The sequence below is a fragment of the Engystomops pustulosus genome, chromosome 4 (genome assembly GCF_040894005.1).
Source record: "Engystomops pustulosus chromosome 4, aEngPut4.maternal, whole genome shotgun sequence".
Classification (NCBI taxonomy): domain Eukaryota; kingdom Metazoa; phylum Chordata; class Amphibia; order Anura; family Leptodactylidae; genus Engystomops; species Engystomops pustulosus.
In genome coordinates, this window is record NC_092414.1 from 207,487,456 (window position 1) to 207,631,634 (window position 144,179).

At 49.0% G+C, this 144,179-nt stretch overlaps 4 protein-coding genes across 8 annotated transcripts; 1 reads left to right on the plus strand and 3 right to left on the minus strand.

Annotated features, from left to right (window-relative positions):
* Positions 1 to 13,670: 13,670 nt before the first annotated feature.
* LOC140128218 (mitochondrial adenyl nucleotide antiporter SLC25A23-like) lies at positions 13,671 to 21,410 on the minus strand. Its single transcript, XM_072149754.1, has 10 exons — positions 21,058 to 21,410; positions 18,954 to 19,080; positions 18,238 to 18,325; positions 17,668 to 17,779; positions 17,387 to 17,545; positions 17,158 to 17,310; positions 16,884 to 16,991; positions 16,638 to 16,805; positions 16,412 to 16,565; positions 13,671 to 15,705 (listed from the first exon to the last, which is right to left on the minus strand). Exons 1-10 carry the CDS (start codon positions 21,202 to 21,204, stop codon positions 15,521 to 15,523), a joined length of 1,401 nt encoding a protein of 466 aa, XP_072005855.1. The 5' UTR covers positions 21,205 to 21,410; the 3' UTR covers positions 13,671 to 15,520.
* Positions 21,411 to 28,022: 6,612 nt separating this feature from the next.
* CRB3 (crumbs cell polarity complex component 3) lies at positions 28,023 to 44,158 on the plus strand. Of its 4 annotated transcripts, none has more exons than XM_072149757.1 (4): positions 28,023 to 28,093; positions 28,870 to 28,982; positions 41,927 to 41,970; positions 42,211 to 44,158. In XM_072149757.1, the coding sequence occupies exons 2-4, from the start codon at positions 28,919 to 28,921 to the stop codon at positions 42,412 to 42,414; spliced, it is 312 nt and encodes a 103-aa protein (XP_072005858.1). In that variant the 5' UTR covers positions 28,023 to 28,093; positions 28,870 to 28,918; the 3' UTR covers positions 42,415 to 44,158. The 4 variants fall into 4 exon arrangements, with proteins under 4 accessions (XP_072005858.1, XP_072005857.1, XP_072005859.1 ...); XM_072149756.1 differs by having other exon boundaries at positions 28,064 to 28,149; XM_072149758.1 differs by lacking the exon at positions 28,023 to 28,093 and adding an exon at positions 28,153 to 28,206.
* Positions 44,159 to 45,111: 953 nt separating this feature from the next.
* Positions 45,112 to 79,216, minus strand: DENND1C (DENN domain containing 1C). Of its 2 annotated transcripts, none has more exons than XM_072149753.1 (22): positions 78,784 to 79,216; positions 72,197 to 72,261; positions 71,108 to 71,151; positions 70,648 to 70,697; positions 62,987 to 63,103; positions 62,725 to 62,794; positions 62,579 to 62,659; positions 61,285 to 61,338; positions 61,026 to 61,136; positions 55,800 to 55,900; positions 55,680 to 55,725; positions 55,419 to 55,517; positions 50,703 to 50,828; positions 49,372 to 49,473; positions 49,020 to 49,110; positions 48,326 to 48,366; positions 48,143 to 48,214; positions 47,993 to 48,049; positions 47,741 to 47,845; positions 47,528 to 47,586; positions 47,063 to 47,255; positions 45,112 to 46,940 (listed from the first exon to the last, which is right to left on the minus strand). In XM_072149753.1, the coding sequence occupies exons 1-22, from the start codon at positions 78,798 to 78,800 to the stop codon at positions 46,065 to 46,067; spliced, it is 2,577 nt and encodes an 858-aa protein (XP_072005854.1). In that variant the 5' UTR covers positions 78,801 to 79,216; the 3' UTR covers positions 45,112 to 46,064. The 2 variants fall into 2 exon arrangements, with proteins under 2 accessions (XP_072005854.1, XP_072005853.1); XM_072149752.1 differs by having other exon boundaries at positions 55,419 to 55,520; positions 78,784 to 79,215.
* Positions 79,217 to 104,871: 25,655 nt separating this feature from the next.
* Positions 104,872 to 109,132, minus strand: TUBB4A (tubulin beta 4A class IVa). The gene is made up of 4 exons (XM_072149759.1): positions 108,973 to 109,132; positions 107,692 to 107,800; positions 107,501 to 107,611; positions 104,872 to 106,896 (listed from the first exon to the last, which is right to left on the minus strand). Exons 1-4 carry the CDS (start codon positions 109,027 to 109,029, stop codon positions 105,839 to 105,841), a joined length of 1,335 nt encoding a protein of 444 aa, XP_072005860.1. The 5' UTR covers positions 109,030 to 109,132; the 3' UTR covers positions 104,872 to 105,838.
* Between the last annotated feature and the right edge of the window lie 35,047 nt (positions 109,133 to 144,179).

The following is a 144,179-nucleotide window of genomic DNA, read 5'->3' on the forward strand; positions in this document are numbered from 1 at the left end:
GGGCAGCACTGGGTGTTATATATCGCTGCCCCCTGGTGGTGTGTATGGAGGGGGCAGTGCTGGATGTTATATATCGCTGCCCCCTGGTGGTGTGTATGGAGGGGGCAGTGCTGGGTGTTATATATCGCTGCCCCCTGGTGGTGTGTATGGAGGGGGCAGTGCTGGGTGTTATATATCGCTGCCCCCTGGTGGTGTGTATGGAGGGGGCAGTGCTGGATGTTATATATCGCTGCCCCCTGGTGGTGTGTATGGAGGGGGCAGTGCTGGATGTTATATATCGCTGCCCCCTGGTGGTGTGTATGGAGGGGGCAGTGCTGGGTGTTATATATCGCTGCCCCCTGGTGGTGTGTATGGAGGAGGCAGTGCTGGATGTTATATATCGCTGCCCCCTGGTGGTGTGTATGGAGGGGGCAGTGCTGGGTGTTATATATCGCTGCCCCCTGGTGCTGTGTATGGAGGGGGCAGTGCTGGGTGTTATATATAGCTGCCCCCTGGTGGTGTGTATGGAGGGGGCAGTGCTGGGTGATATATGTCGCTGCCCCCTGGTGGTGTGTATGGAGGGGGCAGCACTGGGTGTTATATATCGCTGCCCCCTGGTGGTGTGTATGGAGGGGGCAGTGCTGGATGTTATATATCGCTGCCCCCTGGTGGTGTGTATGGAGGGGGCAGTGCTGGGTGTTATATATCGCTGCCCCCTGGTGGTGTGTATGGAGGGGGCAGTGCTGGGTGTTATATATAGCTGCCCCCTGGTGGTGTGTATGGAGGGGGCAGTGCTGGGTGATATATGTCGCTGCCCCCTGGTGGTGTGTATGGAGGGGGCAGCACTGGGTGTTATATATCGCTGCCCCCTGGTGGTGTGTATGGAGGGGGCAGTGCTGGATGTTATATATCGCTGCCCCCTGGTGGTGTGTATGGAGGGGGCAGTGCTGGGTGTTATATATCGCTGCCCCCTGGTGGTGTGTATGGAGGGGGCAGTGCTGGGTGTTATATATCGCTGCCCCCTGGTGGTGTGTATGGAGGGGGCAGTGCTGGATGTTATATATCGCTGCCCCCTGGTGGTGTGTATGGAGGGGGCAGTGCTGGATGTTATATATCGCTGCCCCCTGGTGGTGTGTATGGAGGGGGCAGTGCTGGGTGTTATATATCGCTGCCCCCTGGTGGTGTGTATGGAGGAGGCAGTGCTGGATGTTATATATCGCTGCCCCCTGGTGGTGTGTATGGAGGGGGCAGTGCTGGATGTTATATATCGCTGCCCCCTGGTGGTGTGTATGGAGGGGGCAGTGCTGGGTGTTACATATCGCTGCCCCCTGGTGGTGTGTATGGAGGAGGCAGTGCTGGATGTTATATATCGCTGCCCCCTGGTGGTGTGTATGGAGGGGGCAGTGCTGGATGTTATATATCGCTGCCCCCTGGTGGTGTGTATGGAGGGGGCAGTGCTGGGTGTTATATATCGCTGCCCCCTGGTGGTGTGTATGGAGGGGGCAGCGCTGGGTGTTATATATCGCTGCCCCTGGTGGTGTATATGGAGGGGGCAGTGCTGGGTGATATATGTCGCTGCCCCCTGGTGGTGTGTATGGAGGGGGCAGTGCTGGGTGTTATATATCGCTGCCCCCTGGTGGTGTGTATGGAGGAGGCAGTGCTGGATGTTATATATCGCTGCCCCCTGGTGGTGTGTATGGAGGGGGCAGTGCTGGATGTAATACGTCGCTGCCCCCTTGTGGTGTGTATGGAGGGGGCAGTGCTGGGTGTTATATATCGCTGCCCCCTGGTGGTGTGTATGGAGGAGGCAGTGCTGGATGTTATATATCGCTGCCCCCTGGTGGTGTGTATGGAGGGGGCAGTGCTGGGCGTTATATATCGCTGCCCCCTGGTGCTGTGTATGGAGGGGGCAGTGCTGGGTGTTATATATTGCTGCCCCCTGGTGGTGTGTATGGAGGGGGCAGTGCTGGGTGTTATATATCGCTTCCCCCTGGTGGTGTGTATGGAGGGGGCAGTGCTGGGTGTTATATATAGCTGCCCCCTGGTGGTGTGTATGGAGGGGGCAGTGCTGGATGTTATATATAGCTGCCCCCTGGTGGTGTGTATGGAGGGGGCAGTGCTGGGTGTTATATATCGCTGCCCCCTGGTGGTGTGTATGAAGGGGGCAGCGCTGGGTGTTATATATCGCTGCCCCCTGGTGGTGTGTATGGAGGGGGCAGTGCTGGATGTTATATATCGCTGCCCCCTGGTGGTTTGTATGGAGAGGGCAGTGCTGGGTGTTATATATCGCTGCCCCCTGGTGGTGTATATGGAGGGGCTGCTCTGGATGTTATATATCGCTGCCCCCTGGTGGTGTATATGGAGGGGGCAGTGCTGGGTGATATATGTCGCTGCCCCCTGGTGGTGTGTATGGAGGGGGCAGCGCTGGGTGTTATATATCGCTTCCCCCTTGTGGTGTGTATGGAGGGGGCAGTGCTGGGTGTTATATATCGCTTCCCCCTGGTGGTGTGTATGGAGGGGGCAGTGCTGGATGTTATATATCGCTGCCCCCTGGTGGTGTGTATGGAGGGGGCAGTGCTGGGTGTTATATATCGCTGCCCCCTGGTGGTGTGTATGGAGGGGGCAGTGCTGGGTGTTATATATCGCTGCCCCTTGGTGGTGTGTATGGAGGGGGCAGTGCTGGGTGTTATATATCGCTGCCCCCTGGTGGTGTGTATGGAGGGGGCAGTGCTGGGTGTTATATATCGCTGCCCCCTGGTGGTGTGTATGGAGGGGGCAGTGCTGGGTGTTATATATCGCTGCCCCCTGGTGGTGTGTATGGAGGGGGCAGTGCTGGGTGTTATATATCGCTGCCCCCTGGTGGTGTGTATGGAGGGGGCAGTGCTGGGTGTTATATATCGCTGCCCCCTGGTTGTGTGTATGGAGGGGGCAGTGCTGGGTGTTATATATCGCTGCCCCCTGGTGGTGTATATGGAGGAGGCAGTGCTGGATGTTATATATCGCTGCTTCCTGGTGGTGTGTATGGAGGAGGCAGTGCTGGGTGTTATATATCGCTGCCCTCTGGTGGTGTGTATGGAGGGGGCAGTGCTGGGTGTTATATATCGCTGCCCCCTGGTGGTGTGTATGGAGGGGGCAGTGCTGGATGTTATATATCGCTGCCCCCTGGTGGTGTATATGGAGGAGGCAGTGCTGGATGTTATATATCGCTGCCCCCTGGTGGTGTGTATGGAGGGGGCAGTGCTGGGTGTTATATATCGCTGCCCCCTGGTGGTGTGTATGGAGGGAGCAGTGCTGGGTGTTATATATAGCTGCCCCCTGGTGGTGTGTATGGAGGAGGCAGTGCTGGATGTTATATATCGCTGCCCCCTGGTGGTGTGTATGGAGGAGGCAGTGCTGGGTGTTATATATCGCTGCCCTCTGGTGGTGTGTATGGAGGGGGCAGTGCTGGGTGTTATATATCGCTGCCCCCTGGTGGTGTGTATGGAGGGGGCAGTGCTGGGTGTTATATATCGCTGCCCCCTGGTGGTGTGTATGGAGGGTGCAGTGCTGGGTTTTATATATCGCTGCCCCCTGGTGGTGTGTATGGAGGAGGCAGTGCTGGGTGTTATATATCGCTGCCCCCTGGTGGTGTGTATGGAGGGGGCAGTGCTGGGTGTTATATATCGCTGCCCCTTAGTGGTGTGTATGGAGGGGGCAGTGCTGGGTGTTATATATCGCTGCCCCTTAGTGGTGTGTATGGAGGGGGCAGAGCTGGGTATTATATATCGCTGCCCCCTGGTGGTGTGTATGGAGGGGGCAGTGCTGGATGTTATATATCGCTGCCCCCTGGTGGTGTGTATGGAGAGGGCAGTGCTGGGTGTTATATATCGCTGCCCCCTGGTGGTGTATATGGAGGGGCCCCTCTGGATGTTATATATCGCTGCCCCCTGGTGGTGTATATGGAGGGGGCAGTGCTGGGTGATATATGTCGCTGCCCCCTGGTGGTGTGTAAGGAGGGGGCAGTGCTGGGTGTTATGTATCACTGCCCCCTGGTGGTGTGTATGGAGGGGGCAGTGCTGGGTGTTATATATCGCTGCCCCCTGGTGGTGTGTAAGGAGGGGGCAGCGCTGGGTGTTATATATCGCTGCCCCCTGGTGGTGTGTAAGGAGGGGGCAGCGCTGGGTGTTATATATCGCTGCCCCCTGGTGGTGTGTATGGAGGGGGCAGTGCTGGGTGTTATATATCGCTGCCTCCTGGTGGTGTGTATGGAGGGGGCAGTGCTGGGTGTTATATATCGCTGCCCCCTGGTGGTGTGTATGGAGGGGGCAGTGCTGGGTGTTATATATCGCTGCCCCCTGGTGGTGTGTATGGAGGGGGCAGAGCTGGGTGTTATATATCGCTGCCCCCTGGTGGTGTGTATGGAGGGGGCAGTGCTGGATGTTATATATCGCTGCCCCCTGGTGGTGTGTATGGAGAGGGCAGTGCTGGGTGTTATATATCGCTGCCCCCTGGTGGTGTGTATGGAGGAGGCAGTGCTGGGTGTTATATATCGCTGCCCCCTGGTGGTGTGTATGGAGGGGGCAGTGCTGGGTGTTATATATCGCTGCCCCCTGGTGGTGTGTATGGAGGGGGCAGTGCTGGGTGATATATGTCGCTGCCCCCTGGTGGTGTGTAAGGAGGAGGCAGTGCTGGGTGTTATATATCGCTGCCCCCTGGTGGTGTGTATGGAGGGGGCAGTGCTGGGTGTTATATATAGCTGCCCCCTGGTGGTGTGTATGGAGGGGGCAGTGCTGGGTGTTATATATATCGCTGCCCCCTGGTGGTGTGTATGGAGGGGACAGTGCTGGATGTTATATATCGCTGCCCCCTGGTGGTGTGTATGGAGGGGTCAGTGCTGGGTGTTATATATCGCTGCCCCCTGGTGGTGTGTATGGAGGGGGCAGTGCTGGGTGTTATATATCGCTGCCCCCTGGTGGTGTGTATGGAGGGGGCAGTGCTGGGTGTTATATATCGCTGCCCCCTGGTGGTGTGTATGGAGGGGGCAGTGCTGGGTGTTATGTATCACTGCCCCCTGGTGGTGTGTATGGAGGGGGCAGTGCTGGGTGTTATATATCGCTGCCCCCTGGTGGTGTGTAAGGAGGGGGCAGCGCTGGGTGTTATATATCGCTGCCCCCTGGTGGTGTGTAAGGAGGGGGCAGCGCTGGGTGTTATATATCGCTGCCCCCTGGTGGTGTGTATGGAGGGGGCAGTGCTGGGTGTTATATATCGCTGCCTCCTGGTGGTGTGTATGGAGGGGGCAGTGCTGGGTGTTATATATCGCTGCCCCCTGGTGGTGTGTATGGAGGGGGCAGTGCTGGATATTATATATCGCTGCCCCCTGGTGGTGTGTATGGAGGGGGCAGTGCTGGGTGTTATATATCACTGCCCCCTGGTGGGGTGTATGGAGGGGGCAGTGCTGGGTGTTATATATTGCTGCCCCCTGGTGGTGTGTATGGAGGGGGCAGTGCTGGGTGTTATATATTGCTGCCCCCTGGTGGTGTGTATGGAGGAGGCAGTGCTGGGTGTTATATATCGCTGCCCCCTGGTGGTGTGTATGGAGGGGGCAGCACTGGGTGTTATATATCGCTGCCCCCTGGTGGTGTGTATGGAGGGGGCAGTGCTGGGTGTTATATATCGCTGCCCCCTGGTGGTGTGTATGGAGGGGGCAGTGCTGGGTGTTATATATCGCTGCCCCCTGGTGGTGTGTATGGAGGGGGCAGTGCTGGGTGTTATATATCGCTGCCCCCTGGTGGTGTGTATGGAGGGGGCAGTGCTGGGTGTTATATATCGCTGCCCCCTGGTGGTGTGTATGGAGGGGGCAGTGCTGGGTGTTATATATCGCTGCCCCCTGGTGGTGTGTATGGAGGGGGCAGTGCTGGATGTTATATATTGCTGCCCCCTGGTGGTGTGTATGGAGGGGGCAGCGCTGGGTGTTATATATCGCTTCCCCCTGGTGGTGTGTATGGAGGGGGCAGTGCTGGGTGTTATATATCGCTTCCCCCTGGTGGTGTGTATGGAGGGGGCAGTGCTGGGTGTTATATATCGCTTCCCCCTGGTGGTGTGTATGGAGGGGGCAGTGCTGGGTGTTATATATCGCTGCCCCCTGGTGGTGTGTATGGAGGGGGCAGTGCTGGGTGTTATATATCGCTGCCCTCTGGTGGTGTGTATGGAGGGGGCAGTGCTGGGTGTTATATATCGCTGCCCCCTGGTGGTGTGTATGGAGGGGGCAGTGCTGGGTGTTATATATCGCTGCCCCCTGGTGGTGTGTATGGAGGAGGCAGTGCTGGGTGTTATATATCGCTGCCCCCTGGTGGTGTGTATGGAGGAGGCAGTGCTGGGTGTTATATATCGCTGCCCCCTGGTGGTGTATGTGGAGGGGGCAGTGCTGGGTGTTATATATCGCTGCCCCCTGGTGGTGTGTATGGAGGAGGCAGTGCTGGGTGTTATATATAGCTGCCCCCTGGTGGTGTGTATGGAGGGGGCAGTGCTGGGTGTTATACGTCGCTGCCCCCTGGTGGTGTGTATGGAGGGGGCAGTGTTGGGTGTTATATATCGCTGCCCCCTGGTGGTGTGTATGGAGGGGGCAGTGCTGGGTGTTATATATCGCTGCCCCCTGGTGGGGTGTATGGAGGGGGCAGTGCTGGGTGTTATATATCGCTGCCCCCTGGTGGTGTGTATGGAGGGGGCAGTGCTGGGTGTTATATATCGCTGCCCCCTGGTGGTGTGTATGGAGGGGGCTGTGCTGGGTGTTATATACCGCTGCCCCCTGGTGGTGTATATGGAGGGGGCAGTGCTGGGTGATATATGTCGCTGCCCCCTGGTGGGGTGTATGGAGGGGGCAGTGCTAGGTGTTATATATCGCTGCCCCCTGGTGGTGTGTATGGAGGGGGCAGTGCTGGATGTTATATATCGCTGCCCCCTGGTGGTGTGTATGGAGGGGGCAGCGCTGGGTGTTATATATCGCTGCCCCCTGGTGGTGTGTATGGAGGGGGCAGTGCTGGGTGTTATATATCGCTGCCCCCTGGTGGTGTGTATGGAGGGGGCAGTGCTGGATGTTATATATCGCTGCCCCCTGGTGGTGTGTATGGAGGGGGCAGCGCTGGGTGTTATATGTCGCTGCCCCCTGGTGGTGTGTATGGAGGGGGCAGTGCTGGGTGTTATATATCGCTGCCCCCTGGTGGTGTGTATGGAGGGGGCAGTGCTGGGTGTTATATATCGCTGCCCCTTGGTGGTGTGTATGGAGGGGGCAAAGCTGGATGTTATATATCGCTGCCCCCTGGTGGTGTGTATGGAGGGAGCAGTGCTGGGTGTTATATATCGCTGCCCCCTGGTGGTGTGTATGGAGGGGGCAGTGCTGGGTGTTATATATCGCTGCCCCCTGGTGGTGTGTATGGAGGAGGCAGTGCTGGGTGTTATATATAGCTGCCCCCTGGTGGTGTGTATGGAGGGGGCAGTGCTGGGTGTTATATATCGCTGCCCCCTGGTGGTGTGTATGGAGGGAGCAGTGCTGGGTGTTATATATAGCTGCCCCCTGGTGGTGTGTATGGAGGGGGCAGTGCTGGGTGTTATACGTCGCTGCCCCCTGGTGGTGTGTATGGAGGGGGCAGCGCTGGGTGTTATATATCGCTGCCCCCTGGTGGTGTGTATGGAGGGGGCAGTGCTGGGTGTTATATATCGCTGCCCCTTGGTGGTGTGTATGGAGGGGGCAGTGCTGGGTGTTATATGTCGCTGCCCCCTGGTGGTGTGTATGGAGGGGGCAGTGCTGGGTGTTATATATCGCTGCCCCCTGGTGGTGTGTATGGAGGGGGCAGTGCTGGGTGTTATATATAGCTGCCCCCTGGTGGTGTGTATGGAGGGGGCAGCGCTGGGTGTTATATGTCGCTGCCCCCTGGTGGTGTGTATGGAGGGGGCAGTGCTGGGTGTTATATATCGCTGCCCCTTGGTGGTGTGTATGGAGGGGGCAGTGCTGGGTGTTATATATCGCTGCCCCTTGGTGGTGTGTATGGAGGGGGCAGTGCTGGGTGTTATATATCGCTGCCCCCTGGTGGTGTGTATGGAGGGGGCAGTGCTGGGTGTTATATATAGCTGCCCCCTGGTGGTGTGTATGGAGGGGGCAGCGCTGGGTGTTATATGTCGCTGCCCCCTGGTGGTGTGTATGGAGGGGGCAGTGCTGGGTGTTATATATCGCTGCCCCCTGGTGGTGTGTATGGAGGGGGCAGTGCTGGGTGTTATATATCGCTGCCCCTTGGTGGTGTGTATGGAGGGGGCAGTGCTGGGTGTTATATATCGCTGCCCCTTGGTGGTGTGTATGGAGGGGGCAGTGCTGGGTGTTATATATCGCTGCCCCCTGGTGGTGTGTATGGAGGGGGCAGTGCTGGGTGTTATATATAGCTGCCCCCTGGTGGTGTGTGTTAAGGAGGTCGCACTGGTTTCGGACGCCATCTTGACTACTGTCCGCCATCTTAGATACAGCGGCCACCTTGGGGGGGGGGGGGGGGGGTATGCTTCCCTTTTAGAACCTATAGAGTTAAATGTTTTAATTCAGCTATTTTTCTCATTTAAACTGTTGTTTGGCTTTTCACAATATCCTTGGCATTTCTTACCGTCCTTCGGGCCTCTGTATTCTTGTTATTTATTTTGGTTATGAAGAAGCTTCTAGGAGCCATTGTGTAGATAAGCATGGCTGTAAACAAGGCCTAGTCATATTTCTCAGAATGTGCTGGTACAAAAACATAATGGCCAATAGAATCTAAGTGCCTTATCTCCATTCATACAACACCCCAAATGCTGATCTCTATGTGCTAAAATATAGCTGTATCTGTTGGAAATAAACAGTGTGATTTGAGTGCATTGGAAGACTGACTGTGTTTTTCATTTACTCTGTCAGCTCGCTGCCGGCGGCTATCTCATCCTCCCTCAAAGGGTTAATTAGGACTCACCTTGCAAAAGTCAAGAGGGCTGTTGGGGCCCTGCATAAAAATCCCTAACATGTGTATGGAGGGGGCAGTGCTGGGTGTTATATATCGCTGCCCCCTGGTGGTGTGTATGGAGGGGGCAGTGCTGGGTGTTATATATGGATGTTATATATCGCTGCCCCCTGGTGGTGTGTATGGAGGGGGCAGTGCTGGGTGTTATATATCGCTGCCCCCTGGTGGTGTGTATGGAGGGGGCAGTGCTGGGTGTTATATATCGCTGCCCCCTGGTGGTGTGTATGGAGGGGGCAGTGCTGGGTGTTATATATCGTTGCCCCCTGGTGGTGTATATGGAGGGGGCAGTGCTGGGTGTTATATATCGCTGCCCCTGGTGGTGTATATGGAGGGGGCAGTGCTGGGTGTTATATATCGCTGCCCCCTGGTGGTGTGTATGGAGGGGGCAGTGCTGGGTGTTATATATCGCTGCCCCCTGGTGGTGTGTATGGAGGGGGCAGTGCTGGGTGTTATATATCGCTGCCCCCTGGTGGTGTGTATGGAGGGGGCAGTGCTGGGTGTTATATATTGCTGCCCCCTGGTGGGGTGTATGGAGGGGGCAGTGCTGGGTGTTATATATCGCTGCCCCCTGGTGGTGTGTATGGAGGGGGCAGTGCTGGGTGTTATATATCGCTGCCCCCTGGTGGGGTGTATGGAGGGGGCAGTGCTGGGTGTTATATATCGCTGCCCCCTGGTGGTGTGTATGGAGGGGGCAGTGCTGGGTGTTATATATCGCTGCCCCCTGGTGGTGTGTATGGAGGGGGCAGTGCTGGGTGTTATATATCGCTGCCCCCTGGTGGTGTGTATGGAGGGGGCAGTGCTGGGTGTTATATATTGCTGCCCCCTGGTGGTGTGTATGGAGGGGGCAGTGCTGGGTGTTATATATCGCTGCCCCCTGGTGGTGTGTATGGAGGGGGCAGTGCTGGGTGTTATATATAGCTGCCCCCTGGTGGTGTGTATGGAGGGGGCAGTGCTGGGTGTTATATATAGCTGCCCCCTGGTGGTGTGTATGGAGGGGGCAGTGCTAGGTGTTATATATCGCTGCCCCCTGGTGGTGTGTATGGAGGGGGCAGTGCTGGGTGTTATATATAGCTGCCCCCTGGTGGTGTGTATGGAGGGGGCAGTGCTGGGTGTTATATACCGCTGCCCCCTGGTGGTGTGTATGGAGGGGGCAGTGCTGGGTGTTATATACCGCTGCCCCCTGGTGGTGTGTATGGAGGGGGCAGTGCTAGGTGTTATATATAGATGCCCCCTGGTGGTGTGTATGGAGGGGGCAGTGCTGGGTGTTATATATAGCTGCCCCCTGGTGGTGTGTATGGAGGGGTCAGTGCTGGGTGTTATATATCGCTGCCCCCTGGTGCTGTGTATGGAGGAGGCAGTGCTGGATGTTATATATCGCTGCCCCCTGGTGGTGTATATGGAGGGGGCAGTGCTGGGTGTAATACGTCGCTGCCCCCTGGTGGTGTGTATGGAGGGGGCAGTGCTGGGTGTTATATATCGCTGCCCCCTGGTGGTGTGTAAGGAGGGGGCAGTGCTGGATGTTATATATCGCTGCCCCCTGGTGGTGTGTATGGAGGGGGCAGTGCTGGGTGTTATATATCGCTGCCCCCTGGTGGTGTGTATGGAGGGGGCAGTGCTGGGTGTTATATATCGCTGCCCCCTGGTGGTGTGTATGGAGGAGGCAGTGCTGGGTGTTATATATAGCTGCCCCCTGGTGGTGTGTATGGAGGGGGCAGTGCTGGGTGTTATATATAGCTGCCCCCTGGTGGTGTGTATGGAGGGGGCAGTGCTAGGTGTTATATATAGCTGCCCCCTGGTGGTGTGTATGGAGGGGGCAGTGCTGGGTGTTATATATAGCTGCCCCCTGGTGGTGTGTATGGAGGGGGCAGTGCTGGGTGTTATATATATTGCTGCCCCCTGGTGGTGTGTATGGAGGGGGCAGTGCTGGGTGTTATATATCGCTGCCCCCTGGTGGTGTGTATGGAGGGGGCAGTGCTGGGTGTTATATATAGCTGCCCCCTGGTGGTGTGTATGGAGGGGGCAGTGCTGGATGTTATATATCGCTGCCCCCTGGTGGTGTGTATGGAGGGAGCAGTGCTGGGTGTTATATATAGCTGCCCCCTGGTGGTGTGTATGGAGGGGGCAGTGCTGGGTGTTATATATCGCTGCCCCCTGGTGGTGTGTATGGAGGGGGCAGTGCTGGGTGTTATATATCGCTGCCCCCTGGTGCTGTGTATGGAGGAGGCAGTGCTGGATGTTATATATCGCTGCCCCCTGGTGGTGTATATGGAGGGGGCAGTGCTGGGTGTAATACGTCGCTGCCCCCTGGTGGTGTGTATGGAGGGGGCAGTGCTGGGTGTTATATATCGCTGCCCCCTGGTGGTGTGTATGGAGGGGGCAGTGCTGGGTGTTATACGTCACTGCCCCCTGGTGGTGTGTATTGAGGGGGCAGTGCTGGGTGTTATATATCGCTGCCCCCTGGTGGTGTGTATGGAGGGGGCAGTGCTGGATGTTATATATCGCTGCCCCCTGGTGGTGTGTATGGAGGGGGCAGTGCTGGATGTTATATATCGCTGCCCCCTGGTGGTGTGTATGGAGGGGGCAGTGCTGGGTGTTATATATCGCTGCCCCCTGGTGGTGTGTATGGAGGGGGCAGTGCTGGGTGTTATATATCGCTGCCCCCTGGTGGTGTGTATGGAGGGGGCAGTGCTGGGTGTTATATACCGCTGCCCCCTGGTGGTGTATATGGAGGGGGCAGTGCTGGGTGTTATATATCGCTGCCCCCTGGTGGTGTGTATGGAGGGGGCAGTGCTGGGTGTTATATATCGCTGCCCCCTGGTGGTGTGTATGGAGGGGGCAGTGCTGGGTGTTATATATCGCTGCCCCCTGGTGGTGTGTATGGAGGGGGCAGTGCTGGGTGTTATATATCGCTGCCCCCTGGTGGTGTGTATGGAGGGGGCAGTCCTGGGTGTTATATATCGCTTCCCCCTGGTGGTGTGTATGGAGGGGGCAGTGCTGGATGTTATATATCGCTGCCCCCTGGTGGTGTGTATGGAGGGGGCAGTGCTGGGTGTTATATATCGCTGCCCCCTGGTGGTGTGTATGGAGGGGGCAGTGCTGGATGTTATATATCGCTGCCCCCTGGTGGTGTGTATGGAGGGGGCAGTGCTGGGTGTTATTTATCGCTGCCCCCTGGTGGTGTGTATGGAGGGGGCAGTGCTGGGTGTTATATATCGCTGCCCCCTGGTGGTGTGTATGGAGGGGGCAGTGCTGGGTGTTATATATCGCTGCCCCCTGGTGGTGTGTATGGAGGGGGCAGTGCTGGGTGTTATATATCGCTGCCCCCTGGTGGTGTGTATGGAGGGGGCAGCGCTGGATGTTATATATCGCTGCCCCCTGGTGCTGTGTATGGAGGGGGCAGTGCTGGGTGTTATATATCGCTGCCCCCTGGTGGTGTGTATGGAGGGGCAGTGCTGGGTGTTATATATCGCTGCCCCCTGGTGGGGTGTATGGAGGGGGCAGTGCTGGGTGTTATATATCGCTGCCCCCTGATGGTGTGTATGGAGGGGGCAGTGCTAAGTGTTATATATCGCTGCCCCCTGGTGGTGTGTATGGAGGGGGCAGTGCTGGGTGTTATATATCGCTGCCCCCTGGTGGTGTGTATGGAGGGGGCAGCGCTGGGTGTTATATATCGCTGCCCCCTGGTGGTGTGTATGGAGGGGGCAGTGCTGGGTGTTATATATCGCTGCCCCCTGGTGGTGTATATGGAGGAGGCAGTGCTGGGTGTTATATATAGCTGCCCCCTGGTGGTGTGTATGGAGGGGGCAGCGCTGGGTGTTATATATCGCTGCCCCTTGGTGGTGTGTATGGAGGGGGCAGTGCTGGGTGTTATATATCGCTGCCCCCTGGTGGTGTGTATGGAGGGGGCAGTGCTGGGTGTTATATATCGCTGCCCCCTGGTTGTGTGTATGGAGGGGGCAGTGCTGGGTGTTATATATCGCTGCCCCCTGGTGCTGTGTATGGAGGGGGCAGTGCTGGGTGTTATATATCGCTGCCCCCTGGTGGTGTGTATGGAGGGGGCAGTGCTGGGTGTTATATATCGCTGCCCCCTGATGGTGTGTATGGAGGGGGCAGTGCTAAGTGTTATATATCGCTGCCCCCTGGTGGTGGGTATGGAGGGGTCAGTGCTGGGTGTTATATATCGCTGCCCCCTGGTTGTGTGTATGGAGGGGGCAGTGCTGGGTGTTATATATCGCTGCCCTCTGGTGCTGTGTATGGAGGGAGCAGTGCTGGGTGTTATATATAGCTGCCCCCTGGTGGTGTGTATGGAGGGGGCAGTGCTGGGTGTTATATATCGCTGCCCCCTGGTGGTGTGTATGGAGGGAGCAGTGCTGGGTGTTATATATCGCTGCCCCCTGATGGTGTGTATGGAGGGGGCAGTGCTAAGTGTTATATATCGCTGCCCCCTGGTGGTGTGTATGGAGGGGGCAGCGCTGGAGGTTATACATCGCTGCCCCCTGGTGGTGTGACTGCACCTGGAGTGTTCTGTTATTTTGATCCGTGTCCATTACGCTTTCTGGTGCCTGCACCCAGTGACGCCGCGCACAGCACCGGGTGCTGCTCTGCCATCATAGTCCTTCTATAGAGGGCGGACAAGGGCTCCCCCAGTGGCCACTTCTAGGCACTGCACAATAATACACAGAAGGATAAGAATCAGAAATGTCTTTATTTCAGTGTAAATCTGCGGACAGTAGTGCGGGTGTAGTATAAGTACAGTGCAGGCAGTACATGCCGAGCCCTCAAATGCAGGAGCGCAATGCTCTGCAGATCCACACACAGGCAGCAATGTTCTGCAGGCACAGGTGCAGTTGTGGTGCAATGCTCTGCAGAATCACTGCAAATCTCCACGTACAAATTATTCACAGGACATTTCCCTTTAAATAACCTACAGAATATATTAATAACATAACCAAAACCTACAGGCCGCAGAGCATCGAGAATAATCACCAGACATTGTGATGTAACGCTCTGCAGAATCACAGCTCACGTATCCATTCCTCAATAAGATGCTTGAGACAAACGGTAACGGCACTTATACTGCCGCAACACACAGGTGAAATGCTCTGCAGATCTACACCAGTAGACACCGTCTGCAGGACACACACATCAGGTCGTAATGCTCTGCAGAATCAATGTAAATATTATCACCAATATTTTCATCAATATACAGCCTCAGGTGCAATGCTCTGCAAATGCCCCCAAAACAGAACAGGTAATGCATATATGGCAACAAAATGTTCTAAAACATCCATCTGTAGACACAGGCTGAAGCGCAATGATCTGCAGATATTCAGGGCGCGTTCACATGTCGTGTTCCACTGTAGCGCTTTTGTCAGTTCAAAAACGCATCCAAAACGCAACATGTGAACAAGCCCTGAGGGCTGATGGGGTTTTTTTCCGTCGTACAGTTCTTATCTAATATACAACTGATGAAATGCTCTGCAGAGGTCCATGCAGAGCTCCACAGGGATATAGTCAAACACTCTGCTCACCTTTGTAGTGCAATGCTCTGCGCACCCAGCCACATCTTTGTAGTGCAATGCTCTGCACACCCAGACACATCTTTGTAGTGCAATGCTCTGCACTCCCAGACACATCTTTGTAGTGCAATGCTCTGCACTCCCAGACACATCTTTGTAGTGCAATGCTCTGCACACCCAGACACATCTTTGTAGTGCAATGCTCTGCACACCCAGACACATCTTTGTAGTGCAATGCTCTGCACTCCCAGACACATCTTTGTAGTGCAATGCTCTGCACACCCAGACACATCTTTGTAGTGCAATGCTCTGCATACCCAGACACATGTTTGTAGTGCAATGCTCTGCACACTCAGACACGTCTTTATAGAGCAATGCTCTGCAGATAGTATCACTGGCAGGCATCCTGGCTGTGGCCGGGGCTTGTTCTGGGCTAGTAATAAATAACACTACGACCTGACGCTACGTTCTCTCCCCAGACGCGCGCTGATATAAATACACTCACACCCCAATGACTGGCCACAAAGGTAAAACTTAGTAACATTCATTAAAAGAGGAAATAATTGTGTAAGAGGCTAAATAATGGATGTCACTACAACTCCCAGCATGCCCTGACAGCCTGCACGGTGGGAGTTGTGCTTCCAGAAGCTAGGTGAGCCCTTATTGCCCTGCTATGCCCCCCGGCTGCAGAGCGATGCATTACATTCAGTGAGTGCAGCAGGTACATTCAGGTGAGGGCGGGGGGTCGGGGTCGTGTTCCCCTCCAGCAGCCTCACCAAAAAGAACAAAAACTCTTCAACATGCAAAATATACATTCAGTATAAAATGGCCTCCACAGTCCAGGGGTCCAGGGGGTCAGTGGTAAGTGGCAGTATGAAGCCCCCCAGACGTCATCCCCTTCTATACAGCGGTATTCCATAGAAGGGGGTGCACTGTCCATCCTAGGGGTGCGGCTCCTGTGTGTGTGGGGGGTTTGTTCCTGATACATCAGTCCCTGGGGTCGTAGTCTCTGAGGTCTCACCGGCTGGTCACCCCCAGCACACGCTTCATGTTCTCATACACGACGTAGCTGATGCTGACGGCAGGGATCACCTTCATGAAATTGGGGGCGATGCCTCGATACAGGCCGAGCACCCCCTCACGAGCCACGATGTAACGGAACAGAGCCACCATGGAGAGCTGCGGAGACCCCTGCATAGTAGCTGGAAGCAAGAGATGCAGAGCGTTACCTCCACAGCTGCACTCACAATTCTGCTCTTTGACCCAATGCCATTACGTATTTATGGCTTTCACTATACGCTCCTATTCTATACAGAATCCTTCTGTATGAAAAAAATGTCTTCGTTTCACCATCTAGTGATAACTTTTTCAAACTTCCCTGTGTAAGGTGCCAATTTTTGTGGGGTTAGATGACGTTTTCACAGCTGCCATTTTGAGCCATGGTTCATTTAAATTTTTATTTGTTGCGAAAGGGAAAAAAAAGTGGTGATTCGGACATATTTACGCCACTGACACACTGTTACAGATCTTCAGCAATGACAGGTCCTGTAGTCTTATAAAGATTCCATGCTGTCATGGCAACTGATTGTGACTCCCCGATGAGGTCACGGGGAGCGCTGTGCTGGGCCATAAGGTGGTGCCCATGCACCGGTTAAAATTTGTGATAGGTGCCAGCACCGATTGTGGGTGTTTGCGGTAATCTGCAGCACCCGGCCTGTATAGATAGGGATATGCCTAATAGCACTCTTCATACTCCCTTAACTCCCTAATACATCACAAGTCGCTAAGGGGTTAAATGTAATCACCTATCCACCAGATAAGGGGTAATGTGGTATTTGGTGGGGGTCTGTCCCCTAATCACTCTCTATCCCCTTCTCATGAGCAGCAGGTGTCGTTTTCCTTTCTCACCTTGTGCCTGCATGCGTGTCCTGACCAAGGCCAGAGGGTAGCTGGCGATCTGCCCGCAGGTGCTAGAGATGGTGCCACACGCCAGTAACACCAGGACTCCTGGGTCTGGGCTGGAGCCGGTCTGGTACCTCTGTAACCACGTGTTCTTCAGTGTCTGGAGAATGAAGACAAGGTTATACAGAGCAGCCTCTATACAGGGGTCTCCCATCCCCTGACCCAAACTCACCTCATAGACTGCCAAGTCAATGCCCGCGTACGGCACAATGCCCAGCAGGTTTGGGAGGTAGCCCTTGAAGTACGCTCTGACCCCTTCAGTGCGCAGGATGTGCCGGGCACAGTCCGACATTCCCGAGTACTGACCCGTCCGCCGCAGCGCCAGCCTCGTCTTGAGAACCTATGGAGACAAAGATCCCAGATCAGTCTCCTTATTATCCGGTTCATCCACCCCATGAGTGCCGCACTGTCCAGTCACCTCCATTGGATAGATCATAGTCTGGGCTATGGCGCCAGCCAGTGAGCCAGCGATGAATCTCTCCCTGACCCTCAGCGTCTCCTGCTGGCCACGGATCAGCTTCTTAATCTGTGAAATAAGTCCATATGCATTAGGCGGGTGTGTCAATGATCGGGGTGCGTTCACATTGGCAGGTTGTAAGCTGCAATAATTAGGTCCCATTCACAGAGCTGCAGTGTAAAGCATGGTGGACGGACATAGGGTGTTGGACTATTTCAGCCTCCGTAGGACTCACCTGCTCGTACGCCATGAACTTGATAGCAGATTCTGGTGCGATCTTCAGAACATTTATCCCGTTGCCTCGCCAGAGCGATCGGATCCCTCCCTCCTGGATCATGGCCTTCAGACCTCTCAGCATGGAGAGTCCGTCAGATCTAGTCCCATGGACCTGGATACAGGAGGATGAAGATCCATGAGCACAGAGGCGGTGGGAGATATACACACAGGGGTCTCCCTTCTGTTACCTGCATGAGTACTTTCAGCCTGTCCAGGGGGGCCGTTCCTGTCCTGGAGACCGCCCCTGCCACCCCTCCTGCTAGAAGCTGCTTCCACCACATGCCCGATCGGATCTCCTTCTGGGAAAACTCATCCGGAACGGCCAGGGACTCCCCTATGTCAAGCACCTGGAATTATTTCCAATGTATACAGTCATGAAGCAAAATTTCCCACATGCTCATCCTGAAATACTCTGTGCTGCTGTGGGTTCTCTCCCACTTGTCTCCATGCAGCGGCCTGTGATACTCACAGACGAGTGCTTCCAGTACGTGACCACCTCCTCCATATTGTGCAGGGGATTCAGTAGGAAATGATCTCGCCATTCCAGCCAGTCAATGGTTAACGTGCCGTCACGGTCCATACTGTGTGCAGACAAGAGAGACGCGTCAGAACCGAGCGGTGCATGATGACAGCGGCCTCCACTAGCTGCTGGCATCACAGAAAAGACCGAAATATTTTTAATGTGTTGTAAAAGTTATTTTTTAACTTGTGTTTTTAGCCTTCTCTGTACTCAATGGCGTGGGAAACAGTCAGCAGCTGTATAAGACATGCTGACAGGTTCCCTAACTGCTGCTGCTCATGTTACTAGCTGTGTGTGGCGACATTGGTCTCTGCTCCACACAACTCCCCCAGGTGACAGTCAGGGGTCATGGGTGACAGAGGGACAACTGTGCACATACAGAACAGGTGGCGCTGGTCCCAGCACCATGTACAGCACCATGTAGCTACAGAACAGCTGGGGGTGGGCAGGAGGTAAGTGACCACCCAGCTATAAAGGGATATTGTGTGTGTAAACACCCCTCCCCCTTTAACCTCTCACCTCTGCAGGATCTTCTGGGCCTGGGTCAGTGTGATGTGAACCCCAAGACCATGGAAACATTCCTGGATCTCTGACACATCAATGTGACCTGTAGGGGGCGACAAGAACAGAAATAACATGAGACAATGGACACTTTCCCGGGAACAGCCTGAGGGCATGTGGGGAGGGGGCATGGGGTATCACGTACTTATACATGGTGCCCCCGTATATATGTATATATAGGCCTCTCCAGCTCATCACTGATTGGTTACTTCATAATCAGATGACAGATGTAATCACATGTATAATATAATGGGCGGGGCGCTGGCATCTACCTGGCGGGTACACCGCCCCATGTGATAAGTCAGCAGCTGGCACCCGGCCTGGCACCCGCCTCTCATCACCTTGGAAAAAAATGAAATTCATGACCTTGAAACTTGGATGAGATTATTATGTGCGGCAGCCGGGGGCTGAAATTGTATTGTTCTGGTGTTCTGTGCACCTAGGAGATGACCTGGGCCACTACTCCATGACATGGGTGATCCTGGGGTCAGTATATATATATACCCAGCAGTGAGGCCTCCTCTGTCTTATGTTACATATTCAGTGGAAGGGGGGGGGGATACTTTCCCCGGTATCAGTTACACCCTGTATCCCCCCGCATCTTCCTGCCCGCCCCCCTCATCATCTGTACGGGGGCGGCTATGATTACGGATGTGGTATATATATATATACACCATCGTTGTTGCGGTCCAAGCTGTTGAACATGATGAGGAGTCTCTTCTCCCGTTCTGCCAGGTATCTGGTGAACTCATCAAAATCCAGCTGCCCGTCCTGATCAGTGTCCCCGGCCCGGAGGATCTCCTGTACAACGAGAGCAAGGGAAAGGGGCACTTACTAATATTCCACAATGGGAAAGACATCACATGATACATTACATGAAATAATGGGAAATGACACCGGGAAAAAGTTGTGAACATATGAAGAAGGAGAGGTGGAAAGTCATGGCACCAGCGGAGATCTGTCAGTGATTAGGAAGCACACCCTGACACTGAGTGATAACTAACATCAGCTGCTATAACTGATGTGTGAGGCCAGGAGCGCCCCCTGTGGTCAGACCCTCTGGACCCAGCACAGTGCAGAGGACGGGGCTCCCTTCTTCATCCCTGAGGGCGCGTTCACATGCAGTTTCTGATGTCCAGACCAGGAGTGAAGTGAAAACAGGTGGAGCAGCTTCTCATAATAACACAATTCAGGGATATATATTACTGTATATACTCAAGTATAAGCCCAGGATACTAATTTTAACATAAAAAACTGGGAAAACCTATTGACTTGAGTATGGCCCATAGGTCCTCTTCTTTGTTCTGATGCTAGGGCTCTGGGTCCCTGTGCTGCCGGGGTATATACCATGATGTCAGCTGCTTGCTGGCATTATAATGTCTGCCAATGGCAGTGTACACGCTATAATGCCGGCTCATGGTATATGCAGCGCACGTAAACCCAAAGAGCCGGAGCTTCAAAAGAAAGAAGAGGACCTGCAGGGGGCGCTGGAAAGGTGAGTACAGAGGGGGTTTCATAGACTCGAGTATAAGCCCAGTAAGGGGTTTTCAGCACAATTTTTCTGCTGAAAAATTTGGCTTATACTGGAGTATATACGGTATATACTGCACTGATTATGACATCTCCGCTCTGTGTATTACACCTCACATATCACACTGTGCGTGTATATATAGAACCAGCTACATACTGTATAAGAGGACAATTTATATTACACTCCAGCGATAGTCACTGTATATATGAATTCCATCGCTGTATATACTGTGTATTGTATACTATCCCTGTATATATTGTACAATGTGTGTATATAACTACTACTGTGGTATACACCTAGTCTCTCCAAATCAGCAGCACCACTATATACAGATATACCATCCCGGTATACGGCACTCTCTGTATACTGCACACTGTGACCATGTATATAGAATATCCTCTCTCCCTGTGTATAGCAGTCACCCTTAATCAGCATTACAGAAGGCTCTGATATAGAACTAAACCTGTATATACAGATACAGAGTATACAGTACATAGCACCCTCCCTGTATACACCACACCCACTCTTCATATATACAGTACATAGAACTCTCCCTGTATACACCACACCCACTCTTCATATATACAGTACATAGCACTCTCCCTGTATATAGTACACCTCTCTCCCTGTATATAGTACTCCCTCTCTCTCGCCCTGTATATAATACACCCCCTCTCCCTGTATATAGTACACCACTCTCCCTGTATATAGTACTCCCCCCCTCTCGCCCTGTATATAGTACTCCCCCTCTCTCTCCCTGTATATAGTACTCCCCCTCTCTCTCCCTGTATATAGTACACCTCTCTCCCTGTATATAGTACTCTCTCTCACTCTCCCCCTGTATATAGTACTCCCCCTCTCTCTCCCTGTATATAGTACACCCCTCTCTCCTGTATATAGTACCCCCCTCTCTCCTGTATATAGTACACCCCTCTCTCCTGTATATAGTACACCCCTCTCTCCCTGTATATAGTACCCCCCTCTCCCTGTATATAGCACCCCCTCTCCCTGTATATAGCACCCTCTCTCCCTGTATATAGCACCCTCTCTCCTTGTATATAGTACTCCCCCTCTCTCTCCTGTATATAGCACCCTCTCTCCCTGTATATAGCACCCTCTCTCCTTGTATATAGTACTCCCCCTCTCTCTCCTGTATATGGCACCCCCTCTCCCTGTATATAGTACCCCCTCTCTCCCTGTATATAGCACCCCTTCTCCCTGTATATAGCACCCCCTCAGTCACCCACCTGCTCGGCGTTGTGGCAGGCTCTCATGCCCATGGCTGCCAGTCCCTCCCGCAGCTCGTTGATGTCCACATGTCCGTCCTTGTTGGTGTCCAGCTGGCTGAATAGCGCGGCGTAGCGCTGCCCTCTGTCCGCATCGGGGTCTTCCATGTCGGGGCAGGAGCCAGTGGCCCCGGGGGCCTGTCCCGGCACCAGCTCTGGAGATGTAATGCGCGGAGAGCAGTGTGTGTGTGCCGGGCCCGCCCGCACGGAATCTGCGCAGCGCTGGGACTGCGGTACTACAGCCCGGGCCTGCTGGGAGTTGTAGTCCCGGGGAACTAGAGAAACACTCAGCGAGGAGCAGCTGCGAGCCGTGCCATGCTGTGTGGCCGTGTGCCAGCCTGTAATGGAGGCATCATAGCATCAGCTCTACAGGGGGAGGGGGTCACCTCATATGACTTCATTCACACCAGCCACATCTGCTGCGGATAATGGCTCACATCCCTTCACATCACTTCACTGCTGCTCTGTGCCTGACCCATTATGTGTGCAAATCTAAGGAAAATCACCACATCTAGAGCAGGCCAGACATAAGAGACCGGAAAACGGCGACTACACGGATTGTGGCCCCCTGAAAACCGACCTCACCTTCCTACCCTCAAGACGCAAACTACGGAGTCGCAGTCCTCAGGTTGTGATCCGTGTCTGAGGCGTATGTCTCATATGGCTTCCATTGCTGCACATCCGCTAATAAGACAGAAAACCGGCAGAGATGTTACTGCCTTATCCCAACACAATTGTGCCGGGGGCGCGTTCACACGTTGCGTTTATTAACACGTAAACAGAATCCATTTATGTTTACAATATGTAAACTGTGCTAGCAATGTGTTTACATTGTGTTAACGCAAAGTGTGAACGCACCCTAAATAGCAACTACTCTGTGACTACAGACCACATGCGGATGACATCTATGGGAAGATAAGGGCAGGAATAGGGACTGCTCTGGGTTTTCTACAACCTCCAAATATTCATCTGCATCACATGAAGGCGTCAGTGTGACATCCGCAAAATTATACCCAAAGCTTATTCACACAATGCAAAAAACATAACATGCAGCATGTAGTTATCCGCAGTATATAATCAGTGCCGGGAGATTTCCACTGATTACGGAGGGGATTGTGCTGTCCGGGCCTCCCCCACCTCACACAATAGCCCCTGTCCCTGGGGTCCTCACCAGTATATAACATCATGGAGCCTGCTCAGGAGGATCAGCGCGCAGACTCCTATAGGGCTGTGTTCACATGGCAACTAATACACAAGGCGGTAATAAAGAATAAAGCGGATGTGAGGGTTCCCCATCTATAAATAATACATCTATATAGCGCTATACGGTGTGAAGAGCTGCCATATCACAGCAGTCCGGACTCCATTGTACACATCCTATGTCCTCCTCTTCTCATTCAGCCCAGGACACCGTGACGCCTCCTCCACCCACACCTTGTTTCTGCAGTGGCCCAGGTCCAGATGTTTGAGGTCATAGAAATTATTGGATCTGTGTTTTTATCTAAAAAAATAGTTGCATTTCATCCGCCAGTGCCTCTCCTGTACCTGCTGCCGCCCGGAGCAGCTTTGTGCATAAATTATAATCACATCCAATAAATCTATGGTTAAAGGCATCTACCACCAGGATAAAGGATTGTATGCAAATCAGCCTGAGGGGCTCCAGAGGTGTTAATGGAGCCTGGAGCCCCTTAAGCTCATTTGCATACAGTCTCTCATCCTGGTACGGTAGTAGATGTCCTTTAAACACCGACATGAATTAATCTTAGACCAGGTGTATGTGTAATTGGAAAAAGATACACAAAAAAAAAAAAATGCCAAACCTAAAATGCATCTAAATTGTGCAAAAAGAAGGCAACATACACAGATATACACAATAAGGGGATCTGCACACGTTGCAGCTTTTCATGCAGGAAATCCACATGAGACACGGACATTTTCTTATGTGCACGTGTTCACCGGATCCGAAATTAATTCAAGCAAAAATCTGTATTGTGATGCGGATTATCACTATTCCATAGGTTACAATGTAAGGCTACATTCACACTGCCACATGGGGGACGTATATATGGCCATAGACGGCAATGGGCGCACGGTACCCCGTGACATGTCCTAACTTTCCTCGCTATACGCCGCAGTGCGCCATATTCCTCTATAGAGAGGGGCGAGGTGAGCAGTGCACAATTCTGATCCAAATTCTGGAAGGGAAGGGGTTAACAGCCTCTATTCTGGAAGTTTTTGTTTTTCAATATGAGCCACAAACAAATTTTCCTGAAATAAACACAAAGAAACCAAGCGCCGAGATCTGACCAGTTGCTATGGGCAACAATCCCAAATTTCTTCTTGATTCATTGTCTTTGTTATGTGTGTTTAATAGCATCCTCCCGGTGAGAATGCTGTGTATCCCCTATAACATGACATTGGCAGTGCCGGCTGCCGCCACTTGTGTGCCAGGGGATGGCAGCAGCCAAGGGTTTGTGAATGAGAAGATCAGGTACAGACAAGTGTAGGATTACACCAGCCGCCCTACCACATCACTACCACACACAGAGCTGTCTGTGACCACAAGATTTACTCTGCACACACTTCCTAGTGAGCTCTGATTGGCTGAGGGAAGTTTATGTAAATCTGTCATCCTGCTGTCAGTGGTGATGTGTGTATACAAACCTTCCATATCTACAAGATACGTCCTTATATACAGCGCTGTATACACACAGCATGTACCAGCCATCCTTATATACAGCACTATATACACACAGCGTGCACCGACCGTCCTTATATACAGCACTACCGTATATACACACAGCGTGTACCGTCCGTCCTTATATACAGCGCTGTATACACACAGCATGTACCGGCCATCCTTATATACAGCACTATATACACAAAGCGTGCACCGACCGTCCTTATATACAGCCCTGTATACACACAGCATGTACCGTCCGTCCTTATATACAGCACTATATACGTACAGCGTGTACCTGCCGTCCTCATATACAGCGCTGTATACACACAGCATGTACCGTCCGTCCTTATATACAGCGCTGTATACACACAGCGTGAACCGACCGTCCTTATATACAGGGCGTACCGGCCGTCCTTATATACAGCGCTGTATACACACAATGTGTATCGGACATCCTTATATACAGCGCTGTATAAACACCGCGTGTACCGGCCGTCCTTGTATACAGAGCACACACGGCGTACACCGGCCACGCTCGTATACAGAGCACACACGCAGTGTATACCGGCCGCCCTCGTATACAGAGCACACACGCAGTGTATACCGGCCGCCCTCGTATACAGAGCACACACACAGCGTACACCGACCGCCCTCTTATACAGAGCACACACACAGCGTACACCGACCGCCCTCGTATACAGAGCACACACACTGCGTACACCGGCCGCCCTCGTATACAGAGCGCACACACACAGCGTACACCGGCCGCCCTCGTATACAGAGCACACACACAGCATATATATGGGCCGCCCTCGTATACAGAGCGCACACACGGCGTACACCGGCCGCCCTCGTATACAGAGCGCACACACGGCGTACACCGGCCGCCCTCGTATACAGAGCACACACACGGCGTACACCGGCCACGCTCGTATACAGAGCACACACACGGCGTACACCGGCCGCCCTCGTATACAGAGCACACACACGGCGTACACCGGCCACGCTCGTATACAGAGCACACACACGGCGTACACCGGCCGCCCTCGTATACAGAGCACACACACGGCGTACACCGGCCACGCTCGTATACAGAGCACACACACGGCGTACACCGGCCATGCTCGTATACAGAGCACACACACGGCGTACACCGGCCACGCTCGTATACAGAGCACACACACGGCGTACACCGGCCACGCTCGTATACAGAGCACACACACGGCGTACACCGGCCACGCTCGTATACAGAGCACACACACGGCGTACACCGGCCACGCTCGTATACAGAGCACACACACGGCGTACACCGGCCACGCTCGTATACAGAGCACACACACGGCGTACACCGACCGCCCTCTTATACAGAGCACACACACGGCGTACACCGGCCACGCTCGTATACAGAGCACACACAAGGCGTACACCGGCCACGCTCGTATACAGAGCACACACACGGCGTACACCGGCCACGCTCGTATACAGAGCACACACACGGCGTACACCGGCCACGCTCGTATACAGAGCACACACACGGCATACACCGGCCGTCCTCGTATACAGAGCACACACACGGCGTACACCGGCCACGCTCGTATACAGAGCACACACACGGCGTACACCGGCCACGCTCGTATACAGAGCACACACGCGGCGTACACCGGCCACGCTCGTATACAGAGCACACACACGCCATATATCTGCCGCTCTCATCCTCCAAACACGGCAAGGGTCGTTGATACCTAAAAGTTCTATTATGGTCTAATCTGACCACAGGACCTTCTCCCCGGCCTCCCCTAGATCATCAGCAGTAGGACCTTACATGCCCTGCAGAGTTATAACCTATGACATGCAGTGAGGTCATCTTTGAGACTGTGGGGTCTCATTGACAGGGTCGTTCCATGTAGTTATGAGCAGATTTTTGACCTTTCTCCTTACCCCTTGAGGTGACATCTTGCATGGATTAATTTTATTTTTTTTAATCTTTACTCAATTTTTTTCACAATAGAAAAGATTAAAACATAAGAACAATGATGCAATATTTTTCAAACCGTAAAGCAATACATACAGAGTGCAAAGACTTTCTGTATGTTACATCATGGCCAATATATATTAATATACTTCCATGTAACCCCCCTCCACCCCAGAGGAACCAATCAGGAAGATATGGGGGAAAATGAACAATAATAAAAACATTAACCGATACGCGGTCTATTCATTCATAATTGCCAGATATCCCTTAGGCCCCTGGACACGAACCTGTAGAGAACATTAAAATGGCCGTAGATACAACCAGCATGTGGCCCCATGCATCCCAATGGGCACCACCGCACCGTATCATGAGACGTATAAAATTATAGAGCGTGTCCCTTTTTCCCACCGTATATCCGTTCCGTGCGGCCCATAGAAATCAGTGGATACGTATAGAATACAGGCTAAATATGTGCTGTATGTGGCTGTGCAGCGTATGCCGCCGTATATACGTGCTGTATCCAGAACCAGTGGGAGGTGCATTTTGTCAGCGAGCCATCATCTGCCATCATATACGGATACAGTGCCATAGTGTTACAATACGTCCCCTATTTATGGGCAGAATAAGGCCGTATATACAAAACAGAAATTACCATCCGGTCGTGTGCATGAGGGCTTGGGGTAGTGATCCGGTTGCATGATTTGCATCCAGATCACAGCCCAATACACATCTATGGCTCCTGGTCACATGGTGCATCACCGGACCGAGACAGGCAGCCGCTTGTCCACCTATAGAGAGGAGGGGTATAGAGCGCTCACCCCTGCTCCTCCTGGCCCTGTGTGTGTCCGGGATCTGTTCCTGGGCCATGAGAATGAGCCCTAAGGGGCAGTTTTCTACCCGATGTCCAGGCCTCCATGTGTTCTGCTGAGATCAGAAGATCCAGACTCATTTCCCTGAACAGTGGCTGAACACATTTCCAGTTATACACTATGATTTTCCTAGCTATTAGCAAGACTATGTGACTCCCACTACTCCAACCTCAGTAACCAAGACATATTTCCGGATCATTAGGTATCTGACTGTTATATTAGTTGTTGTCTTCAGACGATGTCCCTGTATTGGTGCAGTTTTAGGCTCCTCCACATCATGTGAGCCAAATCTGCATCAAACACATCACACTACAGGGATCTCTCATTCTTATACATCTTGAAATTAGTCAAAAACATTTTGGGATAGGATATAGGACATATTTTTAGTCACTTCAGAGAATCCATTAATTTATAGATCCATTAATTCTTCTTTCCATTTATTATAACTCTGACCGGCTGTGCATCTCCTATTCCACGTCTTCAGTCACTGATACACCTTTGCCATAAAATCCCTCCTAGTAACATGTTGGGCTATCATCCTAAACATATTGGGGCAGATTTATCAAGTGTCTGAAAGACAGAATATTTCTACCAATCACAGCTCAGCTTTCATTTTACCAGTGCACATGGATATTTTAAAGGGGAGCTGTGATTGGTTGCCATGGGCAACTAGAAATAGTTGGCAGGACAGGTATATACACGACCCCCAAGCACCTGGCGGGACAGGTATATACACGACCCCCAAGCACCTGGCGGGACAGGTATATACACGACCCCCAAGCACCTGGCGGGACAGGTATATACACGACCCCCAAGCACCTGGCGGGACAGGTATATACACGACCCCCAAGCACCTGGCGGGACAGGTATATACACGACCCCCAAGCACCTGGCGGGACAGGTATATACACGACCCCCAAGCACCTGGCGGGACAGGTATATACACGACCCCCAAGCACCTGGCGGGACAGGTATATACACAACCCCCAAGCACCTGGCGGGACAGGTATATACACGACCCCCAAGCACCTGGCGGGACAGGTATATACACGACCCCCATGCACCTGGCGGGAAAGGTATATACACGACCCCCATGCACCTGGCGGGAAAGGTATATACACGACCCCCATGCACCTGGCGGGACAGGTATATACACGACCCCCATGCACCTGGCGGGACAGGTATATACACGACCCCCAAGCACCTGGCGGGACAGGTATATACAGGTATATAATACTACACATATACACTTGGTAATACAGGTACACAGCTCTGTACAATTATATACACTACACATATACACCTGGTTATACAGGTACATAGGACACAGGTCTGTACAGGTATATACACCTGTTCATACAGGTGAGTCCCGGAAGTTTGTACAGGTGAGCTCCCGGAAATGCTTTCCTTCCTGCACAGGTGACTCCGGATATGACTCGGAGGGGTTCGGGTGTTCCCGGAAGTGTCTCTCAGGTGAGGGCGGGGTCACGTGTGAGGCCGTGTGGGCGGAGCCGGCGAGTTTCGGGCAGGTGAGCGGCGTCAGTGGCCGGGCTGTGGAGGAGGAGCGCGGGGCCGGCGGGTGACAGGTGTGCGGCGGCCGTGTACAAGTGGCTGGAGCCATTGCTAGCGGCGTCCTGTATATCCTCCCACCTGCTCCGGACTAGTCTCTTCTACCGTACAGAATCTGCCGTGCCGCACTGCATCCTGGGACTTGTAGTCCCTCCAGGTTAGGCTTACAGAGAGCGGCCTGTCACTTTCCATTATTTCCTAGAGCATCCTGGGACTTGTAGTCCCTCCGGGTTAGGGCTCTAGAGCGCGGCCTGTCACTTTCCATTACTTCCTAGAGCATCCTGGGACTTGTAGTCCCTGCAGGTTAGGCTTACAGAGAGCGGCCTGTCACTTTCCATTACTTCCTAGAGCATCCTGGGACTTGTAGTCCCTGCAGGTTAGGCTTACAGAGAGCGGCCTGTCACTTTCCATTACTTCCTAGAGCATCCTGGGACTTGTAGTTCCTGTAACCTGCCACTATAAGTAGAATGTGTTTATCCCAGACCTGTAGATCCTTATGCCGCATTTATAAAATAATTAATGTTTATATAATATTTTTTTGGGATTTATGGTACCAAGTCTTGTGACTCGTGTATAGTCGGTGTCTCTGGGACTTGTAGTTCATCAGACAGTGACTCCTCTCTCTTTGGGACTTGTAGTTCTCTTTGGGTGTCCTCTGTCTAATCCTTCTTTCTCATTAGGATCTTCCCCCTCCCTGGGAGCTGAGAGACCGCGCGGCGTCCTGGACTGATGGATCCGTCTGTATCGCTGTTGCCGTTGGTTACAGCCTTGTGTAGCCTTCATCTGGTGATCGGTGAGTGCAGAGAAAGCGTCACCTCATGGTCTACAGGGGTTTTATTATTCCCTCTAGCAAGAACACCACTCATCCTGTCAACCTTCCCTGCACAGCGCCTCTCTTGGCCATTGGCTGCCCTTGGTACTGCAGCCTAGAGGCAGGTGCCGGTGGCCCAGATCAGTGCGGGTCTGACACCTCCACCTTTCAGTTCCAGTCCTCGTGTAAGTGCTGCTTAGTTTCCCAGGCCTGTGACCTCGTGTTCACTCATCTGGTCTGTTTTCAGATTGTTCCCATGTAAGCTGCAGTACCGAGCTCAGCCACCATTCAGTGTGTAGAGCTGTGCATGGTTGTAGGGATGTCGGACTCGCGCTGATCTGATATTGATTACAAGGGTATTCCAAGCTCCATCTCTGTATGATTCGTATGGGATTATCCATCCATATCCTGCATCCAGTGAGTGCTGTTGGGGATTACTGAAAAAGCCAAACTGACTGTGCTGCATTAGTTTCAATATCTGTCCTAACCACAGATCCCCAATTATGCTTGTGGTATAACTATGGGTATTCAGGACCTTGCCATGTACCCTGACATCTTATATCTGACCATTTTTCATAATTCAGTACCTTTCATATGTCTCACATTTTTTTGTGTTGTTAAAGGGAACCTGTCAGCAGATGTAATGATGCAGCCAGTGTTAGGGATTGGAATCTGAGGAGATGTCTAATTAGAGATGGATTTTTGGAGACCCCCTGTACAAAATATTACCAAGAATCTGCCCTGCTGTGAAATATGGATGTATATTCCAGGGTTGTAGCCCCCCCGGGGGGGGGGGGGTGTCCTCACACTGCTGTGCTTTTTTAGCACTTTGCATTGAGCTGCTCCACACAACCTTTGTGTAACAATTATTGTAGTATTCTAGATGGATTTTGCAGTTTTCAGTCAGAGCAGGTAAGTACAGAGAGCCAAGTGCACAGCAGTGTTAGGACACGCCTCCTCTGAACTCTGAGAAGAGATTATTGTTGTGTTTATTTTGAGCCTGGTTTCTGCAGTCCCACATCCTTGTATCGCAGTGACACTCATCTTACATGACGACATCTCCTTCAGCTTTCCTCCCTCATGTAAACCGTGTTGTGTCACCGGATAGTGAGTCACTGCTGCGCTGATACTGTGACACGGGGCTATTGTATACATTCTGGCTGCAGCTCCTGATATGGAGGGAACGTCAGGGAAATGGCTTTATAAGTGTCAGATAGTTTATTATTTATAAGCTTAGATCCGCCGCCGTCTTCTCCAGACACACGCTCTGCCAAGCCTCCAGCTGCCTCATATAACGCCATCACGTAACCTGCTGTGTATCCGACTAGTCACAAGACTGGGGGTACACAACCGGATGAATTAGGAGAGAGGGGGGTTTGGGGGAATTTTCCTTAAAGGGACCTGTGTGTAGTTTTGACCATGTAGACAGTGTATGGACCTAAAGATAAGTCTAATCATACCTTTCTGAAGGTTGTTAGTAGCAGCAGTACTGTGAAATATGGATTTATATCCCAGTACTGTAGCTTCTCCAAGTTTTCACACTGCTGGTCTCTGAGCTCTCTGCAGCCCTTTCCATCTGCTCAACTATTGACCCAGAAGCCCTTTACAGCCAGGTGCGGAACTACAGGGGTAGCAGCCAAAGCAGCTGTTATGGGGCCCACAGTGTCCAGGGGCCCCGACATTTGGGGTATTTGGTGTGAATAAGCTATATGTATGTATTTGTGATGTGTATATGCTGTATGTCTATGTATGCATGGGTATATATGGTTATGTACGTATGTGTGTGTATAAATGGAGTGTATATACTGTATGTATATTTTTGTAAGGGGTGAGTGGGGCCCCATTCAGAAATCAGCTATGGGGCCCTGCCTTTCCTAGTTACGCCACTGCTTACAGCAGTGTGAGATCATGCCCCAGCGCTCTGGGAGAAGCTACATGGGATTATAAATCATACAGTGTAACCTAGAAGTCAACATTAACAAAATAAATAACCACAAACGCCAAGAAGGTGGGTAAGATTACTTGTCTTTGGCATTTATATATTGCCTTACAAAAATAGACGTTTGTAAAACACCAAAGATTCCCCATGACTCAAGTATAATAAAATTAGGCCCAGGTGCATAAACAAGGCCATGACTAATTTGAGAATTAAAAACCATAAATGTGGGGAAGGACGGGGAGTGTGAAACCCCTTGGAAATACAGCATATTAATAATACAACTCCTGATCATGTGACCACAAATGTCGTCTGGGGCTCGATCTTCCACCGGTGACAGCTGACCACCGTCTAATGGTTGTACCTACCCTAGCAGATGTATAACAGGCTATACCTGAGGTAAAATTAAGGAATGACTGTAATCCTTCTAAGGGCTTCATACATTGGTTGAATAGAAATCCACAGTCCTGTTGCTACTAACAACACACAGAAAAGTAAGATCACACATCTCCCTAAGGACGATGTCTAACACTATCTGTATGGCCATAACTGCTGAGAGTTTCCCTGTAGATGTGATCTATTATGACCACCATCTTGTAAAGCATCTTCTGGCGGTGGCCATGTCTGGTGCTGTCCTCCATCTTTTGTGTGTAAATACCTCCCGTCCTCTGGTGATGCCCAGAATATTGGTGTAAGGAGCGAGCGTCCCCACCTCGTGGAGACATGACTCCATGTTGTGTAATGGCTTCTCTGCGGCCGGGGCCTGTATCTTGTCATGTAATTATATGTCGCCAGTGAACGTGTCAGCGGAGTCATCGCCACATGTAAGATGGGTTCTTCCCTCCGTTTCTATTGTTCTGTTGGATTATTCCTGCTGAAGAAATATTGGACTGAACCTGTTTAACTGGAAAGTTACAGGGAAATAAGTGATGGGGCTTGTCGGTGTATCTAAGCCAATCGGTAATTGTACAGCTGAGCAGTTGTATCTAATTCTGTAATACTGTGCCACAAAGCTGAGGTATCCAATCCCATCAAGTGGGATAATGTACTGCCAAGATATAGTGTATCTAATCCTGTTGTGTGTAATGGTGTTTTGCTAAGCGGGCGTATCTAATCCTGTCATGTGTACTGCTGTGCTATGCAGCCAGTGTATCTAATCCTGTCATGTGTACTGCTGTGCTATGCAGCCGGCGTATCTAATCCTGTCATATGTACTGCTGTGCTATGCAGCCGGCGTATCTAATCCTGTCATGTGTACTGCTGTGCTATGCAGCCAGTGTATCTAATCCTGTCGTGTACTGCTGTGCTATGCAGCCGGCGTATCTAATCCTGTCATGTGTACTGCTGTGCTATGCAGCCGGCGTATCTAATCCTGTCATGTGTACTGCTGTGCTATGCAGCCGGCGTATCTAATCCTGTCGTGTACTGCTGTGCTATGCAGCCGGCGTATCTAATCCTGTCATGTGTACTGCTGTGCTATGCAGCCGGCGTATCTAATCCTGTCATGTGTACTGCTGTGCTATGCAGCCGGTGTATCTAATCCTGTCATGTGTACTGCTGTGCTATGCAGCCCGTGTATCCAATCCTGTCATGTGTACTGCTGTGCTATGCAGCCGGCGTATCTAATCCTGTCATGTGTACTGCTGTGCTATGCAGCCGGCGTATCTAATCCTGTCATGTGTACTGCTGTGCTAGGCAGCCGGCGTATCTAATCCTGTCATGTGTACTGCTGTGCTAGGCAGCCGGCGTATCTAATCCTGTCATGTGTACTGCTGTGCTATGCAGCCGGCGTATCTAATCCTGTCATGTGTACTGCTGTGCTATGCAGCCGGCGTATCTAATCCTGTCATGTGTACTGCTGTGCTATGCAGCCGGCGTATCTAATCCTGTCATGTGTACTGCTGTGCTATGCAGCCGGCGTATCTAATCCTGTCATGTGTACTGCTGTGCTATGCAGCCGGCGTATCTAATCCTGTCATGTGTACTGCTGTGCTATGCAGCCGGCGTATCTAATCCTGTCATGTGTACTGCTGTGCTATGCAGCCGGCGTATCTAATCCTGTCATGTGTACTGCTGTGCTATGCAGCCGGCGTATCTAATCCTGTCATGTGTACTGCTGTGCTATGCAGCCGGCGTATCTAATCCTGTCATGTGTACTGCTGTGCTATGCAGCCGGCGTATCTAATCCTGTCATGTGTACTGCTGTGCTATGCAGCCGGCGTATCTAATCCTGTCATGTGTACTGCTGTGCTATGCAGCCGGCGTATCTAATCCTGTCATGTGTACTGCTGTGCTATGCAGCCGGCGTATCTAATCCTGTCATGTGTACTGCTGTGCTATGCAGCCCGTGTATCTAATCCTGTCATGTGTACTGCTGTGTTATGCAGCCGGCGTATCTAATCCTGTCATGTGTACTGCTGTGCTATGCAGCCGGCGTATCTAATCCTGTCATGTGTACTGCTGTGCTATGCAGCCGGCGTATCTAATCCTGTCATGTGTACTGCTGTGCTATGCAGCCGGCGTATCTAATCCTGTCATGTGTACTGCTGTGCTATGCAGCCGGCGTATCTAATCCTGTCATGTGTACTGCTGTGCTATGCAGCCGGCGTATCTAATCCTGTCATGTGTACTGCTGTGCTATGCAGCCGGCGTATCTAATCCTGTCATGTGTACTGCTGTGCTATGCAGCCGGCGTATCTAATCCTGTCATGTGTACTGCTGTGCTATGCAGCCGGCGTATCTAATCCTGTCATGTGTACTGCTGTGCTATGCAGCCGGCGTATCTAATCCTGTCATGTGTACTGCTGTGCTATGCAGCCGGCGTATCTAATCCTGTCATGTGTACTGCTGTGCTATGCAGCCGGCGTATCTAATCCTGTCATGTGTACTGCTGTGCTATGCAGCCGGCGTATCTAATCCTGTCATGTGTACTGCTGTGCTATGCAGCCGGCGTATCTAATCCTGTCATGTGTACTGCTGTGCTATGCAGCCGCCGTATCTAATCCTGTCATGTGTACTGCTGTGCTATGCAGCCGCCGTATCTAATCCTGTCATGTGTACTGCTGTGCTATGCAGCCGGCGTATCTAATCCTGTCATGTGTACTGCTGTGCTATGCAGCCGGCGTATCTAATCCTGTCATGTGTACTGCTGTGCTATGCAGCCGCCGTATCTAATCCTGTCATGTGTACTGCTGTGCTATGCAGCCGCCGTATCTAATCCTGTCATGTGTACTGCTGTGCTATGCAGCCGGCGTATCTAATCCTGTCATGTGTACTGCTGTGCTATGCAGCCGGCGTATCTAATCCTGTCATGTGTACTGCTGTGCTATGCAGCCGGCGTATCTAATCCTGTCATGTGTACTGCTGTGCTATGCAGCCGGCGTATGACTAGACATGTCACAGTATGTAATGTGGGAGTCCCGGGCAGTGGGACTAAACATTGGGGAGCAAATGTAGTGACAGTAGCTAAATAACTAGAACCAAACCCAACAGCAGTGAGATAAACCTGGAGGTTCAGGGATCTTACAACACTTTGTAACCACCAAGCCAGTTACCTTTTTTAATAAGGTTCTTAAAGGACATCTGCCACATGGTAGAAGGACTGAATGCAAATGAGCCGGAGGGGCTCCAGACTCCATAGGTGTTAATGGAGCCTGGAGCCCCTCAGGCTCATTTTCATACAGTCTCCCATCCTGGTGGTAGAGGTCCTTTTACAGTAGTCTGTTGTCTCTTACTACGGTAGATTGTGTAACCTATGTTTTATTACTGTTTGTATCCACTAAGCAACTTGCCTCTTGTGATACTGTTGGTAACCACTGAGCCGCTTGCATCTTGTGATACTGTTGGTAACCACTGAGCCGCTTGCCTCTTGTGATACTGTTGGTAACCACTGAGCCGCTTGCCTCTGGTGATACTGTTGGTAACCACTGAGCCGCTTGCCTCTGGTGATACTGTTGGTAACCACTGAGCCGCTTGCCTCTGGTGATACTGTTGGTAACCACTGAGCCGCTTGCCTCTGGTGATACTGTTGGTAACCACTGAGCCGCTTGCCTCTGGTGATACTGTAGGTAACCACTGAGCCGCTTGCCTCTTGTGCTACTGTAGGTAACCACTGAGCCGCTTGCCTCTTGTGCTACTGTAGGTAACCACTGAGCCGCTTGCCTCTTGTGCTACTGTAGGTAACCACTGAGCCGCTTGCCTCTTGTGCTACTGTAGGTAACCACTGAGCCGCTTGCCTCTTGTGCTACTGTAGGTAACCACTGAGCCGCTTGCCTCTTGTGCTACTGTAGGTAACCACTGAGCCGCTTGCCTCTTGTGCTACTGTAGGTAACCACTGAGCCGCTTGCCTCTGGTGATACTGTTGGTAACCACTGAGCCGCTTGCCTCTGGTGATACTGTTGGTAACCACTGAGCCGCTTGCCTCTGGTGATACTGTAGGTAACCACTGAGCCGCTTGCCTCTTGTGATACTGTTGGTAACCACTGAGCCTCTTGTGATACTGTTGGTAACCACTGAGCCTCTTGTGATACTGTTGGTAACCACTGAGCCGCTTGCCTCTTGTGATACTGTTGGTAACCACTGAGCCGCTTGCCTCTTGTGATAATGTTGGTAACCACTGAGCCGCTTGCCTCTTGTGATACTGTTGGTAACCACTGAGCCGCTTGCCTCTGGTGATACTGTTGGTAACCACTGAGCCGCTTGCCTCTGGTGATACTGTAGGTAACCACTGAGCCGTTTGCCTCTGGTGATACTGTTGGTAACCACTGAGCCGCTTGCCTCTGGTGATACTGTAGGTAACCACTGAGCCGCTTGCCTCTTGTGATACTGTAGGTAACCACTGAGCCGCTTGCCTCTTGTGATACTGTTGGTAACCACTGAGCCTCTTGTGATACTGTTGGTAACCACTGAGCCTCTTGTGATACTGTTGGTAACCACTGAGCCGCTTGCCTCTTGTGATACTGTTGGTAACCACTGAGCCGCTTGCCTCTTGTGATAATGTTGGTAACCACTGAGCCGCTTGCCTCTTGTGATACTGTTGGTAACCACTGAGCCGCTTGCCTCTGGTGATACTGTAGGTAACCACTGAGCCGCTTGCCTCTGGTGATACTGTAGGTAACCACTGAGCCGTTTGCCTCTGGTGATACTGTTGGTAACCACTGAGCCGCTTGCCTCTGGTGATACTGTAGGTAACCACTGAGCCGCTTGCCTCTTGTGATACTGTAGGTAACCAATGAGCCGCTTGCCTCTGGTGATACTGTAGGTAACCACTGAGCCGCTTGCCTCTGGTGATACTGTTGGTAACCACTGAGCCGCTTGCCTCTGGTGATACTGTAGGTAACCACTGAGCCGCTTGCCTCTGGTGCTACTGTAGGTAACCACTGAGCCGCTTGCCTCTGGTGCTACTGTAGGTAACCACTGAGCCGCTTGCCTCTGGTGATACTGTAGGTAACCACTGAGCCGCTTGCCTCTGGTGATACTGTAGGTAACCACTGAGCCGCTTGCCTCTGGTGATACTGTAGGTAACCACTGAGCCGCTTGCCTCTTGTGCTACTGTAGGTAACCACTGAGCCGCTTGCCTCTTGTGCTACTGTAGGTAACCACTGAGCCGCTTGCCTCTTGTGCTACTGTAGGTAACCACTGAGCCGCTTGCCTCTGGTGATACTGTTGGTAACCACTGAGCCGCTTGCCTCTGGTGATACTGTTGGTAACCACTGAGCCGCTTGCCTCTGGTGATACTGTAGGTAACCACTGAGCCGCTTGCCTCTTGTGATACTGTTGGTAACCACTGAGCCGCTTGCCTCTTGTGATACTGTTGGTAACCACTGAGCCGCTTGCCTCTTGTGATACTGTTGGTAACCACTGAGCCGCTTGCCTCTGGTGATACTGTTGGTAACCACTGAGCCGCTTGCCTCTTGTGATACTGTTGGTAACCACTGAGCCGCTTGCCTCTGGTGATACTGTAGGTAACCAATGAGCCGCTTGCCTCTGGTGATACTGTTGGTAACCACTGAGCCGCTTGCCTCTGGTGATACTGTTGGTAACCACTGAGCCGCTTGCCTCTGGTGATACTGTTGGTAACCACTGAGCCGCTTGCCTCTGGTGATACTGTTGGTAACCACTGAGCCGCTTGCCTCTGGTGATACTGTAGGTAACCAATGAGCCGCTTGCCTCTGGTGATACTGTAGGTAACCACTGAGCCGCTTGCCTCTGGTGCTACTGTAGGTAACCAATGAGCCGCTTGCTTCTGGTGATACTGTTGGTAACCACTGAGCCGCTTGCCTCTGGTGATACTGTTGGTAACCACTGAGCCGCTTGCCTCTGGTGATACTGTAGGTAACCACTGAGCCGCTTGCCTCTGGTGATACTGTAGGTAACCACTGAGCCGCTTGCCTCTGGTGATACTGTAGGTAACCACTGAGCCGCTTGCCTCTGGTGATACTGTAGGTAACCACTGAGCCGCTTGCCTCTGGTGATACTGTAGGTAACCACTGAGCCGCTTGCCTCTGGTGATACTGTAGGTAACCACTGAGCCGCTTGCCTCTGGTGATACTGTAGGTAACCACTGAGCCGCTTGCCTCTGGTGATACTGTTGGTAACCACTGAGCCGCTTGCCTCTGGTGATACTGTTGGTAACCACTGAGCCGCTTGCCTCTTGTGCTACTGTAGGTAACCACTGAGCCGCTTGCCTCTTGTGCTACTGTAGGTAACCACTGAGCCGCTTGCCTCTTGTGCTACTGTAGGTAACCACTGAGCCGCTTGCCTCTTGTGCTACTGTAGGTAAACACTGAGCCGCTTGCCTCTGGTGATACTGTTGGTAACCACTGAGCCGCTTGCCTCTGGTGATACTGTTGGTAACCACTGAGCCGCTTGCCTCTGGTGATACTGTTGGTAACCACTGAGCCGCTTGCCTCTGGTGATACTGTTGGTAACCACTGAGCCGCTTGCCTCTGGTGATACTGTTGGTAACCACTGAGCAGCTTGCCTCTGGTGATACTGTTGGTAACCACTGAGCCGCTTGCCTCTGGTGATACTGTAGGTAACCACTGAGCCGCTTGCCTCTGGTGATACTGTAGGTAACCACTGAGCCGCTTGCCTCTGGTGATACTGTAGGTAACCACTGAGCCGCTTGCCTCTGGTGATACTGTAGGTAACCACTGAGCCGCTTGCCTCTGGTGATACTGTTGGTAACCACTGAGCCGCTTGCCTCTGGTGATACTGTAGGTAACCACTGAGCCGCTTGCCTCTGGTGATACTGTAGGTAACCACTGAGCCGCTTGCCTCTGGTGATACTGTAGGTAACCACTGAGCCGCTTGCCTCTGGTGATACTGTTGGTAACCACTGAGCCGCTTGCCTCTGGTGATACTGTTGGTAACCACTGAGCCGCTTGCCTCTGGTGATACTGTTGGTAACCACTGAGCCGCTTGCCTCTGGTGATACTGTAGGTAACCACTGAGCCGCTTGCCTCTGGTGATACTGTTGGTAACCAATGAGCCGCTTGCCTCTTGTGATACTGTTGGTAACCAATGAGCCGCTTGCCTCTTGTGATACTGTTGGTAACCACTGAGCCGCTTGCCTCTTGTGATACTGTTGGTAACCACTGAGCCGCTTGCCTCTTGTGATACTGTTGGTAACCACTGAGCCGCTTGCCTCTGGTGATACTGTAGGTAACCACTGAGCCGCTTGCCTCTGGTGATACTGTAGGTAACCAATGAGCCGCTTGCCTCTGGTGATACTGTAGGTAACCACTGAGCCGCTTGCCTCTGGTGATACTGTAGGTAACCACTGAGCCGCTTGCCTCTTGTGATACTGTAGGTAACCAATGAGCCGCTTGCCTCTGGTGATACTGTAGGTAACCACTGAGCCGCTTGCCTCTGGTGATACTGTTGGTAACCACTGAGCCGCTTGCCTCTGGTGATACTGTAGGTAACCACTGAGCCGCTTGCCTCTGGTGATACTGTAGGTAACCACTGAGCCGCTTGCCTCTGGTGATACTGTAGGTAACCACTGAGCCGCTTGCCTCTTGTGATACTGTAGGTAACCACTGAGCCGCTTGCCTCTTGTGATACTGTAGGTAACCACTGAGCCGCTTGCCTCTTGTGATACTGGAGGTTCCAATGTTTCCTCAAACCTGTTCCATCGGTTAGGGGTAGCAGTAACTCGTTGGGGAGATTTTTGGCCCTGATGCTGCCGTGTGTATGTATACATAATACACAATAATTTTGGCTGCCACCACTGATTTTTGGTAGCCCTGACTGATGATATAATCTATGTGGGGGGATCTCTCCTCACAAGGACCAGGTAGTTGGGTGTCCTTGTGGCTGATGGGGATGTGAGGCTCTCTGGACACATGCACGCCCAGCCTATGCCCTTGGGACACATGCACGCTCAGCCTATGCCCTTGGGACACATGCACGCTCAGCCTATGCCCTTGGGACACATGCACGCTCAGCCTATGCCCTTGGGACACATGCACGCTCAGCCTATGCCCTTGGGACACATGCACGCTCACCCTATGCCCTTGTCCCTGGCGGGAGGCTGATGTGTCTGCTGCGGCTTGTACCAGCCAGAATAGACCGACAGCGGAGCCGTGTACCTCCAGCCTGCCACGTGATTTATGGGATGCAAGTCTGGGCTCTTGTGGTTCTGGGCACTGAGCCCGTTATTAATTGTAACCCTTAATCTCCCTGCGTTACCCCGCGGCTTGAAGCTTTCTTTGAATGGCAGCTTTAGGTCTTGTAAGAGGCTCAAGACGCTTAATGAGCCGTCGTCCTCCTACACCTGAAATATTTAACCTAAGAGCGAGCCCAGGGTTACTGAGTGTATGCGGGAACATTGTGATCCCAAGACACGGACTCTGCACCAGCATTATTACACAAACATTTCCTCCAGGGGGTCTGTGTCCTCCGCTCTTACATGTCTGGCACCTGGAATACCTAAGTGCCAAGTCCTGTACCCGCTGGGCCTGGGCGTGATGGTGGGTAATTATCTGCCATACAACTGCTCACTAACACAACCTAGTAGTAACCTGCTCCATACAGAGCTGTGATATAGTAGTTATATTCCTGTACATAGGGGGGCAGTATTATAGTAGTTATATTCTTGTACATAGGAGGCAGTGTTATAGTAGTTATATTCTTGTACATAGGGGGCAGTATTATAGTAGTTATATTCTTGTACACAGGGGGCAGTATTATAGTAGTTATATTCTTGTACATAGGAGGCAGTGTTATAGTAGTTATATTCCTGTACATAGGGGCAGTATTATAGTAGTTATATTCTTGTACATAGGGGGCAGTATTATAGTAATATTCCTGTACATAGGGGCAGTATTATAATAGTTATATTCTTGTACATAGGGGGCAGTATTATAGTAATATTCCTGTACATAGGGGGCAGTATTATAGTAGTTATATTCTTGTACATAGGGGGCAGTATTATAGTAGTTATATTCCTGTACATAGGGGGCAGTATTATAGTAGTTATATTCCTGTACATAGGGGGCAGTATTATAGTAGTTATATCCTTGTACATAGGGAGCAGTATTATAGTAGTTATATCCTTGTACATAGGGAGCAGTATTATAGTAGTTCTATTCCTGTACATAGGGGGCAGTATTATAGTAGTTATATTCTTGTACATAGGGGGCAGTATTATAGTAGTTATATCCTTGTACATAGGGAGCAGTATTATAGTAGCTATATCCTTGTACATAGGGAGCAGTATTATAGTAGTTCTATTCCTGTACATAGGGGGCAGTATTATAGTAGTTCTATTCCTGTACATAGGGGGCAGTATTATAGTAGTTATATTCTTGTACATAGGGGGCAGTATTATAGTAGTTATATTCTTGTACATAGGGGGCAGTATTATAGTAGTTATATTCTTGTACATAGGAGGCAGTGTTATAGTAGTTATATTCCTGTACATAGGGGCAGTATTATAGTAGTTATATTCTTGTACATAGGGGGCAGTATTATAGTAATATTCCTGTACATAGGGGCAGTATTATAATAGTTATATTCTTGTACATAGGGGGCAGTATTATAGTAATATTCCTGTACATAGGGGGCAGTATTATAGTAGTTATATTCTTGTACATAGGGGGCAGTATTATAGTAGTTATATTCCTGTACATAGGGGGCAGTATTATAGTAGTTATATTCCTGTACATAGGGGGCAGTATTATAGTAGTTATATCCTTGTACATAGGGAGCAGTATTATAGTAGTTATATCCTTGTACATAGGGAGCAGTATTATAGTAGTTCTATTCCTGTACATAGGGGGCAGTATTATAGTAGTTATATTCTTGTACATAGGGGGCAGTATTATAGTAGTTATATCCTTGTACATAGGGAGCAGTATTATAGTAGCTATATCCTTGTACATAGGGAGCAGTATTATAGTAGTTCTATTCCTGTACATAGGGGGCAGTATTATAGTAGTTCTATTCCTGTACATAGGGGGCAGTATTATAGTAGTTATATTCTTGTACATAGGGGGCAGTATTATAGTAGTTATATTCTTGTACATAGGGGGCAGTGTTATAGTAGTTATATTCTTGTACATAGGGGGCAGTGTTATAGTAGTTATATTCCTGTACATAGGGGGCAGTGTTATAGTAGTTATATTCCTGTACATAGGGGGCAGTGTTATAGTAGTTATATTCTTGTACATAGGGGGCAGTATTATAGTAGTTATATTCTTGTACATAGGGAGCAGTATTATAGTAGTTATATTCTTGTACATAGGGGGCAGTATTATAGTAGTTATATTCCTGTACATAGGGGCAGTATTATAGTAGTTATATTCTTGTACATAGGGGGCAGTATTATACTAGTTAGATTCTTGTAGGGAAGGATTATTCTATTTAGAAGACTCTTTACTGTAAATGACTTTTCTGAAGTTGGCACAGAGTGTGTGTGTATGTTGATAATGCTTGTACTTACATATTCGTTTAACTTATAATAATTGTTTATGTTCCCTTTTAGCCTCCAATGAGACAACCACCACTCCATCCCCGGGCAGACTTTCGGTGAGTGAGGTGGGGAGGGAGATTTTTTTTCTCCTGTGCTTTTCTAAGAAAGCACAGATAAATTTGACTTGTTTGTGCTGTATCCGCCATTTTCCTCAGAGACCTCTGCTGGGTGTCCTGCAGTGGTTACTGTCTCGTCTAGTGGGTGTAGCATTATGCTCTGCATTCCCTGCCATGGACATCCTATATCTAACATATATACAAGCACAACATAAACCAATATCTTGTCTACTCTTCTAGGAATCGGAGCGCCTGGCTGCAATAATTGTTCCCTCAGTGGTCGGTGGTATTATTTTAATCGGCATCATTGCGTTCTTTATAGTCAAAGTGAAAGAGAAGCGTCAGACGGAGGGAACGTATCGTCCTAGTAACGAGGAGCAGGCCGGATCTCGAGTAGAGACCAACGCCGCCCTGAAACTTCCTCCCGAAGAAAGGTTAATATAAGAGAGCGGTCCACGTGTGAGAGACTCCTATAGAGAGCCAGCATATCCATCCAAAGTACGGCCTACACACCGCACGGCCTCCGGTGGAGTAGACATTGGAGCATATCACCATGGAGATGGCTGTTCTCTTCTGACCATGTCTGCGCCTGGTCGTCCATACCTCATGTTATGACATGAAAATAGGTCACGTCCTTCATTTTAACTTGTTTTTACGAGCGTCCACATCCCCGGGGCGGCCGCTCATCCTGTCAGAATTTCTATGGGTTCAGAACTTTCCCATCCCCATCTATTCTTATGAAACAGTATTAGATATCTATAAAGAAAAAGTTATAAAACATGGCTGCAGGGTAAAAGATCCCATTTGACCCAAAATCCATTTTTTTTTTATCCCAACGTGAGTGGTTCACGTCTTTTAGTGCTTTTGTAGATAGCGTAATTATTTTTGTATTTATGCACCAGGAAATCATATAATAACGTATATTGTCTATTTAACTCCTCCACTAATAAATATGTTCATGATAGTTTTAATCCTCACGTAGTAATATGGTGCGAGAGGGATAATCCCAGGACACCGCCGCACAGGGACTACTCGGTTTACAGAAAATTTTTATTATATTAGTACGCTTGCACAATTTGCCCCCCCCCCCCCCCCATGCTGCCGATCTTCTCCGAATGCCTCCGATATTGAGACTATGTTACCCCCGCTCTCTGTGGATCGTTGTCGGGACCTGCAGGAGTGTATTGTAGTGTATTGTACCACATATAATACACAAGACACCACCTCATGAAAATCGTACCAGCAGCTGACACTATAAAGACAGGTTATATGACCCAATGATCCAGGAAGGTGGTCACTGCCAAGGACCACCCTACAATGTCTTACATCTGCACCAATAACAGAGCGGTGACATGTTCTCCACCTCTCAATATTACTACATAGGATTTAGAGGGACGTGGGCCTCGGAAACCCAGTCTCTGGTGACCCAGAACTGCTGCGGGTTTCAGTCATGGGAAAGTGAGAGCTAGTGTTTAAGATTTCTGCTCTGCAATGGTTCCACAGTAGCCTTTTCTCCCCCAATATTAGGGTGAGGTTTCACTGCTGAGCTCAATGTGGATTTCGCCAATTGTTTGCGATGTAGATTCTGACCCATTGTTTGGTCACAGAAAAAACAATGGGAAGTGTCTTTTTTTTTTTTTTTGAGGAGCTAAATCCATGTCAAAATCATCAAAGATTAGCAGGGTTATGAATGCAGCTCTGGAGGCAAATGTGAAGTATTAGGCTCCTCTAACACAAGCAAGTGTCTAACTTGCGTCTAACTCGCGTGACGCTCTGTGTGTGATGGCTGGAACGTCCGGCCCACACTAAGATGTTGAGTTCAGTTCGGTTGCTCTGCGTTTGGGCAGGATGTTCCTGGTATCACATGCTACGTGTATGATGGGAGTTGGACACATCACACTCAGTACAAGATTTTTACATAGAGAAACTACAATGCCCCATAAGGGGTGGACATGTGATGACAGCCACTTATAGATGTACTGATGGATGATATAGACTACATGACAGAACATGGATGCTGCCGCCATAGGTGCTGTTCTTGGCCAGTTGGTCCACAGAAGTGCATCACGTGCCTTATACTGAATGTTTGTACCCCGCACTCTGTTACGCCAAATAACCATTTGCTTTCCACCGCACACTATTCCAAATATCCTGTTTTGTACTGATCTTGTGATTGTATTTTTTTTTTTCTACACATTTTAGTTGTAAATAAAAAATTCAATATTTTATCATGATGATCATGTTGTGTGTTTTATATCTCTTGAAAAGTCGTTCAGAAAGTCTCTTGGGTGCCATTCTCTTGCCTTTATAGTCTCCAACAAAACAGAACAACCATCAATCATTATAACTCTCCTCCAGCTAATATGAAGATGACATTGCTGATTATGCTGGGATTGCAACACGCAGGAAAGCAATACCAGTAGGCCGTGCTTGTATGACACCTAGTGGCCATAATGAATATATCAATATTTTATTCACTTCAAACTTATCTACGTATCAAATACACCTGAAAGTCTCATCAGGACAAGATCCTATGGGATAAACACTACAATATTATAAGTGTACCTTATATTTTACCAAACTTTACATAAATCAATAGTATGATGTAGGTTTTCCCCTCTGCAGCCAGTCATGTGCCGTTATCTGAGATGTTAAACCTAGCTGCTGCGACTCGCTGTTGCCCCTGCCCTCAGGATAGACTTCTATGTGATACCTCAGAGTCTCTTAATACCCTGTTTCCCCAAAAATATGACAGTCTCTTATATTATCATGCTGTATTTCTTGTGACTCCATTTCTATTAGAATCATTGGCCACAATCTCACGTGTTTAGTAAAAGCACTTCCCATAAATGACCCTTCTTATCCTGGTAGTTGCTGGTATGACATTTGCAGCACAAGAGTCAGTGATTTACTTCCATGAATTATTCCCCATGTCACAACCTTCTGCAGCATCTAAAAGATTTCCATATACTTATATATATATACATATATATATGGTATGGGGGGAAACGCTGCAATGACTGCCGCTAGGTCTTATTTTCAGGGGAGGCCTTATATTTCTAAGCCTGAACAAAATTGTACTAGGTCTTATTTTTGGTGATGTCTTAATTTAGGTGAAACAGGTTAGCAAGGGAGAAGTCAGAGAGTGAAATACATTTATTGGGAACAGAGGGGCCATGAAAGGTGTCTTTGATCCAAGTAAGTGGATAATAAATGTACATTACTCTAGAGAGGAGAACAGACAATCCAGCAAATTGACACTCCAAGCTACTAGCTGTGGCCATGATTGGCAGGGGTGGTCCACTTCTCCCTGGTCATGGCCATGGCTAGTAGCAAGAGGCATAAGTTTGCCAGATTGGTTGTTCGGCCGGCAATATGTCTGGGTCACATGACAGGACCTAAACTGAAACTAGGGGACCCCTCATATCTACATTCCTCTATAAAGATTAGTCCTTCTTCCTCTACTTCATCCTCTTGTCTATAGTAACCAATCACAGAACAGCTTTTATTTTTCAGAGCATCAATGCTGCGTTCTGTTTGGTTGTTATGGGCAACCAGTCCAGTCTATCTGTTAGATCCTGATTTGTGAAGCCTGTAAGCTCGGCCTTTAGGCTGTCACTGTTGTACTTGGGTGTATCTGGAGCGTGGCCACAGATTGTCATCATTAATTCATTGAATCGTGGCTGAATATTTAAATGTTTCACTGGAAGTTTTTACAAAACGAACAACTTTTTAAGTATTTGGTACCAAACTAGCAGAAACTTGTATAGGATGAGAAAGCCATGGTTGTATTCCTCCACTCACAGCGCCACAACAATCTGTGGGTTGTGTCTAGGATTATAGTTCAATCCCAACCAGTATTGGCTTAAGGACATAGTCTGGGTGCGGTAGGTACCATGCTCGGATGAAGAAGTCCTGGACATCTATTACAAATATGGTCTCCAACTTTTTTTCTCTTTTTCTTTCAAATATAACACTCAACATGTTGCATGCTGGGAGTTGTAGTTCTGTAACACCTGGTCAGTATCTGTCTATAAGGCATTTTGTGGTGAGTATTTTAGAAACCAGAGCCCTTGTCTTGATAACACAACGTTTTAGGTTTCAAATTTTTTCTTCAACTCCGAAACTTTGGGAACAGAGGTGTTCAAGTTGATGGGTTGCGGAGGTAGAACTTTGCTTGGATGCTCATTCCCAGTATCGATATGTAACTCGGCAATGGGTGTAGGGGCGTCTGATGTGGGACTTTTGGGGACAGTAAGCTTTGGTGTGCTCTGAGTCCTGAGGAAAACTGGACGAGTATTATAAGTGGAGGTGCTCCCTTTTGGACTACAGAAGGTTTGTGAGACGGGTCTTGATGTGTTAAACGACCAAGCATGGCCAGCTACTCGTGGCGCCTCTATGGATTCTTTCTTGGTCCCAGTCCATACCAATCTTGGGTCAATTGGAGCAGACTGAAAACGAGAGACAGCAGAGCGGACACTTGATCCAGATACAATGATGGGACTTCCACTTGGGGTGTTTGTGACTCTCGTTACCTGTCTGGGCTTTACAGCTAAAATATCTTTCTGCTCTTTGGACTCTTTCTTCAGGACAGTTATAATTTCAGGCTCTGGAGATGGAGAAACTATTTCTTCCTCTGGTTTAACCAAAGGAATTGGCACACTAGCTTGAGGAACAGATGGTGTAACCTGAGAGAAATTGGTGGAGGTCTCTGGAATTGTGGAGGACTCTTCATGGTTCTCTATGATTGTCGCAATGTTCTGTTTTGTCTCTGGAGGGGCTTCCTGAATAGGTGACATGAATTCGCTGCTCTCTGAGATAATCTGCATGCTCTCAGATGTGGAGTCCTCCGCTTCTTTATAATCTGATGACCCCTCGTCCACTTCTTGTAGGTACCAGAGATTGGAACTTCTTGGTTGGCTCAAACTGAGCTGTAGGTCCTCATCACTCGGTGCACATAAAGACTGGAACTAGAGGGCAGAAAGATTAATTATTTCCATACATCCTTGGTATACTTGTAGGGAATGGGTTTAAAGAGCAAGTTAATAAGTTATAGAAGTTCACAGTTCATTGAATATATGTTTCCTCTTACCCGTGTGAAGTATGGACTGTCGTCTAGATTAAAGCAGTCCAGGCTGTGCGCACCGTATAAGGCACGTCCCTCATCTGGAGCCCTTGTGTTTAGGGTTTCAAAGATTTCATTTAGAAGATCCATTCCCTCATCTAATAGAGGGAAGTCCTCTTCCCCAGGTCCCAGATCCTGCTCTTTTCCTTCTTCACCATATCTGAGAGAAAATAACATGAAAGGGATACGGAAACCCCAAAGACTATGTAGGCTGAGGGGCCTGAGCACAAAAATAAAAACAACCTCTATAATAGTCTTACAGGTGAATTGTCACCCATAATTGTACTCGTCACTTGTGGCCCTTATAAAAAGGACATTATCCTTTAATATAAACTGGATTCTAACATTCAATGTAATTTATTGTGTTTGGTTTACATGGACTCGTCTGTGTTACGAAGAATTATTTATGGAATTCCAGGACGATTCACTCACTTTTGGCTTTCCCAGCTATCTCCTTCTGCAAACTTTTTTCCTGGTCTCCTGGGACGAGACTGTAAACAAAAGTGATCAGTAAATTTATGGAGCTGTTCATACTATTGAGCCTCATTCAGGCACATCTAAGCGTTCCTATCGCCCCCTTAAACACTTGTGATATTGGGGCTATATTATAGAATCTATCATCGTGTGACTGGGAAGGTCACTTACTTGTCCGAAGTGCTGGGTGATGGGCAATCGGTTTTGCAGTTTCTCGTGGTTTTGGGTAGGACATTCATCGCCTCTGAATGAACCCACTCGCTGCATCCGATGATCCTGACAGGGTATATAAGTCAAGATACTGAGACACACATTGCTGGCAAAGGAAAAAGGATGTCAATGACACTGGGGGCTGAATTAGACCATTGGAGTCCAGTCTGTGTCATGTAGAAGGGAATGGACCTGCAGGTGATGAATTCTCACCTTGTGTTTGATACGTCTCTTCATTCCCTGTAGACTTGTCTTTGCTTGTCCCTTGGCCTAAAATAAAACATTATAAAAATATGATTAATATATTATGACAATGGATGCTACTTAGTGCCCCCTGAACGTACCAGCTCCCCCATTACTTACATATCTGAGCATGTTCTTTACAGTGGGATGGGTGCGATTCTTCATGTTATTGATCAGTGTGCCGCCTCCTTTCTGGAGACAGGATAATGAATAATCCCAAACAACAAAACTCATTAGTTCAGATTAATATTGGAAAGAATAATTGAGAGTAGATGTTTTATAATAATATGCAGATGGTTTTACCTTGAGGTTTTCCAGCCACAGCTGATAGGACTTGGAAGCTCCTAGAAATGAACATAAACCTATGAGTAGCAAAACATATAACCTGGGCATGTCAAGTCAGTGATTGCCTCTAACCCCGTCCCATTGCCTCAGATGTAGCCCCTCCTATAACGGGGTAACCTGCCCACTGATCCTTCCATTAAATGTATATAGCCTATATCTCCTGTGACTGACGCCAGCATATATCAAGTTATAGGCAACAGAAGGATAGCCCCCCCATCTATCTCTATGCCAGCCTACCCCATATTTAACTGTAGTGCTATCCTATGTTCTTCAATATACTATTATTACTAATGAAGGCACTGTCTTGCGTGCACTATTAACATAAAGGACACTATGTGGCATATATTTTTATAAGGCAGTACATGGCTGGAAGAAGCTGTCATGGCGGCCTGGACCGTTGGAGAAGAAGGAAAAAGAACAACTGCTGTCAGAGGCGGCAAAACTTGTAAATCATTAGATGTAATGTATGTGATATAAGTGCGGGGTGAAGGGCGTTAGGGGAAAAGGGGATAGTGGAATTCAGTACATATAGAATGGAACTTTGCTACCCTGGCATTGCCCCTGATAAGACTATAAACAACCCGTATACATCTTTCAATCTGAGGAAATCTAACGTCTTGCAGTGAAGATGGAGATGCGAGGTGTATGGTACCTGACAGGCCGCAGTTAGTCACCTCCTCCTCAAACACGTCTGTGAAATCTTCTTCTCCAGAATTCAGCTTCTCCAGGCGATTGTCAATGAACTAAGAGGAGAAAGTGTCATCTCTATAAAACTTATATGTCTCTATCTATAGTCCCCAAAATAATTACAGCTCAGCTCTGATAATGGGAATTATTCCCAAAGTTTGCTTAGACGTGAATGGCTATGCCGTCATCTTGGCTGCAATAGTTGTAGCGCCACCTTGTGGTTGACATTACATTGTCTTCTTGTATTGGACTAGCGTGCAGGTGAAGTTCTCATACAGCAGTTGTCACCGTGATACAGTAAATGTAAGTGTCCAGACCTGTGTAAAGAGCTGTAGGTGCACGGCGTCCTGCAGGAAGGTCCTCATAGAGCTGCATCTATGGCTCAGAAATGTGTCCTGACAGAAAGAGATGGGCTCCCCCTGAATATACAAGACACAGGTAGTGAGAAAAGAGATTGCTGCTTTCACACTAAGAGTACATTCAGACACACGTCTTACGAATGGCCTTAGCCCAGGCGTGCAGTAGAGAGGAGAAGCGAGAGCGGCTCTCTCCTCCCCAATCCATAGAGAAGACAGCAGCTGGTGCCATACCACGGCGATATATAGGACATGTGCTACATTTCTCTGTGCACCATGCGCCATAGGTGGCAATGGGGACCGATATCCGGCCACCAATGGAAGCAGTGCCACATGGAGGATCTCACGGCCAAAGATCGAGCACCCTCAATCTTTTTTGCGGCTATGGTAACGGTACTATGGTGGCCGTATGCTAGACGCTGTGTATACCGCTGCCACGTATGGCTGTGTGAAAGCAGCCTAAGATGACAGGCAGCTCCTGCATATAAGGCTGGGTTCACACCATGTTTATTGTGTACGCTGGGAAAGCACCCAACGTATACGCTTAGCATATACATTGACAATCAGTGGCAGATGGAGGCATAGTTGTTCTGTGTGGCCACTATATGTCCTGCAGGATGGAAGGACATGGCAAGTGGAGGCAATGTACAGTTATGGGTAGCGGATGCAGCGTATGGCATCCATCCCCCAGCCCCACCGAGTGCATACATCGCTCAGCGGGAGGGAGGACCTGGTCATGTCACTGTCCATATTAGGACAGTGACATCACTGGGGGAACGCCACATTCAGTGGCAGCAGCCAATGCCAGCTCCTGCCGATGTACATTTCTCCCCGACACCCATATTCAGGTGGGAGAGGGGGGTGGGCTCACCAGGAACGTCCATGCTGTACCCACATACTACCACCATCCAGTAAGGAAACTGCCATATAGTGCAGAATCATTGGTGATACCCTGTAGACCTTGTCCTGCTCTCCATTCATTTATATGGGATGTCGAAGTCTTAAATAGACTTGCGGTCCGCTGCTATGCAAATCATGGGGGTCCTGACACTCAAAACATTCCTTTAAAGCATGTAATGTAATATTCCCTATTTTCGGATGATTTCCCTTTAATAGCTGCTGCTGTGCTGATTCCATTACAGTTTTCTCTCTGGTCTTCATTGTGTGCCATGGTATTGTCTGTAATGTCACTATTACACGGCCATTACTGGGACTCTCTAGGAACCCAATGCTCTTCCGGTCCCCAAATTTCCTACATATATTTGTGGTAAAACCTATGAGGTGGCACCTACCGGTGTACAGATGAGGGCCTCCCTGTAGCTCCCAAAGAGCAGGGCTTGGGCGCTGAGGAAGGCGCGTGAGACCCCATCACCCATTAGTGCTGACTGCTTTGTCAGGCGTAGTTTCAGCAGCGAGACCTGGGAAAGAGATAGAGAATTACACTGATACACTGTCACATCCACCTCATACACAAGGCTCCGGGGACCAGAGGCACATGAGTATGAGTATTGTCATACACAAGGCTCCGGGGACCAGAGGCACATGAGTATGAGTATTGTCATACACAAGGCTCCGGGGACCAGAGGCACATGAGTATGAGTATTGTCATACACAAGGCTCCGGGGACCAGAGGCACATGAGTATGAGTATTGTCATACACAAGGCTCCGGGGACCAGAGGCACATGAGTATGAGTATTGTCATACACAAGGCTCCGGGGACCAGAGGCACATGAGTATGAGTATTGTCATACACAAGGCTCCGGGGACCAGAGGCACATGAGTATGAGTATTGTTATACACAAGGCTCCGGGGACCAGAGGCACATGAGTATGAGTATTGTTATACACAAGGCTCCGGGGACCAGAGGCACATGAGTATGAGTATTGTCATACACAAGGCTCCGGGGACCAGAGGCACATGAGTATGAGTATTGTCATACACAAGGCTCCGGGGACCAGAGGCACATGAGTATGAGTATTGTCATACACAAGGCTCCGGGGACCAGAGGCACATGAGTATGAGTATTGTCATACACAAGGCTCCGGGGACCAGAGGCACATGAGTATGAGTATTGTCATACACAAGGCTCCGGGGACCAGAGGCACATGAGTATGAGTATTGTCATACACAAGGCTCCGGGGACCAGAGGCACATGAGTATGAGTATTGTCATACACAAGGCTCCGGGGACCAGAGGCACATGAGTATGAGTATTGTCATACACAAGGCTCCGGGGACCAGAGGCACATGAGTATGAGTATTGTCATACACAAGGCTCCGGGGACCAGAGGCACATGAGTATGAGTATTGTCATACACAAGGCTCCGGGGACCAGAGGCTGGGTTGGGCTATGAGTATTTTATATCTCAAGCTACTCAAAAAGAACAAAGCGGGTGAGTATACAAATGGTATAAACTTTATTAAATGTAATCAGCATTAAAAACAGTTAAAAATAGTGGCAGACCACCATACATAAACCCGGGTCACAGTAATCAAAAATTAGGAATATATAAATACAACACTGCAATGGTAAAAACATCCAAAGCCAATAAGATAATCTCAGCAACAAATCACCATGTATAAGTAACTACAGACGTAATACCAAAGCAGTGTAGAGTGCCAAAAGGAATCAAAATACAGCAAATAGAATATTACCTAGTAGTGGGCAGTACGAGGATGTGGGAGAAAGGACCCCACGCGTATCGCCCGTGGGTCAGGATTCGTCAGGGGAATCATAAAATGGTGTCACTATGTGCATTTTTAGTATGTGGACCACAATCATTTGCATTATACAGGTTATGTGTGTATTATCCCTGTACTGTGACATCACTGTGTGTATTATCCCTGTACTGTGACATCACTGTGTGTATTATCTCTGTACTGTGACATCACTGTGTGTATTATCCCTGTACTGTGACATCACTGTGTGTATTATCCCTGTACTGTGACATCACTGTGTGTATTACCCCTGTACTGTGACATCACTATGTGTATTATCCCTGTACTGTGACATCACTGTGTGTATTATCCCTGTACTGTGACATCACTGTGTGTATTATCTCTGTACTGTGACATCACTGTGTGTTTTATCCCTGTACTGTGACATAACTGTGTGTAGTATCCCTGTACTGTGACATCACTGTGTATTCTCTGTACTGTGACATCACTGTGTGTATTATCCCTGTTCTGTGACATCACTGTGCGTAGTATCTCTGTACTGTGACATCACTGTATGTGTTATCCCTGTACTGTGACATCACTGTGTGTATTATCCCTGTACTGTGACATCACTGTGTGTTTTATCCCTGTACTGTGACATCACTGTGTGTTATCCCTGTACTGTGACATCACTGTGTGTTATCCCTGTACTGTGACATCACTGTGTGTAGAATTTCTGTACTGTGACATCACTGTATGTGTTATCCCTGTACTGTGACATCACTGTGTGTATTATCCCTGTACTGTGACATCACTGTGTGTTATCCCTATACTGTGACATCACTGTGTGTAGTATCTCTGTACTGTGACATCACTGTGTATATTATCCCTGTACTGTGACATCACTGTGTGTATTATCCCCTGTACTGTGACATCACTGTGTGTAGTATCCCTGTACTGTGACATCACTGTGTGTATTATCCCTTTACTGTGACATCGCTGTGTGCATTATCCCTGTACTGTGATATCACTGTGTGTATTATCCCTGTACTGTGACATAGCTGTGTGCATTATCCGTGCGCTGTGACATCACTGTGTGTATTATCCCTGTACTGTGACATCACTGTGTGTTATCCTTGTACTGTGACATTACTGTGTATTCTCTGTACTGTGACATCACTGTGTGTATTATCCCTGTACTGTGACATCACTGTGTGTTATCCCTGTACTGTGACATCACTGTGTGTTATCCTTGTACTGTGACATCACTGTGTGTATTATCCCTCTACTGTGACATCACTGTGTGTTATCCCTGTACTGTGACATCACTGTGTGTTATCCTTGTACTGTGACATCACTGTGTGTATTATCCCTGTACTGTGACATCACTGTGTGCATTATCCCTGTACTGTGACATCACTGTGTGTATTATCCCTGTACTGTGACATCACTGTGTATATTATCCCTGTACTGTGACATCACTGTGTGTTATCCTTGTACTGTGACATCACTGTGTGTATTATCCCTGTACTGTGACATCACTGTGTGTAGTATCTCTGTACTGTGACATCACTGTATGCGTTATCCCTGTACTGTGACATCACTGTGTGTTATCCCTGTACTGTGACATCACTGTGTGTATTATCCCTGTACTGTGACATCACTGTGTGTTATCCCTGTACTGTGACATCACTGTGTGCAGTATCTCTGTACTGTGACATCACTGTGTATATTATCCCTGTACTGTGACATCACTGTGTGTATTATCCCTGTACTGTGACATCGCTGTGTGCATTATCCCTGTACTGTGATATCACTGTGTGTATTACCCCTGTACTGTGACATCACTGTCTGTATTATCCCTGTGCTGTGACATCGCTGTGTGCATTATCCGTGTACTGTGACATCACTGTGGGGCACATTTACTTACCCGATCCAGTCGCGATCCAGCGGCGCATTCTCTGCTCTGGATTCGGGTCCGGCCGGGATTTATGAATGTAGTTCTTCCGCCGTCCACCAGGTGGCGCTGCTGCGCTGAAAGTCATCTCATCGCGCCGGAATGCACCACCTCGGACCAGGTGAAGGTAAGCGCTCCCCAAGCGACACTTTTTCGGATTTTAAATGCGGCGGTTTTTCCGAATACGTCGGGTTTTCGTTCAGCCACGCCCCCCGATTTCCGTCGCGCGCATGCCGGCGCCGATGCGCCACAATCCGATCGCGTGCGCCACAATCCCTGGGCAATTCAGGTACAATCGGCGCAAATCGGAAATATTCGGGTAACACGTCGGGAAAACGCGAATCGGGCCCTTAGTAAATGACCCCCTGTGTGTATTATCCCTGTACTGTGACATCACTGTGTGTTATCCTTGTACTGTGACATCACTGTGTATTCTCTGTACTGTGACATCACTGTGTGTATTATCCCTGTACTGTGACATCACTGTGTGTTATCCCTGTACTGTGACATCACTGTGTGTTATCCTTGTACTGTGACATCACTGTGTATATTATCCCTGTACTGTGACATCACTGTGTATATTATCCCTGTACTGTGACATCACTGTGTGTTATCCTTGTACTGTGACATCACTGTGTGTATTATCCCTGTACTGTGACATCACTGTGTGTTATCCTTGTACTGTGACATCACTGTGTGTATTATCCCTGTACTGTGACATCACTGTGTATATTATCCCTGTACTGTGACATCACTGTGTATATTATCCCTGTACTGTGACATCACTGTGTGTATTACCCCTGTACTGTGACGTCACTGTGTGTATTATCCCTGTACTGTGACATCAATGTGTATATTATCCCTGTACTGTGACATCACTGTGTATATTATCCCTGTACTGTGACATCACTGTGTGTTATCCTTGTACTGTAGGGTGCAATAAGTACTGGAAACACTGCATTCTGTACAGGGTTATTAGTCACTTATCTATATAAATTGGGGGGGGGGGGGGATTTATCATATGCTGACGTATGATAAAGTCCAGCCCCCCCTTGATGTATCCGTCGGATGGTGCGGCTGCCGGGCAAAACTAGGCCATGTCTGACATAGTTTTGTATAAACACCTACACAGGCCTGTCCTGTGCCCACCTACTTCTCCAGCAGAGCCTGCCCGCTCTGCCACCCTCTTTGCGCCCCCTCCATGCCCACATGATGTGGAGGCGGCCTGGTCACAATAATAATCACCAACTCTTGCAGTGGGAAGGAATTTGCGATTATTTCAGCGTTTCTGGCGTGGAAGCAGTGATAAATCTCCCCCAGTATTACTACTGGACTATATGTGTGGGCGCTGTGGAGGGTATATGTAATGGCATACAATACCCGCTGGCCTTACCACATGCTGGGGCAGATTCTCCAGATCCTGAAATGGGGTCTCCAAGATATTTGTGTCCATGTCAAATACAACCACATCTTCCAGGATGGCAGGATTCACCTGCTGTGAAGGAAGGTAATAATAATAGTCTTTATATAGCGCCATCAAATACCGTAGCGCTTTACACAAGAGTGAGGGCCCGGCTTACAAGAGCTTACAAGTTAATAACATCTCTATTTTCGAATTATTAGCTATGATTTTGATGTCTGAAAAATGACTTACCTCTATTAAACTGCTGTGAACCCCAATCAGGAAGGGCATGGGGGCGCTGAGGAGGAACATAGACAGGTTAGGCTGGAGAAGTAGTAACATCCGGACACACAGCCTGATGTATGGACCCACCTGCAGTAGTCCAGGAGGTGAGGCGGGAGTGTAGGGATGTAGATGTGCTGCCAGTACATGGGATACAGGAGCCCCGCAGAGGCATGGACACAGGCGGTGAGCTGCAGAGAGGACACACAGGTCATCCTCCAACCATCCCTGTGTGTGTCACCAGATCAACTACACGACCCAGCTAAGTATACACACAGGGGGTCATTTACTAAGGGCCCGAATCGCTTTTTTTCGTCTTTTTCTGATTTGCGCCGAATTGCCCCGGGTTTTTGGCGCATCAGCGCCGGCATGCACGCAACGGAAATCAGAGGGGGGGGGGGGGGGAACGATTCGGAAAAAAAAAGGATGGTGAACTCCAGTGAACTCTGACGGACTTCAGCGCAGCAGCGATACCTAGTGGACATCGGGCCCACTACCTTAGTGAATCGCCAGAAGACCCGAATCCTCGACTGAGAACACGCCGGATCGCGACAGGACCGGGTAAGTAAATCTGACCCACAGTCTCTATATATCACCCATACTGTCCTAGATGGACTACATGACCCAGCTAAGTATACACACAGGAGCAGATTTACTTACCCGGTCCTGTCGCGATCCAGCGGCGCGTTCTCATCCAAGGACTCGAGTCTTCCGGCGGTTCACTAAGGTAGTGCGCCCGATGTCCACCAGGTGTCGCTGCGGCGCTGAAGTCCACCATAGTTTACTGAAGTTCACCATCCGTTGCTGGGTGCAGGTAAGCGAGTGTCAAGCGACACTTTTTTTTTAATTCCGCGTTTTTTCCGAATCTGTCGGGTTTTCCGCGCCCCTCGATTTCCATGGTGTGCATGCTGGCACCGATGCCCCACAATCCGATCACGTGCCAAAAACGCGGGGCAATTCAGTGAAAAACTGAGCAAATTGGTAATATTCGAGAAACCCGACGAAAAAAAGCGATTCGGGCCCTTAGTAAATGACCCCCACAGTCTCTATATATCACCCATACTCCCATAGTGTTGTAGATGTACTATACGACTAAGCTAAGTATACACCCAGTCTGACTGAGAGTCTCCATTACTTCTCCTCTGTTCTCTAGCTCCATGGCCTTATACTGTGTCCTGGTCCTTACATGTTTGTTAGCCTTCTGTCCTGGTCTGCTTATCAGATTGCTCAGTTGGGGACACAACTTCTTCTCGCACCCACCAGTCATGGCATGTTGGCTTAGTATGTAGACTGTAACACATATACATGTACAGACCTACTCCTACTTTTGGCATTAAAACGTTTATAGTCTACGGAGAGGGGAGGGGGAATGTCTGGAGCAACTGTTTCATAAATCTCAGGGCACAAATCAGAAGGGTGGATGGCTGATGGTGGAAGGATTTACAATACTTAGACTTCTAGATATCACAGAAGGTCTGTATCTCCCCCCCAGGACTGTGTTTTCATACATAGTGTGTTATGCTGACACCTAGTGACTGTTTTTAGGTGTTACAGATTGGGCTGAGGTAATTGCTCCTGTCTGGCTACTTCTCCAGAAGGTTCCAGAAAAGGTTCAGATGAAAAGCACAGTGAGGAGTTACTCAGTGCAAAATGGTGGGAGAAGATCTGTCACCTGAGGTGGAGTGACAGGAGGAGGAAGGACAACCTGGAGCTAAGGGGAGTCTACCAGAAGATTGAGTGCAGTGAGGTGTGAGGGGCGGTGAGGTGTGAGGGGCAGTGAGGTGAGGGGCAGTGAGGTGAGGGGCAGTAAGGTGTGAGGTGAGGGGCAGTGAGGTGAGGGCAGTGAGGTGTGAGGGGCAGTAAGGTGTGAGGGGCAGTGAGGTGAGGGCAGTGAGGTGAGGGGCAGTGAGGTGAGGGCAGTGAGGTGTGAGGGGCAGTGAGGTGTGAGGGGCAGTGAGGTGAGGGGCAGTGGGGTGAGGGGCAGTGAGGTGAGGGGCAGTGAGGTGAGGGGCAGTAAGGTGTGAGGTGAGGGGCAGTGAGGTGAGGGCAGTGAGGTGTGAGGGGCAGTAAGGTGTGAGGGGCAGTGAGGTGAGGGGCAGTGAGGTGAGGGCAGTGAGGTGTGAGGGGCAGTGAGGTGTGAGGGGCAGTGAGGTGAGGGGCAGTGGGGTGAGGGGCAGTGGGGTGAGGGGCAGTGAGGTGAGGGCAGTGAGGTGTGAGGGGCAGTGAGGTGTGAGGGGCAGTGAGGTGTGAGGGGCAGTGAGGTGAGGGGCAGTGGGGTGAGGGGCAGTGAGGTGAGGGCAGTGAGGTGAGGGGCAGTGAGGTGAGGGGCAGTAAGGTGAGGGGCAGTGAGGTGAGGGGCAGTGAGGTGAGGGACAGTGAGGTGAGGGACAGTGAGGTGAGGGGCAGTGAGGTGAGGGGCAGTGAGGTGAGGGGCAGTAAGGTGTGAGGGGCAGTGAGGTGAGGGGCAGTGAGGTGAGGGGCAGTGAGGTGAGGGGCAGTGAGGTGAGGGGCAGTGAGGTGAGGGGCAGTGAGGTGAGGGCAGTGAGGTGAGGGCAGTGAGGTGAGGGCAGTGATGTAGGGGGTAGTGAGGTGAGGGGCAGTGAGTTGAGGGGCAGTGGGGTGGGGGGCAGTGGGGTGAGGGGCAGTGAGGTGAGGGCAGTGAGGTGAGGGCAGTGAGGTGAGGGGCAGTGAGGTGAGGGGCAGTAAGGTGTGAGGGGCAGTGGGGTGAGGGGCAGTGAGGTGAGGGGCAGTAAGGTGTGAGGAGCAGTGCGGTGAGGGGCAGTTAGGTGAGGGGCAGTGAGGTGAGGGGCAGTGAGGTGAGGGGCAGTGAAGTGAGGAGCAGTGAGGTGAGGGGCAGTGATGTAGGGGGCAGTGAGGTAAGGGGCAGTGAGGTAAGGGGCAGTGAGGTAAGGGGCAGTGAGGTAAGGGGCAGTGATGTAGGGGGCAGTGAGGTGAGAGTAGTGAGGTGAGGGGCAGTGAGGTGAGGGGCAGTGAGGTGAGGGGCAGTGCTGTGAGGGGCAGTGAGGTGAGGGGCAGTGAGGTGAGGGGCAGTGAAGTGAGGGAAGTGAAGTGAGGGTAGTGATGTAGGGGGCAGTGAGGTGAGAGAAGTGATGTAGGGGGCAGTGAGGTGAGGGGCAGTAAGGTGAGGGTACTGATCAAGGGGCAGTAAGGTGAGGGTACTGATGAAGGGGCAGTGATGTGAGGGTAGTGATGTAGGGGGCAGTGAGGTGAGGGGCAGTGATGTAGGGGGCAGTGAGGTGAGGGTAGTGATGTAGGGGCAGTGATGTAGGGGGCAGTGAGGTGAGGGGCAGTGATGTAGGGGGCAGTGAGGTGAGGGTAGTGATGTAGGGGGCAGTGATGTAGGGGCAGTGATGTAGGGGGCAGTGAGGTGAGGGTAGTGATGTAGGGGGTGGTGAGGTGAGGGTAGTGATGTAGGGGGCAGTGATGTAGGGGCAGTGATGTAGGGGGCAGTGAGGTGAGGGGCAGTGAGGTGAGGGTAGTGATGTAGGGGGCAGTGATGTAGGGGCAGTGATGTATGGGGCAGTGAGGTAGGGGGTAGTGAGGTGAGGGTAGTGATGTAGGGGGCAGTGAGATGAGGGTAGTGATGTAGGGGGCAGTGATGTAGGGGGCAGTGAGGTGAGGGGCAGTGATGTAGGGGGCAGTGAGGTGAGGGTAGTGATGTAGGGGGCAGTGAGATGAGGGTAGTGATGTAGGGGGCAGTGATGTAGGGGCAGTGATGTATGGGGCAGTGAGGTAGGGGGTAGTGAGGTGAGGGTAGTGATGTAGGGGGCAGTGAGGTGAGGGTAGTAATGTAGGGGGCAGTGAGGTAAGGGGCAGTGAGGGAGGGCAGTGATGTAGGGGGCAGTGATGTAAGAGTAGTGATGTAGGGGCAGTGATGTAGGGGGTGGTGAGGTGAATGATGTAGGGGGCAGTGAGGTGAGGGCAGTGAGGTGAGGGTAGTGATGTAGATGGCAGTGATGTAGGGGGTAGTGATGCGAGGGTAGTGTTGTAGGGGGCAGTGAGGTGAGAGTAGTGATGTAGGGGGCAGTGAGGTGAGGGGCAGTAAGGTGAGGGTACTGATCAAGGGGCAGTAAGGTGAGGGTAGTGATGCAGGGGGCAGTGAGGTGAGGGGCAGTGATGTAGGGGGCAGCGAGGTGAGGGGCAGTAAGGTGAGGGTACTGATCAAGGGGCAGTAAGGTGAGGGCAGTGAGGTGAGGGGCAATGAGGTGAGGGGCAGTGATGTAGGGGGCAGTGAGGTGAGTGTAGTGATGTAGGGGCAGTGATGTAGGGGGTGGTGAGGTGAGGGTAGTGATGTAGGGGGCAGTGAGGTGAGGGTAGTGATGTAGGGGGCAGTGAGGTGAGGGTAGTGATGTAGGGGGCAGTGATGTAGGGGCAGTGAAGTGAGGGGCAGTGATGTAAGGGGTCAGTGAGGGAGGGCAGTGATGTAGGGGGCAGTGAGGTGAGGGGCAGTGATGTAAGGGTAGTGATGTAGGGGCAGTGATGTAGGGGGCAGTGAGGTGAGGGTAGTGATGTAGGGGGCAGTGAGGTGAGGGTAGTGATGTAGGGGGCAGTGATGTAGGGGCAGTGATGTAGGGGGCAGTGATGTAGGGGGCAGTGAGGTGAGGGGCGGTGATGTAAGGGGCAGTGAGGTAAGGGGCAGTGAGGGAGGGCAGTGATGTAGGGGGCAGTGAGATGAGGGGCAATGATGTAAGGGTTGTGATGTAGGGGGCAGTGAGGTAAGGGGCAGTGAGGGAGGGAAGTGATGTAGGGGGCAGTGAGGCGAAGGGAAGTGATGTAGGGGGCAGTGAGGTGAGGGCAGTGATGTAGGGGGCAGTGAGGTGAGGGCAGTGATGTAGGGGGCAGTGAGGTGAGCGGCAGTGATGTAGGGGGCAGTGAGGTGAGGGCAGTGATGTAGGGGGCAGTGAGGTGAGGGCAGTGATGTAGGGGGCAGTGAGGTGAGGGTAGTGATGCAGGGGGCAGTGAGGTGAGGGCAGTGATGTAGGGGGCAGTGAGGTGAGGGCAGTGATGTAGGGGGCAGTGAGGTGAGGGCAGTGATGTAGGGGGCAGTGAGGTGAGGGCAGTGATGTAGGGGGCAGTGAGGTGAGGGGCAGTGATGTGAGGGCAGTGATATAAGGCTATGAGGTGAGGGTGGTGAGGTGAGGGCCATGTCACAACAACACAACCTGAACAGGGCCCAGAGGAGGATAAAAGCCTCCAGCCTCTCTATGTCTACTACTACTACTACCTCCATCCTGTCATCATCTTATCTCCCACAAGTGTTACATATGAGCCAGGTTACCGGATGGTCCCACTTACAGTACTGAGTTTACTAGATGTGATGAGGATGCGTCTCTCACACAGGAGGCTGGCGTAGAGCTGCAGCATAGTGTCCACCTGCACGGCCACCAGGAACTCTGTCAGGTTTCTCTGGAGATAAAGGAGGTTACTATACGTAATGGGGAAATAGATGTAATAACAGCAAGTACAGTACCCTCCTAAAGTCATCTCCTCATCTGTGGTCACCAGCAGAGCCCGGGATGACGGGACAGGACCACAGGCCACAAAGGGGACTCACGTTTTCTGGTATTGATGGAAGTCTCGTAGGATCCGGAACCACAAGATGTGAAAACTGTGAATAGAAAGACAAATGTATTCTGAGACTGGGCCAAAAATAAAAGTGCATACCCGGGCATGTGTCAGGGCCCAGAGCTGCTGGGGGTCCCATATAAGGCTGTACCTAATGAATCAATAGGGGGTGAGGGGGGCTTTATTAAAAATAACCATGAGTGTTATTTTTGTTTGGGGTGATAAACTATGGAATATTTTAGGGAACAGGAGAGTTCATTGTTAATGTCGCCACGTGAGCCTACATCCAGGGGCCTACTGAGACCTGGAGCCGACCCTGTATATAGAACATATCTCTCTATCTATATTTTTTTTTATCAAAAATGAAAAACATACAGCACACCACTTTATAAGAAGCAATACCTTTGTAGATTTATTCCATGTGTATGAGCAACGTTTCGGCTGTAAACAGTGAGTCTTTCTCAAGCTGAATAACAGTGATCAAGTATATTTCTATTTATCTATCTATGTCGTAGATATAAATAAAAAACAAGCGGCACTGCACAAAAATAAAGGGTGGGTCTACTAGAACCTGCCTACGATTGCTGCTAAAGCAGACCCAAACTTCTCCAGCCCAAAAGCTACTGAAACTGGGCTGTGAACATCCTTTGCCAGGCATTATCCAACCAGCTACTTTACACTTAGACCTATGGGACTTTTACCTTGGCCTGTTGCCATTGCTGTGTTTGAGTTCTGGAATAAAGGAACTGTGAGTTGATGTTCTACATCTCTTGTCTACGTGTGATCCCTGGCTGCCGCTAAGATCAAGGGCCTCCCCTCTACCATGTATCCTGGGATACTTTATGCACACATACATCAGGAGTGCCCCAGGGAGAACTAGTTACACCATACCGCAGCTTCTCCCTCTTCTTGCAAACCGCCTGCTGGACACCAACCCGGCATGGACAAGGCCTGTTCCACCTGGACCAAGCGACCATGACCAAGTCAGTCCTAGGCCACACTAAATCCAGACACTCAGGTACCAGGGGAATCCAGCTTCCCCCACGCCATTAGGTCAGGCCCCGGTAAGGGGGATGTTGCATCCCTTTAGCATTGTTGCATCCCTTTAGCATTGAATGCCAAGTATGGATTCATAATGGCCTAACTCTGGGGAGTTCCATATACTGGTAATACACATGTTATGCTATCTACCTATCCAATGATATTTACATAGTATATTTTGAAGTATCACAGGATATTGGATGTTGTCGGGCTGTTCATTTTCCCATGTGCTGGGCACTTACCATTTCTACATTGAGGGACGTGTTGACCTGGGGTACAGGGTGGTCATAGAGAGCCTGCAGGAGGTCCATCACCTCAGTGACCTGTGTGAGAGGCAGTGTGAGAGGGTGGAGGGGCACAGGCAGGGATACACAGAGACATACAGTACCTGGTCCTTCACTAGGTGCTCTGTAATGTTATTCAGAAGCTTGTAGAACAGCTCAAACCAAGGCAGACAGCTGGAAGACATAGGCAGCGGTGACACCTCAAGGATGTATACATCCCATATACATTGTCCATAGGCGCCGGTGTTACACTAATACATACTGTGTGGTAATATTTTCTGTGTGGACTCCCAGTGTCGTATCCTGATGACAGGCACCTATACACATGGGGTCTTTCTGCGCAGCAGTCCCCATGGAGTCACTTACCTCAGGATACAAGTGCAGTTTTTGGCATTTACAGAAAGGCGGCAAAACCCAAAACGCTGATAACCTTGGAGATCAGTCAGAGTAAAACTGAAGTGCTGGACCGAGGAGTTCTGCCACCTAAATTATAGGAACAGAGTTAGTAACATGGGGGTGGTAGTCTATAGGTGCTGGTGAGAGGCCAGATAGTGGGGGGAGTCTGAGGTGCTTAGAATTTTTAGGTGACTTTAAGGCTATATTCACACTGCCGTTGCCCGCCCGTACCGTACCGTAGCTGGCAACGGCAGTGCACGGGGAGAGGAGGAGGAGGTGAGCGCAGCTCACCCCCGCCCCTCTCCATAGGACGGGTATTACGGCAAAAGATAGGACGGTGCTGCACCGTACCGCTCCCGTAGGGCGCCGTGCGCCCATTGCCTTCTATGGGGGACGTATATCGGCCATATATACGTCGGCCATATATACGTCCTCCATAAGTAGGCTACCCTAAGGGAGGCTACAGGTAGTGGGGAGAGCCTATATAGTAGTATATAGGTAAGATGGAGATTAAATAACTGGTGACATTGAGAAGTAGTGATGTGTCACTATAGGCATTGGTTGTCTGTAGGTTTTGGGGGATATCTATAGGTGGTAGCGGTAGTCTATAGTTGGTGGCGGGGTCTGTAACTGGTGGAGGAGCCTAAAGGTGGTAATGTAGCGGAGTCTTTTGGCAGTGGTGGTGGGGAGGGGGATCTAGGGGTAGTGGAGTATACAACATGTAATCTTGAAGGAGGGAGCCACAGCACCAGAGGTCAAAATTCAAAAGGATTTATTTACAAGTGCATCCAAACATGATGAGCGCGACGTTTCGATTCATAATGAATCTTTATCAAGATTCATTGATAAAGATTCATTGTGAATCGAAACGTCGCGCTCATCCTGTTTGGATGCACTTGTAAATAAATCCTTTTGAATTTTGACCTCTGGTGCTGTGGCTCCCTCCTTCAAGATTGCTTATTCCTGGTTTCCGGCATCAGAAACTTTGGCCGCGGGCACCACCATAGATTGATTCACTCTGCAAGAAGGATTGCTGTCCTACCTCCCCATTGTCTGTATACAACATGTATACATCATGTGCAACATGCATAGGCCGGTGGTAGTTGCGAATAGCACCCTCTCCCTGTCAGGATCTATACATACCTCCCAACATTTGGGAAAAGGAAAGAGGGACAAAATGGCGGCACGCGCGATCCCCCTAAGCCACACCCCCAATCACTCCCTGGCCACGCCCCAAATTTTAGCCATATTAAAAATAATAAAAATCATAATTTAAAAAAAAAAAAAAAATTATCCTCTTTGGGATTTGAACCCAGAACCTGCAGTGTCCATGTACAATAATAACACAGCGCCTCAACCCACTGAGCTATAACCTCAGTGATTAACAAGTGGAGAATTTTGGTAACTAAGAACTATATACTGCCTTGGTATATAGGGAGGGATCTTCTCAGATTATTGTAATTATTGAGACTATTATTATTATTATTATTATTGAGATGATTATTATTATTTTTACCATTATTAATAATCATCTCCATAATAATAAAATTTATAATAATAATAATAATAATAATAATAGTCTCAATAATTACAATAATAACCTCTGAGAAGATCCCTCTCTATATATCAGTGCATTAGTCTGTGTCACAGTGTAAATGGCAGATAACACTTCTTAGTTACCAGAAATCCTCAGCTCTGTATCACTGGGCTTATAGCTCAGTTAGTTAGGCTCCTGTCTATGGTGCAGAGGGTCCCAGGTTCGAATCTCAGCCTGGCCAAAACTTTATGTAATTTAATTATATAAAGAGCTTGTGTCTGGGGAAGACCTGGAGACCATATATGGACAGATACTGATCTGAGCTGATGACGTGGTCCCTGCTCTCTCCACTAAGCCGACACTTCTCTGAAAAGGATTCCCTCCCGATGTCTGCTCTGGAGATGCAGTGACCATATATGGACAGATCTGAAGCTGATGACGTGGTCCCTGCTCTGCGCTAAGCCCGACACTTCTCTGAAAAGGATTCCCTCCCGATGTCTGCTCTGGGGAACCCTAGGAGATGCAGTGACCATATATGTACAGATACTGATCTGACCTGATGACGTGGTCCCTGCTCTCTCCGCTAAGCCCGACACTTCTCTGAAAAGGATTCCCTCCCGATGTCTGCTCTGGGGAACCCTAGGAGATGCAGTGACCATATATGTACAGATACTGATCTGACCTGATGACGTGGTCCCTGCTCTCTCCGCTAAGCCCGACACTTCTCTGAAAAGGATTCCCTCCCGATGTCTGCTCTGGGGAAGCCTAGGAGATGCAGTGACCATATATGGACAGATGGTGATCTGAAGCTGATGACGTGGTCCCTGTTCTGCGCTAAGCCCGACACTTCTCTGAAAAGGATTCCCTCCCGATGTCTGTAGAAGCCATTCTGTACTGTGAGTTCAGACTTTCAAAGTATTTACTATGCGGACACAGCGCCGGGACACAGCGGTACCTGGGGGGGAAATCCGTGACAATATCATAGCTGCCCGTGACGCGGGGCAGGGGTACGAAAAACGGGAAAGTCCCGTCAAAATCGGGACGGTTGGGAGCTATGGGATCTATATGGTGAGTCTGCGCAACTCATCCAGCAGATAATGCTTGGAGAACTTGATGTAATTGCAGCTGTAGATACTGCCTGGAAATGCAACAGTTAAATTGGAGTAAATGATTATCCAATGATGTGGCTGTATTGTTAGCTGGAGTGTGATTGGAGAGGTGCTACCACCTGACCAGGGGAGTAGAAAAATCTCTGCTGGGTGGAAGCACATGGTCTTAGATCTTAGCAGTCAGTCAGGCTGCATGGTCTCAGGGTTCAGGCCGTCTGATCCCTGGATACGGCTGTTTACCACCACGGACTCCCCCATCCATTACCTAGGGACTACAGACACTCAGGGGGTGCCCCAGGGAGAACCAGTACCACAGCCTCTCCCTCCATATTTCTTGCACACACCACCTGCTGGAGACCTGCCAGGCTGTAGGACAGCCCTCTGCTCCCCATACCAAGCACCGTGACCACAGTGTGCCTAGGCCGCAACTGCCAGGCACTCCGGTATTCCGGGCCCTGGCTGCCTCCAGGCCCCAAGAAAAGGCTAGGCCCCGGTGGGGGATGCTGCACATGTATGTTGTAAACACACAGTTTGTGGGAGTCTTTAGGTGGAGTGGTGAAGTCTGTAGTGGAGAGACTGGCTTGTACGCCAGGTTTTTAGCTTACAAGCCCTGACTACTTGCTATTGCCTGTGACCGTTCAAGCCGGAGCCTCCTAATGTTTTTCTGTGGTTGGGAGTCTGTACATATAGGGGGAGAATACAAGTGGTGGTGCTGGGGAGCATGTAAGACCCTATAGGTCGGTGGTGGTGAACCTATGGCACTGGTGCCAGAGGCGACACTCGGAGCCCTCTCTGTGGGCACCCAGGCCATCACCCCAGAATGAAGTTCACCAGACAGGACTCAAAGAATCTTCCTACAGAATCTTCCTACAATGATAGGCGACTTTGCCCTCCTCTTTTCAACTGTGTTGGTGTCTTTAGGAGGCTGAACGATTGAAAGTTGTCAAAGAACAAGGAGAAATAAATTACTGCCTAAATTGCTGTGCTGGCACTTTGCAATAAATAAGTGGCTTTTGGTTGAAGTTTGGGCACTCCGGCTCTAAGGCCGGCGCCACACAGGGCGCTTTGTCTGCGCTTGCAAACGCAGACAAAGTCGCGCCCACCGGGGCGGGCCTTGGCCCGATCGCATCGGCATTTCCATGGAAACGCCTGCGATCGGGAACAAGCCGCCGGTGTTTCGCGTTAAATTAACGCAAAACACCGGCGGCTCGTTCCCGATCGCAGGCGTTTCCATAGAAACGCCGATGCGATCGGGCCGAGGCCCGCCCCGGTGGGCGCGACTTTGTCTGCGTTTGCGTTTGCAAGCGCAGACAAAGCGCCCTGTGTGGCGCCGGCCTAAAAGGTTCGCCATCACTGCTATAGGTCCATAAATATGTGGACAGACACAACATGTTTCTAGTTTTGGTTCTGTACCTTACTCACAATGAATTCTGAACTTAACAAGTCAGATGCAAGTTCAGACTTTCACCTTTAACCCCTTCCCGACGCGCGCCGTACTAGTACGGCGCGCGCCGGGTCCCGATGCATGGAGAGGGCTCGCGGGCCGAGCCCTCTCCATAGCCGGTAAGTCTTTGCTGCATATTGCAGCAAAGGCTTACCGGTAACACCCGCGATCGGTGCTAGCACCGATCGCGGGTGCTTTCACCGCGATCGCCTCCGGCAATGCTGCCGGAGGCTTCAAAAAGATGGCGCCGCCATCTTGGCGCGGATCTTCGCTCCCCGATGACGTCACGGGGAGCGGTGATCCGTTGCCATGACAGCATCGGGCCTCACGAAGGCCCGAAGCTGTCTCTTTTTAACCTATTCATTACAATGTGCTATCAGCACATTGTAATGAATGAGGAGTAAAATCCCCATATACTACCATATTGCAGTATGGCAGTATATGGTAGGATCGATCAGACAACCTAGGGTTAAAGTACCCTAGGGAGTCTGAAAAATAGTAAAAGTAAAAGTAAAAAAAAGTTTAAAAAAAAAAATTATATTAAAAAAAACTAAAAATTCAAATCACCCCCCTTTCCCTAGAACTGATATTAATATTAATAAACAATAAAAATCATAAACACATTAGGTATCACCGCGTCCGAAAATGTCCGATCTATCAAACTATAATAACGGTTTTTCACTGCGTTTAACCCCGTAACGGAAAATAGCGTCCAAAGTCAAAAATGACATTTTTTTGCCATTTTGGAAAATATAAAAAAATTAATAAAAAGTGATCAAAAGGTAGCACAGTCCTAACAATGATAGCAATGAAAACGCCATCAAAAGTCGCAAAAAATGACACCACCCACAGCTTCGTACACCAAAGTATGAAAAAGTTATTAGCGCCAGAAGATGGCAAAATCAAAAAAAAAATTTTTGTACAGGAGGTTTTAATTTTTTTAAATGTATGAAAACATTATAAAACCTGTACAGATGTGGTATCCCTGTGATCGTAGCAACCCAAAGAATAAAGTAGACCTGTCATTTGGGGCACACAGTGAAAGCTGTAAAATCCAAGCCCACAAGAAAACGTTGCAAATGTGTTTTTTCACCATTTTCACTGCATTTGGAATTTTTTTCCCGCTTCCCAGTACGCGCCATGGAACATTAAATACCGTCACTACGAAGTGCAATTTGTTACGCAGAAAATAAGCCATAACAGAGCTTTTTATGTGGAAAAATAAAAAAGTTATAGATTTTTGAAGGTGGGGTGTGAAAAATGGAAGTGAAAAAACTAAAAAAGGCCAAGTCGTTAAGGGGTTAAGGAGGTTGAAGGAATAATTGAATATGTGGAGAACTTAAGTATTTTAAACACAATGGGGGTCATTTACTAAGGGCCCGAATCATGGTTTGCCAACGTGTTACATTTCTGATTTGTGCAGATTTTTCCTGAATTGCCCCGTGATTTTGGCGCACGCGATCGGTTTGTGGCGCATCGGCGCCGGCATGCATGCAACGGAAATCAGGGGGTTCGGAAGAACCGCTGCATTTTTTTAAAAAAAGTGTCGCTGGACACGCAATTACCTTCACTCAGCAACGGATCGTGGACTGCCTTAGTGAATCGCCGGAAGACCCGAATCCACCGCAGAGAATGCGCCGCTGGATCGCGAATGGACCGGGTAAGTAAATGAGCCCCATTCCCTTCATTTCTGGGGCTCTGAAGTAATTGGAAAATAATTGTAAATAAAATATTAATTTCCACTATTTGGTTGAAAACCCTTTGTTAGCAGTGAGTTGCCCTCATGGACATCAGCAGACATCGCTGTGTCTCCTCCTGTGGCCTTTGCTGCAGCAGTTTTTAGTTACTGTTTGTGGTCTTTCTGTCTGAAGTTATTCTTTAGAAAGTGAAACTTGTCTTGGTTGAGTTGAGCTCAGGACTGACTTGGCCATTTAAGAATATTCCACTTTCTTTATTTAATAAACTCCTGGGTTTCTTTGGCTTTATGTTTTGGGTCATGGTCGATATGTACTATCAGTTGGGCTGCATTTGGTGGATGTGAGTGCACACATGCGCCATGCACCTGCACTGATTGCAGACCCTGGGCCTGCCGGCTAAATGGCGGTAGCTGCTGCAATGACCAACCGGAAAGACACACAGCTATCCACGGCCCGAACAAGCTAAAATCAATGCCCCCATTCTACCGTTCCATCTATAAGTAGGTGACCAGCATAACCTATGTAACTCGCATCTACCGTATGTTAACTGTATCAGGTGCGCAGAGAGCACTGGAGGATACGGTTTTTATTGTTTTTGTTATCCCTGGACAACCCCTTGGATTGGCTTGTTTCATCTGCATCGAGAAATCAATTCATTGCATCAAAATACGAGCACCACACCTTAAATCAACTCCATGCCTTTTATATAAAGGGAGTATTTTTCACTGGTGACAGGTTCCTATAGACACTATACAGTGAATAGCAATAACGTTTTTATCACATGTGTGGCTTACTTTGGAATATGGATTGTCAAACTTTACCTGGCTCCCTGCCGCCACCAGCAGTGAAGTCTCGGGGGCTGCGCATTTCAAATTCTATCGTCCATCTGCTCATTTGCATAATTAATTTGCAACATCCCCCCACCGGGCCTAGCCTTTTCTTGGGGCCTGGAGACAGCCGGGGCCCAGAATACCTGAGTGGCTGGCGGTTGCGGCCTAGGCACGCTAGTGTCACGGTGCTTGGTATGGGGACCGGAGGGCTGTCCCACAGCCTGGCAGCTCTCCAGCTGCAGCAGGGACCAGATGGAGGCAACGTTGTTCAAAAAATAACTTATAGTTCTTTATTCGAACCAACAGCAAGAAACGTGCCAAGCGATTCCTTACCGATGGTCGGATTACTGGAGTGCTCTTGGAGAGTGAACCTCAGGAGTTGAGTCACCAGCCTGGATGCAGATGCAGGCTGGGATGTAGCTGCGTCCAATGCTGGAAGCTGCAGCTTTGTCCTGGGTCTTCTGTGTGAGCTCACTAGGGGTGTGAGGCACACACTGTCTCTAATCACTCAGTGTGGAGTTGCTATGCCCCTCTGTCTGGAGCTGGGTTACAGGAGCTGCTCATGAGGTGAGAGCTCAGCGCCAACTGCCTGCAGTCATTTCTTGTCCAGAGGTTTTGTTACTCCCCGGTCCGGTGGTCTCACTCTCCAATCACACTCCAGTTTACAGATTGAAACATCATTGGATAACAATAGCAAATACAATTAACCCTTGCCTATCCAGGCAGTATCTATCGCTGCATATTACCTCTGGGTGTACTGAATTGGTACAAGGGGCTTATTCGCAACCACTCCTCTGCCATGCGCATTGGCAGGGGTGTTGCAGATACAATTGGCGCACGCTCTACATGAAGCACCCAAATCCCGTCCCACATCCTCCCGGTCCTGACCCGCACCCCCTCGTGATGTCCGCTCACCTCACAAGGAAACTTCACGCTTGCGCGGTGAGCCTTGTATTGCTGACATACAAGGCTACCTAACTGTAGATGAAGCACATGGGACAATGTGACATTTACCTCTCCACGTTAAAGGGAAAGCAGAACTTTGTCAGGGTGGTTACAGAGTCCTGTATGATAGAGACATGAAGAGATGATGAGACAGTAATACCATCAGCCTCAAAACATAATATTAAATAATACAGATATTCTATGCTGTGACCCCTTACTGTGTAGTTTTTTCTCTCCATACAATACCCACTACCTAGAAACCATCAGCAAGCTGCCAACGACAGGTCACTTTTTCTATAATTTTTCTCTGTATATAATTCTCTTTCATTGAGACAATCCTCGCTCCTGTGTGCTCTCACATATACATGTAAACCCAGATCAATTATCATCCATCAAGAGCATCTTACTGGTGGTCTCCACATGGTAAAAAAAGCCAAAAATATTATAAAAACTGGGAAAACATATTATAGAAGCCAGGGTTATTCCAGGCGGGGCTGTAGTGTGATAGAGTAATATTTCGATGTCTTACCTGGTCATCAAAATGTTCAGGGAATTGTCTGTTCAGCACCGGGTCTGAAAGGAAACATTGTAAGATGGGTCATCAATTTGATAGCATCAAAGAGATTAGATACACAGCTGAGCAAACAGTATCCCACATAATAAGATTAGATACACAGCCCAGCAGACAGTATCACACATGATAGGATTAGATACACAGCCCAGCAGACAGTATCACACATGATAGGATTAGATACACAGCCCAGCAGACAGTATCACACATGATAGGATTAGATACACAGCCCAGCAGACAGTATCACACATGGTAGGATTAGATACACAGCCCAGCAGACAGTATCACACAAGATAGGATTAGATACACAGCCCAGCAGACAGTATCACACATGATAGGATTAGATACACAGCCCAGCAGACAGTATCACACATGATATGATTAGATACACAGCCCAGCAGACAGTATCACACAAGATAGGATTAGATACACAGCTCAGCAGACAGTATCACACAGGAGAGGATTAGATACACAGCTCAGCAGACAGTATCACACATGATAGGATTAGATACACAGCCCAGCAGACAGTATCACACATGATATGATTAGATACACAGCTCAGAAGACAGTATCACACAGGAGAGGATTAGATACACAGCTCAGCAGACAGTATCACACATGATAGGATTAGATACACAGCCCAGCAGACAGTATCACACATGATATGATTAGATACACAGCTCAGCAGACAGTATCACACGGGATAGGATTAGATACACAGCCCAGCAGACAGTATCACACATGATAGGATTAGATACACAGCTTAGCAGACAGTATCACACATGATCGGATTAGATACACAGCTCAGCAGACAGTATCACACATGATCGGATTAGATACACAGCTCAGCAGGCAGTATCACACAGGATAGGATTAGATACACAGCTCAGCAGACAGTATCACACATGATCGGATTAGATACACAGCTCAGCAGACTGTATCACACAAGATAAATATGTAAATATGATATCTTCTATCCATATTACATATAAGACTATAACAATATACATGTAACTACTACACAATGGCCTCCCCATTACTTCTGACCTTTATCTTGAGATATTGGGGCCTGGACATCAAAAAATCCTTCAAATATTTTTTCTGGATTCTCCCTGTTAAAACAAAGTCATAGATTTCATTGATGATTTTGTGTATGATAGACCAAAAGCAGAGGGGTAACCAGGAGAGGCAGGGCCCCATAGCAGGCTTCTGGATGCCCCCCCCCTTCCTACATTAAAAATCTACATATTTGTACAATCACATATTTATACAGTCTTACGCTCACTTATAGAGCATATTTAGTGTATATATATATATATACACAGTATATACACATACAGTGCCATATACAAACATACATAATATATAGACATACAGTATACAGACACCATACACTGTATACACATACAATGAGTACACATTACAAATACAGCATATATATATATCACATACATATTATGATGTACAATGTGCAGTATTATAGTAGTTATATTCTTGTACATAGGAGGCAGTATTATAGTAGTTATATTCCTGTACATAGGGGGCAGTATTATAGTAGTTATATTCTTGTACATAGGAGGCAGTATTATAGTAGTTATATTCCTGTACATAGGGGCAGTATTATAGTAGTTATATTCTTGTACATAGGGGGCAGTATTATAGTAGTTATATTCCTGTACATAGGGGGCAGTATTATAGTAGATATATTCTTGTACATAGGGGGCAGTATTATAGTAGTTATATTCCTGTACATAGGGGGCAGTATTATAGTAGTTATATTCCTGTACATAGGGGGCAGTATTATAGTAGTTATATTCTTGTACATAGGGGGCAGTATTATAGTAGTTATATTCTTGTACATAGGGGGCAGTATTATAGTAGTTATATTCCTGTACATAGGGGGCAGTATTATAGTAGTTATATTCCTGTACATAGGGGGCAGTATTATAGTAGTTATATTCTTGTACATAGGGGGCAGTATTATAGTAGTTATATTCTTGTACATAGGTGGCAGTATTATAGTAGTTATATTCCTGTACATAGGGGGCCGTATTATAGTAGTTATATTCTTGTACATAGGGGGCAGTATTATAGTAGTTATATTCTTGTACATAGGTGGCAGTATTATAGTAGTTATATTTCTGTACATAGGGGGCAGTATTATAGTAGTTATATTCTTGTACATAGGGGGCAGTATTATTGTAGTTATATTTCTGTACATAGGGGGCAGTATTATAGTAGTTATATTCCTGTACATAGAGGGCAGTATTATAGTAGTAATATTCTTGTACATAGGGGGCAGTATTATAGTAGTTATATTCCTGTACATAGAGGGCAGTATTATAGTAGTTATATTCCTGTACATAGGGGGCAGTATTATAGTAGTTATATTCTTGTACATAGGGGGCAGTATTATAGTAGTTATATTCTTGTACATAGGGGGCAGTATTATAGTAGTTATATTCCTGTACATAGGGGGCAGTATTATAGTAGTTATATTCCTGTACATAGGGGGCAGTATTATAGTAGTTATATTCTTGTACATAGGGGGCAGTATTATAGTAGTTATATTCCTGTACATAGGGGGCAGTATTATAGTAGTTATATTCCTGTACATAGGGGGCAGTATTATAGTACGGTAGTTATATTCCTGTACATAGGGGGCAGTATTATAGTAGTTATATTCTTGTACATAGGGGGCAGTATTATAGTAGTTATATTCTTGTACATAGGGGGCAGTATTATAGTAGTTATATTCCTGTACATAGGTGGCAGTATTATAGTAGTTATATTCCTGTACATAGGGGGCAGTATTATAGTAGTTATATTCTTGTACATAGGGGGCAGTATTATAGTAGTTATATTCTTGTACATAGGTGGCAGTATTATAGTAGTTATATTCTTGTACATAGGGGGCAGTATTATAGTAGTTATATTCTTGTACATAGGTGGCAGTATTATAGTAGTTATATTCCTGTACATAGGGGGCAGTATTATAGTAGTTATATTCTTGTACATAGGGGGCAGTATTATAGTAGTTATATTTCTGTACATAGGGGGCAGTATTATAGTAGTTATATTCTTGTACATAGGGGGCAGTATTATAGCAGTTATATTCCTGTACATAGGGGGCAGTATTATAGTAGTTATATTCCTGTACATAGGGGGCAGTATTATAGTAGTTATATTCTTGTACATAGGGGGCAGTATTATAGTAGTTATATTCTTGTACATAGGGGGCAGTATTATAGTAGTTATATTCCTGTACATAGAGGGCAGTATTATAGTAGTTATATTTCTGTACATAGGGGGCAGTATTATAGTAGTTATATTCTTGTACATAGGGGGCAGTATTATAGTAGTTATATTCTTGTACATAGGGGGCAGTATTATAGTAGTTATATTCTTGTACATAGGGGGCAGTATTATAGTAGTTATATTCCTGTACATAGGGGGCAGTATTATAGTAGTTATATTCCTGTACATAGGGGGCAGTATTATAGTAGTTATATTCCTGTACATAGGGGGCAGTATTATAGTAGTTATATTCTTGTACATAGGGGGCAGTATTATAGTAGTTATATTCTTGTACATAGGGGCAGTATTATAGTAGTTATATTCCTGTACATAGGGGGCAGTATTATAGTAGTTATATTCTTGTACATAGGGGGCAGTATTATAGTAGTTATATTCCTGTACATAGGGGGCAGTATTATAGTACGGTAGTTATATTCCTGTACATAGGGGGCAGTATTATAGTAGTTATATTCTTGTACATAGGGGGCAGTATTATAGTAGTTATATTCTTGTACATAGGGGGCAGTATTATAGTAGTTAGATTCCTGTACATAGGGGGCAGTATTATAGTAGTTATATTCCTGTACATAGGGGGCAGTATTATAGTAGTTATATTCTTGTACATAGGGGGCAGTATTATAGTAGTTATATTCCTGTACATAGAGGGCAGTATTATAGTAGTTATATTCCTGTACATAGGGGGCAGTATTATAGTAGTTATATTCTTGTACATAGGGGGCAGTATTATAGTAGTTATATTCCTGTACATAGGGGGCAGTATTATAGTAGTTATATTCTTGTACATAGGGGGCAGTATTATAGTAGTTATATTCCTGTACATAGGGGGCAGTATTATAGTAGTTATATTCTTGTACATAGGGGGCAGTATTATAGTAGTTATATTCCTGTACATAGGGGGCAGTATTATAGTACGGTAGTTATATTCCTGTACATAGGGGGCAGTATTATAGTAGTTATATTCTTGTACATAGGGGGCAGTATTATAGTAGTTATATTCCTGTACATAGGGGGCAGTATTATAGTAGTTATATTCTTGTACATAGGGGGCAGTATTATAGTAGTTATAGTCTTGTACATAGGGGGCAGTATTATAGTAGTTATATTCTTGTACATAGGGGGCAGTATTATAGTAGTTATATTCTTGTACATAGGGGGCAGTATTATAGTAGTTATATCCTTGTACATAGGGGGCAGTATTATAGTAGTTATATTCCTGTACATAGGGGGCAGTATTATAGTAGTTATATTCCTGTACATAGGGGGCAGTATTATAGTAGTTATATTCTTGTACATAGGGGAGTATTATAGTAGTTATATTCTTGTACATAGGGGGCAGTATTATAGTAGTTATAGTCTTGTACATAGGGGCAGTAATATAGTAGTTATATTCTTGTACATAGGGGCAGTATTATAGTAGTTATATTCTTGTACATAGGGGGCAGTATTATAGTAGTTATATTCCTGTACATAGGGGGCAGTATTATAGTACGGTAGTTTTATTCCTGTACATAGGGGGCAGTATTATAGTAGTTATATTCTTGTACATAGGGGGCAGTATTATAGTAGTTATATTCCTGTACATAGGGGGCAGTATTATAGTAGTTATAGTCTTGTACATAGGGGCAGTAATATAGTAGTTATATTCTTGTACATAGGGGGCAGTATTATAGTAGTTATATTCTTGTACATAGGGGGCAGTATTATAGTAGTTATATTCTTGTACATAGGGGGCAGTATTATAGTAGTTATATTCTTGTACATAGGGGTAGTATTATAGTAGTTATATTCTTGTACATAGGGGCAGTGTTATAGTAGTTATATTCTTGTACATAGGGGGCAGTATTATAGTAGTTATATTCTTGTACATAGGGGGCAGTATTATAGTAGTTATATTCTTGTACATAGGGGTAGTATTATAGTAGTTATATTCTTGTACATAGGGGGCAGTATTATAGTAGTTATATTCCTGTACATAGGGGGCAGTATTATAGTAGTTATATTCTTGTACATAGGGGGCAGTATTATAGTAGTTATCTTCCTGTACATAGGGGGCAGTATTATAGTACGGTAGTTATATTCCTGTACATAGGGGGCAGTATTATAGTAGTTATATTCTTGTACATAGGGGGCAGTATTATAGTAGTTATATTCCTGTACATAGGGGGCAGTATTATAGTAGTTATATTCTTGTACATAGGGGGCAGTATTATAGTAGTTATAGTCTTGTACATAGGGGGCAGTATTATAGTAGTTATATTCTTGTACATAGGGGGCAGTATTATAGTAGTTATATTCTTGTACATAGGGGGCAGTATTATAGTAGTTATATCCTTGTACATAGGGGGCAGTATTATAGTAGTTATATTCCTGTACATAGGGGGCAGTATTATAGTAGTTATATTCCTGTACATAGGGGGCAGTATTATAGTAGTTATATTCTTGTACATAGGGGAGTATTATAGTAGTTATATTCTTGTACATAGGGGGCAGTATTATAGTAGTTATAGTCTTGTACATAGGGGCAGTAATATAGTAGTTATATTCTTGTACATAGGGGCAGTATTATAGTAGTTATATTCTTGTACATAGGGGGCAGTATTATAGTAGTTATATTCCTGTACATAGGGGGCAGTATTATAGTACGGTAGTTATATTCCTGTACATAGGGGGCAGTATTATAGTAGTTATATTCTTGTACATAGGGGGCAGTATTATAGTAGTTATATTCCTGTACATAGGGGGCAGTATTATAGTAGTTATAGTCTTGTACATAGGGGGCAGTAATATAGTAATTATATTCTTGTACATAGGGGGCAGTATTATAGTAGTTATATTCTTGTACATAGGGGGCAGTATTATAGTAGTTATATTCTTGTACATAGGGGGCAGTATTATAGTAGTTATATTCTTGTACATAGGGGTAGTATTATAGTAGTTATATTCTTGTACATAGGGGGCAGTATTATAGTAGTTATATTCTTGTACATAGGGGGCAGTATTATAGTAGTTATATCCTTGTACATAGGGGGCAGTTTTATAGTAGTTATATTCTTGTACATAGGGGGCAGTATTATAGTAGTTATATTCTTGTACATAGGCGGGAGTATTATAGTAGTTATATTCTTGTACATAGGGGGCAGTATTATAGTAGTTATATTTTTGTACATAGGGGGCAGTATTATAGTAGTTATATTCTTGTACATAGGGGGCAGTATTATAGTAGTTATATTCCTGTACATAGGGGGCAGTATTATAGTAGTTATATTCCTGTACATAGGGGGCAGTATTATAGTAGTTATATTCTTGTACATAGGGGGCAGTATTATAGTAGTTATATTCCTGTACATAGGGGGCAGTATTATAGTAGTTATATTCTTGTACATAGGGGGCAGTATTATAGTAGTTATATTCCTGTACATAGGGGGCAGTATTATAGTACGGTAGTTATATTCCTGTACATAGGGGGCAGTATTATAGTAGTTATATTCTTGTACATAGGGGGCAGTATTATAGTAGTTATATTCCTGTACATAGGGGGCAGTATTATAGTAGTTATATTCTTGTACATAGGGGAGTATTATAGTAGTTATATTCTTGTACATAGGGGAGTATTATAGGAGTTATATTCTTGTACATAGGGGGCAGTATTATAGTAGTTATATTCCTGTACATAGGGGGCAGTATTATAGTACGGTAGTTATATTCCTGTACATAGGGGGCAGTATTATAGTAGTTATATTCTTGTACATAGGGGGCAGTATTATAGTAGTTATATTCTTGTACATAGGGGGCAGTATTATAGCAGTTATATTCTTGTACATAGGGGGCAGTATTATTGTAGTTATATTTCTGTACATAGGGGGCAGTATTATAGTAGTTATATATCTGTACATAGGGGGCAGTATTATAGTAGTTATATTCCTGTACATAGGGGGCAGTATTATAGTAGTTATATTCTTGTACATAGGGGCAGTTTTATAGTAGTTATATTCCTGTACATAGGGGGCAGTATTATAGTAGTTATATTCCTGTACATAGGGGGCAGTATTATAGTAGTTATATTCCTGTACATAGGGGGCAGTATTATAGTAGTTATATTCCTGTACATAGGGGGCAGTATTATAGTAGTTATATTCTTGTACATAGGGGACAGTATTATAGTAGTTATATTCTAGTACATAGGGGAAGTATGATTACACTAAATTGTGCTCCAGACGATTATAGCTGTTAAGGCGATTTAGTGGAAAGACATGGCGTTAAGGGGAAGATGTTGGCAAAACTGGCCAGGACTGACATATAAATGTTCAGCTTCTTACTTAATGCGGGACCCCATGGTGGTTCTGTATGGCTACTCTTGTCTTGTGTATCCTACAGGCTCAGCGCCATCCCTTGGTCTTGGTTGGTGGTTGTATGACGCGCTCATCACAATGTGGCCCCCAGACGCTGTTGTCTCCAGGGCTTCCAATGCCTCAGCGCACCCTCCTGTCCTGGGCTCACCGGAGATCCTCTCTGAAGGTCCAGGTCTGCACTTGTCATGAAGGTTGCAGACTGTGATGGTGAGCTCAGCTTGTCAGATTTCCTGTGTGGGTTTGTAGAGGAAGTTGTCTTGTGCGACAAGAAATTTTCAATCTATGAAATTTTTTTTTAGCTTTATACCTAAACTACCTATACTAACTATTCGATAGTGACGAAAATCCTGTGTCTGGTACAGAAGCAGCTATAGATATCTATACTTGGCCTAATGTCTGACACCTACTCTGCCTGGGCTCCTGTACATATATCATATGATGTTTATGGGATGTATATGTGTCACACAAAACTCCTCCCTCTATTTCTCAACAATATCTACTTCATCTTCCCCTGTAACATGTCAGTACCGCCGGCCTGTTATTTCTTGGTGTGCATGGCACAGTCTGGACAATACGGATCTAGTGCTGGTTCTGATGTTAGAAGATTAGTCTGGTCTAATAATAATACAAATAGTCATATCTACCAAAAGGCCCGTTTCTTCCACCCTGCCAAATCATTTCTTCTTATGTCTTAAATACATTAAAGGCTGCATTCAGATGGCCAGGTGCCCCCCGGACCAGATCCTGGGTGAGCACAGGGCCGAGGGGAGGAGGTAGGGGGGAGTGTTCTTCACCCCTCCTCCCTCCATAGGCAGGAGACCAGATCACAGCCCCCATAACGGTTGTCTGAATGAGCCCTTAGAGATGACCACTGGACAGATATGTAAAAGAGGCCCTAGGTCAGTATGAAATCTTTAATAACACTACTCTGGCCGCCATTGGGATATTCATTTTTTTTTCCATATGGCAAACTTTTACTTACCTTTTGAACCACGGGGATCATGTTCTAAATAAATTCTTCTAAATGTTCTACAAATTCTTACTAATCAAAATTCCCAAATATTTAATATTTTAACCACCACAAGCTGACCAACATTACCAACCACTTCTGTTGCCGAGTCCAGCATAAGGCGAGAAGATTTTTGCCAATTTGTTTTAATTCCTGAAAAATGACCATGGGATTCAATCAGGCTGATGACTACATTAAGCATCTAGGAAAGGTAGCAGGTCGTCAGCATAGAATAATAACCTATCCTCCAAGGATCTCCTGATAAACCCTCTTAGCCCATCACAGACCCTTAAACTACAGGCCAATGGCTCCCAAACCACTGCAAACAATAATGGTGACAAGGGTCATCCTTGTCGAGTCCCTCTAAACAATTGCCATTCGCTGCCGCTCTGCCGCTCACACTTACTCTGGCCATTGGTTGATTATAGAGCAACTTTGTCCAACTAATAAAGTTCTGACTGTACCCCATCCTCTCTAACACCATCCAAACGTAGTCCCACTCCAAGCTTTAACTGCATCAAGTGAGACCATCATTCTACTTCCGCCATCTTCGCAATGTGTCATCCACCAAGTGCACACAATGTTATATCTGACCGATCTCCCCGACCATAAACCCTGACTGATCCTCGACACGATTTTGCACATTACTTTCTGTAACCTGGAGGCCAAAATTTTGGATAATTATGACTATGACCAAAAAGAGAAGTCATCGCTTGTAACAGATCTTCCAACAATTTGCTTGGTGTCTCAAGAGACATTTTTTTGTCCAAAGAGGCTTCTTGATGGGTTGTTGTCCCAATCTCAGTCTGGAATTATATCTGCTGTTGTCCATATAAATGACCCTAACATAAAAATGAACCTAACCCTATCAGAATTACCCCAATAGATCATATAGCTCTGAAACATTATCCAGACGTGAAATGTATTGGATGTACAAATTATACACATCGGGGCACATTTACTTACCCGGTCCCTCGGAGTTCCAGAATGTGCCGACGATGATGCACTGTGCTGCGATTCACTAAGATGGTGCGCCCCCCGATTTCTGTGGCATGAAAGCCGGCGCCGCTGCGCCAAAATCCGATCGAAGCAACAAAATCCCCTGCCAAATCCGTCACAACAGTGCAAATCCCGAAAATGTCGGAAAGTCAGACGGAAATGCGATCCGCGGGCCCTTAGTAAATCAGCCCCATTGAGCCCTGATGGGCTTAATGAGGCAAATAAGACTATATTGTAACACGCTATAAGAAAACCTCTTGGTCTATATGTTTTTTCATATCACACATTCACTGACAAGAAACTTTAATGGGATTGACGCCAACAATTGCATCGATGCACATTTGGAAGTGATACGTTGTCTCACTTTGGATATGCATGAAGTATCTCATTCACTCGCCTTAATGCTCCATTTTGATCCCATTCTGAGAGAATAATGTAAATGATAACTCTAGAGGTTGTGGTCACATGACGAACATCACGTGACATTGGAGAGCTTGAATCCACTCCCCCCTCTATTGTCACATGGGTCTCGTCATGGAAGACATGGGTTATATCATGTGCCATATATTATTGTGCATCAGCTTTTTAAGGTAAAAATAAGGTTTATATTATATTTGAACTAAAGTACCGTATGTATAAAGTAGAGTGAGGAGACGCCACAACGGAAAAATCTGAAGTCACAAAATAAACAATATTGATAGAATATGTGCAACATCCCCCACCGGGGCCTAGCCTTTTCTTGGGGCCTGGAGACAGTCGGGCCCGGAATACCTGAGTGGCTGGCGATTGCGGCCTAGGCTTGCTAGTGTCACGGTGCTTTGTATGGGGAACCGGAGGGCTGTCCTACAGCCTGGCAGGTCTCCAGCAGGGTGGTGTTGGCAAGAAACGATGAGGGAGAGGCTGTAGTTCTCCCTGGGGCAACCCTTTGGTGTCTGGAGTATGAGTCCCTGTGTGGTGGATAGGGTGCCCATGATGGTAACAGCCGTAATAGCAGAGACCAGACGGAGGCAGACGTTGAACAAAAGTAACTTACAGTTCTTTATTGGAACCGACAGGAACAGTAGGTAACATGCCTTGACAAAAGGTAAAATGCTGGGGCTGCAGTTGGAGAGGGAACCACAGGAATGGATCTTCAGCCTGGATGCAAGGGCAGGCTGGGAGGTAGTTGTGTCCTAGTAGGATGCTTCAGCTTGTCCTGGGTTGCTTCAGATATCACCCTTGAAGGTAGGATGATACCCCTTTCTCTCACTAACTAACCCTTCAGAGCTGCTCAGGCAGTGAGCTGAGCTCTCGCTAACTAGATTCACTATGCTATTCTGCCCCTAGAACTTTCCTGACTGGACTGCACCCTAGAACTTTCCTGACCAGGAGTTTTATTACTCCCACTGGTCAGGTGGTGGTTCCTCCTCCAATCGCATCCCAGCTCACAGATACAATATATAACACATGTGATTGGTCAACACAGATTATATCACATAAAGAATTAACTTCTGCCTTGCCAGGCAGACTCTACCGCTGCAGTGTGTTCCCCTGTGTTATGTAGTGACCTGCTGTGAGGTTGCTCAGACCCTACACAGGCTGCAAGCTACATGGTGGGGCGTATTCGCAACAACCCCTCTGCCTTGCATCGGCAGGGGTGTTGCATACCCCCAGGGCAATTGAAAGAGCCACCCTCGGCTCGACTACGGACTGATTGGGGCGCAGAGGACCAACCGCTGGCCAGCAGCGGGGGACCTCCGGGGGGGTCCATGTAAGCAATGGCCGGTAGAAGTAAATTACAAAAATTGCACTTCTGTGACGTGCAGGCTAGGTGATCTGTGGGGACAAGCTGCCCATGGTCCTGGAGACAGGCACCTGGGTTGGTGTCGGACTAAGACAAGGACATGTGTATGCGAAGTGTGACAGTTGGTCGCTGATGCCATTAAACCAAACTGTACAGTATGGAAAGGTGTGGTGTCATGTACTGTAATCCACTCCTGGCACCAGGGCCTGTATATTTGTTTTATGAACACTTCTTCCCTGGTGACAAATATATAGTAAATATGCATTACATTGGCATATGTGATACATTGAGACATTATACAATGTACAAGTACCTGCCGACTGACATTCTTACCCTTGTGTGAGTGGCATCCAGGTGCTACAGCTCTAGCACCCCTGGTCCCCTAAGGACCCGCAGTTTACGGACTACCCCCACTTGTGAAGCTTCGGTTTGAGGCATAAGATAAGGAATAAGATAAGGGTTTACATATAGACGGTCCGACACAGCCACACTACAATCTGGAAAGCCTATAAAAGGTTACTGCAAACTTCTGACATAAATTGACAGTGTGCAAACATATTTTGTAAACTCTCATTGGCTTAGGAGCCCAATGGGTACACATCTTAAAACATTAACGTTGCCAACGTTATAGAGGTAGGCTACTCAGGGTAGCAGGATAAAATGTCTCTTTACCTAAAAAGGGAAAGGCATAATAGTGCATGCAGAATGTCCATAGCTAAATGGAAGGCATTAGGGGCAATGCAAGAAGTCAATAGCAACTTTTCCTTTGAGTTGGCAAAAGTCTCTCAGAAGGTCTTTAATAGCAAAGTCCATCTTCTGGGTACAGCCCTTGATGTCGGGAAAAGTGCAATAAGTATGGTAGTGCGGTTCAAGGAGAGTCTCTTGAATGAATGAATGATAAATAGGGGTAGAGTCTCAGAAAAGTTTCTGGCTCTATGGGTTATGGGCGCTCAGCCCAACTGGGATAGCAGCAGAAATAATAAACATATGTACAATAAGCACAGTACCTGAAGAAGGCTACAGCCCATCAGGGGTTACTCGGAATCTTCTTCATTGGTGAGTACTTCGGTGTCAGAAAAACGTACCTGCCTCCTCCTTCTGTGTGACACCAGTTGGTACACCTCCAGGTACGCAGGTGCTTTGCCTTTTGTCTCCCTTTGAGACCTCCGAAGTTCCGGTTGGGAGAAGATAACAACCTCCTCATCGTCCTCTTTTGAGTCAGGTGCTGGAGTCGGAGTCTCAGCTGCCTCTGATGCCTCAGGGGTTGTAGACTCTGGAGCAGTATTGGAGACTGCGGTGGGGATGATGGTCTCTCTGGGGTACCTCTGACTGGAGTGGAAATAACAACACAGAGTTGAGGCACAGTCACAAGTTCTAAGAAACTGGGGGTAGGTGAACACAATGAGGACTGTAGGTTGGGGCTCGAGGTGAGAGGTCTGGACATAGGGGCAAAAGGACGAAGACATCTCTTCAGCCGGTTCCTATGTACCCGGAGTGGTGGACGGTCTCCTCTTGAAATCTCGTAGACTTCAGGGGAGAGACTGTCCCTAACTAAGTATGGCTCACGCTCCCAACGCCCATCTAGCTTACTGGTAGGATGGTTGTTGCGCAGCCACACTCGATCTCCTGTCCTCCGGCCTGGTATAAAACCATTTTGATCATTATGGACTATTTTAGAGATCACTTTTTGCAGTCTAAGGGCCAGAAGCTTTGCTAAAATTTTTAAGTCCGTGTTAAGTAGGGAAATCGGACGGTATGAGGCTGCATCCAGAGGATCCTTATCCTTTTTAGGTATTAATACTATACCGGCCTCATCCATTGAGTTTGACACTCCATTACTTCGCAGGAGCTCTTCAAAAACCCTAGTTAATTTTGGGAGAAGCAACTTACTATATTTTTTATAAAAACTAAATGGTAGTCCATCTGGACCCGGCGTGGTGTCCTTTTCAAATGACTCTAGGGCTTTCTCTAGCTCCTGTTGGGTAATAGGGATCCCCAGTTCTTCTCTTTGTTGTATTGATACTGAGGGGAATTGGACATCTTTAAGATATCCTTCCACTAGTGCTTTATTGGGTTCCTGTTCAGATTGATATAGTTCTAAATAAAAGCATCTCAGCCTATCCAGGATCTTATCAGGGTCCCTTATAATACTGCCGTCGTTACCCTTAATTGCTGTAATGGCGGATTTCCCGGCAAAGTTCTGTATCCTACTAGCCAGGTACTTTCCAGGTTTGCCACCCTCAACAAATTGGTTTTGCGCTCGAAAGAACGACTTATGTTGGGCTTTTTCTGTCATAAAAGTGTACAAGTTGTCCTTGGTTTCTAAAACCCTACTTTTATTTAGCTCTGATGGACAGTCCATGAAGTCCCGCTCTGCAGCAGTATGATCCCTGTGAAGTTGATTCTCTTTCTGGGTAAACTGTACCTTAGCTAGTTTGATATTATGTTTGTAGAATTCCTTGATATGTATCTTCAAAGAGTCCCATACAGCACTCAGGCTCGCGGAGGGTGCGTTAATGTCCCAGTACCAATCAATTTCCTTTTCAATCTCTGCTTTAGGGTGCAAAATTTTGATCCAATAGGGGTTTAATTTAAATCTTCTCATATTTCTCGTTGGCGATTTTAATATCACCAGTTGTGGGGCATGATGCGAGATCGTTATGCTCTCATATTTCATTTTCCTTATTAACTCAAGGAATGGGGTGTTGGCCAGGCACAAGTCAATTCGAGAAAGGGATTGGTAGGTTTTACTCATGCACGAATATGCTCTGCGATTTCCATATAATTTCCGCCAGACATCTGTCCAACCAAGGTCATCGCACAAATATGCTAACCTACCCCTTTTTTCTTTGCCAGAGCTTGAGTCTTATCCCTGTCTTAGTCTATCTATACCCTCCTCCATTACCATATGATCATTACGGGACAGTTACCAAATTCTTCAGTGAAATTCAACAGTGTACGTAAGACCTCGAGTGATGCTGGAGGGGGGAGATACACGAAAGCTAATATAATGCTTGTTCCATTCAAACGACCGTGTAAAAAAATGAATCTCCCCTCTTTATCCAGCATTGCTCTATTAACAGTGAGATCTATATCTCTGTGGACAAGAACTGATACCCCTTTGGAAAACATGTTACCATAAGCATGAAATTCGTTTCCTATCCTTCTTTTTTTGAAACGATGGGTGTTTTCTGGAGTGAGATGTGTCTCGATGAGACAGACAATTGCGGGCAAGTGTCTACTAATAGCATCGAACGTCTGGAGGCGTTTAAGTCTATTACTGGAGCCTCTAATGTTCCATGTTAGTATGCGTACCTCACTTGCCATCTAAAGGATAGTATATAGAGGAGTGGAAGACATAGGAGGAGAAGGAGAGAGAAAAGAAGAAGAAAAAAAAACAAGGAAGAAAAAAAAAAAAAAAGGAAGACTTAAGGAATCCCCCCCCCCTACCAACGGACTCTCCACCCCCCATTTGGCCCACTTCTGCCTCTTCATCCGCAGGCCTCCACAAACCCACGCTTGCCCATCCTCCCCTCACTCCACCCAAGAGCCCCCGCAACAGGTCAAACAAATGATGTTACAGTCCCTGCTGGTCCAGCCAGCTTGCCACATCTTTAGGGGATTCAAAGAACCAGGACTTGTCATTGTAAATAATACGTAATTTGGTCGGGAACATCAGAGAATACTGGACATTGGCTTCCATTAGCCTTTTTTTGACTTCTTTAAAGCTAGCGCGTTTCATTTGAGTAGCCCTCGAGAAGTCTGGGTATATTGAGATTCTCGCTTGTTTTAATAAGGTGACTGCTTTGTCCCTACTTTGTCTCAATATAAAGTCCCTATCCCGTGAACTGATCAGTTTAACTAGCACCGTCCGGGGGGTAGCGCCTGGGGTTTTTTTTTTAAACGGGACTCTGTGTGCTCTCTCAACCCCAAACATATTTGAGAATCCATCTGTACCAAATGTGTCGGCAAGCCATTTCTCTATCTGTTCCGACATATCCCTTTCAGTTTCGTTCTCAGGGAGGCCCACAATTCTTATGTTTGCCCTTCTTGCCCTGTCTTCCATATCGGTCAGCTTATCCTGCAGTCTACCATTTTCCTTCCTATTACGGTCAATTTCCAGTTTCATTTCTTTCAGGCTCATCTCCATCTTATTACAGCTTTTTTCGAATTCTTTTGTTTTTTCCTGAACTTTATTTTTTTTTCCAACTTACATTTTATTGAATAGTTTAAAGTTTCACAAAAATAACAGATAGTACAACAGGGTCGTTATAGTCATGAAAAGTGTACATTGTATTCACAATAAGTTCTTGTAGAACCTGCACAATAGGTAGCAGAACATATACATCATGTAGACAATGTATTGGTCCAGCAAATAACTTGTCGTTATCAAGGACATGAACGAACTTTTTTCCTGAACTTTATTAACCTCCTCTCTCACTCTTATAACTTCTAGCTGTAGGGAGCTAATCTGTGTGTTTATTTTATCAATAGCTGTCTTATATTCATCTACCGATGCTTTAGTGTCCTTTACTGTTGACAAGATCTCAGCTAGAGTTTCTCTTAATTCAGGGGGGAGTTCCTCCATCTGTGATGGAATCTGTCTGGCTCCACTCTCATTTTCATCCCCTATATCCTTGGGGGTTTGCCTGGTTTTAGCCGGAGAGGCCTTCCATAGCTTATCAATTCCCCCTCCGGATTTCCTCTGCACATTTTTGGGGCCCATATCTCTCACTATGTTTCGGTTACGATCAATGTAGAAAGAGTACTTAAACACATGTACAGAGACAATTTTAGCTTGGATTCTAAGTACACCACCCTTGTGCAGGAGAATTACCAAAGATGTTATGCTGGGGATATTTGATCACAGCAAGCAATCTGCCTTATATAGGGAGCGCCGCAAGTATGAACAGATGTTAATATAAATACACAGAAGAAAAACAAAAGACGAGCTCCACAATATACAATTCAAAAGTTAAGAGCGTCACAGACAAACAATTTTGGTGTTAGACCCAAGTAGCTCAGAGACACGAGTACTAATCGTGTAAGGTATTTTGGCTTGTGTTAGATATTGTTGTGTTAATGCTCCGTTTACACTCCTGTATAAGTACACCACTAGCAAGAGAAAAAAAAAAAAAAAAAGGAAGGAAACACAATGGGTCCAAAAGGGGGAGCAGGTAACTTTAGATGTAGGGGGGCAGCCTACAGCGAAGACGTTAGTGAATTAGTGGTGCTTTTTTGGATTTTTAAAGTCCTAGATGTTAACAGGTCAATGTCCGCTGTCTACTCCACCTTTGTTAGAGCAGGATTGTAGGATTTTAGTTTATCAGTCAGCAGGGACAGCTTCGTTAATAAATAGTTAGAAGAGGGGCATCCAGAGAAGATTCATGCAGGAGAGTTAGTCCTTATACAGAGGAGTTAGTTGGTTATGCAGTAACGTAATTCCCCATGTTAGGGTCGCAAATCAAAAGAGAGTCCCCTCCCAGAAAAGAACGGGGGTTAGTCGTCACCCCTGTGGTCTGTGTAGATTTCTCTTAGTCAACAACATCCGCTCACAAAGAAGTGAAAGAGATAATCTTACCAGGGTCCATTAGGGCTAGGGGGGCGAGTCGGGGATACCTCAGTTTTCCTCATTGGTGGGCGTAGGGTTTCATCTGCTGCATCAGGTTACGCTCCTTACGATCCACCTCCTGGGGGGCTGCAAGTAAGGCTGGCTACGCATCCAGGTCACTCTCCTTCCAGAGAACGAGCCGGGTGCTCGTATCACCAGCCCGTGTCCCACAGTCAGCTGGGACAGCGATGTAATCTTCAGCCTTGTCCGGGGTCTCGAGGCAGAGGCTCTCTCCTGCTCCTCGGTTGATGTTCCTGGTGGAGTCGTAGGTGTCCTGGCACGGCTTCCCGCTCACGATCCCTGGTCGGAACCGCGGGTGTCACAGTGCGACTTCCCGTTCTCGTTCCCCGGTCGGGGAAATAGTCACTGGGCTATCACACCCATTGAGAGCTGCCGCTGGGATGCTGAACCTAGCGTGCGGGAAGGCATCCGGGTTGAGGGGGGAGGTCCTGGCAGCTGCGTCACTCACTCATGTCATGACGCCGCAACCATCGCGAGCTCCATCATGTAGGGGGGCCCTTTGATTGTGTCGCTCCCCTTGAGCGATGGCGCAGGCTGGGCATTCCCGACACCAGGCTTCGATGTCGGGCTTCATGTTGACCCAGTAGAAGCGCCTTCGGAGGGTGGCTTTGGTCTTCTGAGCGCCAAAGTGTCCGGACCGGTCATGATACATATCCAGTACTATCTTGGCGTCCCTCCGGGGAATCACAGGTCATAAGTGATAGAGTCCTTCTCTTTAACAGGCCCTGATGCATGTTCAGAGTCTTTCTCTGGTGCCACAATTGAGACAATTCCCCATCAGCTCTTCTCCGGCGGATTCTTTCAGGCACTCGCCCACTAGAGAGATAGTCCATCACTTCTCCTATGGCGCGGCTATCAGCCTGAAGACTCATCCAGAGGTCCTTTTCCGCAGGGGGCTCTGACTCTTCTTGAGGAGTAGCTGGCGCTGCTTCTGAGGGTAAGGAGTAAACTCTCTGGGCATCTTGGCGCACAAACCGGGCATAGAAGGCTGGCATCTCCACATCTTCCCACTGAGCAGCAGTGGAGGGTCCTTCCCACTGGTCAGGGAGTCGGGACAACGCATCGGCGTTGTCATTGGTCTTACCAGCCCGGTACTTGATGGTAAAATTTAAGTTGGCAAGTCTGGAGGCCCACCGTTGTTCCAGGGCTCCAAGATAAGCTGTGTTCAGATGCGCCAAGGGATTATTGTCTGTGAAGACAGTGAAAAAGGACGCAGCCAGGTAGTCCTTGAACTTTTCGGTCACAGCCCAGACTAACACCAGAAACTCCAACTTGAAGGAACTGTGGTCGTTTTGCTCCGGTTCTCGGAGGGAACGGCTGGCGTAGGCTATGACCCTTTCAGCCCCATTCTGGAGCTGGGATAATACAGCCCCTAGGCCTTGCTTGCTGGCATCGGTGTATGGGCTTGGTGATGCTCAGCGGTGCTCTCCTCCAGTCGCAGGACACATGCACTGGAACTCCGGATGAGGCGCACGCTGCTGGCAGGCTTCAGGCACGGCCTGAGCCGAAATCCAAGATGGCCGATTAACCCTCTTAGTTGCCGGCCGCACACGCTCCAGCTCCTCCACGATACTTTGCGCCACTCCCGCAGGGGGTGGACCTCTGGATTCCCCGCCAGTGAAGATTTTTTTTGGCGGGCTGGAAATACTTGCTGCGCCACAGCCTCTGAGGTAAATGCTTCAGGCGCGGCAGCGCCGGATGTAGCAGAGCTTACAAAGTTCTTTGCAGGGTTTAACCTCCTGAGTGCTGGAGCGATGCTCGACAGCACCTGGCAGCAGTAACACAGTTCAATGTAGAAATGCACACAATCACTTGGGCCTAAACACGAATGGCAGCAGGGTTACGCAGCACAGTCTTTGTAATAATGGACAGTCTATAGTGCCAGAATAAGTCACAGAAGTATAAATCCTGTTCGTGACGCCACTTGCAACATCCCCCACCGGGGCCTAGCCTTTTCTTGGGGCCTATAGGCAGTCGGGGTCTGGAATACCTGAGTGGCTGGCGACTGCGGCCTAGGCACGCTAGTGTCACGGTGCTTGGTATAGGGACCGGAGGGCTGTCCTAAAGCCTGGTAGGTCTCCAGCAGGGTGGTGTTGGCAAGAAATGATGAGGAAGAGGCTGGTAGAGTAGTTCTCCCTGGGGCAACCCTTTGGGGCAGACGTTGAACAAAAGTAACTTACAGTTCTTTATTGGAACCGACAGGAACAGTAGGTAATGTGGCTTTACAAAAGGTAAAATGCTGGGGCTGCAGTTGGAGAGGGAACCACAGGAATGGATCTTCAGCCTGGATGCAAGGGCAGGCTGGGAGGCAGCTGTGTCCTAGTAGGATGCTTCAGCTTGTCCTGGGTTGCTTCAGATATCACCCTTGAAGGTAGGATGATACCCCTTTCTCTCACTAACTATCCCTTCAGAGCTGCTCAGGCAGTGAACTCTGGCTAACTAGATTCACTATGCTATTCTGCCCCTAGAACTTTCCTGACTGGACTGCACCCTAGAACTTTCCTGACCAGGAGTTTTATTACTCCCACTGGTCAGGTGGTGGTTCCTCCTCCAATCGCATCCCAACTCACAGATACAATATATAACACATGTGATTGGTCAACACAGATTACATCACATAAAGAATTAACTCCTGCCTTACCAGGCAGACTCTACCGCTGCAGTGTGTTCCCCTGTGTTATGTAGTGACCTGCCGTGGGGTTGATCAGACCCTACACAGGCTGCAAGCTACATGGTGGGGCGTATTCGCAACAACCCCTCTGCCTTGCATCGGCAGGGGTGTTGCACATGTTTGTAATGCAAATTTAGACTCTAGACGCCAACAAAGTGTTGGGATGGACATGAAATGTGCTGTTCCGCATATGCTTTTAGGTCTATTTTTAATCAATAAAATTTGCGAGTTTTGAGTCTGGCTATGATTCATCAATACCAAGGAGTCTGAAGGCATCTGCTTATCTTCGCCTGACTCAAAGCAATCAATTTTTGGAGAAATACAACATAGGTCCAGGGCTGTTGGACTAAAATATTCCTACAAGAACATGGCTCCCAACCTGAATTCAGCGGGTCAGTCCTGGAGTCCCACATCGTCCTGCCTCAACACATTAGAGTCGAGAACAGGAGGTGGGATCCACTCCTGCTGCATCCACATGTCTCTACAGGTGAGTAGCAATGTTATTTTTTGGTTTAATATCCAGGAAGGGGGAGAACAGGAGGTTACAATATGAGAGGGATGCAGTACAGGTGGCCTCTCTATGGCCTCCTCCTCTCACTGTATGAAAGGGTTGGAGGACAGTAGCCACTATATGACAGGAGGGGACCACTAAATGAGAGGGACGGAGGACAGGAGGCCACAAAAGTAAAGGGAGGATAAAATTAAAGAGGGGTATTATATGTTTCTGAGTTGCATTAGGGGTATTATATGGGTCCTTAGGGAGGTTTGGTACTATGTGAGGTCTATTAAGGGCGATATTATATTATGTTTGGGGTTGGGACAAGGGTCTTGACAAGGGACGTGGTTTCTCTTTCTCTAACCCAATAGTTGGGAGGTATGCAGGTAATGATTACTGCCTGTCCCAGGATCCAGCACCCAGACCTGCTCGTCACAGGAGAAGCCATCGTCAGCCTGCCCTCTGCTGCTGTTTGGACAGTAAGTTTTTACCAGGTTACATGAGTGTCCCCAGTGTGGATCCTTGGCCTGCCCAAAACACCAGGGTCTCCCTTCTGCCACCTTCCAGGGATTGACCACCTATCCACCCCAGGAGTGTCCCAGGAGGATTATCTACCATCCTACGGCCTCCCCCTCCTTACCCGATTCTACCCTGCTGGCCCACATAGTAGTGGACACAGCCTAATATGGACCAAGCCACCATGACACCGGCCACAAGGCCATTAACTAGTCAGACCCTCCAGTCTTAACCATCGGATTGCCCCCAAGTTGCACAGGTCATATCTCTTATGCAGTGGCCACACCCCATTGTCAGAGAAGACAATAAATGGACTGTACGATTTTTATTTGGCAGTAAATATTCCTCATTACTGTGTATTTCATCATACACAACCTGTATTGTTAATGCCCAGCCATATTTCATTGTGTATCCAGGTTAAAGCCTCAGGTTAAAGGGGGATCTATATACATTGTCCTGATAGTAACTAAACTGGGGGGGGGGGGGGGGATATAATAAACTGGCATTGGGGAACCTGTGCATGGGGGGTAGAAGGGATGTATATGTGGTACTGTATACAATTAAACCGCTGGGGTATATGTATATAGGAGCCAGATTTTTATTAATTTGTGGGAGGGGGTCTGTATATTGAGGCCATATATATATACACACATTAGTCAGGGAAGCGTTGTATAAAAAATCATTAGGGGTTTGTGTATATAAATTATAAGGGATGATTTATGTAAATTAATAACTGGGTGTCATGTATCAATTAGAGGACAAAATATTATTTGGTCGGGGGTCTGAAGCTGCTGTCATGTTTACATGTAATGTCACATAGGAACAGCAGGGGGCTCCCTCCACCGTCATTACATGTAATGTCACATAAGAACAGCAGGGGGCTCCCTCCACCGTCATTACATGTAATGTCACATAGGACCAGCAGGGGGCTCCCTCCACCGTCATTACATGTAATGTCACATAGGACCAGCAGGGGGCTCCCTCCACCATCATTACATGTAATGTCACATAAGAACAGCAGGGGGCTCCCTCCGCCGTCATTACATGTAATGTCACATAAGAACAGCAGGGGGCTCCCTCCGCCGTCATTACATGTAATGTCACATAGGACCAGCAGGGGGCTCCCTCCGCCGTCATTACATGTAATGTCACATAGGACCAGCAGGGGGCTCCCTCCGCCGTCATTACATGTAATGTCACATAAGAACAGCAGGCGGCTCCCTCCACCGTCATTACATGTAATGTCACATAGTAACAGCAGGGGGCTCCCTCCGCCGTCATTACATGTAATGTCACATAAGACCAGCAGGGGGCTCCCTCCACCGCCATTACATGTAATGTCACATAGTAACAGCAGGGGGCTCCCACCGCCGTCATTACATGTAATGTCACATAGTAACAGCAGGGGGCTCCCTCCACCGTCATTACATGTAATGTCACATAGGACCAGCAGGGGGCTCCCTCCACCGTCATTACATGTAATGTCACATAGGACCAGCAGGGGGCTCCCTCCGCCGTCATTACATGTAATGTCACATAGGACCAGCAGAGGGCTCCCTCCACCGTCATTACATGTAATGTCACATAGGACCAGCAGGGGGCTCCCTCCGCCGTCATTACATGTAATGTCACATAGGACCAGCAGGGGGCTCCCTCCACCGTCATTACATGTAATGTCACATAGGACCAGCAGGGGGCTCCCTCCGCCGTCATTACATGTAATGTCACATAGGACCAGCAGGGGGCTCCCTCCACCGTCATTACATGTAATGTCACATAGGACCAGCAGGGGGCTCCCTCCACCGTCATTACATGTAATGTCACATAGGACCAGCAGGGGGCTCCCTCCACCGTCATTACATGTAATGTCACATAGGACCAGCAGAGGGCTCCCTCCACCGTCATTACATGTAATGTCACATAGGACCAGCAGAGGGCTCCCTCCACCGTCATTACATGTAATGTCACATAGGACCAGCAGGGGGCTCCCTCCGCCGTCATTACATGTAATGTCACATAGGACCAGCAGGGGGCTCCCTCCACCGTCATTACATGTAATGTCACATAAGACCAGCAGGGGGCTCCCTCCGCCGTCATTACATGTAATGTCACATAGTAACAGCAGGGGGCTCCCTCCACCGCCATTACATGTAATGTCACATAGTAACAGCAGGGGGCTCCCTCCACCGCCATTACATGTAATGTCACATAGTAACAGCAGGGGGCTCCCTCCACCATCATTACATGTAATGTCACATAGGACCAGCAGGGGGCTCCCTCCACCGCCATTACATGTAATGTCACATAGGACCAGCAGGGGGCTCCCTCCACCGTCATTACATGTAATGTCACATAGGACCAGCAGGGGGCTCCCTCCACCGTCATTACATGTAATGTCACATAGGACCAGCAGAGGGCTCCCTCCACCATCATTACATGTAATGTCACATAGGACCAGCAGGGGGTCCCTCCACCGCCATTACATGTAATGTCACATAGTAATAGCAGGGGGCTCCCTCCACCGTCATTACATGTAATGTCACATAGGACCAGCAGGGGGCTCCCTCCACCGTCATTACATGTAATGTCACATAGGACCAGCAGGGGGCTCCCTCCACCGTCATTACATGTAATGTCACATAGGACCAGCAGAGGGCTCCCTCCACCGTCATTACATGTAATGTCACATAGGACCAGCAGGGGGCTCCCTCCACCGCCATTACATGTAATGTCACATAGGACCAGCAGGGGGCTCCCTCCACCGTCATTACATGTAATGTCACATAGGACCAGCAGGGGGCTCCCTCCGCCGTCATTACATGTAATATCACATAGGAACAGCAGGGGGCTCCCTCCACCGTCATTACATGTAATGTCACATAGGACCAGCAGGGGGCTCCCTCCGCCGTCATTACATGTAATATCACATAGGAACAGCAGGGGGCTCCCTCCACCGTCATTACATGTAATGTCACATAGGAACAGCAGGGGGCTCCCTCCACCGTCATTACATGTAATGTCACATAGGACCAGCAGGGGGCTCCCTCCACCGTCATTACATGTAATGTCACATAGGACCAGCAGGGGGCTCCCTCCACCGTCATTACATGTAATGTCACATAGGACCAGCAGGGGGCTCCCTCCACCGTCATTACATGTAATGTCACATAGGACCAGCAGGGGGCTCCCTCCACCGTCATTACATGTAATGTCACATAGGACCAGCAGGGGGCTCCCTCCACCGTCATTACATGTAATGTCACATAGGACCAGCAGGAGGCTCCCTCCACCGTCATTACATGTAATGTCACATAGGACCAGCAGGAGGCTCCCTCCACCGCCATTACATGTAATGTCACATAGTAAAAGCAGGGGGCTCGCTCCACCGTCATTACATGTAATGTCACATAGGACCAGCAGGGGGCTCCCTCCACCGTCATTACATGTAATGTCACATAGTAACAGCAGGGGGCTCCCTCCACCGTCATTACATGTAATGTCACATAGGACCAGCAGGGGGCTCCCTCCACCGTCATTACATGTAATGTCACATAGGAACAGCAGGGGGCTCCCTCCACCGTCATTACATGTAATGTCACATAGGAACAGCAGGGGGCTCCCTCCACCGTCATTACATGTAATGTCACATAGGACCAGCAGGGGGCTCCCTCCACCGTCATTACATGTAATGTCACATAGTAACAGCAGGGGGCTCCCTCCACCGTCATTACATGTAATGTCACATAGGACCAGCAGGGGGCTCCCTCCACCGTCATTACATGTAATGTCACATAGGAACAGCAGGGGGCTCCCTCCACCGTCATTACATGTAATGTCACATAGGACCAGCAGGGGGCTCCCTCCACCGTCATTACATGTAATGTCACATAGGAACAGCAGGGGGCTCCCTCCGCCGTCATTACATGTAATGTCACATAGGACCAGCAGGGGGCTCCCTCCGCCGTCATTACATGTAATGTCACATAGGACCAGCAGGGGGCTCCCTCCGCCGTCATTACATGTAATGTCACATAGGACCAGCAGGGGGCTCCCTCCGCCGTCATTACATGTAATGTCACATAGGACCAGCAGGGGGCTCCCTCCACCGTCATTACATGTAATGTCACATAGGACCAGCAGGGGGCTCCCTCCACCGTCATTACATGTAATGTCACATAGGACCAGCAGGGGGCTCCCTCCACCGTCATTACATGTAATGTCACATAGGAACAGCAGGGGGCTCCCTCCACCGTCATTACATGTAATGTCACATAGGAACAGCAGGGGGCTCCCTCCACCGTCATTACATGTAATGTCACATAGGAACAGCAGGGGGCTCCCTCCACCGTCATTACATGTAATGTCACATAGGACCAGCAGGGGGCTCCCTCCGCCGTCATTACATGTAATGTCACATAGGACCAGCAGGGGGCTCCCTCCACCGTCATTACATGTAATGTCACATAGGACCAGCAGGGGGCTCCCTCCACCGTCATTACATGTAATGTCACATAGGAACAGCAGGGGGCTCCCTCCACCGTCATTACATGTAATGTCACATAGGACCAGCAGGGGGCTCCCTCCACCGTCATTACATGTAATGTCACATAGGACCAGCAGGGGGCTCCCTCCACCGTCATTACATGTAATGTCACATAGGACCAGCAGGGGGCTCCCTCCACCGTCATTACATGTAATGTCACATAGGACCAGCAGGGGGCTCCCTCCACCATCATTACATGTAATGTCACATAGGACCAGCAGAGGGCTCCCTCCACCATCATTACATGTAATGTCACATAGGACCAGCAGGGGGCTCCCTCCGCCGTCATTACATGTAATGTCACATAGGAACAGCAGGGGGCTCCCTCCACCGTCATTACATGTAATGTCACATAGTAACAGCAGGGGGCTCCCTCCACCGTCATTACATGTAATGTCACATAGGACCAGCAGGGGGCTCCCTCCACCGTCATTACATGTAATGTCACATAGGACCAGCAGGGGGCTCCCTCCACCGTCATTACATGTAATGTCACATAGGACCAGCAGGGGGCTCCCTCCACCGTCATTACATGTAATGTCACATAGGACCAGCAGGGGGCTCCCTCCACCGCCATTACATGTAATGTCACATAGTAACAGCAGGGGGCTCCCTCCGCCGTCATTACATGTAATGTCACATAGGACCAGCAGGGGGCTCCCTCCACCGTCATTACATGTAATGTCACATAGTAACAGCAGGGGGCTCCCTCCACCGTCATTACATGTAATGTCACATAGGACCAGCAGGGGGCTCCCTCCACCGTCATTACATGTAATGTCACATAGGACCAGCAGGGGGCTCCCTCCACCGTCATTACATGTAATGTCACATAGGACCAGCAGAGGGCTCCCTCCACCATCATTACATGTAATGTCACATAGTAACAGCAGGGGGCTCCCTCCGCCGTCATTACATGTAATGTCACATAGGACCAGCAGGGGGCTCCCTCCGCCGTCATTACATGTAATGTCACATAGGACCAGCAGGGGGCTCCCTCCACCGTCATTACATGTAATATCACATAGGAACAGCAGAGGGCTCCCTCCACCATCATTACATGTAATGTCACATAGTAACAGCAGGGGGCTCCCTCCGCCGTCATTACATGTAATGTCACATAGGAACAGCAGGGGGCTCCCTCCACCGTCATTACATGTAATGTCACATAGGACCAGCAGAGGGCTCCCTCCACCATCATTACATGTAATGTCACATAGTAACAGCAGGGGGCTCCCTCCGCCGTCATTACATGTAATGTCACATAGGAACAGCAGGGGGCTCCCTCCACCGTCATTACATGTAATGTCACATAGGACCAGCAGGGGGCTCCCTCCACCGTCATTACATGTAATGTCACATAGGACCAGCAGGGGGCTCCCTCCACCGTCATTACATGTAATGTCACATAGGAACAGCAGGGGGCTCCCTCCACCGTCATTACATGTAATGTCACATAGGACCAGCAGGGGGCTCCCTCCACCGTCATTACATGTAATGTCACATAGGACCAGCAGGGGGCTCCCTCCACCGTCATTACATGTAATGTCACATAGGACCAGCAGGGGGCTCCCTCCACCGTCATTACATGTAATGTCACATAGGACCAGCAGGGGGCTCCCTCCACCGTCATTACATGTAATGTCACATAGGACCAGCAGGGGGCTCCCTCCACCGTCATTACATGTAATGTCACATAGGACCAGCAGGGGGCTCCCTCCACCGTCATTACATGTAATGTCACATAGGACCAGCAGGGGGCTCCCTCCACCGTCATTACATGTAATGTCACATAGGACCAGCAGGGGGCTCCCTCCACCGTCATTACATGTAATGTCACATAGGACCAGCAGGGGGCTCCCTCCACCGTCATTACATGTAATGTCACATAGGACCAGCAGGGGGCTCCCTCCACCGTCATTACATGTAATGTCACATAGGACCAGCAGGGGGCTCCCTCCACCGTCATTACATGTAATGTCACATAGGACCAGCAGGGGGCTCCCTCCACCGTCATTACATGTAATGTCACATAGGACCAGCAGGGGGCTCCCTCCACCGTCATTACATGTAATGTCACATAGGACCAGCAGGGGGCTCCCTCCACCGTCATTACATGTAATGTCACATAGGACCAGCAGGGGGCTCCCTCCACCGCCATTACATGTAATGTCACATAGTAACAGCAGGGGGCTCCCTCCACCGTCATTACATGTAATGTCACATAGGACCAGCAGAGGGCTCCCTCCACCGTCATTACATGTAATGTCACATAGGACCAGCAGGGGGCTCCCTCCGCCGTCATTACATGTAATGTCACATAGGACCAGCAGGGGGCTCCCACCGCCGTCATTACATGTAATGTCACATAGGAACAGCAAGGGGCTCCCTCCACCGTCATTACATGTAATGTCACATAGGACCAGCAGGGGGCTCCCTCCACCGTCATTACATGTAATGTCACATAGTAAAAGCAGGGGGCTCGCTCCACCGTCATTACATGTAATGTCACATAGTAACAGCAGGGGGCTCCCTCCGCCGTCATTACATGTAATGTCACATAGGACCAGCAGGGGGCTCCCTCCACCGTCATTACATGTAATGTCACATAGTAACAGCAGGCGGCTCCCTCCACCGTCATTACATGTAATGTCACATAGGACCAGCAGGGGGCTCCCTCCACCGTCATTACATGTAATGTCACATAGGAACAGCAGGGGGCTCCCTCCACCGTCATTACATGTAATGTCACATAAGACCAGCAGGGGGCTCCCTCCACCGTCATTACATGTAATGTCACATAGGACCAGCAGGGGGCTCCCTCCGCCGTCATTACATGTAATGTCACATAGGACCAGCAGGGGGCTCCCTCCGCCGTCATTACATGTAATGTCACATAGTAACAGCAGGGGGCTCCCTCCACCGTCATTACATGTAATGTCACATAGGAACAGCAGGGGGCTCCCTCCACCGTCATTACATGTAATGTCACATAGGACCAGCAGGGGGCTCCCTCCACCGTCATTACATGTAATGTCACATAGGACCAGCAGGGGGCTCCCTCCACCGTCATTACATGTAATGTCACATAGGACCAGCAGGGGGCTCCCTCCACCGTCATTACATGTAATGTCACATAGGACCAGCAGGGGGCTCCCTCCACCGTCATTACATGTAATGTCACATAGGACCAGCAGGGGGCTCCCTCCACCGTCATTACATGTAATGTCACATAGGACCAGCAGGGGGCTCCCTCCACCGTCATTACATGTAATGTCACATAGGACCAGCAGGGGGCTCCCTCCACCGTCATTACATGTAATGTCACATAGGACCAGCAGGGGGCTCCCTCCACCGTCATTACATGTAATGTCACATAGGACCAGCAGGGGGCTCCCTCCACCATCATTACATGTAATGTCACATAGTAACAGCAGGGGGCTCCCTCCACCGTCATTACATGTAATGTCACATAGTAACAGCAGGGGGCTCCCTCCACCGTCATTACATGTAATGTCACATAGTAACAGCAGGGGGCTCCCTCCACCGTCATTACATGTAATGTCACATAGGACCAGCAGGGGGCTCCCTCCACCGTCATTACATGTAATGTCACATAGTAACAGCAGGGGGCTCCCTCCACCGTCATTACATGTAATGTCACATAGGACCAGCAGGGGGCTCCCTCCACCGTCATTACATGTAATATCACATAGGACCAGCAGGGGGCTCCCTCCACCGTCATTACATGTAATGTCACATAGGACCAGCAGGGGGCTCCCTCCACCGTCATTACATGTAATGTCACATAGGAGCAGCAGGGGGCTCCCTCCACCGTCATTACATGTAATGTCACATAGGACCAGCAGGGGGCTCCCTCCGCCGTCATTACATGTAATATCACATAGGAACAGCAGGGGGCTCCCTCCACCGTCATTACATGTAATGTCACATAGGACCAGCAGGGGGCTCCCTCCACCGTCATTACATGTAATGTCACATAGGAGCAGCAGGGGGCTCCCTCCACCATCATTACATGTAATGTCACATAGGACCAGCAGGGGGCTCCCTCCACCGTCATTACATGTAATGTCACATAGGAACAGCAGGGGGCTCCCTCCACCATCATTACATGTAATGTCACATAGGAGCAGCAGGGGGCTCCCTCCACCGTCATTACATGTAATATCACATAGGAACAGCAGGGGGCTCCCTCCACCGTCATTACATGTAATGTCACATAGGACCAGCAGGGGGCTCCCTCCACCGTCATTACATGTAATGTCACATAGGACCAGCAGGGGGCTCCCTCCACCGTCATTACATGTAATGTCACATAGGACCAGCAGGGGGCTCCCTCCACCGTCATTACATGTAATGTCACATAGGACCAGCAGGGGGCTCCCTCCACCGTCATTACATGTAATGTCACATAGTAACAGCAGGGGGCTCCCTCCACCGTCATTACATGTAATGTCACATAGGACCAGCAGGGGGCTCCCTCCACCGTCATTACATGTAATGTCACATAGGACCAGCAGGGGGCTCCCTCCACCGTCATTACATGTAATGTCACATAGGACCAGCAGGGGGCTCCCTCCACCGTCATTACATGTAATGTCACATAGGAGCAGCAGGGGGCTCCCTCCACCGTCATTACATGTAATGTCACATAGGACCAGCAGGGGGCTCCCTCCACCGTCATTACATGTAATGTCACATAGTAACAGCAGGGGGCTCCCTCCACCGTCATTACATGTAATGTCACATAGGACCAGCAGGGGGCTCCCTCCACCGTCATTACATGTAATATCACATAGGACCAGCAGGGGGCTCCCTCCACCGTCATTACATGTAATGTCACATAGGACCAGCAGGGGGCTCCCTCCACCGTCATTACATGTAATGTCACATAGGACCAGCAGGGGGCTCCCTCCACCGTCATTACATGTAATGTCACATAGGACCAGCAGGGGGCTCCCTCCACCGTCATTACATGTAATGTCACATAGGAACAGCAGGGGGCTCCCTCCACCGTCATTACATGTAATGTCACATAGGACCAGCAGGGGGCTCCCTCCACCGTCATTACATGTAATGTCACATAGTAACAGCAGGGGGCTCCCTCCGCCGTCATTACATGTAATGTCACATAGGACCAGCAGGGGGCTCCCTCCACCGTCATTACATGTAATGTCACATAGGACCAGCAGGGGGCTCCCTCCACCGTCATTACATGTAATGTCACATAGGACCAGCAGGGGGCTCCCTCCACCGTCATTACATGTAATGTCACATAGGACCAGCAGGGGGCTCCCTCCACCGTCATTACATGTAATGTCACATAGGACCAGCAGGGGGCTCCCTCCACCGTCATTACATGTAATGTCACATAGGACCAGCAGGGGGCTCCCTCCACCGTCATTACATGTAATGTCACATAGGACCAGCAGGGGGCTCCCTCCACCGTCATTACATGTAATGTCACATAGGAGCAGCAGGGGGCTCCCTCCACCGTCATTACATGTAATGTCACATAGTAACAGCAGGGGGCTCCCTCCACCGTCATTACATGTAATGTCACATAGGACCAGCAGGGGGCTCCCTCCACCATCATTACATGTAATGTCACATAGGACCAGCAGGGGGCTCCCTCCACCGTCATTACATGTAATGTCACATAGGAACAGCAGAGGGCTCCCTCCACCGTCATTACATGTAATGTCACATAGGACCAGCAGGGGGCTCCCTCCACCTTTGCTGTAATTGTAGTTTTATAACACGTTGTAGTAATCAGATTTCGGGGTCTGTCTTCTGACCTCTGTTATTTAGGTCGGGGACATGACGGTAAAGTGCAGTCCCCTCGGCCGGTGTGCCTGTGAGGTGACATTCTCAGTCGTGTCCTGTAGGGGGCGCGGCAGCCTCACAATTCCTGGTGGTGACGGTGCAGCTGTCCCTGTGGGAATGTTCTCTGCTCCTGGAATTTCCTGTCGCAGCAGCTTGGGGAGGGAGTAGAGTGTCAGCTACTTGTGGGGCGTGATGTGTATAATTATCCTGCCCGTATAATGGATTCATAGGCCGCCGTATACACCAAGAGGCGTCATCTCCCTGCAGCGCTGTAATAAGGAGCGGCCACTCAATCCATCTTTCTAGCTATACTTTGTGATGTACCGGATATTCTGCGTCACTAGTGGAGCCCCGGTATGTGCAGGGCACATCATACCCCAGCGCTGTATGAGGATAGCATCCGTACTGCTGGACACTGACTGGCGTTATATCACCTAGAATAAGCTGTAGGGATTGTACCAGGCGCTAGGATCAGGTCTGATGTGGAAATATTCTACCAGGACATCCAAGTGTCTGAAGTCTCATAAATGTGATGGCGGCAGCAGTGCACATACAACGTCCTCAAGCTCAGAGTGCAAATAAGGAGCCGGCCCTGCAGCTAGACTATAAAGGGTTAAGCATCATCCAGAAGGAAAGCAGACATGAGTGGTGACACCTGCACTGCAGTCACTGACCTCTGACCTGCAGGGAGGTCACAGCCCAGAGGCGGCCATGACAGGAGCCTCCCTGTAGCTCCATATGTAGGACCGCATCACCACCGATATCTGATAGTCAGACATGCAGGAAACCCGATGGACGTCCTGGTTCTCTCTCAGTAATGACGGGCGCGGTCGTCTACCACAAACCTACATATAACAAGAGTTCTGCTTTGTGAAAGGGAATATCAATAGTCTGAATAATATGTATCCCTGGAATAAGACCTCTCATGTGTACACAACCGAGTGACGCACACAGCCTCCTATACACCGCGCGACGCACACAGCCTCCTATACACCGCGCGACGCACACAGCCTCCTATACACCGCGCGACGCACACAGCCTCCTATACACCGCGCGACGCACACAGCCTCCTATACACCGCGCGACGCACACAGCCTCCTATACACCGCGCGACGCACACAGCCTCCTATACACCGCGCGACGCACACAGCCTCCTATACACCGCGCGACGCACGCCGGCCCCTATACACCGCGCGACGCACGCCGGCCCCTATACACCGCGCGACGCACGCCGGCCCCTATACACCGCGCGACGCACGCCGGCCCCTATACACCGCGCGACGCACGCCGGCCCCTATACACCGCGCGACGCACGCCGGCCCCTATACACCGCGCGACGCACGCCGGCCCCTATACACCGCGCGACGCACGCCGGCCCCTATACACCGCGCGACGCACGCCGGCCCCTATACACCGCGCGACGCACGCCGGCCCCTATACACCGCGCGACGCACGCCGGCCCCTATACACCGCGCGACGCACGCCGGCCCCTATACACCGCGCGACGCACGCCGGCCCCTATACACCGCGCGACGCACGCCGGCCCCTATACACCGCGCGACGCACGCCGGCCCCTATACACCGCGCGACGCACGCCGGCCCCTATACACCGCGCGACGCACGCCGGCCCCTATACACCGCGCGACGCACGCCGGCCCCTATACACCGCGCGACGCACGCCGGCCCCTATACACCGCGCGACGCACGCCGGCCCCTATACACCGCGCGACGCACGCCGGCCCCTATACACCGCGCGACGCACGCCGGCCCCTATACACCGCGCGACGCACGCCGGCCCCTATACACCGCGCGACGCACGCCGGCCCCTATACACCGCGCGACGCACGCCGGCCCCTATACACCGCGCGACGCACGCCGGCCCCTATACACCGCGCGACGCACGCCGGCCCCTATACACCGCGCGACGCACGCCGGCCCCTATACACCGCGCGACGCACGCCGGCCCCTATACACCGCGCGACGCACGCCGGCCCCTATACACCGCGCGACGCACGCCGGCCCCTATACACCGCGCGACGCACGCCGGCCCCTATACACCGCGCGACGCACGCCGGCCCCTATACACCGCGCGACGCACGCCGGCCCCTATACACCGCGCGACGCACGCCGGCCCCTATACACCGCGCGACGCACGCCGGCCCCTATACACCGCGCGACGCACGCCGGCCCCTATACACCGCGCGACGCACGCCGGCCCCTATACACCGCGCGACGCACGCCGGCCCCTATACACCGCGCGACGCACACAGCCTCCTATACACCGCGTGACGCACGCCGGCCCCTATATACCGCATGACGCACACAGGCTCCTATATACTGTGTGATGTATACAGGCTCCTATATACTGTATGACACATCACACACTTCCTGGATGAAGTCACCCAGCACCAGGGCGTGTGCACACCTGTACGAGGGAGCGCGGGGATCGCCACCCATTGTAGTGTGAGACTTGCGCTACATTACACTGTACATGCACGGAGCAGCGCTCCTGGGAGACATCAGGACCCCCCCCCCATTAATCCAGACACACAAGTGTAGTTCTCGCACAGGCGTTTATTCAGTAGTGTGCAGACATGATAGCATGGCCGGGGTAAGTGCCGTCATCCTGTGCGACAGGTCCAATGATACGGGTGACAGATACACAATCACATGTATGTACTCACTTACAGACAAGAAGAAATGCAGCAGAAGACACAGGGGCAGGATGGAGGAGGAATCTGGACACAAGATCTGCGACCCATACGAGTGCAAGGAATGGATCCTTCATAGATTAAAAGGTAAGTGCCACTGGGGGGGTCAAGAGACCCCTCCTCACCAAGAGGTGCCTATTATGTCATCAAACGGCTCACCATAGCGGAGCATAAGGGGTTAAGAGGCATAGACCAAATAAAGGGGGCTGTGGAGAGACTCGTGCACCACAGCGGAGGCAGTAGTGTTAGTATGGTAATAGAATAGTGCTGGCTGACCAACAGGGGGCAGTAAAAAAATGGACAGCGGAGCCTCAGAACAGGGGTGCAAGTAGTCGTAGGGTTAAAAGGAATATTTCCCACCAACCCTGAGACTACAGCTTCCCACTCACTGGGGGATGATCGGGGCACGGCTACAAGATGGACACGTGGCAGCCGAGACTGTTCTAGGACAACAAGAACTACTCCCCAATCCTCCGAGATTCGGAGCAATCGTCCTCTCTCCAGCTCATGCAGACACATCTGGGAACGTCACATGCTAGAGTCACAACATCAAGTCATTACAATGGACCGGCACCAGGGCCCGCGCAGCTACAACACAAAAGTAAAGTGGACACCAAGGAAGAAAAGTCTTCTCCATAATCTGTAGATACCAGTGTACTGCAGAGCGATGCACCTCCAGAGGTCAGGGGTCACCTGTTCAGAGGCTCTGCTGGGGCTCAGGTTATTGGGGGCGCTGTCCTATCTGGTGATGGGACTCGGGAGGACATGATGGGAAGAGGGTTAGCCGTTTTGTGGGTTAGGTGAAGTGTGTGAACTTAAGCAACCTCTTCCTCTGCCTCCTCTTCGAACTCTCCCTCTTCGGCGGTGGCGTCCTGGTACTGCTGGTATTCGGACACCAGGTCGTTCATGTTGCTCTCGGCTTCGGTGAACTCCATCTCGTCCATGCCTTCTCCTGTGTACCAGTGGAGGAAAGCCTTGCGCCTGAACATGGCCGTGAACTGCTCGGAGATGCGTTTGAACAGCTCTTGGATGGCGGTGCTGTTGCCGATGAAGGTGGCGGCCATCTTCAGACCTCGGGGTGGGATGTCGCACACTGCGGTCTTGACATTGTTGGGGATCCATTCCACGAAGTAGCTGCTATTCTTGTTCTGGACATTCAACATCTGCTCGTCCACTTCCTTCATGGACATGCGGCCTCTGAACACAGCTGCCACCGTCAGGTAACGCCCGTGTCTTGGGTCGCAGGCGGCCATCATGTTTTTGGAGTCGAACATCTGCTGGGTGAGCTCGGGCACAGTCAGGGAACGGTACTGCTGGCTGCCACGGCTTGTCAATGGAGCAAAGCCTGGCATGAAGAAGTGGAGACGTGGGAAGGGGACCATGTTCACTGCCAGTTTACGGAGATCAGCATTGAGCTGTCCTGGGAAGCGCAAGCAGGTTGTGACGCCACTCATGGTTGCGCTGACCAAGTGGTTAAGATCACCGTATGTAGGAGTGGTCAACTTGAGTGTGCGGAAGCAGATGTCATACAAAGCCTCATTGTCTATGCAGTAGGTCTCGTCTGTGTTCTCTACCAGCTGGTGCACGGAGAGCGTGGCGTTGTACGGTTCTACCACGGTGTCGGACACTTTGGGGGAGGGCACAACGCTGAAGGTATTCATGATACGGTCGGGATACTCTTCCCTGATCTTGCTGATGAGGAGCGTTCCCATTCCAGAGCCGGTTCCACCACCCAGGGAGTGGGTGAGCTGGAAACCTTGAAGACAGTCGCAGCTCTCAGACTCCTTCCTCACCACATCCATGACGGAGTCCACTAGCTCGGCCCCCTCCGTGTAGTGACCCTTGGCCCAGTTGTTTCCTGCCCCGCTCTGACCTGCAAGAAGAAAGCCAAGGTCAGTATCACAACACCGGGTGCACAAAACAACTAAATGTATTAGTATTGTATCTGCGGCCACAAAGAGCTCAGGCGATGATGTCCTCATTGTTTAGTCAGGGAGGGGCACAGGAAGTGAGAGACGCCGGCACACCTGTGTACACAGCCGCCTGTAATTCAGGGCACTAACCCTCTACTTATCCGAATTTATGAGGTGTCATGAGCCATGCACGTGAGCTACAGCCCAGGGAGGAGCCCGCTGGGGTTTACACGTCAGGTATGGCGGCCGCTCTGCCACCATGGGGGTCCGTGAGCTCAAGCCTCCCCTAATACAGAATACGACCCCCACAGGGAGGCTGAGCCCAGGGAGGGGCAGGTGAGGAGCCCGCTGGGGTTTACAGGTCAGGTATGGAGGCCGCTCTGCCACCACGAGGGGTCTGTGAGCTCAAGCCTCCCCTAATACACAGGGTACGACCCTTAGCGGGAGGCCAAATCGGGGTCAGAGCAAGGCTAGATTACCAAATTAACATTTTACACCTTCATGTCCATGACACATACGACACCGCGTCATGGCAGCTCATCCTTATCCTCACAACCAACTTACCAAACACAAAGTTGTCTGGCCTGAAGATCTGTCCGAATGGTCCGGAGCGCACAGAGTCCATGGTGCCGGGCTCCAGGTCTACCAGGACGGCCCTGGGGACGTACTTCCCTCCTGCAGATAGATGACACATGGGAGGTGAGCGGGTGCTCCATGCACCGGGGAGGGGGGGGGGGGGGGTCTACGTGTCGTACCTGAGGCCTCGTTGTAGTAGACGTTGATTCTCTCCAGCTGCAGGTCGCTGTCCCCATGGTAGGTTCCTGTAGGATCGATGCCGTGCTCGTCACTGATGACTTCCCAGAACTGCGGAGGAAGAGGACATGACACATCACACACCCCTCCAGGACAGGGACACCATGAACACCCCTATAGGGCTCATTGCTGGTCCAGCTACATGTCCACACCCCAAAAACCCAACAAGGAGGCGGAGCTTCTGACTGGTTAAGGGCTGGTTGTAATTTTGAAGAGTCTCCCAAATCCTGCACCCCCCCCCCCCAAGCAGAACTGAACATGTATAGGGTCACAGTTACAGCCCCCCCCCACACATCAGAAAGACATGAAACAAAGGAGACCCCAGCAATGCACCTCACACTGACCCGAAATCTAATCCCGGCACCCCCAAAGACGGCTCCCGCCCCTCCCCCAAGCAACGTAACAGCGTCACGTCTCCTGAGAGCTGCCCCCGGCTGCTCCCCTCCCCCGGCAGTCACACAATCCTGTGCCCCCAGCCTGTCACCCGGGGGTAGAGAAGATGGCTGCCACAGCTGGGGGGCCCCGTCAGTCACACAATCCAGTGCCCCCAGCCTGTCACCCGGGGGTAGAGAAGATGGGGCCCCGGCAGTCACACAATCCTGTGCACTGTCACCCCCAGCCTGTCAGACATCCCCGGCAGGTATAATATATATATATACACACACACACACACACACACAATGCACCAGTACAAGGCGGCACCATCACCGCCCGGGGCACAGGTCGCCACGTCCGTCACCTGACACTGGGGGGAGGAGGGGGGGGGGACACGTGTCAGGTACAGACATCACCGGGAACACGTCCAGGACATGAGATCATTGTATACAGCGCAGCCCCGGCAGCCATGACACCTGCACCACAGACAGCACCAACATACAGGGACAATGGCAGGTCCTACAGCACCAGCACCACACCCTGCACCTCCCCCACTGTATAGGAATGCAGGACACCAGCCATAACAGCAGAGTGCAAGCTCCTCAGCCCAGCGGCACACATCCCCTCCCCCGGAGCCATCAGATGTGATTGTCAGCTCTTGTGCCCAGCCCCGCACACACCGGGTCATTATAGGGCGGTACCCCCGATCCTGTGCTGTACCCCCCGATCCTGTGCTGTACCCCCTGTACATGACACGTATAGTACACAGGGATTTCCTGCTTATAGTGACAGGAGCCGCGCCCCGCCCTCCGGGTGACTGGCAGCTCCCGGGCCCGGTGGCCCCTCACCTTGGCCCCGATCTGGTTGCCGCACTGTCCCGCCTGCAGGTGCACGATCTCCCTCATGGCTCCGCTGTGTGATGTTCCGGTGATCGCAGATGTCAGTACCGAGTCCCGAACCTTCTGCGCGCCCCCGCCTCAGCGCCGCCGCTTTTATACAGGATGACGTCAGGGAGGCGGAGCTCCGGCGGCCATGTCAGAAGCGGGCAAACAGGAAAGTCTGCGAGTACGTCAGCCATCTTAGCTCAGGACTGGACACCCGCTCAGCAGCCATTTTGCTTCGTGTCGGATGCCCACACATGCCCGCGCCTTGTAATAAAGCGAAATGTAATGCATAGCGCCGCCTTGTGGTGTTATCAGTACAGTGCAAGCTGCCAGGTCCGAGGAAGTCACAACAGCGCCACCATGCGGTGAAATGTATACCGTGCAAGGAAATAGCTTCTGTGCGCCCCCGTGTGGCCATGACTACTAGTGTACCAGCATATAACCCTGGTGTCCCTGCGCCCCCGTGTGGTCATATACAGGTAGTACAACATATATAATCAGAAGGAGGAGGTAACCCTGGTGTCACTGCACCCCCGTGTGGTCATATACAGGTAGTACAACATATATAATCAGAAGGAAGGAGGTAACCCTGGTGTCACTGCGCCCCCGTGTGGTCATATACAGGTAGTACAACATATATAATCAGAAGGAGGAGGTAACCCTGGTGTCACTGCGCCCCCGTGTGGTCATATACAGGTAGTACAACATATATAATCAGAAGGAAGGAGGTAACCCTGGTGTCACTGCGCCCCCGTGTGGCCATATACAGGTAGTACAACATATATAATCAGAAGGAAGGAGGTAACCCTGGTGTCACTGCGCCCCCGTGTGGTCATATACAGGTAGTACAACATATATAATCAGAAGGAGGAGGTAACCCTGGTGTCACTGCGCCCCCGTGTGGTCATATACAGGTAGTACAACATATATAATCAGAAGGAGGGAGGTAACCCTGGTGTCACTGCGCCCCCGTGTGGTCATATACAGGTAGTACAACATATATATCAGAAGGAGGAGGTAACCCTGGTGTCACTGCGCCCCCGTGTGGTCATATACAGGTAGTACAACATATATAATCAGAAGGAAGGAGGTAACCCTGGTGTCACTGCGCCCCCGTGTGGTCATATACAGGTAGTACAACATATATAATCAGAAGGAGGAGGTAACCCTGGTGTCACTGCGCCCCCGTGTGGCCATATACAGGTAGTACAACATATATATCAGAAGGAAGGAGGTAACCCTGGTGTCACTGCGCCCCCGTGTGGTCATATACAGGTAGTACAACATATATAATCAGAAGGAAGGAGGTAACCCTGGTGTCACTGCGCCCCCGTGTGGTCATATACAGGTAGTACAACATATATAATCAGAAGGAAGGAGGTAACCCTGGTGTCACTGCGCCCCCGTGTGGTCATATACAGGTAGTACAACATATATAATCAGAAGGAGGAGGTAACCCTGGTGTCACTGCGCCCCCGTGTGGTCATATACAGGTAGTACAACATATATAATCAGAAGGAAGGAGGTAACCCTGGTGTCACTGCGCCCCCGTGTGGTCATATACAGGTAGTACAACATATATAATCAGAAGGAGGAGGTAACCCTGGTGTCCCTGCGCCCCCGTGTGGTCATATACAGGTAGTACAACATATATAATCAGAAGGAGGGAGGTAACCCTGGTGTCACTGCGCCCCCGTGTGCCCTTATACAGGTAGTACAACATATATAATCAGAAGGAGGAGGTAACCCTGGTGTCACTGCGCCCCCGTGTGGTCATATACAGGTAGTGCAACATATATATCAGAAGGAAGAGGTAACCCTGGTGTCACTGCGCCCCCGTGTGGTCATATACAGGTAGTACAACATATATAATCAGAAGGAAGGAGGTAACCCTGGTGTCCCTGCGCCCCCATGTGGTCATATACAGGTAGTACAACATATATAATCAGAAGGAAGAGGTAACCCTGGTGTCACTGCGCCCCCGTGTGGTCATATACAGGTAGTATAACATATATAATCAGAAGGAGGAGGTAACCCTGGTGTCACTGCGCCCCCGTGTGGTCATATACAGGTAGTACAACATATATAATCAGAAGGAGGAGGTAACCCTGGTGTCCCTGCGCCCCCGTGTGGTCATATACAGGTAGTACAACATATATATCAGAAGGAAGGAGGTAACCCTGGTGTCACTGCACCCCCGTGTGGTCATATACAGGTAGTACAACATATATAATCAGAAGGAGGAGGTAACCCTGGTGTCACTGCGCCCCCGTGTGGTCATATACAGGTAGTACAACATGTATATCAGAAGGAGGAGGTAACCCTGGTGTCACTGCACCCCCGTGTGGTCATATACAGGTAGTACAACATATATAATCAGAAGGAGGAGGTAACCCTGGTGTCCCTGCGCCCCCGTGTGGTCATATACAGGTAGTACAACATATATAATCAGAAGGAGGAGGTAACCCTGGTGTCCCTGCGCCCCCGTGTGGTCATATACAGGTAGTACAACATATATAATCAGAAGGAGGAGGTAACCCTGGTGTCCCTGCGCCCCCGTGTGGTCATATACAGGTAGTACAACATATATAATCAGAAGGAGGAGGTAACCCTGGTGTCCCTGCGCCCCCGTGTGGTCATATACAGGTAGTACAACATATATAATCAGAAGGAGGAGGTAACCCTGGTGTCACTGCGCCCCCGTGTGGTCATATACAGGTAGTACAACATATATAATCAGAAGGAGGAGGTAACCCTGGTGTCTCTGCGCCCCCGTGTGGTCATATACAGGTAGTACAACATATATAATCAGAGGGAGGAGGTAACCCTTGTGTCACTGCGCCCCCGTGTGGTCATATACAGGTAGTACAACATATATAATCAGAAGGAGGAGGTAACCCTGGTGTCACTGCGCCCCCGTGTGGTCATATACAGGTAGTATAACATATATAATCAGAAGGAGGGAGGTAACCCTGGTGTCCCTGCGCCCCCGTGTGGTCATATACAGGTAGTACAACATATATATCAGAAGGAGGAGGTAACCCTGGTGTCCCTGCGCCCCCGTGTGGTCATATACAGGTAGTATAACATATATAATAGTTTCATAGTTTCATAGTTTATACGGTTGAAAAAAGACACTTGTCCATCAAGTTCAACCAAGGAAGGGAAGGGATTGGATGAGGAAGGGATTTATGGGAAACAATTCTATATAACATAACCATCAATGGTATTTAGGTGTAAAAAGGCATCTAGACCCTTCTTAAAGCTCTCTGTCCCTGCTGTGACCAGCGCCTGAGGCAGGCTATTCCACAGATTGACCGTTCTCATAGTAAAAAAGCCTTGTCGCCTCCGGTGATTAAACCTTGATTTCTCCAAACGGAGACAGTGCCCCCTCGTCTTTTCTGATTTAATCTGAAACAACTTACCACCATATTTTTTGTATGGACCATTCATATATTTATATAAATTAATCATGTCCCCTCGTAGTCGTCTCTTTTCCAGACTAAATAAATCTAGTTGTTTTAATCTTTCCTCATAACCAAGACCCTCCATACCCCTTATTTTTGTGGCTCTTCGTTGAACCCTCTCCAGCTCCAGGGCATCCTTTTTATGGACCGGTGCCCAGAACTGGACAGCATATTCCAGGTGTGGCCGAACCAGTGCCTTGTATAGTGGTAATATTACATCCCTATCACGAGAGTCCATACCACTTTTGATACATGACAAGATCCTACTAGCTTTAGAGGCAGCTGATTGACATTGCATGCTGTTATTCAATTTATGATCTACTAGTACCCCCAGGTCCTTCTCAACAAGGGACTCTCCCAGATTTACTCCCCCAAGGACATATTTTGCCTTTGGATTATTGGCCCCCAGGTGCATAACCTTACATTTATCCACATTAAACCTCATTTGCCAAGTGGATGACCAAACATTCAGTTTGTCCAAGTCACCCTGCAGCCTATGCACATCCTCCATAGACTGTATTACACTACACAGTTTGGTGTCATCTGCAAAAATAGACACAGTGCTATTAATTCCTACCTCTATATCATTAATAAATATATTAAATAGTAGTGGGCCAAGCACAGAACCCTGGGGTACACCACTCATAACTGGTGACCATTCCGAGTAGGAATCATTGACCACAACTCTCTGGATACGATCCTTCAGCCAGTTTTCAATCCAATTGCAAATGATTTCTGCCAAACCAATAGCCCTAATTTTACCCATCAGGCGTCTATGAGGGACAGTGTCAAATGCCTTTGCAAAGTCCAAGAACACAATATCCACAGCTGCTCCTCCATCCAGGCACCTGCTCACCTCTTCATAAAAGCAGATAAGGTTAGTTTGACAACTTCTATTCTTAGTAAACCCATGCTGGCTGTCACTTATTATACTATTTGATGTCACATACTCCAGTATGTAGTCTTTTACTAACCCTTCCAATACTTTCCCCACAATGGAAGTTAAGCTTACAGGCCTGTAATTGCCTGGCGAAGTTCTAGAGCCCTTTTTATATATTGGCACCACATTTGCCTTGCGCCAGTCACTTGGCATCACACCAGACATTACGGAATCCCTGAAGATGTTAGACAGCAGTACAGCAATAACAGAACTGAGTTCTTTAAGAACTCTGGGGTGTAACCCATCTGGTCCAGGAGCTTTGTACACATTGATTTTATTGAGCTTAGATTGGATAATGCCTACATTCAGCCAGTCTAGTATATCACAGGATCCATGACCCGCACTGGCACCACCCAAGTCAGAAGTTCTCTCTTCTATTGTATAAACGGAGCTAAAAAACCTATTAAGTATCTCCGTCTTCTCCTGGTCTCCAGTCACCGATGCCCCATTTTCAGAATAAAGGGGTCCAACCTGTTCTGACCCATTTTTTTTTGCATTGATATACCTAAAAAATTTCTTGGGATTTGTTTTGCTATCTTTAGCCACCTGTCTTTCATTTTGTATTTTGGCTGATTTGATTTCTTTTTTACAGATTTTGGTAAGTTTTTTGTAAGTATTGAAAGTCTCTGGTGACCCGTCAGATTTATATTTTTTAAATGCCCTCTTTTTCTCATTAATTGCCCTTTTAACTGTAGCTGTAAGCCACGCGGGGTGTAATCTCGCCCGTCTATACTTGTTACCTGTAGCTGTAGCCACGCGGGGTGTAATCTCGCCCGTCTATACTTGTTACCTGTAGCTGTAGCCACGCGGGGTGTAATCTCGCCCGTCTATACTTGTTACCTATTGGAATAAATTTAGAAGTATAAAAACCCAGGATAGATTTGAATTTCTCCCATTTAACATTAGTATCACCATGTGACAGTATCTGATCCCAGTCTATATCCTGTATTGCAGCCCTGAATTTTTGGAAATTAGCCCTCTTAAAATTCAAAGTTTTTGATTTTCCCACCTGTTTCTGCTTTTTAAAGTTTAAGAGGAAAATAATTATATTATGATCGCTGTTCCCAAGGGGTTCCCAGACACTGACATTTTGGACAATCTCCTCATTGTTAGAAATCACAAGGTCCAACAATGCGTCACCTCTTGTGGGATCTTCTACAAGCTGCACCATATAATGATCCTGCAGAAAGTTGATTAAATGTCTCCCCTTCACAGATGAAGACGAGCCCTGACCCCAATTTATATTTGGAAAGTTAAAGTCTCCCATTATCACTACGGTCCCCTCCTGTGCAGCCCGCTCCATCTGTTATATAGGTGACCCTCTATTTCCTCAGAGATGTTAGGGGGTCTATAAATTACACCAATAATAATTTTCTCAAAGCTCTCGTGGCTTTGAATTTCAACCCACAAAGTTTCAGCCTCCTCACACTCTGAGACCACTGACTCATTCACAATCGCGTTTAAGTCTCTTCTGACATACAGACATACACCACCTCCCCTCCTATTACATACAGACATACACCACCTCCCCTCCTATTATATACAGACATACACCACCTCCCTCCTATTACATACAGACATACACCACCTCCCCTCCTATTATATACAGACATACACCACCTCCCCTCCTATTACATACAGACATACACCACCTCCCTCCTATTACATACAGACATACACCACCTCCCCTCCTATTACATACAGACATACACCACCTCCCCTCCTATTATATACAGACATACACCACCTCCCCTCCTATTATATACAGACATACACCACCTCCCCTCCTATTATATACAGACATACACCACCTCCCTCCTATTACATACAGACATACACCACCTCCCCTCCTATTACATACAGACATACACCACCTCCCCTCCTATTATATACAGACATACACCACCTCCCCTCCTATTACATACAGACATACACCACCTCCCCTCCTATTACATACAGACATACACCACCTCCCCTCCTATTATATACAGACATACACCACCTCCCCTCCTATTATATACAGACATACACCACCTCCCCTCCTATTATATACAGACATACACCACCTCCCCTCCTATTATATACAGACATACACCACCTCCCCTCCTATTATATACAGACATACACCACCTCCCCTCCTATTATATACAGACATACACCACCTCCCCTCCTATTATATACAGACATACACCACCTCCCCTTCTATTTGCCCTTCTATTTGCCTAATCAGAAGGAGGAGGTAACCCTGGTGTCACTGCGCCCCCGTGTGGTCATATACAGGTAGTATAACATATATAATCAGAAGGAAGAAGTAACCCTGGTGTCACTGCGCCCCCGTGTGGTCATATACAGGTAGTACAACATATATAATCAGAAGGAGGAGGTAACCCTGGTGTCACTGCGCCCCCGTGTGGTCATATACAGGTAGTACAACATATATAATCAGAAGGAGGAGGTAACCCTGGTGTCCCTGCGCTCCCGTGTGGTCATATACAGGTAGTACAACATATATATCAGAAGGAAGGAGGTAACCCTGGTGTCACTGCGCCCCCGTGTGGTCATATACAGGTAGTACAACATATATATCAGAAGGAAGGAGGTAACCCTGGTGTTACTGCGCCCCCGTGTAGTCATATACAGGTAGTACAACATATATAATCAGAAGGAAGAAGTAACCCTGGTGTCACTGCGCCCCCGTGTGGTCATATACAGGTAGTACAACATATATATCAGAAGGAAGGAGGTAACCCTGGTGTTACTGCGCCCCCGTGTAGTCATATACAGGTAGTACAACATATATAATCAGAAGGAAGAAGTAACCCTGGTGTCACTGCGCCCCCGTGTGGTCATATACAGGTAGTACAACATATATATCAGAAGGAGGAGGTAACCCTGGTGTCACTGCGCCCCCGTGTGGTCATATACAGGTAGTATAACATATATAATCAGAAGGAGGAGGTAACCCTGGTGTCACTGCGCCCCGTGTGGTCATATACAGGTAGTACAACATATATAATCAGAAGGAAGCAGGTAACCCTGGTGTCACTGCGCCCCCGTGTGGTCATATACAGGTAGTACAACATATATAATCAGAAGGAAGGAGGTAACCCTGGTGTCACTGCGCCTCCGTGTGGTCATATACAGGTAGCACAACATATATATCAGAAGGAGGAGGTAACCCTGGTGTCCCTGCGCCCCCGTGTGGTCATATACAGGTAGTATAACATATATAATCAGAAGGAAGAAGTAACCCTGGTGTCACTGCGCCCCCGTGTGGTCATATACAGGTAGTATAACATATATAATCAGAGGGAGGAGGTAACCCTGGTGTCACTGCGCCCCCGTGTGGTCATATACAGGTAGTACAACATATATATCAGAAGGAGGAGGTAACCCTGGTGTCACTGCGCCCCCGTGTGGTCATATACAGGTAGTATAACATATATAATCAGAAGGAAGAAGTAACCCTGGTGTCACTGCGCCCCCGTGTGGTCATATACAGGTAGTATAACATATATAATCAGAGGGAGGAGGTAACCCTGGTGTCACTGCGCCCCCGTGTGGTCATATACAGGTAGTACAACATATATATCAGAAGGAGGAGGTAACCCTGGTGTCACTGCGCCCCCGTGTGGTCATATACAGGTAGTACAACATATATAATCAGAGGGAGGAGGTAACCCTGGTGTCACTGCGCCCCCGTGTGGTCATATACAGGTAGTACAACATATATAATCAGAAGGAGGAGGTAACCCTGGTGTCACTGCGCTCCCGTGTGGTCATATACAGGTAGTACAACATATATAATCAGAAGGAAGAGGTAACCCTGGTGTCACTGCGCTCCCGTGTGGTCATATACAGGTAGTACAACATATATAATCAGAAGGAAGGAGGTAACCCTGGTGTCACTGCGCCCCCGTGTGGCCATATACAGGTAGTACAACATATATAATCAGAAAGAGGAGGTAACCCTGGTGTCCCTGCGCTCCCGTGTGGTCATATACAGGTAGTACAACATATATAATCAGAAGGAAGGAGGTAACCCTGGTGTCACTGCGCCCCCGTGTGGCCATGACTACTAGTGTACCAGCATATAACCCTGGTGTCACTGCGCCCCGTGTGGTCATATACAGGTAGTACAACATATATAATCAGAAGGAGGAGGTAACCCTGGTGTCCCTGCGCCCCCGTGTGGTCATATACAGGTAGTACAACATATATAATCAGAAGGAGGAGGTAACCCTGGTGTCACTGCGCCCCCGTGTGGTCATATACAGGTAGTACAACATATATAATCAGAAGGAGGGAGGTAACCCTGGTGTCACTGCACCCCCGTGTGGTCATATACAGGTAGTACAACATATATAATCAGAAGGAGGAGGTAACCCTGGTGTCACTGCGCCCCCGTGTGGTCATATACAGGTAGTACAACATATATATCAGAAGGAAGGAGGTAACCCTGGTGTCACTGCACCCCCGTGTGGTCATATACAGGTAGTACAACATATATAATCAGAAGGAGGGAGGTAACCCTGGTGTCACTGCGCCCCCGTGTGGTCATATACAGGTAGTACAACATATATAATCAGAGGGAGGAGGTAACCCTGGTGTCCCTGCGCCCCCGTGTGGTCATATACAGGTAGTATAACATATATAATCAGAAGGAGGAGGTAACCCTGGTGTCACTGCGCCCCCGTGTGGTCATATACAGGTAGTACAACATATATAATCAGAAGGAAGAGGTAACCCTGGTGTCACTGCACCCCCGTGTGGCCATGACTACTAGTGTACCAGCATATAACCCTGGTGTCACTGCGCCCCCGTGTGGTCATATACAGGTAGTACAACATATATAATCAGAGGGAGGAGGTAACCCTGGTGTTACTGCGCCCCCGTGTGGTCATATACAGGTAGTATAACATATATAATCAGAAGGAGGAGGTAACCCTGGTGTCACTGCGCCCCCGTGTGGTCATATACAGGTAGTACAACATATATAATCAGAAGGAGGAGGTAACCCTGGTGTCACTGCGCCCCCGTGTGGTCATATACAGGTAGTACAACATATATAATCAGAAAGAGGAGGTAACCCTGGTGTCCCTGCGCTCCCGTGTGGTCATATACAGGTAGTACAACATATATAATCAGAAGGAAGGAGGTAACCCTGGTGTCACTGCGCCCCCGTGTGGCCATGACTACTAGTGTACCAGCATATAACCCTGGTGTCACTGCGCCCCGTGTGGTCATATACAGGTAGTACAACATATATAATCAGAAGGAGGAGGTAACCCTGGTGTCCCTGCGCCCCCGTGTGGTCATATACAGGTAGTACAACATATATAATCAGAAGGAGGAGGTAACCCTGGTGTCACTGCGCCCCCGTGTGGTCATATACAGGTAGTACAACATATATAATCAGAAGGAAGAGGTAACCCTGGTGTCACTGCACCCCCGTGTGGCCATGACTACTAGTGTACCAGCATATAACCCTGGTGTCACTGCGCCCCCGTGTGGTCATATACAGGTAGTACAACATATATAATCAGAGGGAGGAGGTAACCCTGGTGTTACTGCGCCCCCGTGTGGTCATATACAGGTAGTATAACATATATAATCAGAAGGAGGAGGTAACCCTGGTGTCACTGCGCCCCCGTGTGGTCATATACAGGTAGTACAACATATATAATCAGAAGGAGGAGGTAACCCTGGTGTCACTGCGCCCCCGTGTGGTCATATACAGGTAGTACAACATATATAATCAGAAGGAGGAGGTAACCCTGGTGTCACTGCGCCCCCGTGTGGTCATATACAGGTAGTACAACATATATAATCAGAAGGAAGGAGGTAACCCTGGTGTCACTGCGCCCCCGTGTGGTCATACACAGGTAGTACAACATATATATCAGAAGGAGGTGGTAACCCTGGTGTCCCTGCGCCCCCGTGTGGTCATATACAGGTAGTACAACATATATAATCAGAAGGAGGAGGTAACCCTGGTGTCACTGCGCCCCCGTGTGGTCATATACAGGTAGTACAACATATATATCAGAAGGAAGGAGGTAACCCTGGTGTCCCTGCGCCCCCGTGTGGTCATATACAGGTAGTACAACATATATAATCAGAAGGAGGAGGTAACCCTGGTGTCACTGCGCCCCCGTGTGGTCATATACAGGTAGTACAACATATATAATCAGAAGGAGGAGGTAACCCTGGTGTCACTGCGCCCCCGTGTGGCCATATACAGGTAGTACAACATATATAATCAGAAGGAGGAGGTAACCCTGGTGTCCCTGCGCCCCGTGTGGTCATATACAGGTAGTACAACATATATAATCAGAAGGAGGAGGTAACCCTGGTGTCACTGCGCCCCCGTGTGGTCATATACAGGTAGTACAACATATATAATCAGAAGGAGGAGGTAACCCTGGTGTCACTGCACCCCCGTGTGGTCATATACAGGTAGTACAACATATATAATCAGAAGGAGGAGGTAACCCTGGTGTCCCTGCGCCCCCGTGTGCCCTTATACAGGTAGTACAACATATATAATCAGAAGGAGGAGGTAACCCTGGTGTCACTGCGCCCCCGTGTGGTCATACACAGGTAGTACAACATATATAATCAGAAGGAGGAGGTAACCCTGGTGTCACTGCGCCACCGTGTGGTCATATACAGGTAGTACAACATATATAATCAGAGGGAGGAGGTAACCCTGGTGTCACTGCGCCCCCGTGTGGTCATATACAGGTAGTACAACATATATAATCAGAAGGAGGAGGTAACCCTGGTGTCACTGCGCCCCGTGTGGTCATATACAGGTAGTATAACATATATAATCAGAAGGAGGAGGTAACCCTGGTGTCCCTGCGCCCCCGTGTGGTCATATACAGGTAGTATAACATATATAATCAGAAGGAGGAGGTAACCCTGATGTCACTGCGCCCCCGTGTGGTCATATACAGGTAGTACAACATATATAATCAGAAGGAAGGAGGTAACCCTGGTGTCACTGCGCCCCGTGTGGTCATATACAGGTAGTATAACATATATATCAGAAGGAAGGAGGTAACCCTGGTGTCACTGCGCCCCCGTGTGGCCATATACAGGTAGTAGAACATATATAATCAGAAGGAGGAGGTAACCCTGGTGTCACTGCGCCCCCGTGTGGCCATATACAGGTAGTACAACATATATAATCAGAAGGAGGAGGTAACCATGGTGTCCCTGCGCCCCCGTGTGGCCATATACAGGTAGTACAACATATATAATCAGAAGGAGGAGGTAACCCTGGTGTCCCTGCGCCCCGAGTGGTCATATACAGGTAGTACAACATATATAATCAGAAGGAGGGAGGTAACCCTGGTATCACTGCGCCCCCGTGTGGCCATATACAGGTAGTACAACATATATAATCAGAAGGAGGAGGTAACCCTGGTGTCACTGCGCCCCCGTGTGGTCATATACAGGTAGTACAACATATATAATCAGAAGGAAGGAGGTAACCCTGGTGTCCCTGCGCCCCCGTGTGGTCATATACAGGTAGTACAACATATATATCAGAAGTAAGGAGGTAACCCTGGTGTCACTGCGCCCCGTGTGGCCATATACAGGTAGTACAACATATATAATCAGGAGGAGGTAACCCTGGTGTCACTGCGCCCCCGTGTGGTCATATACAGGTAGTACAACATATATAATCAGAGGGAGGAGGTAACCCTGGTGTCCCTGCGCCCCCGTGTGGTCATATACAGGTAGTACAACATATATAATCAGAAGGAGGAGGTAACCCTGGTGTCACTCCGCCCCCGTGTGGCCATATACAGGTAGTACAACATATATAATCAGAAGGAGGAGGTAACCCTGGTGTCACAGCGCCCCCGTGTGGCCATATACAGGTAGTACATAATATAAAATGAGAAGGAGGAGGTAACCCTGGTGTCACTGCGCCCCCGTGTGGTCATATACAGGTAGTACAACATATATAATCAGAAGGAGGAGGTAACCCTGGTGTCACTGCGCTCCCGTGTGGTCATATACAGGTAGTACAACATATATAATTAGAAGGAAGAGGTAACCCTGGTGTCACTGCGCCCCCGTGTGGTCATATACAGGTAGTACAACATATATAATCAGAAGGAAGGAGGTAACCCTGGTGTCACTGCGCCCCCGTGTGGTCATATACAGGTAGTACAACATATATAATCAGAAGGAGGAGGTAACCCTGGTGTCACTGCGCCCCCGTGTGGTCATATACAGGTAGTACAACATATATATCAGAAGGAAGGAGGTAACCCTGGTGTCCCTGCGCCCCCGTGTGGTCATATACAGGTAGTACAACATATATATCAGAGGGAGGAGGTAACCCTGGTGTCACTTCGCCCCCGTGTGGTCATATACAGGTAGTATAACATATATAATCAGAAGGAAGGAGGTAACCCTGGTGTCACTGCGCTCCCGTGTGGCCATATACAGGAAGTACAACATATATAATCAGAAGGAGGAGGTAACCCTGGTGTCCCTGCACCCCCGTGTGGTCATATACAGGAAGTACAACATATATAATCAGAAGGAGGAGGTAACCCTGGTGTCACTGCGCCCCCGTGTGGTCATATACAGGTAGTACAACATATATAATCAGAAGGAGGAGGTAACCCTGGTGTCACTGCGCCCCCGTGTGGCCATATACAGGTAGTACAACATATATAATCAGAAGGAGGAGGTAACCCTGGTGTCACTGCGCCCCCGTGTGGTCATATACAGGTAGTACAACATATATAATCAGAAGGAAGGAGGTAACCCTGGTGTCACTGCGCCCCCGTGTGGTCATATACAGGTAGTACAACATATATAATCAGAAGGAAGAGGTAACCCTGGTGTCACTGCTCCCCCGTGTGGCCATGACTACTAGTGTACCAGCATATAACCCTGGTGTCACTGCGCCCCCGTGTGGTCATATACAGGTAGTACAACATATATAATCAGAAGGAGGAGGTAACCCTGGTGTCACTGCACCCCTGTGTGGTCATATACAGGTAGTACAACATATATAATCAGAAGGAGGAGGTAACCCTGGTGTCACTGCGCCCCCGTGTGGTCATATACAGGTAGTACAACATATATAATCAGAAGGAGGAGGTAACCCTGGTGTCCCTGCGCCCCGTGTGGTCATATACAGGTAGTACAACATATATAATCAGAAGGAAGGAGGTAACCCTGGTGTCACTGCGCCCCCGTTTGGTCATACACAGGTAGTACAACATATATAATCAGAAGGAGGTGGTAACCCTGGTGTCCCTGCGCCCCGTGTGGTCATATACAGGTAGTACAACATATATAATCAGAAGGAAGGAGGTAACCCTGGTGTCACTGCGCCCCCGTGTGGTCATATACAGGTAGTACAACATATATAATCAGAAGGAGGAGGTAACCCTGGTGTCCCTGCGCCCCGTGTGGTCATATACAGGTAGTACAACATATATAATCAGAAGGAAGGAGGTAACCCTGGTGTCACTGCGCCCCCGTTTGGTCATACACAGGTAGTACAACATATATAATCAGAAGGAGGTGGTAACCCTGGTGTCCCTGCGCCCCGTGTGGTCATATACAGGTAGTTCAACATATATAATCAGAAGGAAGGAGGTAACCCTGGTGTCACTGCGCCCCCGTGTGGTCATATACAGGTAGTACAACATATATAATCAGAAGGAAGGAGGTAACCCTGGTGTCCCTGCGCCCCCGTGTGGTCATATACAGGTAGTACAACATATATAATCAGAAGGAAGGAGGTAACCCTGGTGTCCCTGCGCCCCCGTGTGGTCATATACAGGTAGTACAACATATATAATCAGAAGGAAGGAGGTAACCCTGGTGTCACTGCGCCCCCGTGTGGTCATATACAGGTAGTACAACATATATAATCAGAAGGAGGAGGTAACCCTGGTGTCCCTGCGCCCCCGTGTGGCCATATACAGGTAGTACAACATATATAATCAGAAGGAGGAGGTAACCCTGGTGTCCCTGCGCCCCCGTGTGGTCATATACATGTAGTACAACATATATAATCAGAAGAAAGGAGGTAACCCTGGTGTCACTGCGCCCCCGTGTGGTCATATACAGGTAGTACAACATATATAATCAGAAGGAGGAGGTAACCCTGGTGTCACTGCGCCCCCGTGTGGTCATATACAGGTAGTATAACATATATATCAGAAGGAAGGAGGTAACCCAGGTGTCCCTGCGCCCCCGTGTGGTCATATACAGGTAGTATAACATATATAATCAGAAGGAAGGAGGTAACCCTGGTGTCCCTGCGCCCCCGTGTGGCCATATACAGGTAGTACAACATATATAATCAGAAGGAGGGAGGTAACCCTGGTGTCACTGCGCCCCCGTGTGGCCATATACAGGTAGTACAACATATATAATCAGAAGGAGGAGGTAACCCTGGTGTCACTGCGCCCCCGTGTGGCCATATACAGGTAGTACAACATATATAATCAGAAGGAGGAGGTAACCCTGGTGTCACTGCACCCCCGTGTGGTCATATACAGGTAGTACAACATATATAATCAGAAGGAAGGAGGTAACCCTGGTGTCACTGCGCTCCCGTGTGGTCATATACAGGTAGTACAACATATATAATCAGAAGGAGGAGGTAACCCTGGTGTCACTGCGCTCCCGTGTGGTCATATACAGGTAGTACAACATATATAATCAGAAGGAAGAGGTAACCCTGGTGTCACTGCGCCCCCGTGTGGTCATACACAGGTAGTACAACATATATAATCAGAAGGAGGAGGTAACCCTGGTGTCACTGCGCCCCCGTGTGGTCATATACAGGTAGTACAACATATATAATCAGAAGGAGGAGGTAACCCTGGTGTCACTGCGCTCCCGTGTGGTCATATACAGGTAGTACAACATATATAATCAGAAGGAAGGAGGTAACCCTGGTGTCACTGCGCCCCCGTGTGGCCATATACAGGTAGTACAACATATATAATCAGAAAGAGGAGGTAACCCTGGTGTCCCTGCGCTCCCGTGTGGTCATATACAGGTAGTACAACATATATAATCAGAAGGAAGGAGGTAACCCTGGTGTCACTGCGCCCCCGTGTGGCCATGACTACTAGTGTACCAGCATATAACCCTGGTGTCACTGCGCCCCGTGTGGTCATATACAGGTAGTACAACATATATAATCAGAAGGAGGAGGTAACCCTGGTGTCCCTGCGCCCCCGTGTGGTCATATACAGGTAGTACAACATATATAATCAGAAGGAGGAGGTAACCCTGGTGTCACTGCGCCCCCGTGTGGTCATATACAGGTAGTACAACATATATAATCAGAAGGAGGTAGGTAACCCTGGTGTCACTGCACCCCCGTGTGGTCATATACAGGTAGTACAACATATATAATCAGAAGGAGGAGGTAACCCTGGTGTCACTGCGCCCCCGTGTGGTCATATACAGGTAGTACAACATATATATCAGAAGGAAGGAGGTAACCCTGGTGTCACTGCACCCCCGTGTGGTCATATACAGGTAGTACAACATATATAATCAGAAGGAGGGAGGTAACCCTGGTGTCACTGCGCCCCCGTGTGGTCATATACAGGTAGAACAACATATATAATCAGAGGGAGGAGGTAACCCTGGTGTCCCTGCGCCCCCGTGTGGTCATATACAGGTAGTATAACATATATAATCAGAAGGAGGAGGTAACCCTGGTGTCACTGCGCCCCCGTGTGGTCATATACAGGTAGTACAACATATATAATCAGAAGGAAGAGGTAACCCTGGTGTCACTGCACCCCCGTGTGGCCATGACTACTAGTGTACCAGCATATAACCCTGGTGTCACTGCGCCCCCGTGTGGTCATATACAGGTAGTACAACATATATAATCAGAGGGAGGAGGTAACCCTGGTGTTACTGCGCCCCCGTGTGGTCATATACAGGTAGTATAACATATATAATCAGAAGGAGGAGGTAACCCTGGTGTCACTGCGCCCCCGTGTGGTCATATACAGGTAGTACAACATATATAATCAGAAGGAGGAGGTAACCCTGGTGTCACTGCGCCCCCGTGTGGTCATATACAGGTAGTACAACAAATATAATCAGAAGGAGGAGGTAACCCTGGTGTCCCTGCGCCCCCGTGTGGTCATATACAGGTAGTACAACATATATAATCAGAAGGAGGAGGTAACCCTGGTGTCACTGCGCCCCCGTGTGGTCATATACAGGTAGTACAACATATATATCAGAAGGAAGGAGGTAACCCTGGTGTCCCTGCGCCCCCGTGTGGTCATATACAGGTAGTACAACATATATAATCAGAAGGAGGAGGTAACCCTGGTGTCACTGCGCTCCCGTGTGGTCATATACAGGTAGTACAACATATATATCAGAAGGAAGGAGGTAACCCTGGTGTCCCTGCGCCCCCGTGTGGTCATATACAGGTAGTACAACATATATATCAGAAGGAGGAGGTAACCCTGGTGTCACTGCGCCCCCGTGTGGTCATATACAGGTAGTACAACATATATAATCAGAAGGAGGAGGTAACCCTGGTGTCACTGCGCCCCCGTGTGGCCATATACAGGTAGTACAACATATATAATCAGAAGGAGGAGGTAACCCTGGTGTCCCTGCGCCCCGTGTGGTCATATACAGGTAGTACAACATATATAATCAGAAGGAGGAGGTAACCCTGGTGTCACTGCGCCCCCGTGTGGTCATATACAGGTAGTACAACATATATAATCAGAAGGAGGAGGTAACCCTGGTGTCCCTGCGCCCCCGTGTGGTCATATACAGGTAGTACAACATATATAATCAGAAGGAGGAGGTAACCCTGGTGTCACTGCGCCCCCGTGTGGTCATATACAGGTAGTACAACATATATAATCAGAAGGAGGAGGTAACCCTGGTGTCACTGCACCCCCGTGTGGTCATATACAGGTAGTACAACATATATAATCAGAAGGAGGAGGTAACCCTGGTGTCCCTGCGCCCCCGTGTGCCCTTATACAGGTAGTACAACATATATAATCAGAAGGAGGAGGTAACCCTGGTGTCACTGCGCCCCCGTGTGGTCATATACAGGTAGTACAACATATATAATCAGAAGGAGGAGGTAACCCTGGTGTCACTGCGCCCCCGTGTGGTCATATACAGGTAGTATAACATATATATCAGAAGGAAGGAGGTAACCCTGGTGTCACTGCGCCCCCGTGTGGTCATATACAGGTAGTACAACATATATAATCAGAAGGAGGAGGTAACCCTGGTGTCACTGCGCCCCCGTGTGGTCATATACAGGTAGTATAACATATATATCAGAAGGAAGGAGGTAACCCTGGTGTCACTGCGCCCCCGTGTGGCCATATACAGGTAGTAGAACATATATAATCAGAAGGAGGAGGTAACCCTGGTGTCACTGCGCCCCCGTGTGGCCATATACAGGTAGTACAACATATATAATCAGAAGGAGGAGGTAACCATGGTGTCCCTGCGCCCCCGTGTGGCCATATACAGGTAGTACAACATATATAATCAGAAGGAGGAGGTAACCCTGGTGTCCCTGCGCCCCGAGTGGTCATATACAGGTAGTACAACATATATAATCAGAAGGAGGGAGGTAACCCTGGTATCACTGCGCCCCCGTGTGGCCATATACAGGTAGTACAACATATATAATCAGAAGGAGGAGGTAACCCTGGTGTCACTGCGCCCCCGTGTGGTCATATACAGGTAGTACAACATATATATCAGAAGTAAGGAGGTAACCCTGGTGTCACTGCGCCCCGTGTGGCCATATACAGGTAGTACAACATATATAATCAGGAGGAGGTAACCCTGGTGTCACTGCGCCCCCGTGTGGTCATATACAGGTAGTACAACATATATAATCAGAGGGAGGAGGTAACCCTGGTGTCCCTGCGCCCCCGTGTGGTCATATACAGGTAGTACAACATATATAATCAGAAGGAGGAGGTAACCCTGGTGTCACTCCGCCCCCGTGTGGCCATATACAGGTAGTACAACATATATAATCAGAAGGAGGAGGTAACCCTGGTGTCACAGCGCCCCCGTGTGGCCATATACAGGTAGTACATAATATAAAATGAGAAGGAGGAGGTAACCCTGGTGTCACTGCGCCCCCGTGTGGTCATATACAGGTAGTACAACATATATAATCAGAAGGAGGAGGTAACCCTGGTGTCACTGCGCTCCCGTGTGGTCATATACAGGTAGTACAACATATATAATTAGAAGGAAGAGGTAACCCTGGTGTCACTGCGCCCCCGTGTGGTCATATACAGGTAGTACAACATATATAATCAGAAGGAAGGAGGTAACCCTGGTGTCACTGCGCCCCCGTGTGGTCATATACAGGTAGTACAACATATATAATCAGAAGGAGGAGGTAACCCTGGTGTCACTGCGCCCCCGTGTGGTCATATACAGGTAGTACAACATATATATCAGAAGGAAGGAGGTAACCCTGGTGTCCCTGCGCCCCCGTGTGGTCATATACAGGTAGTACAACATATATATCAGAGGGAGGAGGTAACCCTGGTGTCACTTCGCCCCCGTGTGGTCATATACAGGTAGTATAACATATATAATCAGAAGGAAGGAGGTAACCCTGGTGTCACTGCGCTCCCGTGTGGCCATATACAGGAAGTACAACATATATAATCAGAAGGAGGAGGTAACCCTGGTGTCCCTGCACCCCCGTGTGGTCATATACAGGAAGTACAACATATATAATCAGAAGGAGGAGGTAACCCTGGTGTCACTGCGCCCCAGTGTGGTCATATACAGGTAGTATAACATATATAATCAGAAGGAAGGAAGTAACCCTGGTGTCACTGCGCCCCCGTGTGGTCATATACAGGTAGTACAACATATATAATCAGAAGGAGGAGGTAACCCTGGTGTCACTGCGCCCCCGTGTGGTCATATACAGGTAGTACAACATATATAATCAGAAGGAGGGAGGTAACCCTGGTGTCCCTGCGCCCCCGTGTGGCCATATACAGGTAGTACAACATATATAATCAGAAGGAGGAGGTAACCCTGGTGTCCCTGCGCCCCGTGTGGTCATATACAGGTAGTACAACATATATAATCAGAAGGAAGGAGGTAACCCTGGTGTCACTGCGCCCCCGTTTGGTCATACACAGGTAGTACAACATATATAATCAGAAGGAGGTGGTAACCCTGGTGTCCCTGCGCCCCGTGTGGTCATATACAGGTAGTACAACATATATAATCAGAAGGAAGGAGGTAACCCTGGTGTCACTGCGCTCCCGTGTGGTCATATACAGGTAGTACAACATATATAATCAGAAGGAAGGAGGTAACCCTGGTGTCACTGCGCCCCCGTGTGGTCATATACAGGTAGTACAACATATATAATCAGAAGGAAGGAGGTAACCCTGGTGTCACTGCGCCCCCGTGTGGTCATATACAGGTAGTACAACATATATAATCAGAAGGAGGAGGTAACCCTGGTGTCACTGCGCCCCCGTGTGGTCATATACAGGTAGTACAACATATATAATCAGAAGGAAGGAGGTAACCCTGGTGTCACTGCGCCCCCGTGTGGTCATATACAGGTAGTACAACATATATAATCAGAAGGAGGAGGTAACCCTGGTGTCCCTGCGCCCCGTGTGGTCATATACAGGTAGTACAACATATATAATCAGAAGGAAGGAGGTAACCCTGGTGTCACTGCGCCCCCGTTTGGTCATACACAGGTAGTACAACATATATAATCAGAAGGAGGAGGTAACCCTGGTGTCCCTGCGCCCCGTGTGGTCATATACAGGTAGTTCAACATATATAATCAGAAGGAAGGAGGTAACCCTGGTGTCACTGCGCCCCCGTGTGGTCATATACAGGTAGTACAACATATATAATCAGAAGGAAGGAGGTAACCCTGGTGTCCCTGCGCCCCCGTGTGGTCATATACAGGTAGTACAACATATATAATTAGAAGGAAGGAGGTAACCCTGGTGTCCCTGCGCCCCCGTGTGGCCATATACAGGTAGTACAACATATATAATCAGAAGGAGGAGGTAACCCTGGTGTCCCTGCACCCCCGTGTGGTCATATACAGGAAGTACAACATATATAATCAGAAGGAGGAGGTAACCCTGGTGTCACTGCGCCCCCGTGTGGTCATATACAGGTAGTACAACATATATAATCAGAAGGAGGAGGTAACCCTGGTGTCCCTGCGCCCCCGTGTGGTCATATACAGGTAGTTCAACATATATAATCAGAAGGAGGAGGTAACCCAGGTGTCCCTGCGCCCCCGTGTGGTCATATACAGGTAGTATAACATATATAATCAGAGGGAGGAGGTAACCCTGGTGTCACTGCGCCCCCGTGTGGCCATATACAGGTAGTACAACATATATAATCAGAAGGAGGGAGGTAACCCTGGTGTCACTGCACCCCCGTGTGGTCATATACAGGTAGTACAACATATATAATCAGAAGGAAGGAGGTAACCCTGGTGTCACTGCGCTCCCGTGTGGTCATATACAGGTAGTACAACATATATAATCAGAAGGAGGAGGTAACCCTGGTGTCACTGCGCTCCCGTGTGGTCATATACAGGTAGTACAACATATATAATCAGAAGGAAGAGGTAACCCTGGTGTCACTGCGCCCCCGTGTGGTCATACACAGGTAGTACAACATATATAATCAGAAGGAGGAGGTAACCCTGGTGTCACTGCGCCCCCGTGTGGTCATATACAGGTAGTACAACATATATAATCAGAAGGAGGAGGTAACCCTGGTGTCACTGCGCTCCCGTGTGGTCATATACAGGTAGTACAACATATATAATCAGAAGGAAGGAGGTAACCCTGGTGTCACTGCGCCCCCGTGTGGCCATATACAGGTAGTACAACATATATAATCAGAAAGAGGAGGTAACCCTGGTGTCCCTGCGCTCCCGTGTGGTCATATACAGGTAGTACAACATATATAATCAGAAGGAAGGAGGTAACCCTGGTGTCACTGCGCCCCCGTGTGGCCATGACTACTAGTGTACCAGCATATAACCCTGGTGTCACTGCGCCCCGTGTGGTCATATACAGGTAGTACAACATATATAATCAGAAGGAGGAGGTAACCCTGGTGTCCCTGCGCCCCCGTGTGGTCATATACAGGTAGTACAACATATATAATCAGAAGGAGGAGGTAACCCTGGTGTCACTGCGCCCCCGTGTGGTCATATACAGGTAGTACAACATATATAATCAGAAGGAGGGAGGTAACCCTGGTGTCACTGCACCCCCGTGTGGTCATATACAGGTAGTACAACATATATAATCAGAAGGAGGAGGTAACCCTGGTGTCACTGCGCCCCCGTGTGGTCATATACAGTTAGTACAACATATATATCAGAAGGAAGGAGGTAACCCTGGTGTCACTGCACCCCCGTGTGGTCATATACAGGTAGTACAACATATATAATCAGAAGGAGGGAGGTAACCCTGGTGTCACTGCGCCCCCGTGTGGTCATATACAGGTAGTACAACATATATAATCAGAAGGAGGAGGTAACCCTGGTGTCACTGCGCCCCCGTGTGGTCATATACAGGTATTACAACATATATAATCAGAAGGAAGAGGTAACCCTGGTGTCACTGCACCCCCGTGTGGCCATGACTACTAGTGTACCAGCATATAACCCTGGTGTCACTGCGCCCCCGTGTGGTCATATACAGGTAGTACAACATATATAATCAGAGGGAGGAGGTAACCCTGGTGTTACTGCGCCCCCGTGTGGTCATATACAGGTAGTATAACATATATAATCAGAAGGAGGAGGTAACCCTGGTGTCACTGCGCCCCCGTGTGGTCATATACAGGTAGTACAACATATATAATCAGAAGGAAGAGGTAACCCTGGTGTCACTGCACCCCCGTGTGGCCATGACTACTAGTGTACCAGCATATAACCCTGGTGTCACTGCGCCCCCGTGTGGTCATATACAGGTAGTACAACATATATAATCAGAGGGAGGAGGTAACCCTGGTGTCACTGCGCCCCCGTGTGGTCATATACAGGTAGTACAACATATATAATCAGAAGGAGGAGGTAACCCTGGTGTCACTGCGCCCCCGTGTGGTCATATACAGGTAGTACAACATATATAATCAGAAGGAGGAGGTAACCCTGGTGTCACTGCGCCCCCGTGTGGTCATATACAGGTAGTACAACATATATAATCAGAAGGAAGGAGGTAACCCTGGTGTCACTGCGCCCCCGTGTGGTCATACACAGGTAGTACAACATATATATCAGAAGGAGGTGGTAACCCTGGTGTCCCTGCGCCCCCGTGTGGTCATATACAGGTAGTACAACATATATAATCAGAAGGAGGAGGTAACCCTGGTGTCACTGCGCCCCCGTGTGGTCATATACAGGTAGTACAACATATATATCAGAAGGAAGGAGGTAACCCTGGTGTCCCTGCGCCCCCGTGTGGTCATATACAGGTAGTACAACATATATAATCAGAAGGAGGAGGTAACCCTGGTGTCACTGCGCCCCCGTGTGGTCATATACAGGTAGTACAACATATATAATCAGAAGGAGGAGGTAACCCTGGTGTCACTGCGCCCCCGTGTGGCCATATACAGGTAGTACAACATATATAATCAGAAGGAGGAGGTAACCCTGGTGTCCCTGCGCCCCGTGTGGTCATATACAGGTAGTACAACATATATAATCAGAAGGAGGAGGTAACCCTGGTGTCACTGCGCCCCCGTGTGGTCATATACAGGTAGTACAACATATATAATCAGAAGGAGGAGGTAACCCTGGTGTCACTGCACCCCCGTGTGGTCATATACAGGTAGTACAACATATATAATCAGAAGGAGGAGGTAACCCTGGTGTCACTGCGCCCCCGTGTGGTCATACACAGGTAGTACAACATATATAATCAGAAGGAGGAGGTAACCCTGGTGTCACTGCGCCACCGTGTGGTCATATACAGGTAGTACAACATATATAATCAGAGGGAGGAGGTAACCCTGGTGTCACTGCGCCCCCGTGTGGTCATATACAGGTAGTACAACATATATAATCAGAAGGAGGAGGTAACCCTGGTGTCACTGCGCCCCGAGTGGTCATATACAGGTAGTATAACATATATAATCAGAAGGAGGAGGTAACCCTGGTGTCCCTGCGCCCCCGTGTGGTCATATACAGGTAGTATAACATATATAATCAGAAGGAGGAGGTAACCCTGATGTCACTGCGCCCCCGTGTGGTCATATACAGGTAGTACAACATATATAATCAGAAGGAAGGAGGTAACCCTGGTGTCACTGCGCCCCGTGTGGTCATATACAGGTAGTATAACATATATAATCAGAAGGAGGAGGGAACCCTGGTGTCACTGCGCCCCCGTGTGGTCATATACAGGTAGTACAACATATATAATCAGAAGGAGGAGGTAACCCTGGTGTCACTGCGCCCCCGTGTGCCCTTATACAGGTAGTAGAACATATATAATCAGAAGGAAGGAGGTAACCCTGGTGTCACTGCACCCCCGTGTGGTCATATACAGGTAGTACAACATATATAATCAGAAGGAGGAGGTAACCCTGGTGTCCCTGCGCCCCCGTGTGCCCTTATACAGGTAGTAGAACATATATAATCAGAAGGAGGAGGTAACCCTGGTGTCACTGCGCCCCCGTGTGGTCATATACAGGTAGTACAACATATATAATCAGAAGGAGGAGGTAACCCTGGTGTCACTGCGCCCCCGTGTGGTCATATACAGGTAGTATAACATATATATCAGAAGGAAGGAGGTAACCCTGGTGTCACTGCGCCCCCGTGTGGTCATATACAGGTAGTACAACATATATAATCAGAAGGAGGAGGTAACCCTGGTGTCACTGCGCCCCCGTGTGGTCATATACAGGTAGTATAACATATATATCAGAAGGAAGGAGGTAACCCTGGTGTCACTGCGCCCCCGTGTGGCCATATACAGGTAGTAGAACATATATAATCAGAAGGAGGAGGTAACCCTGGTGTCACTGCGCCCCCGTGTGGCCATATACAGGTAGTACAACATATATAATCAGAAGGAGGAGGTAACCATGGTGTCCCTGCGCCCCCGTGTGGCCATATACAGGTAGTACAACATATATAATCAGAAGGAGGAGGTAACCCTGGTGTCCCTGCGCCCCGAGTGGTCATATACAGGTAGTACAACATATATAATCAGAAGGAGGGAGGTAACCCTGGTATCACTGCGCCCCCGTGTGGCCATATACAGGTAGTACAACATATATAATCAGAAGGAGGAGGTAACCCTGGTGTCACTGCGCCCCCGTGTGGTCATATACAGGTAGTACAACATATATAATCAGAAGGAAGGAGGTAACCCTGGTGTCCCTGCGCCCCCGTGTGGTCATATACAGGTAGTACAACATATATATCAGAAGTAAGGAGGTAACCCTGGTGTCACTGCGCCCCGTGTGGCCATATACAGGTAGTACAACATATATAATCAGGAGGAGGTAACCCTGGTGTCACTGCGCCCCCGTGTGGTCATATACAGGTAGTACAACATATATAATCAGAGGGAGGAGGTAACCCTGGTGTCCCTGCGCCCCCGTGTGGTCATATACAGGTAGTACAACATATATAATCAGAAGGAGGAGGTAACCCTGGTGTCACTCCGCCCCCGTGTGGCCATATACAGGTAGTACAACATATATAATCAGAAGGAGGAGGTAACCCTGGTGTCACAGCGCCCCCGTGTGGCCATATACAGGTAGTACATAATATAAAATGAGAAGGAGGAGGTAACCCTGGTGTCACTGCGCCCCCGTGTGGTCATATACAGGTAGTACAACATATATAATCAGAAGGAGGAGGTAACCCTGGTGTCACTGCGCTCCCGTGTGGTCATATACAGGTAGTACAACATATATATCAGAAGGAAGGAGGTAACCCTGGTGTCCCTGCGCCCCCGTGTGGTCATATACAGGTAGTACAACATATATATCAGAGGGAGGAGGTAACCCTGGTGTCACTTCGCCCCCGTGTGGTCATATACAGGTAGTATAACATATATAATCAGAAGGAAGGAGGTAACCCTGGTGTCACTGCGCTCCCGTGTGGCCATATACAGGAAGTACAACATATATAATCAGAAGGAGGAGGTAACCCTGGTGTCCCTGCACCCCCGTGTGGTCATATACAGGAAGTACAACATATATAATCAGAAGGAGGAGGTAACCCTGGTGTCACTGCGCCCCCGTGTGGTCATATACAGGTAGTATAACATATATAATCAGAAGGAAGGAAGTAACCCTGGTGTCACTGCGCCCCCGTGTGGTCATATACAGGTAGTACAACATATATAATCAGAAGGAAGAGGTAACCCTGGTGTCACTGCTCCCCCGTGTGGCCATGACTACTAGTGTACCAGCATATAACCCTGGTGTCACTGCGCCCCCGTGTGGTCATATACAGGTAGTACAACATATATAATCAGAAGGAGGAGGTAACCCTGGTGTCACTGCACCCCCGTGTGGTCATATACAGGTAGTACAACATATATAATCAGAAGGAGGAGGTAACCCTGGTGTCACTGCGCCCCCGTGTGGTCATATACAGGTAGTACAACATATATAATCAGAAGGAGGGAGGTAACCCTGGTGTCCCTGCGCCCCCGTGTGGCCATATACAGGTAGTACAACATATATAATCAGAAGGAGGAGGTAACCCTGGTGTCCCTGCGCCCCGTGTGGTCATATACAGGTAGTACAACATATATAATCAGAAGGAAGGAGGTAACCCTGGTGTCACTGCGCCCCCATTTGGTCATACACAGGTAGTACAACATATATAATCAGAAGGAGGTGGTAACCCTGGTGTCCCTGCGCCCCGTGTGGTCATATACAGGTAGTACAACATATATAATCAGAAGGAAGGAGGTAACCCTGGTGTCACTGCGCCCCCGTGTGGTCATATACAGGTAGTACAACATATATAATCAGAAGGAGGAGGTAACCCTGGTGTCCCTGCGCCCCGTGTGGTCATATACAGGTAGTACAACATATATAATCAGAAGGAAGGAGGTAACCCTGGTGTCACTGCGCCCCCGTTTGGTCATACACAGGTAGTACAACATATATAATCAGAAGGAGGTGGTAACCCTGGTGTCCCTGCGCCCCGTGTGGTCATATACAGGTAGTTCAACATATATAATCAGAAGGAAGGAGGTAACCCTGGTGTCACTGCGCCCCCGTGTGGTCATATACAGGTAGTACAACATATATAATCAGAAGGAAGGAGGTAACCCTGGTGTCCCTGCGCCCCCGTGTGGTCATATACAGGTAGTACAACATATATAATCAGAAGGAAGGAGGTAACCCTGGTGTCCCTGCGCCCCCGTGTGGTCATATACAGGTAGTACAACATATATAATCAGAAGGAAGGAGGTAACCCTGGTGTCACTGCGCCCCCGTGTGGTCATATACAGGTAGTACAACATATATAATCAGAAGGAGGAGGTAACCCTGGTGTCACTGCGCCCCCGTTTGGTCATATACAGGTAGTACAACATATATAATCAGAAGGAGGAGGTAACCCTGGTGTCCCTGCGCCCCCGTGTGGCCATATACAGGTAGTACAACATATATAATCAGAAGGAGGAGGTAACCCTGGTGTCCCTGCGCCCCCGTGTGGTCATATACATGTAGTACAACATATATAATCAGAAGAAAGGAGGTAACCCTGGTGTCACTGCGCCCCCGTGTGGTCATATACAGGTAGTACAACATATATAATCAGAAGGAGGAGGTAACCCTGGTGTCACTGCGCCCCCGTGTGGTCATATACAGGTAGTATAACATATATATCAGAAGGAAGGAGGTAACCCAGGTGTCCCTGCGCCCCCGTGTGGTCATATACAGGTAGTATAACATATATAATCAGAGGGAGGAGGTAACCCTGGTGTCACTGCGCCCCCGTGTGGCCATATACAGGTAGTACAACATATATAATCAGAAGGAGGGAGGTAACCCTGGTGTCACTGCACCCCCGTGTGGTCATATACAGGTAGTACAACATATATAATCAGAAGGAAGGAGGTAACCCTGGTGTCACTGCGCTCCCGTGTGGTCATATACAGGTAGTACAACATATATAATCAGAAGGAGGAGGTAACCCTGGTGTCACTGCGCTCCCGTGTGGTCATATACAGGTAGTACAACATATATAATCAGAAGGAGGAGGTAACCCTGGTGTCACTGCGCCCCCGTGTGGCCATGACTACTAGTGTACCAGCATATAACCCTGGTGTCACTGCGCCCCCGTGTGGTCATATACAGGTAGTACAACATATATAATCAGAAGGAGGAGGTAACCCTGGTGTCACTGCGCCCCCGTGTGGTCATATACAGGTAGTACAACATATATAATCAGAAGGAGGAGGTAACCCTCGTGTCACTGCGCCCCCGTGTGGTCATATACAGGTAGTACAAATAATATAATCAGAAGGAGGAGGTAACCCTGGTGTCACTGCGCCCCCGTGTGGTCATATACAGGTAGTACAACATATATAATCAGAAGGAGGGAGGTAACCCTGGTGTCCCTGCGCCCCCGTGTGGCCATATACAGGTAGTACAACATATATAATCAGAAGGAAGGAGGTAACCCTGGTGTCACTGCGCCCCCGTGTGGTCATATACAGGTAGTACAACATATATAATCAGAAGGAGGAGGTAACCCTGGTGTCACTGCGCCCCCGTTTGGTCATACACAGGTAGTACAACATATATAATCAGAAGGAGGAGGTAACCCTGGTGTCACTGCACCCCCGTGTGGTCATATACAGGTAGTACAACATATATAATCAGAAGGAAGGAGGTAACCCTGGTGTCCCTGCGCCCCCGTGTGGTCATATACAGGTAGTACAACATATATAATCAAAAGGAGGAGGTAACCCTGGTGTCACTGCGCCCCCGTGTGGTCATATACAGGTAGTACAACATATATAATCAGAAGGAGGAGGTAACCCTGGTGTCCCTGCGCCCCCGTGTGGCCATATACAGGTAGTACAACATATATAATCAGGAGGAGGTAACCCTGGTGTCACTGCGCCCCCGTGTGGTCATATACAGGTAGTACAACATATATATCAGAAGGAAGAAGGTAACCCTGGTGTCACTGCGCCCCCGTGTGGTCATATACAGGTAGTACAACATATATATCAGAAGGAAGGAGGTAACCCTGGTGTCCCTGCGCCCCCGTGTGGTCATATACAGGTAGTACAACATATATATCAGAAGGAAGGAGGTAACCCTGGTGTCACTGCGCCCCCGTGTGGCCATATACAGGTAGTATAACATATATAATCAGAAGGAGGAGGTAACCCTGGTGTCACTGCGCCCCCGTGTGGTCATATACAGGTAGTATAACATATATAATCAGAGGGAGGAGGTAACCCTCGTGTCACTGCGCCCCCGTGTGGCCATATACAGGTAGTACAACATATATAATCAGAAGGAAGGAGGTAACCCTGGTGTCACTGCGCTCCCGTGTGGCCATATACAGGAAGTACAACATATATAATCAGAAGGAGGAGGTAACCCTGGTGTCCCTGCACCCCCGTGTGGTCATATACAGGAAGTACAACATATATAATCAGAAGGAGGAGGTAACCCTGGTGTCACTGCGCCCCCGTGTGGCCATATACAGGTAGTATAACATATATATCAGAAGGAAGGAGGTAACCCTGGTGTCACTGCGCCCCCGTGTGGCCATATACAGGTAGTATAACATATATAATCAGAAGGAGGAGGTAACCCTGGTGTCACTGCGCCCCCGTGTGGTCATATACAGGTAGTATAACATATATATCAGAAGGAAGGAGGTAACCCTCGTGTCACTGCGCCCCCGTGTGGCCATATACAGGTAGTACAACATATATAATCAGAAGGAAGGAGGTAACCCTGGTGTCACTGCGCTCCCGTGTGGCCATATACAGGAAGTACAACATATATAATCAGAAGGAGGAGGTAACCCTGGTGTCCCTGCACCCCCGTGTGGTCATATACAGGAAGTACAACATATATAATCAGAAGGAGGAGGTAACCCTGGTGTCACTGCGCCCCTGTGTGGTCATATACAGGTAGTATAACATATATAATCAGAAGGAAGGAGGTAACCCTGGTGTCACTGCGCCCCCGTGTGGTCATATACAGGTAGTATAACATATATAATCAGAAGGAAGCAGGTAACCCTGGTGTCACTGCGCCCCCGTGTGGTCATATACAGGTAGTACAACATATATAATCAGAAGGAAGAGGTAACCCTGGTGTCACTGCGCCCCCGTGTGGCCATGACTACTAGTGTACCAGCATATAACCCTGGTGTCACTGCGCCCCCGTGTGGTCATATACAGGTAGTACAACATATATAATCAGAAGGAGGAGGTAACCCTGGTGTCACTGCATCCCCGTGTGGTCATATACAGGTAGTACAACATATATAATCAGAAGGAGGAGGTAACCCTGGTGTCACTGCGCCCCCGTGTGGTCATATACAGGTAGTACAACATATATAATCAGAAGGAAGCAGGTAACCCTGGTGTCACTGCGCCCCCGTGTGGTCATATACAGGTAGTACAACATATATAATCAGAAGGAGGAGGTAACCCTGGTGTCACTGCGCCCCCGTGTGGTCATATACAGGTAGTACAACATATATAATCAGAAGGAAGGAGGTAACCCTGGTGTCACTGCGCCCCCGTGTGGTCATATACAGGTAGTACAACATATATAATCAGAAGGAGGAGGTAACCCTGGTGTCACTGCGCCCCCGTTTGGTCATACACAGGTAGTACAACATATATAATCAGAAGGAGGAGGTAACCCTGGTGTCACTGCACCCCCGTGTGGTCATATACAGGTAGTACAACATATATAATCAGAAGGAAGGAGGTAACCCTGGTGTCCCTGCGCCCCCGTGTGGTCATATACAGGTAGTACAACATATATAATCAAAAGGAGGAGGTAACCCTGGTGTCACTGCGCCCCCGTGTGGTCATATACAGGTAGTACAACATATATAATCAGAAGGAGGAGGTAACCCTGGTGTCCCTGCGCCCCCGTGTGGCCATATACAGGTAGTACAACATATATAATCAGGAGGAGGTAACCCTGGTGTCACTGCGCCCCCGTGTGGTCATATACAGGTAGTACAACATATATATCAGAAGGAAGGAGGTAACCCTGGTGTCACTGCGCCCCCGTGTGGTCATATACAGGTAGTACAACATATATATCAGAAGGAAGGAGGTAACCCTGGTGTCCCTGCGCCCCCGTGTGGTCATATACAGGTAGTACAACATATATATCAGAAGGAAGGAGGTAACCCTGGTGTCACTGCGCCCCCGTGTGGCCATATACAGGTAGTATAACATATATAATCAGAAGGAGGAGGTAACCCTGGTGTCACTGCACCCCCGTGTGGTCATATACAGGTAGTACAACATATATAATCAGAAGGAGGAGGTAACCCTGGTGTCACTGCGCCCCCGTGTGGTCATATACAGGTAGTACAACATATATAATCAGAAGGAGGAGGTAACCCTGGTGTCACTGCGCCCCCGTGTGGTCATATACAGGTAGTACAACATATATAATCAGAAGGAAGGAGGTAATCCTGGTGTCACTGCGCCCCCGTGTGGTCATATACAGGTAGTACAACATATATAATCAGAAGGAGGAGGTAACCCTGGTGTCACTGCGCCCCCGTTTGGTCATACACAGGTAGTACAACATATATAATCAGAAGGAGGAGGTAACCCTGGTGTCACTGCACCCCCGTGTGGTCATATACAGGTAGTACAACATATATAATCAGAAGGAAGGAGGTAACCCTGGTGTCCCTGCGCCCCCGTGTGGTCATATACAGGTAGTACAACATATATAATCAAAAGGAGGAGGTAACCCTGGTGTCACTGCGCCCCCGTGTGGTCATATACAGGTAGTACAACATATATAATCAGAAGGAGGAGGTAACCCTGGTGTCCCTGCGCCCCCGTGTGGCCATATACAGGTAGTACAACATATATAATCAGGAGGAGGTAACCCTGGTGTCACTGCGCCCCCGTGTGGTCATATACAGGTAGTACAACATATATATCAGAAGGAAGGAGGTAACCCTGGTGTCACTGCGCCCCCGTGTGGTCATATACAGGTAGTACAACATATATATCAGAAGGAAGGAGGTAACCCTGGTGTCCCTGCGCCCCCGTGTGGTCATATACAGGTAGTACAACATATATATCAGAAGGAAGGAGGTAACCCTGGTGTCCCTGCGCCCCCGTGTGGTCATATACAGGTAGTACAACATATATATCAGAAGGAAGGAGGTAACCCTGGTGTCACTGCGCCCCCGTGTGGCCATATACAGGTAGTATAACATATATAATCAGAAGGAGGAGGTAACCCTGGTGTCACTGCGCCCCCGTGTGGTCATATACAGGTAGTATAACATATATATCAGAAGGAAGGAGGTAACCCTTGTGTCCCTGCGCCCCCGTGTGGTCATATACAGGTAGTATAACATATATAATCAGAGGGAGGAGGTAACCCTCGTGTCACTGCGCCCCCGTGTGGCCATATACAGGTAGTACAACATATATAATCAGAAGGAAGGAGGTAACCCTGGTGTCACTGCGCTCCCGTGTGGCCATATACAGGAAGTACAACATATATAATCAGAAGGAGGAGGTAACCCTGGTGTCCCTGCACCCCCGTGTGGTCATATACAGGAAGTACAACATATATAATCAGAAGGAGGAGGTAACCCTGGTGTCACTGCGGCCCTGTGTGGTCATATACAGGTAGTATAACATATATAATCAGAAGGAAGGAGGTAACCCTGGTGTCACTGCGCCCCCGTGTGGTCATATACAGGTAGTATAACATATATAATCAGAAGGAAGCAGGTAACCCTGGTGTCACTGCGCCCCCGTGTGGTCATATACAGGTAGTACAACATATATAATCAGAAGGAAGAGGTAACCCTGGTGTCACTGCGCCCCCGTGTGGCCATGACTACTAGTGTACCAGCATATAACCCTGGTGTCACTGCGCCCCCGTGTGGTCATATACAGGTAGTACAACATATATAATCAGAAGGAGGAGGTAACCCTGGTGTCACTGCATCCCCGTGTGGTCATATACAGGTAGTACAACATATATAATCAGAAGGAGGAGGTAACCCTGGTGTCACTGCGCCCCCGTGTGGTCATATACAGGTAGTACAACATATATAATCAGAAGGAAGCAGGTAACCCTGGTGTCACTGCGCCCCCGTGTGGTCATATACAGGTAGTACAACATATATAATCAGAAGGAGGAGGTAACCCTGGTGTCACTGCGCCCCGTGTGGTCATATACAGGTAGTACAACATATATAATCAGAAGGAGGAGGTAACCCTGGTGTCACTGCACCCCCGTGTGGTCATATACAGGTAGTACAACATATATAATCAGAAGGAGGAGGTAACCCTGGTGTCCCTGCACCCCCGTGTGGTCATATACAGGTAGTACAACATATATAATCAGAAGGAGGAGGTAACCCTGGTGTCACTGCACCCCCGTGTGGTCATATACAGGTAGTACAACATATATAATCAGAAGGAGGTAACCCTGGTGTCCCTGCGCCCCCGTGTGGTCATATACAGGTAGTACAACATATATAATCAGAAGGAGGGAGGTAACCCTGGTGTCACTGCGCCCCCGTGTGTTCATATACAGGTAGTACAACATATATAATCAGAAGGAGGAGGTAACCCTGGTGTCACTGCACCCCCGTGTGGTCATATACAGGTAGTATAACATATATAATCAGAAGGAAGGAGGTAACCCTGGTGTCCCTGCGCCCCGTGTGGCCATATACAGGTAGTACAACATATATAATCAGAAGGAAGGAGGTAACCCTGGTGTCACTGAACCCCCGTGTGGTCATATACAGGTAGTACAACATATATAATCAGAAGGAAGGAGGTATCCCTGGTGTCACTGCGCCCCCGTGTGGTCATATATGTATATTGCGTTATATCAGCCTGTCCCGCACTTACTGGTATGTTTTTGCCCCCGCCTGGTCATGCATGGGTAGTGATAAATTTAGTCTCATACAGATCCATAGTGACCACCTATGACATCGCCCCATGTGGTCATGTAGAGCTTCATGCACACAAACCTGGAGTCAGTGCGCCATCGTGTCGCCATGCTTATGTACTGCAACACGAAACCAGTGGAATATCCAGTAGCTATTATTATTCCCCCCATCTGGACATATAAAGTTAGTGCAACACTCAGGCAGAAAATTACCCAGTGTCAGTGCGACCCCTTGTGGCTATCCCCAATACCGCAACACGTGTAGTCACATATCTATGTGTTATACAGCGCCCCCGATTGGCCTTGCATGTAATATCAGGCAGAATAGTTTTGTGGCTACGGAAGTGCAAATTATATGATCAGAAAGAATTAAAAATCTATAAACCAGGGCGCAGGAAGGGAGATAGACAAGTTACCATATGGGGCGCCTGTATAACATCAGACAGCTGGAAATAAGCGGTCATTGCGCCATCCTGTGGCCATGCTCAGGTACTGCAACATGTAGAGCTAGTCAGAAGAGTAAACAGCAGGTGTAAAAGCGCCATCCTGTGGCCACACAACATGACCATCCTCACCTCACCGCTGCCTCATGTTATGTGGGGGCAGAGGTTACCCCCAGGAGGTGGGTGGATGATGGGGGTCATGGTAGGTATACTCCCCTCTCAGGTCTCCTTCACACCCACCTGGGCTGACAGGAGGATTGGGGTGGCCGCACGGTGACAAGGTTCCCTCTGGAGGATCTCAGCGAATGTTAGAGGGGAGGCCTGTGTGCGGCTTTAAGCCAGGGACATGCTGGATGATGGAGATCTGGTAGAAGTCATGGTTCCCTTCATTACGACACAAGTAGTGGTTATATACCTCCCCCCGGCATGGTGGGTACACTGACCCGACTGGCTGTGATTACATCCCGCAGGAGCAGAAGGTCCACACTGATCCGAGACAAGAACCTGGTGCCAGGGCAGAGGCCAAACCTCCATCACCTGTGACTCTAGAACTTTCCCTGTGTCTAGCCAATCAGAGACGCCTGCCTCAGGTGTCTACCAGAGATCATTAAAACAGAGCAAAAAAAAACCCAGACATAAAAACAGTCTCTGGGGGCGCTTTCAGGCTGCGGTCACACGATCTGCTAGGTGTCCGTTCATAACGCGACGCTAGCGCACAGGGGGAGCTCCTCGGCCCGAACGCACATGCGTTAACAGGGAAACGCATGTGATCGGCTTATCAATCGCATGCGTTTCCCTGTTAACGCATGTGCGGTCGGGCCGAGGACCGCCCCCTGTGCGCTAGCATCACGTTATGAACGGACGCCTAGCGGATCGTGTGACCGCGGCCTCACACGTTGCGTTTTGACCTGCGTTTTCATTGCGTTTGAAATGCATATACAACAGCTGAGGAGAGGTGATTTGCCTAATTACATCACTGTTAACATTTCTGTTTACAAAACGCATTGTAAACGCAATGTTAACGCATACGTTAACATTGCGTTTACAAATGTAAACGGTAATGTAATTAGGTAAATCACCTCTCTTAAGCTGTTGTATATGTGTTTCAAA

What these genes read in the sequence shown, in the direction of transcription:
- LOC140128218 (XM_072149754.1), bottom strand. Translation starts at nt 21,204, where the DNA reads ATGGAAGACCCCGATGCGGACAGAGGGCAGCGCTACGCCGCGCTATTC. An exon ending in CCTGCCACAACGCCGAGCAG is followed by an intron (nt 19,081 to 21,057) that starts GTGGGTGACTGA and finishes CTCGTTGTACAG; the next exon opens with GAGATCCTCCGGGCCGGGGA. An exon ending in GCCCAGAAGATCCTGCAGAG is followed by an intron (nt 17,780 to 18,237) that starts GTGAGAGGTTAA and finishes GTCTGCACACAG; the next exon opens with TATGGACCGTGACGGCACGT.
- CRB3 (XM_072149757.1), top strand. Translation starts at nt 28,919, where the DNA reads ATGGATCCGTCTGTATCGCTGTTGCCGTTGGTTACAGCCTTGTGTAGC. An exon ending in TAGCCTTCATCTGGTGATCG is followed by an intron (nt 28,983 to 41,926) that starts GTGAGTGCAGAG and finishes GTTCCCTTTTAG; the next exon opens with CCTCCAATGAGACAACCACC. An exon ending in CATCCCCGGGCAGACTTTCG is followed by an intron (nt 41,971 to 42,210) that starts GTGAGTGAGGTG and finishes CTACTCTTCTAG; the next exon opens with GAATCGGAGCGCCTGGCTGC.
- DENND1C (XM_072149752.1), bottom strand. An exon ending in AACTGCACTTGTATCCTGAG is followed by an intron (nt 62,795 to 62,986) that starts GTAAGTGACTCC and finishes TATGTCTTCCAG; the next exon opens with CTGTCTGCCTTGGTTTGAGC. An exon ending in ACAGTCCATACTTCACACGG is followed by an intron (nt 46,941 to 47,062) that starts GTAAGAGGAAAC and finishes TCTGCCCTCTAG; the next exon opens with TTCCAGTCTTTATGTGCACC.
- TUBB4A (XM_072149759.1), bottom strand. Translation starts at nt 109,029, where the DNA reads ATGAGGGAGATCGTGCACCTGCAGGCGGGACAGTGCGGCAACCAGATC. An exon ending in GCAACCAGATCGGGGCCAAG is followed by an intron (nt 107,801 to 108,972) that starts GTGAGGGGCCAC and finishes CTTCCTCCGCAG; the next exon opens with TTCTGGGAAGTCATCAGTGA. An exon ending in CTACTACAACGAGGCCTCAG is followed by an intron (nt 107,612 to 107,691) that starts GTACGACACGTA and finishes ATCTATCTGCAG; the next exon opens with GAGGGAAGTACGTCCCCAGG.